The sequence below is a fragment of the Mytilus galloprovincialis genome, chromosome 6 (genome assembly GCF_965363235.1).
Source record: "Mytilus galloprovincialis chromosome 6, xbMytGall1.hap1.1, whole genome shotgun sequence".
Taxonomy (NCBI): Eukaryota; Metazoa; Mollusca; class Bivalvia; order Mytilida; family Mytilidae; genus Mytilus; species Mytilus galloprovincialis.
Genome location: NC_134843.1, coordinates 94267085 through 94411263, shown reverse-complemented (window position 1 = coordinate 94411263; position 144179 = coordinate 94267085). Strand labels below are relative to the sequence as shown.

The 144179-nt window shown below is 32.6% G+C and overlaps 4 protein-coding genes across 4 annotated transcripts; 2 read left to right on the top strand and 2 right to left on the bottom strand.

The window, feature by feature from the left end:
- Positions 1–30922: 30922 nt before the first annotated feature.
- On the top strand, positions 30923–100232 carry LOC143080769 (Fc receptor-like protein 5). The gene is made up of 12 exons (XM_076256792.1): positions 30923–31002; positions 64368–64437; positions 64622–64651; positions 72745–73305; positions 75201–75476; positions 75879–76175; positions 77688–77999; positions 79401–79703; positions 83220–83522; positions 83939–84220; positions 86055–86365; positions 100100–100232. The coding sequence occupies exons 2-11, from the start codon at positions 64380–64382 to the stop codon at positions 86261–86263; spliced, it is 2631 nt and encodes an 876-aa protein (XP_076112907.1). The 5' UTR covers positions 30923–31002; positions 64368–64379; the 3' UTR covers positions 86264–86365; positions 100100–100232.
- Positions 86216–109567, top strand: LOC143080771 (uncharacterized). The gene is made up of 6 exons (XM_076256794.1): positions 86216–86353; positions 86594–86620; positions 93939–93956; positions 100144–100245; positions 105604–105778; positions 107598–109567. The coding sequence occupies exons 1-6, from the start codon at positions 86281–86283 to the stop codon at positions 107638–107640; spliced, it is 438 nt and encodes a 145-aa protein (XP_076112909.1). The 5' UTR covers positions 86216–86280; the 3' UTR covers positions 107641–109567.
- An 800-nt stretch (positions 109568–110367) lies between these two features.
- Positions 110368–122329, bottom strand: LOC143080770 (solute carrier family 23 member 2-like). Its single transcript, XM_076256793.1, has 11 exons — positions 122040–122329; positions 120775–120932; positions 120239–120339; positions 118296–118381; positions 117453–117634; positions 116394–116514; positions 115787–115931; positions 114810–115063; positions 113987–114260; positions 113070–113165; positions 110368–110882 (listed from the first exon to the last, which is right to left on the bottom strand). Exons 1-11 carry the CDS (start codon positions 122259–122261, stop codon positions 110698–110700), a joined length of 1824 nt encoding a protein of 607 aa, XP_076112908.1. The 5' UTR covers positions 122262–122329; the 3' UTR covers positions 110368–110697.
- A 6155-nt stretch (positions 122330–128484) lies between these two features.
- Positions 128485–135619, bottom strand: LOC143078423 (GLIPR1-like protein 1). Its single transcript, XM_076253294.1, has 7 exons — positions 135491–135619; positions 133495–133624; positions 132532–132601; positions 132011–132047; positions 131133–131248; positions 129342–129496; positions 128485–128568 (listed from the first exon to the last, which is right to left on the bottom strand). Exons 1-6 carry the CDS (start codon positions 135500–135502, stop codon positions 129346–129348), a joined length of 516 nt encoding a protein of 171 aa, XP_076109409.1. The 5' UTR covers positions 135503–135619; the 3' UTR covers positions 128485–128568; positions 129342–129345.
- Positions 135620–144179: the final 8560 nt, after the last annotated feature.

The window sequence follows — 144179 nt, the reverse complement described above, 5'->3', positions numbered from 1 at the left end:
CTGCAAATTCGCAACTTCAAGGGCGAACATGTAAACAGGGCGAGTTGTCCCGATACCAAATTCACGCATGCGTACTTCAAATATCTACAGTAAAAACATCCGGTTACAAGTAAACAAATAACGTTCATGTAGATGAGATGAAATCTAATAATTTACATAAATAAAAGGGTACATATTTACGATAGTGATTGTTTTTCAATCCTAATTCAAAAATTAAATGATTCGGATTCTAAATCATGTGTAAAAATCGGTGTCAGGAATCAGAAGTTTTTATGAAATTGTAATACACAGAAACGAATGCGGCATACGGAGAATTCAATGATTTTAAAGTCGGCACCATTAGCCTTCAGAAGACTTGAAGTCTTCTTCCACCAAAAATAAACGGACATAAATTGTATTCCGAAAAATGAATTACCGGAAATCACTCTTCGACTATTTCAATCATTTATCTAACCAGTGGTCAGATACGAGCTCAATGTACAGAAAATTATACTCAGTTCATATTGATATTATTTTAGAATGTTTTTTCTTTATGTATTAGAGTTTGAATAAAAAAAAAAAGCATATTCACCTAGATAAAAGTGATATTCACCGCGCTGAAAGTATATATTTGACATTATAAACATTATTTTCTCTTGGAAAATGGAAAAAAATAACTGTCATCTTTTTCAGTCCATATGTTGTTTAATTGATGTTTGAAAACTGATATTCACCTCGGCTGTCGGCCTCAGCGAATATATGTATTTTTTTTATAAAAGTCAATAAAACTGCATGCATCATTTAAAGACAGTACTTGTATTAAATTGAAGTCACAATTACGTCTGCCTAAGCTTGCTTTTGATGTTATCGAATCATACCGTGGTGTTGGATGACAAAAGTATACGACCAGAATATTTACCTCTTTTCATATTGACGGATGTCAAATTTATAACTAATTATTTTGTTGGTTCCTTATCCGTCTGCAGGTTAAATGTTTGTGTTGTCAGAAACCATTAAAACATAGAAATATATATTTGATAAAGGTTTGTATAAATAATAAAATAAATAAGTCTGTCATATTTACTATACGAAATGCGAATAATAAAAAAAGAACTTGCACTTATCGGTACACAAACTAATTTTCAGTTGTCTAAATACATAATTTATAGTGATTATAGAACAGCGATATATCAATTAACTAACCGATTTCATATTGTTACTATATTGTAAATTGGCATTTTGTTAGTCATTGGGTTTATCCACTAAATTAAGCAAAAATTAACACCCCGCGAAAATAACCAAGAAAGTATCAAATTTGTACCTTGCAATGAGCTATATGATGGATGCAACAATAGAACACGAACTTCTAATCACTTCAGAAACCCGAGTCTTACTCGCTTTTGTGGTGCGAATCAAATTGCCCATTTATAACTTTTTAACAAAAAGTAAAATCACAAAAATACTGAACTCCGAGGAAAATTCAAAAAAGAAAGTCCCTAATCAAATGGCAAAATCAAAAGCTCAAATACACCAAACGATTGGATAACAACGGTCATATTCCTGAATGGTACAGGAATTTCTTATGTGAGACAGTCGCATCAAATTCCATTATATTTTGTGAACAAGTAAAAAGGACACATTTTAAAAATAGGGGTACATCAGTCAACATTGTGTTATAATCTTAATCCCTATAAATCCAAACAAATATGTAACAAAGCAGCACAAAATGGCATTTAGACAAAGCATCTTAACAAAAATTAAAGACAAGAATACACAAATTTACCATAGCACAATAACACAGCAACGGGATGTATAAGTACAGAGCCATGTTATATATGTATCAAAGAAACACAAAAAGGCATGTAAACAAAGCACATTACAAAAATAGAAATACGAGAATAAAAAATATTTAACGATATTACAAAAGTGGGATGCAGAAGTACAGAGCCACGTCATATGTATCAAAGAAACACAAAAAGGCATATAGTCAAAGCTCATTAGCATAAATGAAAGACAAGAATATGAGAATTGTAACAAGATTCCATGCGGACAATAGTTTATCTGATAGATATTTTTCCCTCCTGGGCATTGTGATGTCTGTCTGTATTTCGTATATATCCAATGTCTTTTAACACAACATGATTACGTCTAAATACACAAACACAACATCTACACGTTTATACGTCCATACTAATAAAATAACGACGTTGAATGTTTAAGCCGGCATCACGAAGAAAAAACGATGAATCAAATAATTAATATTTCACGGTTATCCTGATTAAATCTGGTACAAAACTACCTTGGAGCATGTAAATTTATTTAGGAAAGATGGATGTATTCCGGAATTCATTTCAGATAATGCAGTAGTACGCAAACTTAGACCAACTTTTAAATTCAGCATTCAATATGATTCCAACATGCTTAGTTGAGATTTCTTCTGAAATATCTACTCCTTAAAGTTTCGATGGCTGACTGATGGTAGCACATTTAAAAGAACAAAATTTCAGTATTTCGCTTTTTGCAGATGAGATTTGAAAGCCTCAATTTTCACTCTACGATTGGCAAATGCCTAGCAAAGTGTCGGTACCTTCTGAAGTTGTAGATATAAGGGCAATGTCGTCCGCCTGTATGGCACTACTTACTCGAAGATTAAATAACAGTACTTTCATAAGGAATGTCATCCCAATTTCTAGGTAGATTATCAATGAAAACTCTGTGGAAATTAATGTCTTCTGGTAGGCATGGCGTTCACACGACGACACAATTAATCAACTTTATATAAAACAAACATAGGAAAATGATGTTGATTAAAAATTATACCTCAAGGCCATATCATATGTCCAAGAATTAGCAAGGTCAGGGTCGACTGGTTCAAATAGAAATATTTCGAAAGCAGAGAAAAGTACCAATACTTAAAATCTGGGCTAAAAAAAGACAACAGTAGTATACCGCCGTTCGAAAGTCATAAATCGATTGAGAGAAAACAGATCCGGGTTACAAACTAAAACTTATGGAAACACATAACTTATAAGAAGAAACAACGTAACAACTAAGACGTAGGTGATTTGATTCAATCATGGACCTGCGATGCCTTAGGTATGTTCTAGTATAATGAAATATCACACCCATTTCAATTTATTGAAATAATGAATTCGTTAACTTTCAATTAATTAATGTTTTGTACACCATTGACAGATTGATCAAATTCACTTCATACAATTTTCGTCTTTAAAGAATTAATGTATTAATAACATAAGAGTTAGACTCAGTTTTCGATTTCGTATGAAAATCTAAGATAAAAAAAAGTCAAAATTGTGTGATTTTCGTGCATACACATATCGATTTATCTGCTTCTGGTTTGTACATCTAAAGTGGTGAAAGCTCAAAATGTATAACGTTGTGTCAGAGCATAGACAGTAGAGCTACACACAGCATAAATCGTCGGTCAACTTGGTTTGGTTGAGTTGCACCTGTACTATTATAAAGACTAGAACACACCCGCGAAATCGCGGGCATTCAGAGCGTAGTTTAAAGTATGTAAAGTGTTGTTGGAAGAATTTTGTAAAATACAGAAAGACTGGAGAATTTCAGCAAAAGTATCATAAGTCATAGGTTATTGGGGACAGGAAAATGTTTTTTTACCCTCCACCTTTATTTCCAAAGTTCTCAATTTTTTGTTTTCTATCAATTTCAATATGAACATACATTTAGTATGTTATGAACATTTATTTAAGTAAGGAGCCTGTAATTCAGTGGTTGTCGTTTGTTTATGTGTTACATATTTATTTTTCGTTCATTTTTTGTACATAAATAAGGCCGCTAGTTTTCTCGTTTGCATTGTTTTACATTGTCATTTCGGGCCTTTTGTAGCTGAGTATGCAGTATGGGCTTTGCTCTTTGTTGAAGGCCGTACGGTGACCTATAGTTGTTAATATCTGTGTCATTTTGGTCTCTTGTGGAGAGTTGTCTTAACATGGCAATCATACCACATTTTTTATGTAATCAATGAATTTTGTAAAAGATTTAATGACTGGAGAATTTCAGAAAAAGTATCAAAAGTTCACATGAATAATTTTAGCGCTTATCTGTATATTATGAACATTCATTACTATATAAATAAAGCGTATTTACTTTCAATTCTAAGTTTACTAATCGATCTATGGTGATCATTGATATAGTATACAGACCCTCTCTATTTAATAAACTCTGTGACCGCCGTGGATAGTAAACTTGAAAATGATAGCAGATAAAATTCTGAAAATACACTTTATTCGTAGTATATGTATGTTTAAAGTATACAGAAAAACGCAAACCGGAAGTCTAATCTGACTTAAAATTTCGTACAATGACGGGACAATATCCGGATGCCTTTTTTCTCGTTTTTCTCCTAAAATAACTCAATCTGAATAATCATATGAATGGATGACAAATGCGACTATGCACTGTACCTATAGGACACAGAGGCGTGTTGATTAATTTATTCTGGAAAGAAGAGAAGCGACACCAAAAATGAGGTCTTCTCGTTTAATAGTATAGATTGTAAAAATGAATGATAAATGGCAGGCTAAATCTCTTCAAATTTTTATCATAACGACAACCATGCATTTGTACAGAGCATTTACCAATGAAAACGAGTGTTGTGAGGGTTCAAGTACGCCCTATATTATATAACTTGACGTACCCAATTATATTGGACGTTTCCAACTAATCATACAAAATAAAACTGACGTCTTCTTGTAGTGCTGTACCAACACATATACGTGTCAAGACTCATATTTCGTTGTATTTCATATCTCATATTTAAACGGACTTGGCTGTTTTTAGTTTTCCAAATCCTGAATGGGTGCCATCTTAAAAAGAAATAGTACGACTTCATTACTAAAACAATATGGAGATGTGGTATGATTGCCATTGTGACAACTTCACTCCAGAGTCCTAGATTTAGTCGATTTAATTAACTTTATTTCACTTTTCTACCTTCAACAATGATCGAAAACCCATCCCATATCTAAATAATCACAGCAACATAAAGCACTAACTTAAAAAAGACAAGACATTGTTTTTACTGAAATCTAGTTCAAAGCGAATACCAACTTAAAGTTGTCAAAGGTATCAGGCTTATAATTTGATACGCCAGACGCGCATTTCGTCTACATAAGACTCATCAGTGACGCTCAGATCAAAATAGTTGATAAATGACCATTATTTTAAGACTAAATATCAATCAGTACACTTTCAACCGATTTAGTTAATAGACGTCATAAAAAGTCGGATAAAAGCATGGTATTCTGCTAAACAAATACTTAGAGCTTAATTTCTGCTGGAAGTAGGATCATACTAGTACGTTACTATTTATGTAAAGCAATACATACTAGTATACATATTTTTAAGGGGCCAGCTGAAGACCGCCTCCGGGTGCGGGAATTTCTCGCTACATTGAAGACCCATTGGTGGCCTTCGGCTGTTGTCTGATCTGTGGTTGGGTTGTAGTCACTTTGACACATTCCCTATTTCCTTTCTCAATTCTATATATGTTTAATATTTTGAACAAGTATGATAGCTTCATAAACTGTCTACATATTCCCATGATTGTGTTAGAACTCAAAATATTGAATCATGAAAAAACTTGTGAGATGCAGAAATTAAATATATTGTATTGCTTAACTGCAGTTGATTACCAACAATGACAATTTTAAATCTCCTTAATTTTCAAAACTTTCATTCGATGTTCAGATAAAGTTTCCTTTTTGCTGAAGTTAGCAATAGACTAACCTACATTAAATAAAGCGTTTATATTACCAAGTGTCTCCATCAGATTGAAAGGGGCATTCGAATATGAAATTAAGAAAATATCTAACGAAAAGAATAGCACTTATTCCTGCCGATTTGTTCTCTCTTTCGACAAATTAGCGAACACTTGTTTAGTTTAAGTCATACGTATGTTTTCATTATCATGATTATGCATTATGTTATATTTCATGTATACCTCTATATCTATAAAACTTATAACTCAGGAATATTTTGTAAACATTCATATGATTGGTGAATATCAAATGTGAAAAAAAGGTCCATCTAGCAGAAAAATACTGAAAATGAAAACTAAAATATATTCGATAACTTACTTCGGAAAATATCTCAATGATTTATTAACCTTTTCACTGCCAGAATTTTTCAAAAACCAAAAAGACGTTACGTCGATGACATTGCTAAATATTACTTCAACACAGACGTTTACCATTGAAACCCAATAAAACAGTCAACGTCAAGATTATCCAAATGCCCATTGTTTCATTTGTGTACATCTTGGTCGGCATGAAATGATATTAAAAATATGCAAATATTAAGTTAAATTAATAATTTACAATAGAATATTTTTAAACAGGGCAATATTTGAGGCATCCAAAAACTTTGAGTGATAAATACAATGTATGTTAACTTATACACTATCATAGTAATTTGTTGATGGTTTTTTTTCTCCTTTTTAAAATGTAAATGTGATCTGGTCAATTTTAATAATGCAAAGACAATGAGACTATAATGGTCAGATGATTAAATGACCGATAAGGCCTAATTAAAGTTCTCTGCAGTCTTCGTGCAAGGAAACACAGTCCTTATGGAGGCCTTTCTTGCAAAAATTGCATACTGTCCTGCTCCTCTTTCTACCACTGTGGCTGCGGTTGGAACACACGCAACAGTCCTTCTCTTTTCTGTCAGGCAATGTACTTACAGACCGTGCTCGCTTGTGTCGTCTCCGTCGTCGCGGCTGTTCACTTCGGATTCCGAATAAAGATTCAACAATCTCCTGGATGAATCGAAGTCTGGATTTTACTGGTGTGTCCGACGTGTTTTTTTTATACTATATATAGGCATTATGTACAATGCGGTGAAATAAATGTAGGACAACTTTCTTCCACGGTTTACGATTTTTTCGGTGTCCTCCGAACGCTTTCATTATGGCATCTGTTGTGTAAACTGCTCCCATATTTTTATTGTACCCGTTCACGATGCGTGGGCGACCAGAGGGAAGATGTTGAGCTGAAAATGCCGTACTTACCATTTGTACTGAGTTTTTGTCCATCCATATTTCTAAAAGCGGCCCACAACATTTTACCCTTTCTCATGTAAACAGGATTGTCAGGTGTCGGATTCGCGTTACGAATGGTGTTCGGCATAGGCCGATTCTTTCTAAGAGTTCCTGAAAAAAGAAAAAAAAATGTCGGATCGTTTCCCAATGTAGCCTATCCTATCTATTGACATATATATATATATATATATATATATATATATATATATATATATATATATATATACTATGTATAACTTTAAGAAATAATAGTAACACTACGTACATGTGCATATCTAAGGAGATATATTTACTGAAATGCAAGTATTATACTTTAAACGAACTGTTTATGTACACATTTGGTGTATTTTAAAATGCCAGCTTACCATTCCAGAGTGCACGAGTTCACATCAGGTTTATTTTACGGGGTCAGTATTTCTGTTTAAGTTTCAATGTGAAATTATTTTTTAACCATTATCTTGACTTTATGTTATTTTCTCTCATTTCTTTAATTGTATAGCGGTTCCATTTTTTTCTTGTTTATCTGACCTTTATTGTTTAATTTTGGGAAATTTTTATAACACTAAGACTGACTAAAAATGTCATTACCATGCACTGTTCGAAGTTGAAAATAGTGATAATAAAAATTGTGAAAAGTCAAAAACATCGGTACACCGATATAAGGTGAACATTCTACATTTAATTTGCTTTACTTTAAATAGCTACCTGTAATATTATGTAGTAGTTTGAATAAGTCGTGAAGCTAGGTTTTGTGAGCAAAAGAAGCTATCACAAAAAACATGGTAGCCTTTATTCAGAATATTGGACGCACTCATAAGGTTCATGACAACACAACATTTGTACCCTGCAACTGTCCTGCTGGTACTGGATCAAATTGTCGCCCTCGATCTGTACACAGACATTTGCAAAATTTAACCTGTCGCTGATTCACAACGGATCCAAAATTTAATTCCAAACTTTGCAGCCTTAGATGGGATATATACTGCCTCATTACATTATGACCTTTGGTTGCTATTAATGTTTCGTCCACACAAACCTCTTTTTTAGGAACGATGAAACGACAAAATTGTTTATTCATAAAGGATAACAGTGGTCTAAATCTTGAAGCAGGGTCATACGCTGGGTGCTATATATAAAAAATAAAATAAAAACATCTTGAGATGAAGTTACGCTGTAAAGCCCCACGGGAATGGATACCTTATATCCTTATCCGGGACTGAACTTTTGTTTTCAATTGCTTTAAGTTTCCCTTGTAACACTTTATATTTGGAAAGAAAAATTTTGATTTCGTACAAGACATTTAAGGAATCGACGAGGATAAATGGATTAAACAGAAACCTTTATTTTTAACACAAATTGAACGTTTATTTCTATAACCAGATGCTCCGTAGGGCGCAGCTTTATACGACCGCAGAGGTTGAACCCTGAACGGTAGGGGCAAGTATGGACACAATATTCAAGCTGGATTCAGCTCTAAATTTGGATTGTGATTAAATAGGTGACACAGCATAGGTTTCTGACACAAAATGAATGTGGTCTAATGAACTTAAAATATTTTTTTTTGCCTTTGAGCAATTCACTATGCTGTTGAATATTAATCCTCTCAAAAAAATGTTTGAAGAAACTTTCTTTTTATTGATGAAATCTGAAATGAGAAAAATTGATTTAAGTTGATACAACTACTATTCTGGACAAAGAAATATAACTCCAATTGAAAATTTCTTGCTATTGCACAATATTGTGCAATTAGATATTTGTTGCTATTGCGCAATACTGTGCTATTGAATATACTTGCTATTGTACAATACTGTGCAATTGAAGATTTCTTGCTATTGCGCAATACTGTGCAATTGAAAATTTCTTGCTATTGCTGAATACTGTGCAATTGAAAATTTCTTGCTATTGCACAATACTCAATATAATAATTTTGGATCTTGATTTGGACCAACTTGAAAACTGGGCCCATAATAAAAAATCTAAGTACATTTTTAGATTCAGCATATCAAAGAACTCCAAGAATTCATTTTTTTTTAAATCAAACTAAGTTTAATTTTGGACCCTTTGGACCTTAATGTAGACCAATTTGAAAACGAAACCAAAAATTAAGAATCTACATACACAGTTAGATTTGGCATATCAAAGAACCCCAATTATTCAATTTTTGATAAAATCAAACAAAGTTTAATTTTGGACCCTTTGGGCCCCTTATTCCTAAACTGTTGGGAACAAAACTCCCAAAATCAATCCCAACCTTCTTTTTATGTTCATAAACCTTGTGTTTAAATTTCATATATTTCTATTTACTTATACAAAAGTTATTGTGCGAAAACCAAGAATAATGCTTATTTGGGCCCTTTTTTGGCCCCTAATTCCTAAACTGTTGGAACCAAAACTCCTAAAATCAATCTCAACCTTCCTTTTGTAGTCATAAACCTTGTGTCAAAATTCCATAGTTTTCTATTGACTTAAACTAAAGTTATAGTGCGAAAACTAAGAAAATGCTTATTTGGACTCTTTTTGGCCCCTAATTCTTAAACTGTTAGGACCAAAACTTCCAAAATCAATCCCAACCTTCCTTTTATGGTCTTAAACCTTGTGTTTAAATTTCATAGATTTCTATTGACTTAAACTAAAGTTAGAGTGCGAAAACTAAAAGTATTCGGACGACGACGACGACGACGACGACGACGACGACGCAGACGACGACGGCGCAGACGACGACGCAGACGACGACGCCAACGTGATACCAATATACGACCAAAAAATTTTCAATTTTTGCGGTCGTATTAAAAAAGGTATGACAAAACTTAAAATTAGTCATCAAATAGAGAATGGAATTTGGGAATATGTCAAAGAGACAACAACCCAACCAAAGAGCAGAAAACAGCCTGATTGTTTAAGCACATCACCATGCGGTTTGGAATTTGCTCATTATTGAAGGCTGTACGATGATCTATAGTTGTATATTATTGTGTCATTTTGGTTTCATGTGGAGAGTTGTTTTATTTGAAATCCTATCATTTCTTCGTTTTAATGTTTAAGCATGGTTTACACAGTCTAATTCGTACCTGTCTCGGGACGTTTCTTGAATAGTCTGACACATATAAAAACTTTAGTATGTTCTGGAAACGATTTCTTGACATGACCTTCTTGAACCAATGAAATGCCTGACTTGATAAAGATGAATTCCAGTATTCTTCTATGGAAGACTTCCTAATCAAATCCATGTTAAACACTATAGCTAGGAAAGACTTCAGTTCATTTTCTGTAAGCGGTCTCAAACACTTCATTCTGGCATATCTTTTGGCGGTGGCTGCATCTTTCTTATGAAATTTCTTGTATAACTGTACAAAGGAATGACATATCTTAAGATTTGTATTTAGAGGACGTCCATTTGTTATTATGTTAAGACAGGAAGATTTTTATGCGGATATTTATTTTCATACGAATGCTAATACTTTGGTTGTTCATGCTGTCTTGGGCAAATATATTTATGTTCTTCTCTATATATAACCATGCAAGGATATTATATTTTTTTATAAATCCTCATGTCTCCCCTCAAGAAATTCAAACGTTTGTCCACTTTAAATGTTGGCCTTTTTCTCTCAAACTAATGTATATGTATGTAAAGAAAGGCATCGTGTAACGTGAACTTTTCTAATTTTTATCTTTCCTTATTATATCTCTTTACTTTGATACGTTTTATTTCGCTAACGAAATGAGTTTTATTAAATTGTTAAACAATAATTAATTAAGGTTAATTGGTTTGTTTATTGAATTTTTTCAATAATGGTACAAAAACATTGGAGACAATTTTTTTCCTATCAGTGCTTTTTCAAAATGATTTTACAATGTACCTGTTTGTTCTTCTGACGATTTCTTTTATCAGCTCTATCGAAAACAGCAAATAGAAATATTTAACTGGGTGTTGAATTTGCTGCCGGCATGTTTCGCGGCCCCGGATTCGCACGGAGTTCTGCTCCGGTTCTGGAGGAAAAGCTCGCATCCATGGATTGACGGAAACCATTGCGCTAAATTTTACAGCAATGACGTCACCGTTTTGTTAGAGAATTGTATATGACGTCACAAAAAAAGGAAGAATGTAGAGAAAAGAAAGAATATTGACAGAATATCAAATTAATGTTTTTATATCATTTACCCTAATCATCTGCCAAATCTGCCCATTGGCAATTAAAGAACACCTAAATCGGCCCAATCGGCCGGCTGGCAGTTACAGACAACGTCAATCGGCCCGATCGGCCCGATGGCTGTTAAAGGTAACGTCAATCGGCCCGATGGCAGTATAAGGGTTAAAGGATATTTTCGCTAATATAAACAAACACGTCTGTTCAGCCATATCTTTTAATAACAACTCAAAGAGCCCACGGCGACGTCACTGTAGTCGCCAACGTCGCCAATGGTAATGTACAAACTAAGGAACGTCTTCTTCATCATGTTCGTCTATGATTGGTTATTCGTACGCTTCCGTATCTTCTTCCGGACCTTGGCACTTGCCAATCGTCTAGATTGAGTACTTCTGTGTGTTGTGTTTAGAGAGGTTTTTATATCGTGTTCCTCTGATTTGTGCGAAACAAGAATGCTTAATATGTTGGTACATGTCAATGCGTGTTCGCTTTTGCCCCTTTTTGAACCGGAAAGTAAGAAACCTAACTTTGACTTTACGGCGGTTGGACCATTTCCTCTTACGACTTCATCCTCGACTAAGTCCCAGTAGTAGTCTGCTCCGATTAATAACGATATTTCAAAAGACTCTTCCTGTGTTACTGGATGTGCTTACTAAAGTCCCCGTAAATAATTCAGTCCTCTGTTAATGTGGCGAATTTTGTTCTGCAAAGGTACGGCAATCATTGGTACAATTAGAACGTGTATCGGTATTTTCTGTCCTGCGTCTGATTCTACGAACACTTGATTTATCTAAATGTCGTACGTTTTTGTTTCTATCTCCAAATGACGATAATTGTAGAATTTCAATTCCCTCTGTATGTAAATTAAGTTTTCTTGCTAAATCTTCGGTCACAAATGATCGCTGTGATCCCTCGTCAAAAGGTATATAGGTATCTATACATAAGTTGTCTGAACATATGGGTGCTACTGCAGTTTTTAAAAGAACATTTGTACGTACCTCGACTGACGATGAGTATAAAATTGAAGTGTCTTCTTCCTTCTGATTAGTGTCATTTACCAGATGTACAGATGTTTGATAAGCTTGTCCATTGTTACCATAAAAATTCATATGCTGTTGGCTGTAATTTGTATTTTGTACGCTTTGTCTACTCCTGTCATAATCATGGTTAATCTTGCTGTTAATTTGGTGTACAGTACACAGACTTGTGTGGTGTCTTTTGTTGCAATTTCGGCATAAGTGTTTTGACTTACATTCATTTATACGATGTGTCCCAAGACAGTTGAAACACAATTTCTCGCGTTTTACAATGTTCATGCGGGATTCTGGATCAGATATGTTCGCGCAATGCGCTGGTGCGTGTACATCGCGGCAGAATACACAAGGTTTAGTGTCTAAATTCTGGCGTGTATTTTTTGTATATCGAGCTTGATTTGGCGAGGTTTTGTTGATTTAGTTCCGGTAAAGAAAGATGATGTACTTGGTAAACTGTTAGAAGTTTCAGTGTCTTGTCTCGCATCAATTATGTTTATTTCATTGCAAATACTTTTCCGGAGGTCTCGTAATAACCAGTTTTCTGTTCCATGTTCACGGGCAAGGTTTTTTTTTAATTTCTCCCGGTAACTTGCTCAAAATGATTGGCACAAGTAATGTTCCATTAGAATCTTGTGATTGGCCTAAAGATTCTAGCCCTCTTACGTAAGTTTTCATTTGATCATAAAAGTGTCTCAAACTGACAAGATTGTTTCTTGGCGGTGTAATTTCTAATAAAGCTTGCATGTACGCTTATGTAATTTTGTGTGTTTGCCCGAATCTCTCCTTCAACAAAATAATGGCGTCTGCGTAGTTTGCATTTGTAAGCGCAAAACCTGCTATGGTGCGTAATGCTTCATTCTGTAATTGTGCTTTGAGGTAATTAAATTTCTGGACATCGGTCAATGAAGGGTTTAAATGTATAGCGCATTCATACGAATCCAAGAAAGTTTGCCACTCTAATATGTTCCCTGTGAATATCGGAAGTGTGAGTTTGGGTAAGTAATGATTCTGACTGCTTGCGGATGTATACGGATTTATATTAGTACTCACTGTGTTACTAGCTTGAGAGAACGGATTTTGGAACGGCTGCGTGCATGAATTTTCTGTGAGGTTTGCTGTGACGAACGGTTGATGTTTAACATTTAATATCTGCGATGAAGTTTCACTCTGACGTGTCTGTGATGTGGTATGAGAATCTTGAATAAAATTGTATGTGTCTTATTTTTGTTTCTAACGTAATACAATACTCATCTGAGTCTAGAATTTCACTTTCAATATCTTCTGCTTCCGCTAGGTTAGGTATCTGTTCGTTCAAGTTGTTCAATAACTTTTGCTTCTGGATAAGGTTGTCAAATGTTGCTGTTAATTCTTCTGGATCGAAATCTATATCATGCTTCGCTGCATCTATCTCTCGAATGAGTTTGGTAACAGCACTTCTGTTCCTGGATTGTATCGACTTGAGCTTCTTTCAATCCATTGGTCACGGTACCATAAATGTGGAGGTTAAAAGTATGATATTTTCGCTAATATAAACAAACACGTCTGTTCAGCCATAACTTTTAATAACAACTCAAAGAGCCCTCGGCGACGTCACTGTAGTCGCCAACGTCGCCAATGGTAATGTACAAACTAAGGAACGTCGTTATCCCGCGATAATCTTGACAGTTTCCAATCAGTACGAAAGTCAAGGGTTATTCTTTTAATTCCTTTATACACTTTATACACAACAATACACACATATCATCGGAGCTTTTTATCAAATACAAATAACATAAAAATACAAGCTTTTATTATAAGAATTTGAACAGTATATTTTAAACTGTATAGATACTGGTAATAAGGATTTTGCTGGTTTACATAACTTTGCTTTAGCGATCAAATTGCTTATTCCTTTCGTATATAAACTTGTCATGACTAATGCATGTTAGTGCATGTAGACATGAGACCTACAATCAGTTTGATTTAACGGCTTTATTGACAGTGAGTGTAACTTTACTATTTGTATCTACTATGTATATACAGATCTTTGCACTGCATTGTTTGGTTATTCTATTCTATTTTATAGTATGAGTTGCTGCTTCATTGTGAAGTGTGCAACTATTTCAGTCTCAAATACGTTCTATATATTTGCCTTAAGGTGATTGACGATGATATGTATGCATCTATATGATGATGGACTCATCGCTGGACAGTTATAATAATTTTTTTTTAAATTGACAATTTGTAGTGTAAAATTACATACATATCACCTCATTACAAGTCATTTACAATAATAATCAAAATTAGAAATGCATAGTTGCATTTGTTTTAAGTAAAACCATGCATAATATGTAAATATAAATCTTAAAACAGATTGGGATATATTCTCAGTTGCAACATCACCGCCTATTCCTTTCATAGATCACAAAATTATGGAAAATTTATCATGTAGGCTAAATATAAATGTTAACACATATTTTACAGCAGGTGTTTCCATAATACTCAGAACATGAGTTGAAAGTTTATAATTCGCTTTGATTACTTCATGAGCATTTCCAACAATCCAAATCATTTATGAGAAAATTGACTGACACCAGACGACAATTTACGTCACAAAGTCACGTGATGTGTTATATAGGTGTATATGATTGGCTGCCTCTTTACAATAATTTTCTTTAGCATTTTTTATGCTGGAAATCTAATTGCATGTATAGTTTGATTATTATCAGTTCATCATGAAATGGGTATTTCTCCTTGGATTGTGTATAACATTACTAGGATTTCATATCTGTGCAATAATTCTCATATCTAAAAAAGGACATCTATCAAAACATAGATTTTTTCTATTGTCCCTGATTCCTATCATTTCCGATAGCTTGTTGACAATTGAGTTTGCATGGTTTTTAATTGTAAGAACAACAGTTGATTTTTCTACTAATGGTAAATATCAATATCAGTGTCTAGTGTTACTCCATCTTGCACCTGCAATGATCCATTGTTCTCTGTTGATGACACTTTTCATGTGCCTTCAACGTTTAAATGCTACATTTAGAGCACCAACACGTATTTTAAAGATATTTACCAGTAACACAGCTGTAGGATTAGGACTGCTACTAATACACGTGTACGTTTTATGTCATTTTGTTTGGGAGTTGAAGAGAACGAAGACTAAAGGGGAACCGTATCCATGTGAACTTCAATACTACTCACAGCCTACATTTTCCATCTTTATGGAGGTTCCAAATCTTGTATTTGTCACATTGATTTGGAGTTGTTATGCGTTTGTTATTCTCATGATGTACAAGAGCCAGCGAAAAACAGATGGAATCGAAGGTCTGAGTGAATTTCAAATAAAGCAGAAGAGGAAAGCATCACTACGCATGCGTTATAACTTTATAACCCTAGGTTGCATCATTGTCGTTACAGCATGTTCAATGTTACCCAGAACTTTGTATGGCATGTACAGCTATATTAGTGAAACTCAAAATAGTGACGTCATCAAAACTACCAACGAGTTGCTTTTGCTGAATCCGTTGATCGATCCATTTGTTTATATTTTTCGTGGTAAAGAAATACACCAACGATTGATATGCAATTGTTTCAAATCGAACACGATAGCACCTTATTCTATAGCAGTGCAACCAAGAATTTCAGCTAGAATGCGAAATAATCAATAATAGTTTACAAAGGGTCGTCTCATAAAATTGTTTAACTGTACTAAATACATTATAGCTCATTACACTTTTGATTAATAGATCTGAAGAAAGTCTAACAAATTTGGTTAAATAAAACAAGAACGAAAATAAAATCATATATTTGAATGATGTTGCTGAATTGATATTATTTAAAGGTAGGTCAAATTTATTTCGGACATACTTACATTCTTATTTGATGCCCAAGATTTTTATTCTTAGCCTTTGTTGTAAATAGTTATTAAAAGTACCAGGATTATAACTTAATATGCCAGACGCGCGTTTCGTCTTCATAAGACAACGCATAAATAGGCATGCTGTTTACACATATTTAGAGATTGCTATATATAACATTATATATATTAATAATAAGGTTAAATTCTAACGATCATATTGCCTGATGATACTTTTTTGTCATTGCACAAGATAATTGCTTAATTGACTGTCCATGCCGTTAAACACTAAATCCCTGGGATGTGTTTCTATTGGTTTTAATATTATATGCTAATTTCTTTTATTGTTAATTGATTTCGTCTTTTAACTAGCTTTTAGTAACTGCGAGTACTCTCAAATCGTTCTTTCATGTTTATATGAATTGTTGATACAATGTGTAATATAGTTCTGTAATTTAGTTATTTCGTGCAGTATCTCGTAACAAAATTGATTAATGTAAATGACCTGTATAGGTTGTTTTTTTTATTATTTCAACGCCATTCTATCCCTGGCGAGAGTCGTCTTTTTGGTACTCTTCCTACACCTTTTTTAACAACGTGTTACGTCTATGTTACATAGGCACTCTTGTTTTAATATTGTTTTTATATAGTGCCATCGATCAAGCTTAATCAGAGTATATGTTTTTTAATTTACTTTGATCGAATTAAGCCTTTTAAATATAAATTGTATGGTGTATCTTTAAACTTGTAGTTAAGTTAGAATGAAGGTTGGTGCATGTAAAAACATGAAGACCCGCTTCATTCTATGCACCTGTACTAAGTCAAGAGACTCTTCCTCGGTGGTTGCCAGTTGTTGGTGTGGTTCATAGGTGTTTTTCGTTTCTCGATTGTATATAGATTAAACTGTTTGTTTACTCGTTTTAATTGTTTACACTAGTTATTTTCAAATTCTTTATAATTGCTTGTCAGTGTGAGCCAAGTCTATGTGTTGCAAGCCGTAAATCGATAATTGATATAATTGTTAGCTTTCATATATTTGTTACCTATATGGAAAGTTGTCTCAATAATAAACATTTTAAATGGTTCAATAAAGACTTTGTTTTATCAATTTTCGACCTTTAATATATACAATTAACTTAAGCTATAGCTTCGATTAAGTTCCCTATATATATTAGTTGGTTGACATCAAGAGACAATACTCAGCAGATTAAGAAAATTCGATATATTTATCTTATATTGTATATACTTTCATAAAAGCTTTACTGAACCGCAACTCTTGATAAGACGATTTCTTGCCGTCGATAGTTATGACTTTTACGATTAAATTGTAAAATAATTCTTAATTGATGAGATGAGAATGCTTTTGTTTTCACACATTAGGCATACTACTTCATTTTTGTCAAACCTGCGACATTTATGTAAAGACATACATGTAGTGATCCTGGATTCCCTAGTCGGTGTCAGCAGCATCAACATTTATGTTAAGTCAGTTATTTTCTTTACATCAATTGAGTTTTCAAATTGACAAAAACATGTTTCTGACCAAACAGCAGTATCTAGAGGGAAACTTTTAAAATTTGTTATTTCTTATTTTTCCGTATTTTACTGATATGTGAACGTTATTTTATTTTTATTTTATTTTTACAAATTATCGTTAAGACAAAGAAATATCATCTTAACAAAATGTTTTTTTTTATATTTTTCATGTCTGCATGTCACAGATAAATTTACGTCAAAATTACACTTTTAAACTGACAGTTGTAAACAAGGCAAGACACAGGGTTGCACGAAACCCTTACGATATTTTTAATTACTACTATGTTTTTTTCTGTCAAAATAAAGTATCGAGAATACACGAGATCTTTAGTTATACATGTATGAAATAACATTACATCTTGTTGTGTAAAAGAGGGGCGAAAGATACCAGAGGGACAGTCAAACTCATACATTGGAAACAAACTGACAACGCCATGGCTAAAAATGAAAAAGACAAACAAACAAATATTAGTACACATGACATATTATAGAAAACTTAAGACTAAGCAACACGAACACCATATAAAACTGGGGGTGATCTCAGGTGCTCCGGAAGGGTGAGCAGATCCTGCTCCACATGTGGTACCCGTCGTGTCGCTCATGTTATTAAAAACCCAGTAAATAGTCTAATTTGGTAGTCATATCAATAAAAAGGGAAGGGGATTGACGTAAGGAACATAACTTATAACATATGTGAAACGGTTATTATATTACAGTCAACCAACTCGTGATGGCGTCCGTAACATTAACGAAGGGATGATTTCAAAGTATTCACCATTTGGAACCCTTGGTTTAATAGCTTCCTTGTGAGCATCAACCCTCTATCAATGAAATCATGATAGGAAATACAAACACGAGAATATCGTTTCAATTGGGAGATAGATATAAACTCCGTATGCCGGCGCTGCTGGAATGTTGCTACTAAGAAATGGAAAATTCCCAATTTGGACGCTAAAATCATCTCTTTTGTCGTAAATAAATCAACGGTACCAATTTTGTTGCACCAGATGCGCATTTCGACAATATATGTCTCTTCAGTGATGCTCGTGGCCAAAATATTTGAAATCCAAAGCTTATATAAAAGATGAAGAGCTATAATCCAAAAGGTAAAAAAAGTATAGCCAAATTCGTGAAAGGAATCAGAGCTTTGCATGAGGGAGAAACATTCCTTAATTTATAATAATTTCTAATATTTTGTAACAGCAAATTTTAATAACACAAAAAATCCGTATTTTCATGCCAGTACCGAAGTACTGGCTACTGGGCTGGTGATACCCTCGGGGACTAATAGTCCACCAGCAGAGGCATCGACCCAGTGGTAGTAATTAAATCAACGGTACCAATTTTGTTGCACCAGATGCGCATTTCGACAATATATGTCTCTTCAGTGATGCTCGTGGCCAAAATATTTGAAATCCAAAGCTTATATAAAAGATAATTTTACGGACGCCATCACGAGTTGGTTGACTGTAATATAATAACCGTTTCACATATGTTATAAGTTATGTTCCTTACGTCAATCCCCTTCCCTTTTTATTGATATGACTACCAAATTAGACTATTTACTGGGTTTTTAATAACATGAGCGACACGACGGGTACCACATGTGGAGCAGGATCTGCTCACCCTTCCGGAGCACCTGAGATCACCCCCAGTTTTATATGGTGTTCGTGTTGCTTAGTCTTAAGTTTTCTATAATATGTCATGTGTACTAATATTTGTTTGTTTGTCTTTTTCATTTTTAGCCATGGCGTTGTCAGTTTGTTTCCAATGTATGAGTTTGACTGTCCCTCTGGTATCTTTCGCCCCTCTTTTACACAACAAGATGTAATGTTATTTCATACATGTATAACTAAAGATCTCGTGTATTCTCGATACTTTATTTTGACAGAAAAAAACATAGTAGTAATTAAAAATATCGTAAGGGTTTCGTGCAACCCTGTGTCTTGCCTTGTTTACAACTGTCAGTTTAAAAGTGTAATTTTGACGTAAATTTATCTGTGACATGCAGACATGAAAAATATAAAAAAAAACATTTTGTTAAGATGATATTTCTTTGTCTTAACGATAATTTGTAAAAATAAAATAAAAATAAAATAACGTTCACATATCAGTAAAATACGGAAAAATAAGAAATAACAAATTTTAAAAGTTTCCCTCTAGATACTGCTGTTTGGTCAGAAACATGTTTTTGTCAATTTGAAAACTCAATTGATGTAAAGTTTTGTTTTCAACCGACCCTCATTGTCAATTTCTAGATGTAAATCGAGATATGAGGCTTACTTAACTGTAACTATGGTATCTTTTATTTCTAGTTTGATGGGATAGATGCGTTCAACATAGTCACCAAATTTCAATTATTTAGTGAGAAAACATCATCTTTATATAGCGGAAAGTAAAGTTAAAGGATATTGCTAACTTCTTATCTTTCTTCCCACGAACACACATATCTAATATAATACGAATTCAGTGTAGCTGTAATAAAATGTGAACTAAATCACAATTAAATTGCGGATTTTAGCGTATAAACAAAGTCACAGCTAATTAACTGCAGTACAAATACATACTGTATCTGTTAATATTACTTAATTATACTTAAATGGTTCGACAAATTACCATGTGTTAAGTAATGTTATCTTTAAGGTTATTCACCAGTCGTATATGTGATGGTATATAGGATTCTTGAATCAATCAAAGTCTACAAAAAGGATATATCATATCATACCAAAAACGTAAGGGATCATACATAATTATACTTTGGATTGCTTGTTTGTGGAATTAGATTGCAAAGACAGGCTGCTTTTTATTAATTTGAATATTGTAAAATTATCCCCTCCTATTTATTCAGTTAGCTCGTGTTTGTTAACAATGAAATCGTAAATAATATTACTTCTAGTAAAAACTGGAAGACATGTTACAATTATAGCTGCTCCATGCTGCAGTTGAAGTTATTTGATAAAATAATGCACACCTATATTATCCCACGCTTTACAGGGTTATTACAATAATGGTCATACAAATCAAGTATAACGGTTTCTTAAGTTCTTCATACTTAATCTGTTTTTAAGTTTCTAAGAATATTCAAATATTTCGATACATTTATTATTATACCTTCCACATATATAGTCTGTGTTTGATTTGGCATCTTTAAAATGTGATGTCGTTTGTGTGGAACAAGTGAATTCCGGTGTGTATACCTTAGCCGTATTTGGCACAACTGTTTTGGAATTTTCGGTTCTTAATGCTCTTCAACTTTTTACTTGTTTGGCTTTTTAAGTTTTGATCTGAGCGTAACTGATGAGTCTTATGTAGACGGAACGCGCGTCTGGCGTATTACATTATAATCCTGGTACCTTTGATAACTATTTACACCACTGGGTCTATGCCACTGCTGGTGGACGTTTCGTCCCAAGGAGTATCACCAGCCCAGTAGTCAGCACTTCGGTGTTGACATGAATATCAATTATATGGTCATTTTTATTCCTTCCGTATATAAACTGGTCATGACTAGGTTAACAGTTAACAGTTCCAGTTAACAAAACATTGAATTTTTGGAAAAACTAAGGATTTTCTTATCCCAGGAGAAGATTACCTTAGCCGTATTTGGCACAACGTTTTGGAAGTTTTGGTCCTTAATGCTCTTCAACTTTTTACTTGTTTGGATTTTTCAGTTTTTATCTGAGCGTCACTGATGAGTCTTGTGTAGAGTAACAACAAATCGTTCTTTCATGTTGATATGACCTGTTTACACAATGTGTAATGCACCTCTGTAATTTATTTATTTCGTGCAGTATCTAGTAAGAAAATTATTTATGTAAATTACCTGTATAGCTGTTTCAACGCCATTACATTCCTGGGAAGAGTCGCATTTTTGGCACTCTTTCTACATCTTTTTTTATTACAACCTGTAACTTCTATTATTTTCTATCTCAGAAAATGCACATTATGCGACTTAAATGAAATTTGAAACGAATGTTTGTACATAATGTCAAGTAGAAATTTGCCAACATCCAACTTTTACAAATAAAAGAAATATTTTCAAAACTTCTTAATACACTTGCATTTTGGAAATCTGGTGAACACTAAAGAAGAAAATCGATATTTTTAAAACTGTTAATTTATCAAAATTGTTAATAATTGGTTGTGTGATCCGGGCTGATATCTCTCTCATATATGTTGAATTGTTACTAATATTGTGTTCTCTGTACAATTCCACTGTAAATGGTTTGTTGATAAATGAATATATATATAAGGTTTGGTTTTTGGAATGGTGCAGTAGATGAACTCATCATATATAAAGTTAAAAGGAGATTATTTTTAATATTGTATCCGATTACTCGTTTTTATGTTGTTGGTTGTTTTTCTTTGTTGTTTTTTTTTTTTGTTGTTGTTTTTTTCTGTTAGTTTTTTACCTATATGTTCAAATATATGCACCATTCAACCTGTAGTTTTGTAATATCTTTGATATAACGTGCGAAACTACAAAAAAGTACTGTTCAGTTTAAACATATTTTATTTACTGAAAAATGCAAAAAAAGATTAGAAGTCGAAATTTTAACGTTAACATTTTAATTAACAAATCTTGCCTATCAAAAGTTCAAATTTATAAAAATGATAAAAAAAAAATTACTTTGTCCCTAATTCGCTTCCCTCAACGATTAGACAAACAAATCATACTTAATAGGTATAAGAAGATGTGGTATGAGTGCAAATGAGACAACTCTCCAAATAACAATTTATAAAAGTAAACCATTATAGGTCAAGGTACGTTCATTTATTAATATGTTTGGAAGTTTAGTGTGACGTCCATTTTTATAGAACAAGTACATATTTTGTTCAGGAGGCAACCGATGCATGGCGCTTGGTGTGGGATTTTCTCGTTGTGTAGAAATCACATTGATGGACTTCGGCTATTTTCTGCTGTTTGGTCGGATTGTTGTCTCTTTAACACATTCCTCATATCCATAATGAATTTTAATATAAAATCTTCTATGTACAATTTGTAACAAAAATATTTACATAGCAGACATGCAAATAATACTAAACATTATATATCTGTAAATAGTTAATAACGTATCCCAAGAGGTTAATATATTCAAATTTAGTGGCGAGTTTATAAGATACACTTCATATTGTTTGACAATTTGTTTCTGACTGAAGAATAAATGGGACATCAAGAAGTAGGGATTTGACTCCACATGGCTATCACCACATCTGACAGATCTGAAATAATATTGACTTTGTAAAGATCGTAATAGAAAAAAAAGCTAACTATCTACATGTAAGAAGAATCAAAAGTATGTTGAGTTTTTTATCTCCAAATTCAAATATTAAGATACTTGAGCATTTGAATTTAAATTGATATGTTTTTAAATTCAATTCTAAATTGGCGTAAAGAGTCAATTCTGCGAATAATCATAATACGATTATTTTTTCTTTACGAATTTAACATTATTCCACCGTATTCAGAACAATAAAAATGTGATATTTCATGGAAGTTTTGGGAAACCAAGCAAATTCTAGTGGATGGCTCTGTAAAAATCTAAAATGTGATTAAATCAAATTTCTAAAAAAGTAAAATCACAAAAATACTGAACTTCACGGGAAATTCAATTGTAAAGTCCCTTATCAAATGACAAAACACATCAAGCGAATGTACAACAACTGTCATATGCCTGACTTGGTACAGGCATTTTCAACTGTAGAAAATGGTTGATTGAACCTGGTTTTATAGCGCTAAACATCTCACCTGTACAGTCTCATCAAATTCCGTTATATTTACAACGATGCTTGAACAAAACAGACATAATACATAAAATAGTCAAAATATGGATATAGCAGTCATCACTGTGTTACAATCTTAAAACAAACAATTTTACAAAAGAGCACAAAAACATCTATCAAATTAAAAACACGTTCATTGCTTCGCGTGTCTGACGTCAGAAAATTTAAAAGTCACATCAGAAGAAATTTTGTCGTTCAATGTTTATTCAAAACAATTTTATACATGGGTTAAAAAATCAAAAGTATGTTGGAATAAATTTCAGAGAAAGACCGAGATTCAAAATTGTCCAGAAGTTCTTTAACATTTTAAAGAATCCACAAATGGTTAATGCCATTACTCGATTAAAATTATTTTGTCGTTTGTCGTTAAAAAATTTTTTTTTTTTTTTTTTTTTTTTTTTTTTTTTTTTTTTTTTCAACCTCAAGGGTGACTGGGGTATAGAAATATGGTAACTCGGTCTTCTCCCGACCGGCAGTAAAACGCTTGCTGAAGTGGGGCGTCCGTTTGGCTGTGCGGGATGTATCAAGTTCGCAGTCACGTCCGCCAGAAGGGGACGTTAAATCCGATGCCTCGTGTAAAGAAAGTGCCACGCTCTTTGCACGTTAAGAACCCTTGCAACAACTCTTTGAGGGGTCCGTAGGTGGCCTGTTGCAAGGCAAAAATTTCTGTCCCTATCCAATATACCCTCATTTTCCAGTGGCAGTCCAAATTTCCCCGACCATCATCCTAGAGGGCCTCTATTACAACAACCTACCTATTGTATTTGTTGTGAACTTGTTCTCGTCCTGAATATGCATGAAATATTTGCCACTGGACGTTAAGCAACCAACAATCAATCAATCAATCTTTTTTTTTTCACTATCATAACATATGTGAAAAATTTCATTACATTTGGTTGGCACGCCGTCTGGATCCCTTAATAAACATTTCAAAGAATTTTTTTTTATCAATTTTCGACCTTTACTATTAACAATTAAGTTAAGTTATTGCGTCGATTAAGTATCCCTGTATATAAGTTATTTAACATCTAGGGAAAATATTCAGCAGATTTAGAGGTTAGATATATTTATCCTATATTGCATATAATTTCATTAAAGTTTCACTGAACCGTGAATTGATGCTGACCAATTTTGGTGGAATCACTCGTGATAATATGATTTTTTGGCCGTCGATAGTTATGTCTTAACTTTTTGAAGCTTACACGATTAAAATGTGAAAGAAGTCTTAATTGATGGGGTATTGATACTTTTGCTTTTCACACATTAGGCATACTACTTCATTTTTGGTCGAGCTTGTTTTTTGGGTTTTTTTTTTATTTTTTTATTCTGCATTTCACTGATAAATGGCCTATATTTTACGTCAACGTTACACTTTTAAAATGACAGTAGCAACCGCAGGCAAGACACGGGGTCTCGCGAGACCATTTTGTTATAATTACTACAGTGCGTTTTATTTTTGTCAAATCAAGTATCGAAAAAACAAGAAGTCTTTAACTATACATCTTGGTGTGTAATCAACTTGATCACCGGTTTATTATTGGTTGCGCTTTGTAAATACAGCTGTTTCTCCAACCACACCTCTTTTGGGGAGATATATAATATTCATAGATAATTAATTTTGTTTACGTACTGCTTCACAGATATGATCTCTATGTTTCATCACGTAGAGACATAACTTGGGAATGTTACCTGTAAATTTGCATATGCATATCAGTTAAATTGATATACAATGTATGTGGCGAACCATAAATCAGAATTTTAGTGTAATTTTAAACTCTAGAAGTTCGGGGCATATTAACGTTAAAACTATGCCACACATCCCTATATTTTGACCTTTGAAAAAATAGTAGTGCATATGAACTTTCCATTATAGGATGTATTTTTTTCCAACCTTCATAGTAAAAGCGGTATAGTTTCAGCCGTAAAAGGAGTTCCTATAGAAAATTGCATTGTAGATGTTTACAGAAATGCAACCTATATGATTGCGTTGTGAATAGGAACACACATATTTGATATAATACAAATGTAGTGTAACTGTAATAAATTTTAAACGATATCACAATTAAATGGCTGATTTAAGCGTATAAACGGAATCACAGCTAATTAACAGCAGTACATTTAAATACTGTATCTGCTAATAGCACATACTTATAATAAAAGAATTCGACAAATACCAATGTGTTAACTATAATTCTTTTAGGTTATTCAACAGTTGTATAGTTGATGATATACAGGACTCTTTGATCAATGAGAGTCTACAGAAAAGGGGTATATCATAGCATTCAAATAACGTCAGGGATCATAAACAATTGTATTTTGAAAGTCTGTAATCGTCATTGTCAAGAAATTTTTACATAATTGTGTCTGGGTAATGTCTATCTCTTCATCCCACACATATAACGAACATCTTATTCTTTCTGTTACAGATCATATTTCGTTCGAAACGTGGGTATATGATATAGTTACAGGGGAGATAATGACGCTGCTACCAATATATGTTATTTTTGCGACGTCAAACAGTGACACATAGAGGAAAGATACATTTTTCGACTGGTTTTTTTATGACTAAAACTGATTTAACTTGAAAACGAGTACATGGACCGCATTTTTAAAATTGGAATACGTATGAATATAATGTGTACCAATTTTAATGAAAAAGTCAACATTGAAATTGTTTCAAATTTTATAAATACACCGCAAACAATGACGTTTTTCCCTAAAATCCGGAAACTATAATAAAAATTAATTATTTCCACAGAATTGTTAATTGTATAATACATATTAATTGCATATTTATGTATAGGAAATATTCATTATGTTTCTACAATATTCCGTTAAAATAAAAAAAAAACGTTATGTGTCTATCCAAAGAATAGAAATGTAAAAAAAACACCTGAAAATTTGAGTAAATGTCTTAAATGTCGACCCCTTTTATATCTAAAGTAGCACATGAAGGTATATTTTGTATTACGTATTTTAATTGCTAGATGAAAAAAAGCTTGTTTGCAAATTTTGGTTAAAACAATCATCATGAGATCAAAACTGAATCGTATGCTCTAAACGCTCCATTAAAGTCCTGGTCACAACAACCTATGCAGCTCCACGACATGAAATTTTGTCAAATATCAGGTCATCTGTGATCGTCGTACGACAGTCACACAATATTTTAAGCATTTAGGCGCTGTTGTGTGTCGTGGGACGAACATTGGACACCTTTTTGGCTCTACGATTTTTTGTCATGTTACTGTTTTATGGCTGTCATGAGAGTGTCTCACCACGGTCGTGTGACTGTCGTGCGATACACACATTGTCGTACCAACATAAACCATTTCAATTAAATGCAATCGTACGACGGTCGTACTACGGTCGTAAGACAACTCAAGACTGTCGAAAGTCACTCGTGATACAGTCGCACGATTGTCTCACGAATACCAAATTTCGTACGATGATCCCACAACATTGATTGTCTGTCGTACGACAGTAGTGGTACGTTCGTCGTGCACCACATTTTCATTTTATTTAGAAGAATACAGTTCGGTGGGAATGAACGATTGGAACAAACAGTCTTCCGTTTAAAGAGGATGGTTATTCCAACAAAACGATTACGCTTAACCCTTATAAATAGGCGCCATTTCTGATTCCAACAAGAGCAATAAAAGGTCCTGTTAGCGTTGATTCGAGCCCGTGAACAGCATAGGAACCAGCGAAACGAGCGACGTTGGTGGTTTATGCCCTGGATCGAACGGCGCCTTATGTTTGATCAGCATATTACACTGATGAAAGAATTGGAGCAGGAATCTGTCGGTAATTTCGTTGGATGCATGCGGATAGAGCCTGGCATGTTTCAAGAATTTTTGCTGAGAATGGCCCCTCGCATCACTTACCCAAGAAACCGGGACTTTTTTATATATTAGTAGTTCAGATTCAAACACGCGAGTGAACCACGACTGCTGTGCGACAGTGGCACGACAGTGGCACGACAGTGGCATGACAGTGGCACAACAGTGTAACGACGGTGGCACGACAGTGACACGTCAAACACGACAGTAACAGGCACATCCCATGACATGAAAACATGAAGAAAGCCCGAAACAACTCACGATTGTTGTACAACTGTCGCACGACCGACTTGCAACAAACCCACGACAGTGCAATTACATTTTTTTCTGTCGTGTACCCATCGTGGAATCATCGTGGACATGTCGTAGCTGATGAGACCACTCGGAATATGTTTTTGATATTTTGCACGACAGTGCCATGAAAACTATTTTATAGATCTTCCACGACAAAAAAAAATTGTACGATCTGTTGTGACCGGGGCTTTACTGCCGATAAATCTTGTCTCAGTGATTTTTAAAAACAAAAAATATGCAACACATTTTCAACCGTGAAAGTTGATATAGATTAAAACAGATACATTTTGTATTTCATATTTTTTGATAGTTTTTCAGTGTATCGAAATAATCGAATATCATCCAATAAATTTCTTGTTTACACCCCCCCCCCCCCCCCCCGCCCGGCTTCCTCAATGGTCTGGTGAAGTTCGGGCCGTGGCTTTCAACAATAACAACTATGAAATAACTATAAACTATTTATACATTCAAATATCGAAGGTGGATAAATACAATAACTAATTGGCTATAGCAGTAGCATTTCGAATTGTTTCTCTGATTATCAAATGGTAAACCTCAACTTTCATATTATGCCAGGAAATTACACTTTGACTATTTCGTCAACAAATGGTCAATCATGTATTGATCCATTGGTCACAATTAAACTCAATGTACATGCAGAGAATTGTGACTTCGATTTTCTACAATTGCTGTCTTTTGATGAGGTACATGTAAATATCCGGGTGTTGGTTCTTTTTTAACTTTTCAACAAGAATGTGTCCACAGAACACGGATGCCCCACTCGCACTGAATTTGAATTGAAATTAGAAAGATCATATCAAATGGAATAAGTTTCAAATTGATTGGACTTCAACTTCATCAAATACTACCTTGACCAAAAACTTAAACCTAAAGCAGGACAGACGAACGAACGAACGAACGGACGACCGGATGGACGAACGAATGAACAGACGCACAGATCAGAAAACAGAATGCCCCTCTACTAGCATAAAAACTGATATTCACTGAGGCACAAAAGTGAATTAGCCACATATTTACCGATTATTTTTCTGGTTGTTTATCCGTCTGTAGGGTTTTTTTTTTTTTAAAGTATTGCCAGATAAAGGCTGTGTTATAGATCTGTAAAAATAAGAAATAAAAAAAACGACTATCTTATTCACTCTACAAAATGCAAATTACCAAACATTGCACTAATATCCACTAAATTAGGCGAAAATTAAGACTTCGCGAAAATAATTCGTAACGTATCAGTAAATTATCATCTTGCTTTAGGTATATGGTGCTAAAAAAAGAACAGGAACTCCGTGTCATTATAGTAACCCGAGACTCCCTCATTTTTTGATGGGGCTAATATAACCCACCCATTAGGAAGATTTTAACAAACACGTTTCTATCAAATACTGAAAATTGTGCTAGAGAAATGTCTGAAAATAGCAATTTCTTTAGATTTTTTTCAGCATTGCAAAGTCACGTACATAAATCCTTTATTCTTTTGTCTTCGTGATACGATGATAAATTTTGAAACTATTAACAATATGAGGTTGAAAGATCCATAAACACAATTGACATATAGTTTCGTCAAGTCTTGTCAGAAAGCTGCTAATGTGTGAAAGCATTGTTTGTCATTAAATTGCATGTCGTTAATCAAAAAAAGAGCTTTATTATACCCAAATGTAACCAACAACAAAAAAGCGAACGATACCAAAAGCACATTAACACTGAAAATAGACTGACATTTCATGGCAATAAATGAAGGAGACCATAAGACAAACAACAGAAATAGTAAACAAATAAAAAATAGAAAAAAGGCAACTCGATCCCAACCGAAAACTTGGCTTGATCGCAGGTGCTCCAGAAGGGTTAGCAGATCCCGATCCACATCATGCGCCCGTCGTGTGGTTTTAACAGCTCTGTTTCTACCAAAAAACATTTTGATGAGAATTACCTTTCTATTTGAACCCAAATGGTAACAGTGGGAAATATGCTCACTTTGTTACACCGGATGTTAAACCATTTCCCAAGCGAGCATACTTTTGACAATTTGGGATGTATCAATAAGCAGTCATAGTATGAGGTAGGCATTACCTGTGAATGGGGACGAAGTCTGTATGAATTATTTTTTTGTAACTTACTCATTGTTAAAAAAAGAAACGGAAATACCGTAACGTTTCCGATGTTGGTTCTGTTGTTATGGATTTTACTTGTGACGTTATTTAAGTTATGACGTCATGTTCAATATCAACAAAGAAACGCAAAGCATTAGGTAACGTCAATTGATATCAAAGACAAATAATTTTTAAAAATGAAATATTGGTATTGTGTTCCTTGAGTTCCTATATTTTACTAGACTCAAAGTATCACGACACCGAGACCGGAAGAGGAAAGTAGATTTCTGCGTCCTGCTCAAATGCGGGAATTAAAAAAGCGACAAAATAATTTGAACGTTTTTGAGTTCATTAGTACAATTAAATTTTCCGGATTTTTAAAAAAAAAAATATTGATTTTTCTACTGTAATAGGGGACCTCGTCCACATATAAGTTCAAAGTATGGACTTACAATTCGATACCTTCTGTATAAAGAGTGTCATGCTCTCTGAACTTTATGAACTCTTGAAATAACTCTTTGATTGATCTATCTGTAGCCTGTTGCACCGACTGTACTAATGTTTTTTTTTTAAATTTGTTTTCGTCCTAAATATGCGTAAAATATGACATAAATCAGCATACAATCAATAAATTTATCGATCAATTGGTCGGAGACCACAATTGTCGTCCCTTGATTTTCGTTGTTCACGAATATAGTCCCTAGTGTTGACAGTGGGTTACTTGCCATTAATTTGTATACCCCTTCCAAATTTATTTCTCCATGTTTAATGCCTCAAATTGCAAGTAGGGGGGTGAAATTACACTGTAAAAAAATTTGGTTCCAGAATTTTAAAGGAAAGTAGTTATTTGTTCCAGCTGAAAAAGGTTGAAATTAGCACTTCGGAAGCTGTCAAAAGATTTCAAGACGCCCTAAACATAAAATTGTCCATATTTTGAGTTAGAGCCGATGAAGTTTTCTATAATTTTGATATCATTTGTCCCAAAAGTAGTACAACACACTGTAAAAGTTTTTTTGAGAAAGCGCAGGTGGGATTTTTTTAATTTTCATTTATGTTCTAAAAGAAATGCACTACGAAATAATTGTGTTCTCGGACCAATTTGATACAAAATCCTTTGAATACATCATCGAGACACCGGGTTACCAAAATTCAAATTTCCATGTCAGAACATAAACGATCTATATAAGTGAAAGTACTGTCTAGATGTATGTACGAGATAACATATCACATGGCCTTGTCAAACTCTAAAAAAAAGATTATCATTTTCCAACGAACGATAAAGGTACACCTCCTTTGACTGTGTACTTCAATCTTCAGTTAATTGACAATCTACATCAATATTAACAGCTTAATAAAAGGTAAGTACTTTGGAAATGTTCATTAAATAAAATTTGTCGAAGACCTTGATAGACGCAGAATGCGCTCGTGAAATGCTTCTTAAAAATACAACAATACATGTAAGAAACAGAATATTGACTAATAATACATGTACCAAAACAAATATTCATGTGTAAGGCTTTGGCTTTTATCTATGTACACACGCTCCTTTCTTAACATTTTGCTACTTTGACAGTGTTTGCAGTGTACATTACATAATCATAATTTGATAGTATAAAACAGTAAGGTACAAGACTTATATATGGTAGCCGCATGTATGTAAATGGCATTTGTATTATATAAATATACATATTTAAAAGGCGTTTGCATTTTGTTAATTCACGGGACGGAAAGTGGTCTGATCATAATTTTTCAGTTGTGATGACTCGATTCTTTATATTTGTATTCGATTGCTTATTCCCTACTACGTGAATTGAACACCTGTAGTATACGAGATCTGTCTCTTAAATTATAAATTTTACTTTTAATTGCTAAATGGAATTAAGAGTTACAATTTACTAATCAACTGGGATTAAACTGTATCATTGTTCCTTGGGGTTCGTCTTGTTTATTCTTTAGTTTTCTATGTAGTTTTATGTGAACTATTGTTTGTCTGTTTGTTCTTTCCCTTTTTAGCCATGGCTTTGTCAGTTTATTGTCGATTGATGAGTTTGACTGTCCCTCTGGTATCTTTCGTCCCTCTTTTAATCTTTTACTTTTTCAGAATTATTTAACTTAGATTACTTTTTATCCTTGTTGAAATTGAAAAAGAATTTCCTAAGTTTTACTTTAAAAACACCTTTTAATTTATGAATCTATCCTTACTTTGTGAAATAGCCCTATATAAAGAACAAATTTGAAATAGACTATAAATTTTTTAACTTCGACTTTATCCAAATATTATATATCTACAACTTAGACCCTTTTGAAAAATTATAGTCTTACTATATAACTTGGATTCAGATTTATCCTTGTTTAAAATAGACTCCTTAATTTAAACTCAACTTGGATTAAAATTTATCCTGGTTGAATATGGTATTTACATTTTTTATATTGAAGCTTTCAACTTAGATTATAATTTATCTTGGTTGAATTGTACCCCTTAACTATTTTATTTCAACTTGGATTTATATTTATCCTTGTTGATATATATTTAATTTTAAATTATTACCTTTTCAACTTGGATTAGAATTTATCCTTGATGATACAGATTTGAACAATCTATATTATTACTTTTCAACTTGGATTAGAATTTATCCTTGTTGAATTTTAAATTAAAACCTTTTCAACTTGGATTAGAATTTATTCTTGTTGATATTTTTTAAACTCAATAATCATTGTATTTAAACTTGGATTAGAATTTATCCTTGTTGAATTTAAAATTACTTAAATATATACTGGAATTTTAAGTTATATTGACCAACTGTACTATCTATTTCTTTCAGCTTTCGTTGAAGTGTCTTTTTTTATGTTCATTGTTTTGCGTGTAACAAAATATCATAAAATATGGACAGAAACAATATGTGTACTTAACAATTGCGTGCCTAATAAAATATTCACGTAGATTCTTAAAATTTTCTTAGAAAAGAAAACTAAATTCGCTGCCATCAGTGTAAAGATTGTTGCCAATCTTTAATTTAAAAACAATATCTTTGGTTTCAAGATATTAAATAATAACTAAACAACTATTTAAAATATCAGAGATTATTATTATCAATAGTAGTAAATACAGGTAGATGAAATACAATATGTTGAAACGGTTGAATGTGATTTCGTGTATGTGTTATTACCTCTTGGAATCTTTCAAGATCGGTTCAAATTCGTTTCGTTATAGAAAAGTCCGGTCTTTATAGATCTTAGCACGCCTTATCCTTGCGTGAACGAATATAGGTCGTTGCCAGTCAAGGTTAAATGTGTTTATTAAAGTTATCGAGAATGTAAACATAGAATTATATTGAAGGAATGGACAATTTCATCCGACTTTACACCGAAGCAGAAATATACAGCAGGTAAAATGCAGTTAATAATGAAATGTTGTATTAATAGAAACTGAAAAAACAAATGCTGTTTTTCGAATGCCACATGTTGGCGAGATTTCATAACGGAAAATAGAAAACTGTCAATTTTGCCGGGAACAATATTATCGGCTAAACAAAACTATGAAAATATAATTAAACGTTCATAACAATCACGATTATGCATTATGTTATATTTCATGTATACCTCTATATATATATAACTTATAACTCATGAATATTTTGTAAACATTCATATGAATGTGGAAAAAGGTGCATATAGCAGAAAAATACTGAAAATGAAAACAAAATATTTTCGACAATTTACTTCAGAAATAATCTCAATGATTCATTAAAAGGCTTCTGCTAAAGTTTAATGAGAGTCTATTGAAGACCTTTCGTTAGTAAAATACGGTAAAATGAAGGGAAAATATGTATTTCAAAACATTTCACTTGACCATGTCGTTTCCGTTAAAAAAACTGTCAAAATTTAATAAAATTCCATGACAATTTAACCAATTATTTATAACTGAAAATTTTAACTTTAGACAGAATTTGAAAGTTGGCTGAATATAAACCTACAGCCAACTTTACTCTTTGAAGGTTTAGATAGATCGGACACTTCGGGTGTTTCATTAGATATAAGATTTTTTTCTGTAATTACTATTTGAAACAAAGATATGTGGTATGGTTTCCAATCATTACGACAGTCAAGGGTTATTCTTTCAATTTCTTTATACACTTTATACACAACAATACTTATAGAATAACTAATCGAAGAATTCAAATAGAGAAAAATATTCAACGAGTGACCGAACAACACATTAATTCATGAATGCGCGTAGCGCATGAGTTAATTATCAGTGTTGTTCGGTCACGAGTTGAATATTTTTCGATATTTGAATTCTTTATTAGTTATTCTTTTTATTATATTGGCAAATGGCTTTTTCAAAAAATTAATTTAGAAAATGTAAGGAACTATATTTTTTCCTTACGCATTCAAAATTTGTTTTGATCCGATGTCTTGACAACGCTTATTGTTGTATGACGTCAGAGAGTGACATAACCACGTTTATTTCACATGTGAAATTATCGGGTTTATTTAACTGGGAACTTAATATAAATCATTGCAATCAATGTAATAAACACATAACATCGGAGCTTTTTATCAAATAAAAATAACATAAAAATACAAGCTTTTATTTTAAGGGTTTGAACAGCATATATTAAACTGTATAGATAGTGGTAATAAGGATTTTGCTGGTTTACATAACTTTGCATTAGCGATCAAATTGCTTATTCCTTCCGTATATAAACTGGTCATGACTAATGCATGTCAGTGCATGTAGACATGAGACCTACAATCAGTTTGATTTAACGGCTTTATTAACAGTGAGTGTAACTTTACTATTTGTATCTACTATGTATATACAGATCTTTGCACTGCATTGTTTGGTTATTCTATTCTATTTTATAGTATGAGTTGCTGCTTCATTGTGAAGTGTGCAACTATTTCAGTCTCAATTACGTTCTATATATTTGCCTTAAGCTGATTGACGATGATATGTATGCATCTATATGATGATGGACTCATCGCTGGACAGTTATAATATTTTTTATAAATTGACAATTTGTGGTGTAATAATACATACATATCACCTCATTTATAAGTCATTTACAATAATAATCAAAATTAGATATGTTATTTGCATTTGTTTTAAGTAAAACCATGCATAATATGTAAATATGTATAAATCATTTAAACAGACTGGGATATATTCTCAGTTGCAACATCACCGCCTATTCCTTTCATAGATCATGTGGCAAATGTAATATGTAGGCTAAATATAAATGTTAATATATAGTTTACAGCAGGTGTTTCAATAATACTTAGAACATGTGTTGAAAGTTTATAATTTGCTTCGATTACTTTATGAGCATTTCCAACAATCCCAATCATTATTGAGAAAATTAACTGACACCAGACGACAATTAACGTCACAAAGTCACTTGGTGTATTATATAGGTGGATATGATTAGTTGCCCCCTTTACTATAATTTTCTTTAGCATTTTTTATGCTGGAAACCTAATTGCATGTATAGTTTGATTATTATCAGTTGATCATGAAATGGGTATTTCTCCTTGGATTGTGTATAACATTAATAGGATTTCATATCTGTGCAATAATTCAGTTATCTAAAAAAGGACAGCTATCAAAAAATAGATTTTTTCTATTGTCCATGATTCTTATCATTTCCGATAGCTTGTTGACAATTGAGTTTGCATGGTTTTTAATTGTAAGGTTAACAGTTGATTTTTCTACTAATGGTTCATATCAATATCAGTGTCTAGTGGTGATCCATCTTGCACCTGCAATGATCCATTGTTCTCTGTTGATGACACTTTTCCTGTGCCTTCAACGTTTAAATGCTACATTTAGAGCACCAATACGTATTTTAAAGATGTTTACCAGTAACATAGCCGTAGGATTAGGACTGCTACTAATACACGTGTACGTTTTATGTCATTTTGTTTGGGAGTTGAAGAGAACGAAGACTAAAGGGGAACCGTATCCATGTGAACTTCAATACTACTCGCAGCCTACATTTGCCATCTTTATGGAGGTTCCAAATCTTGTATTTGTCACATTGATTTGGAGTTGTTATGCGTTTGTTATTCTCAGAATGTACAAGAGCCAGCGAAAAACAGATGGAATTGAAGGTCTGAGTGAATTTCAAATAAAGCAGAAGAGGAAAGCAACACTACGCATGCGTTCTAACTGTATAACCCTAGGTTGCATCATTGTCGTAACAGCATGTTCAATGTTACCAAGAACTCTGAATATAATTTACAGCTATATTAGTGAAACTGAAAATAGTGACGTCATTAAAACGACCAATGAGTTGTTATTGCTGAATCCGTTGGTCGATCCGTTTGTTTATATTTTTCGTTTTAAAAAAATACATCCGCGATTGATATGCAATTGCTTTAAATCTAACACGATAGCACCTTACTCTATAGAAGTGCAACCAAGAATTACGGATGGAATGAGAAATGATTAATATTAGTTCACATAGGGTCGTCTCTAAGAATGTTTAACTGTACTAAATACATTGAACCTCATTACACTTTTGATTAGTATATCTAAATAATTTAATTTTGGATGTAACGTGTCTGCTGATGGGCTCAAAGTGTTTTGTTTATCATCTTATAGACATAATTCTGTCATCTGACCGTGACGTAATCTACGTTTTTCATGATTAACTTAGGTTTCAAATGGAATTTAGAATTAAATTATAAGAAATGACTGTAATATTTTTTCTGTCTATTCAAAATAACATAAAAAAATGTGCTTCAAACGTATACGGGTTATTCATTGTGCACCACATTGTTGGTGTTATTTCTTCATAGACAGAACAAATATTACAGTCATTCCTTAAAAAAAGTCTAACAAATTTGGTTAAATAAAACAAGAACGAACATAAAATCTTAATGTGAATGATGTTGCTGAATCGATATTATTTAAAGGTAGGTCAAATTTGTTTCGGAAGTACATTCATTCTTATTTGAGGCTACATAGTTTTATTCTTAATCTTTGTTGTTAAACGTATAAATATGCACACCTTTTACACGTATTACGAGATTGCTTTATCTATATATAACATAATACATAATATTAATTATAAGGTTAAATTTTAACGATCACATTGCCTGTTGATCCTGCTTTTGGCATGGCACACGATCATGTCTTATTTGGTTGTCAATGGCGTCAAACACTAAATCTCTGTGATTTGATTTAATTGATTGTTATCTCAGAGGCTTCATTTAGAATTGTTTATGATTTTTGGCTTTTCACTAGCTTGAAGTAACTGCGAGTAACAATAAATCGTTCTTTCATGTTGGTATGACCTGTTTACACAATGTGTAATTCACCTCTGTAATTTATTTATTTCTTGCAGTATCATGTATCTCGTAAGAAAATAATTTATGTAAATTACCTGTTTACATGGTTTTATTCAACACCATTATATTCCTGTGAGATGTCGCCTTTTTGGCACTCTTTATACATCTTTTTTTATTACAACTTGTAACGTCCATTATTAAACAAGAAAAATTGCAAAATAATCCAAAGTAAAAGGAGAAAATGCACATTATGCGACGCAAATGAAGTTAAAACATAACGTCAAGCAGGAAATTTGCCAAAACGAAATTTTATTCATTGAATAAATTATAAAACTTTTGAATAAACATGCAATTTGGAGATCCGATGACCTCTAGAGAAGAAAATCGATAATTTTGAATTGTACCTTTATCAAAATTGTTATTAATTGGTTTTGTGATCCGGGCTGACATCTCTCTCATATATGTTGAATTGTTATTAATATTGTGTTCTCTGTACAACGCCTATGTAAATGGTTTGTTGAGAAATGAATATATATAAGGTTTGGTTTTTGGAATGGTGCAGTAGATGAACTCATCATATATAAAACTAAAAGGAGATTATTTTTAATAGTGTATCCGGTTACTGGTTTTTATGTTGTTTGTTGTTTTTGTTGTTGTTTTTTTGTTGTTGTTTTTGTTGTTTTTTCTGTTTGATTTTTACCTATATGTTCAAATATATGCACCATTCAACCTGTTGTTTTGTAATATCTTTGATATAACGTGCGAAATTACAAATAAAAAATACTGTTCAGTTTAAACATATTTTATTAACTAAAAAATGCAAAAAAAGATTAGAAGTCGAAGTTTTAACGTTAACATTTTAATTGACAAATCTCGCCTATCAAAAGTTCAAATTTATCAAAATGATAAAAAAAATAATACTTCGTCTCTATTACGCTTCCCTCAACGATTAGACAAACAAATCATACTTAATAGGTATAAGAAGATGTGGTATGAGTGCAAATGAGACAGCTCTCAATCCAAATAACTATTCATAAAAGTAAACCATTATAGGTCAAGGTACGTTCATTTATTAATATGTTTGGAAATTTAGTGTGACGTCCATTTTCATAGCACTAGTACATATTTTGTTCAGGGGGCAACCGATGCTTGGCGCTTGGTGTGGGATTTTCTCGCTATGTAGGAATCCCATTGATGGACTATTTTCTGCTGTTTGGTCGGGTTGTTGTTTCTTTTTAAAAAACACATTCCCCATTTCCATAATGAATTTTAATATAAAATCTTCTATGTACAATTTGTAACATTTTTACATAGCAGACAAGCAAATCATACTAAACATTATATATCTATACAAATTATTTCATATTCGTCAATAGGTAATAACGTATCACAAGAGGTAAATATATTCAAATTTGGTGGCGAGTTTATAAGATACAAGTTCCTAGTATTTGACAATTGGTTTCTGACTGAAGAATAAATGGGACATCAAAAAGTAGTGATTTGACTCTACATGGCTATCACCACATCTGACAGATCTGAAATAATATTGACTTTATAAAGATCTTAATAGAAAATAAAAACTAGCTATCTACATGTAAGAAGAATCAAAAGTATGTTGAGTTTTTTTATCTCCAATTTCAAAATATAAAATTCTAAATTGGCGTAAAGAGTCAATGCTGCGAATAATCATAATACGATTACTTTTTCTTTACGAATTTAACATTATCATTTCTACCATATTCAGAACAACAAAAATGTGATATTTCATGGACGTTTTTGGAAACCAAGCAAATTCTAGTGGATGGCTCTGTAAACATCTGAATGTGAAAAGTAGAATCACAAAAATACTGAACTTCGAAGGAAACTCAATTGTAAAGTCCCTAATCAAATGACAAAACACATCAAACGAATGTACAACAACTGTCATATTCCTGTCTTGGAACAGACACTTTCAACTGTAGAAAATGGTGGATTGAAACTGGTTTCATAGCGCTAAACATCTCACCTGTACGACAGTCGTCTCATCGAATTCCGTAATATTTATAACGATGCTTGAACAAAACAGACAATAAATAAAATAGTCAAAATATGGGTACAGCAGTCATCACTGTGCTACAATCTTAAAACAAACAATTTTATTAAGGGCACAAATACATCTATCAAATTAAAAACACGGTCTTGCTTCGCGTGTCTGACGTCAGAAAATTTAAAAGTCACATCAGAAGAAATTTTGTCGTTCAATGTTTATTCGAAACAATTTTATAATTTCACATGGGTTAAAAAATCAAAAATATGTAAGAATGAATTTCAGAAAAAGATCGAGATTTAAAATTGTCCAGAAGTTCTTTAAAATTTTAAAGAATTCACAAATAGTAAATGCTTTTACTGGATTAAAATAATTTTGTCGTTTGTCGTTAGAATTTTTTATTTTTTTTTTCACTATCAATTCATATGTGAAAAATTTCATTACATTTGGTTGGCACGCCGTCTGGATCCCTTAATAAACATTTCAAAGATTTTTTTTTATCAATTTTCGACCTTTACTATTCACAATTAAGTTAGTTATTGCGTCGACTAAGTATCCCTATTCATAGATAATTAATTTTGTTTACGTACTGCTTCCCAGATATGATCTCTATGTTTCATCACGTAGAGACATAACTTGGGAATGTTACCTGTAAAGCATATGCATATCAGTTAAATTGATATCTGTGGCGAACAATAAGTCAATGAAGGGGTAGTACAGAATTTTAGTGTAATTTTAAACTCTAGAAGTTCGGGGCATATTAACGTTAAAACTATGCCATACATCCCTATATTTTGACCTTGAAAAAAAAAGTAGTCCATATGAACTTTCCATTGTAGGATGTATTTTTTTTCAAAACTTCATAGTAAGAGTGGTACAGATTCAGCCGTAAAAGGAGTTCCTATAGAAAATTGCATTGCAGATGTTTACAGAAATGCAACCTATATGATTGCGTTGTGAATAGGAACACACATATTTGATATAATACGGATATAATGTAACTTTAATAAATTTTAAACGACATCACAATTAAATGGCTGATTTACGCGTATATATAAACGGAATCACAGCTAATTAACAACAGTACATTTAAATACTGTATCTGCTAATAGCACATACTTATAATAAAAAGATTCGACACATACCCATGTGTTAACTATAATTCTTTTAGGTTATTCAACAGTTATATAGTTGATGATATACAGGACTCTTTGATCAATGAGAGTCTACAGAAAAGTGGTATATCATTGCATTCAAATAACGTCAGGGATCATAAACAATTGTACTTTGAAAGTCTGTAATCGTCATTGTCAAGAAATTTGGTTTTTTTTCTATATATCTAAATCTTCACATAATTGTGTCAGGGCAATGTCTATCTCTTCATCCCAAACATATAACGAACATCTTATTCTTTCTGTTACAGATCATATGGCATATGATACAGTTACAGGGGAGATAATGACGTTACTACCACTATATGTTATTTTTGCGACGTCAAACAGTGACATATAGAGGAAAGATACATTTTTCGACTGGATTTTGTATGACTTAAACTGATTTAACTTAAAAACGAGTACATGGACCGCATTTTTTAAATTGGCATAAGTATGAATATAATTTGTACCAATTTTAATGAAAAGGTCAACATTGAAACTGTTTCAAATATCATAAATACGCCGCGAACAATTACGTTGTTCCTTAAAATCCGGAAACCATTTTAAAAATTAATTATTTCCACAGAATTGTTAATTGTATAAGACATATTAATTGCATATTTATGTATAGAAAATTTTCAAAATGTTTCTACAATATTCCGTTTGTGTTTATCAGTTAAAATTTAAAAAAAAAACGTTATGTGTCTATCCAAAGGATAGATATGTAAAAATAAACACCTGAAAATTTAAGTAAATGACTAAAATGTCGACCCTTTTTATATCTTAAAGTAGCACATGAAGGTATATTTTTTATTACATATTTTAATTGCTTAGGTGAAAAATAGCTTGTTTGCACATTTTGGTTTAAAAAAAATCATCATGAGATCGAAACTGTATCGTATGCCCTTAACGCAGCCCTGGTCACAACAAACCAACCTATGCGGCTCTACGACATGAAAAATTGTCAAATCGCGGGTCATCTGTGATCGTCGTACGACAGTCACACAATATTTTAAGCATTGTGGCGCTGTTGTGTGTCGTGGGACGAACATTAGACATGCACCTTTTTTTGTGGTTTTACTGTTTTAGGGCTGTCGTGAGAGTGTCTCACCACGGTCGTGTGACAGTCGTGCGATACACACATTGTCGTGGGTACCAACATAAACCATTTCAATAAAAAACAAAATCGTTCGACGGTCGAACGACGGTCGTAAGACAATCTCACGACTGTCGCAAGTCACTCGTGATACAGTCGCACGATTGTCTCACGAATACCAAATTTCGTACGATGCTCGCACAACATTGATTGTCTGTCGTACGACAGTGGTACGTTCGTCGTGCACCACATTTTCATTTTATTTAGAAGAATACAGTTCGGCGGGAATGAACGATTGGAACAAACAGTCTGCCGTTTAAAGAGGATGGTTATTCCATCAAAACGATTACGATTGGCCCTGCTAAATAGGCGCAATGTCGGATTCCAACAAGGGCAATACATTGTCCTGTTAGTGTTGATTCGAGCCCGTGAACAGCATAGGAACCAGCGAAATGAACGACGTTGGTGGTTTAGGCCATGGATCGAACGGCGTCTGATGTTTGGTCAGCATGTTACACTAATAAAAGAGTGGGAGCAGGGATCTGTCGCTAATTTCGTTGGTACATGCGGATAGAGCCTGGCATCACTTACCCAAGAAACCGGGCCTTTTTTTATATATTAGTAGTTCGGATTCAAACACGAGAGTCACCCACGACTGTTGTGCGACAGTTGTACGACAGTGGCACGACAGTGACCATCAAACACGAAAGTAACACGCACATCCCATGACATGAAAACCTGAAAAAAGCCGGAAACAACTCACAATTGTTGTACAACTGTCGCACGACCGACTTGTGACAAACCCACGACAGTGCAATTACATTTTTTTCTGTCGTGAACCCATCGTGGAATCATCGTTTACATGTCGGAGCTGATTTGACCACTGGAAATATTGTTTTGACATTTTGAACGACAGTGCCATGAAAACTATTTTATAGATCTTCCACGACAAAAAAAAATCGTACGATATGTTGTGACCGGGGCTTTACTGCCGATGAATCTTGTCTCAGTGATTTTTAAAATCAAAAAATATGCAACATATTTACAACCGTGAAAGTTGCTATAAATTAAAACAGATACATTTTGTATTTCATATTTTTGATAGTTTTTCAGTGTATCGAAACAATCGAATATCATCCAATATATTCTAAGTTTCAAGTTGATTGGACTTCAACGTCATCAAAAACTACCTTGACCAAAACCTTTAACCTGAAGCAGGACAAACGAACGAACGAACAAACGAACGGACGACCGGATGGATGAACGAATGAACGGACGCACAGACCAGAAAACATAATGCCCCTCTACTAGCATAAAAACTGATATTCACTGAGACACAAAAGGGAATAAGTCAAATATTTTTTAAATGTATTGCCAGATAAAGTCTGTGTTATAGATCTGTAAAAATAAAAAATCAAATAAATACGTCTGTCTTATTCACTCTACAAAATGCAAATTACCAAAAAATGCACTAATATCCCCTAAATCAGGCGAAAATAAAGACCTCGCGAAAATAATTCGTAACGTATCAGTTAATTATCATCTTGCTATAGGTATATGGTGCTACAAAAGAACAGGAACTCCGTGCCATTATAGAAACCCGAGACTCCCTCATTTTTTTATGGGTCTAATATAACCCATCCATTAGGAAGATTTTAGCAAACACGCTTTTATCAAATACTGAAAATTCTGCTAGAGAAATGTCTGAAAATAGCAATTTCTTTAGATTTTTTTTCAGCATTGCAAAGTCACATACATAAATCCTTTATTCTTTTGACTTCATGCTACGATGATAAATTTTGAAACTATTAACAATATGAGGTTCAATGATCCATAAACAAAATTGACATATAGTTTCGTCAAATCTTGTCAGACAGCTAAAAAGCGAACGATACCAAATGCACATTAACACTGAAAATATACTGACATTTCATGGCAATGAATGAAGGAGACCATAAGACAAACAACAGAAATAGTATACAAATGAAAAATAAAAAGGCAATTCGTTCCCCACCGAAAACATGGCTTGATCGCGTGTTCTCCAGAAGGGTTAGCTGATCCCGATCCACATCATGCGCCCGTCGTGTAGTTTTTAACAGCTATGATTCTACCAAAAAACATTTTGATGAGAATTACCTTTCTTTTTGAACCCAAATGGTAACTGTGGGAAATATGCTCACTTTGTTACACTCGATGTTAAACCATTTCCCAAGTGTAGCGTACTTTTGACAATTTTGGATGTATAAATAATCAGTAATAATATGAGGCAGGCATTACCTGTGAATGCATGGGGACGAAGTCTGTATGAATTATTTTGTTTTGTAACTTACTCATTGTTAAAAAAAAGAAACGGAAATACCGTAAAAGAGGGACGAAAGATACCAAAGGGACAGTCAAACTCAGAAATCTAAAATAAACTGACAACGCCATCGCTAAAAATTAAAAAGATAAACAGACAAACAATAGTACACATGACACAACATAGAAAACTAAAGAAATAACAACACGAACCCCACCAAAAACTAGGGGTGATCTCAGGTGCTCCGGAAAGGTAAGCAGATCCTGCTCCACATGTGAAACCCGTCGTGTTGCTTTTGTGATAACAAATCCGGTAAATAGTCTAATTCAGTAGGTCATATTCATGAAAGGGAAGGGGATTGTAGTTACGACGTAAGGAACATATCCGATATCATTTGTGAAACGTTTCCGATTTTGGTTCTGTTGTTAAGGATTTTACTTGTGATGTTATTTAAGTTATGACGTCATGTTCATTGTAAACAAAGAAACGCAATGCATCAGGTAACGTCAATTCATATCAAAGACAAAGAATTATTAAAAATGAAATATTGGTAGTCTATTCCTTGAGTTCCTATATTTTACTAGACTACTCAAAGTCTCAAGACAACGAGAACAGAAGAAGGAAGTAGATTTCTGCGTTCTGCGCTAATGCGGGAATAAAAAAAGCACAAAAAAAAAATTTGAACGATTTTGAGTTCATTATATATAATTAGTACAATGTAAAATTTTCCGATTTTTTTTTTTTTAATTTATGAATTTTTCTACTGTAATAGGGGACTTCGTCTCCATATAGGTTCAGAGTATGGAATTACAATTCGATACTTTCTGTTTAAAGAGTGTCATGCTCTCTGAACTTTATGAACTCTTGAAATAACTCTTTGATCGATCTATCCGTAGCCTGTTGCACCGACTGTACTAATGTGTTTTTTTTTTATTTGTTTTCGTCCTAAATATGCGTAAAATAGGACATAAATTAGCATACAATCAATAAATTTATAGATCAATTTGATACAAAATCCTTTGAATACATCACCGAGACACCGGGGTACCAAAATTCAAATGTCCATGTCAGAACATAAACGATCTATATAAGTGGAAGTACTGTCTAGATGTATGTACGAGATAACATATCATATGGCCTTGTCAAACTCTAAAAAAAAGATTATAATTTTCGAACGAACGATAAAGGTACACGTCCTTTGACTGTGTACTTCAATCTTCAGTTAATTGACAATCTACATCAATATTAACAGCTTCATAAAAGGTAAGTACTTTGGAAATGTTCATTAAATAAAATTTGGCGAAGACCTTGATAGACGCAGAATGCGCTCGTGAAATGCTTATTCAAAATACAACAATACATGTAAGAAACAGAATATTGACAAATAATACATGTACCAAAACAAATGTTTATTTGTAAGGCTTTGGCTTTCATCTCAGTATACACGCTAATTTCTTAACATTTTGCTACTTTGAATGTGTTTGCAGTTTACATTACCTAATCATTATTTAATAGTATATAACAGTAAGGTACAAGACTTATATATGGTAGTCGCATGTATATAAATGGCATTTGTATTATATAAATATAAATATTTAAAAGGCGTTTGCATATTTTTAATTCACGGGACGGAATGTGGTCTAATCATAACTTTTCAGTTGTGATGACTTGATTCTTTATATTTGTATTCGATTGCTGTATGTATTGCTAAATCATGGTTGCTTTTGCTAATGTAGATCTAAACGGTGTTTAAATTGCAGGATTTGCACCAAAACATTGTTTAACGCATTGGTCGTTTTCCTAAAAGACGAATCTTCTTAAAGTTTCATATGAATCTGCTAAAAAAAGGATTAAACGATAATAGTGTTAACAATAACCTCATCCCTTTTGTTTGTAAGGTGACCAAGTACTTATCAATTTAATGTGTGTTAACTTCGTTCAAAAATATCTTTCGTCAAGTGTACAAAACAAAACTAGTAGATTAAAGACTTGGCATACCTTTTTACATTATTCATTATGTTTATAACGATTACTTATATTTGACAAATCAAACCGGTATATCTGTTCGTAGTATTTTATTCAATTTCAAATCAAGTTTATTCATATTATATAGAAATCATATAAAGATGCGCTATTGTAAAAGGAGTCATATTTTCTTTTAACTTCTGGAGACAGAAACAAATATTTCCGATTTGACCGTGTTCTTATACATACACGTATTTTAAATATCACGCGACAAGATATGTTATCAAAGTAGATCATTATTTTCTATTTCAGTTCTTGGAAATTGTGCAATTCAAATTTTAATAAGTATTCTTATTACATTGACCTAGATCGATAAATATAAATAATATTGAAGGAAGTTAGGGGTCATTTTGGATGAATTTAAAGATGGGGAGTGTTTTACAAATGTCTTTGCATCATATATACATGCATTCAACTGTAACATCTGTTTAATTGGTTTTACAAAGTTCATAAAAGACGCATAAGGTGTGTGAAAAATTACTTACTTAAAATAGATGTATGTGCGTATATCATGTAGACGAAGAATCGGAATTCTGCGGAAAAAAGGAGTTTTCCTCTTTCTTTCGATATTATAAATATTTAACTACATAGAATCGTATTATTAAAGAAATAACATATTCAATTAAAAACCAATTGTTCAGAGAACAATTGAAGGTCTTTCCACCAATTAATATCTATTTTGATATTGAAATATAAAAAAAAATCTGTCTAAAATGATGGGCGTCAAGTTGGTTACCTATTCCCTATTCCCTATTCGTTACCTATTCCCTATTCCCTATTCGTTGCCTATTCGTTACCTATTCCCTATTCCCTATTCGTTACCTATTCGTTACCTATTCCCTATTCCCTATTCGTTACCTATTCGTTACCTATTCCCTATTCCCTATTCGTTGCCTATTCGTTACCTATTCCCTATTCCCTATTCGTTACCTATTCCCTATTCCCTATTCGTTACCTATTCGTTACTTATTTGATTTTTAATATCCTTCCCCCTTTTTAATTATGGCATGGAATAATTTAATATGGCTGCCGTTACCATGGAAACGGCACAATTGTGAAAAAAATGAGCTTTTGGTTTTTGGTGAACTGTTTGGATATGCTTCAACTCAGAATCATCATATTTTAAAACAATGTAGGTGCCCACTATATACAGGTGTTGGATGATTTTGGCGATCATTGGAACTACTATGTTGCCATGGAAACTACACCAAAATTTTCAAAATTCTCAAAATGCTCAAAACTTCATGAAACTTCACAGTAATGATGAGCAACATTGGAGTTGGAATTTCCAAAATAGGTCTTGTTACCATGGAAACAATGCAAAAAGGTCAAAAATTTCAAAAATAAGAATTTTCCGCAAACTGGATGAAACTTTACAGGAATGGTAACTGGCATAGGCAGAGTTGGATTTTGAAGTTAGAATTTTCAAAATGGCCGCCGTAACCATGGAAACAGCAAAAATATCAAAAATTCAAAATGTTCAAACTTAATGAAACTTTGCAAAAATGTTACTAGACATCTGTAGATGCTCTCTTTGACTTTGGAATTGTCAAAATGGCTGTCGCTCACCTGGTAATAGGGGGAAGGGGTGCCTTCCGTTATTGCTAGCAATTACAAATCTAGTTGTTAATAGTCTTACATATGGTAATAGTTCTGAATTGGTTGAGGTAAAATGATCTTTTTATGACCTATTTATATGTGTTTGTGCTCAACCGATCCTTTTACTTCATGTTCGATACGCATTTGTTCCTTACTTGTTTTTTATACGTTCTACCTTTTAACTGCTTTATGTCCGTATGTTTGAAGATGGATCTTGGTTCGACGGGATGAAATCACCGTGTTAGCGCTTGCGTAAAAACGAAGATGTGGTATGATTACCAATGAGACAACACTCCACATTAGACCAAAATGACACAGAAATTATCAACTATAGTTCACTGTACGGCCTTCAACAATGAGCATAGCCCAAACCGTGTAGTCACCTATAAAAGGCCCAGACATGACAACCTCATACAATTCAAACAACAAAACTGACGGCCGTATTTCATATACAAGAAAATAAACGGAAATATGTAACACAAAAACAAACGATAACTACTTAATTTCAGGCTCTTGTCTAGGGACAGGCACATACTTACATAATGTGGTAGAGTTAAACATGTAAGCAGGGTGTACATCGTTTCGGAGCATGCTATTACCTTGTTTAATTCGTTCCATCACTCGCTTATAATTCGCTTATAATACGTGTATCTTACGTTGCACCTTTTAAAACATGATTTTCAATTGTTTTGTTGTCTCTGGTGGAAGATTTGGGCTCTTAGAGGTGATATAACTCTATAAGTGCATTTGTATCCGTTCCAGCGGTCGGATAATACCCTGTTAAATATTCGTTACTAATTCGCTTTTAAAAAGTTTGTTGTACGTTGCACCTTTTAGAAAAGGATTTCCAATTGTGTTCATATCTCTGGTGGTAATAATGTGTTCTTATAGATGAAATACCCCTATAAGCGCATATGTACTCGTTCCAGCGATCGGTTAATACCCTGTTACCTATTCGTTACCTATTCGTTACCTATTCACTTATAGTACGTTTGTTGTACGTTGCACCTATAAGAAAAGGATTTTCAATTAAATTCATATCTCTGATGGTAACAATGTGTTTTTAGAGATGAAATGACCCCATTAGAGCGCATGTACCCGTTCCAGCGCTCGGTAAATAACCTGTTACCTATTCGTTACTTATTCGCTTTTAATGCGCGGGGTATACGGTGCACCTTAAAATAAATCGTTTTTTAATTGTGTTCAGGTCTCTGGTGGTAAGAATGTGTTCTTAGAGATGAAATTAACCTATTTGCGCGCATGTACCCGTTCCAGCGCTCGGTTAATACCCTGTTACCTATTCGTTACCTATTCGTTACCTATTCGCTTATAATACATTTTTTTATACGTTTCACCTGTTAGAAAAGGATTTTCAATTATGTCCATGTCTCAGGTGGTAACAATGTGTTCTTAGAGATGAAATGACCCCATTAGAGCGCATGTACCCGTTCCAGCGCTCGGTAAATAACCTGTTACCTATTCGTTACCTATTCGCTTTTAATGCGCGGGGTATACGCTGCACCTTGAAATAAATCGTGTTTTAATTGTGTTCATGTCTGGTGGTAACAATGTGTTCTTAGAGATGAAATGATCCCATTAGAGCGCATGTACCCGTTCCAGCGCTCGGTAAATAACCTGTTACCTATTCGTTACTTATTCGCTTTTAATGCGCGGGGTATACTGTGCACCTTGAAATAAATCGTTTTTTAATTGTGTTCAGGTCTCTGGTGGTAAGAATGTGTTCTTAGAGATGAAATAACCCTATTAGCGCGCATGTACCCGTTCCAGCGCTCGGTTAATACCCTGTTACCTATTCGTTACCTATTCGCTTATAATACATTTTTTTATACGTTGCACCTGTTAGAAAAGGATTTTCAATTATGTCCAGGTCTCAGACGGTAACAATGTGTTCTTAGAGATGAAATGACCCCATTAGAGCGCATGTACCCGTTCCAGCGCTCGGTAAATAACCTGTTACCTATTCGTTACCTATTCGTTACCTATTCGCTTATAATACATTTTTTTATACGTTTCACCTGTTAGAAAAGGATTTTCAATTATGTCCATGTCTCAGGTGGTAACAATGTGTTCTTAGAGATGAAATTACCCTATTAGCGCGCATGTACCCGTTCCAGCGCTCGGTTAATACCCTGTTACCTATTCGTTACCTATTCGTTACCTATTCGCTTATAATACATTTTTTTTATACGTTTCCCCTGTTAGAAAAGGATTTTGAATTATGTCCAGGTCTCAGACGGTAACAATGTGTTCTTAGAGATGAAATGACCCCATTAGAGCGCATGTACCCGTTCCTGCGCTCGGTAAAAAACCGGTTACCTATTCGTTACCTATTCGCTTTTAATGCGCGGGGTATACGCTGCAACTTGAAATAAATCCTGTTTTAATTGTGTTCATGTCTGGTGGTAACAATGTGTTCTTAGAGATGAAATGACCCCATTAGAGCGCATGTACCCGTTCCAGCGCTCGGTAAATAACCTGTTACCTATTCGTTACCTATTCGCTTTTAATGCGCGGGGTATACGGTGCACCTTGAAATAAATCGTTTTTTAATTGTGTTCAGGTCTCTGGTGGTAAAAATGTGTTCTTAGAGATGAAATGACCCCATTAGAGCGCATGTACCCGTTCCAGCGCTCGGTAAATAACCTGTTACCTATTCGTTACCTATTCGCTTTTAATGAGCGGGGTATACGGTGCACCTTGAAATAAATCGTGTTTTAATTGTGTTCAGGTCTCTGGTGGTAAGAATGTGTTCTTAGAGATTAAATGATCCTATTAGCGCGCATGTACCCGTTCCAGCGCTCAGTTAATACCCTGTTACCCATTCGTTACCTATTCGTTACCTATTCGCTTTTAATGCGCGGGGTATACGCTGCAACTTGAAATAAATCGTGTTTTAATTGTGTTCATGTCTCAGGTGGTAACAATGTGTTCTTAGAGATGAAATTACCCTATTAGCGCTCATGTACCCGTTCCACCAGAGACATGAACACAATTCAAAACGATTTATTTCAAGATGCAACGTATACCTCGTGCATTCAGGAGCAAATAAGGAACGAATAAGAAGCAGGGTATTAACTGAGCGCTGGAACGAGTACATATGCGCTAATAGGGGTATTTCATCTAAAAGAACACATTATTACCACCAGAGATATGAACTGAATTAAAAATCCTTTTCTAAAAGATGCAACGTACAACAAACGTAATATAAGTGAATAAGTAACGAATAGGTAACAGGGTATTTATCGAGCGCTGGAACGGGTACATGCACGCTAATAGGGTCATTTCATCTCTAAAAACACATTGTTACCATCAGAGATATGAATTTAATTGAAAATCCTTTTCTTATAGGTGCAACGTACAACAAACGTACTATAAGTGAATAGGTAACGAATAGGTAACGAATAGGTAACAGGGTATTAACCGATCGCTGGAACGAGTACATATGCGCTTATAGGGGTATTTCATCTATAAGAACACATTATTACCACCAGAGATATGAACACAATTGGAAATCCTTTTCTAAAAGGTGCAACGTACAACAAACTTTTTAAAAGCGAATTAGTAACGAATATTTAACAGGGTATTATCCGACCGCTGGAACGGATACAAATGCACTTATAGAGTTATATCACCTCTAAGAGTCCAAATCTTCCACCAGAGACAACAAAACAATTGAAAATCATGTTTTAAAAGGTGCAACGTAAGATACACGTATTATAAGCGAATTATAAGCGAGTGATGGAACGAACTAAACAAGGTAATAGCATGCTCCGAAACGATGTACACCCTGCTTACATGTTTAACTCTACCACATTATGTAAGTATGTGCCTGTCCCTAGACAAGAGCCTGAAATTAAGTAGTTATCGTTTGTTTTTGTGTTACATATTTCCGTTTATTTTTTTGTATATGAAATACGGCCGTCAGTTTTGTTGTTTGAATTGTATGAGGTTGTCATGTCTGGGCCTTTTATAGGTGACTACACGGTTTGGGCTATGCTCATTGTTGAAGGCCGTACAGTGAACTATAGTTGATAATTTCTGTGTCATTTTGGTCTAATGTGGAGTGTTGTCTCATTGGTAATCATACCACATCTTCGTTTTTACGCAAGCGCTAACACGGTGATTTCATCCCGTCGAACCAAGATCCATCTTCAAACATACGGACATAAAGCAGTTAAAAGGTAGAACGTATAAAAAACAAGTAAGGAACAAATGCGTATCGAACATGAAGTAAAAGGATCGGTTGAGCACAAACACATATAAATAGGTCATAAAAAGATCATTTTACCTCAACCAATTCAGAACTATTACCATATGTAAGACTATTAACAACTAGATTTGTAATTGCTAGCAATAACGGAAGGCACCCCTTCCCCCTATTACCAGGTGAGCGACAGCCATTTTGACAATTCCAAAGTCAAAGAGAGCATCTACAGATGTCTAGTAACATTTTTGCAAAGTTTCATTAAGTTTGAACATTTTGAATTTTTGATATTTTTGCTGTTTCCATGGTTACGGCGGCCATTTTGAAAATTCTAACTTCAAAATCCAACTCTGCCTATGCCAGTTACCATTCCTGTAAAGTTTCATCCAGTTTGCGGAAAATTCTTATTTTTGAAATTTTTGACCTTTTTGCATTGTTTCCATGGTAACAAGACCTATTTTGGAAATTCCAACTCCAATGTTGCTCATCATTACTGTGAAGTTTCATGAAGTTTTGAGCATTTTGAGAATTTTGAAAATTTTGGTGTAGTTTCCATGGCAACATAGTAGTTCCAATGATCGCCAAAATCATCCAACACCTGTATATAGTGGGCACCTACATTGTTTTAAAATATGATGATTCTGAGTTGAAGCATATCCAAACAGTTCACCAAAAACCAAAAGCTCATTTTTTTCACAATTGTGCCGTTTCCATGGTAACGGCAGCCATATTAAACTATTCCATGCCATAATTAAAAAGGGGGAAGGATATTAAAAATCAAATAAGTAACGAATAGGTAACGAATAGGGAATAGGGAATAGGTAACGAATAGGCAACGAATAGGGAATAGGGAATAGGTAACGAATAGGTAACGAATAGGGAATAGGGAATAGGTAACGAATAGGTAACGAATAGGGAATAGGGAATAGGTAACGAATAGGCAACGAATAGGGAATAGGGAATAGGTAACGAATAGGGAATAGGGAATAGGTAACCAACTTGACGCCCATTCTAAAATGTCAGTTCATATGGCTTTATGATGTATAGATATGAATTTAAAGCAAAGGTCAAAATCTAGAACGTCAAATTAACCTATGACCTTGACCTCAATTTCAAGGTCACAAACTGAGGATTTCAAATCAAAAGACCCTAGTTGACTCTCTAATATGTATGGTTAATAAGTTATATCACTTTAAACATAATTTAAGATATGATAGGGGCTAAAACTCCCATTCATAGTTTACGCACCCTTTCAACTAAAATTATTTAGTTACCACATGTCGCAACTAACAATTTATACAAAATAATTTGTCGATATCTTATAAGGTTGATGAAAATGAGTGAAAATAAGACAAATTTAAATCAAAAGATCCTAGGTCTCTATCACTTATGGTGTTCCAGTTTAAAATACATTTCAAAATTTCAAATACAAAAAGGGAAATAACTCTCATATGGAGCGTTCATATTGGACAAATCATGCGAAGGATATAACGAGCAATTTTATAAAATAAATTTGTCGTAATCTTTTACGGTTGCGAAGGAGTTGTGGACACAAGGAAAACAGTGTTTGGGGAGATAACTCCTACAAAGAAAAGTATTCGGTTACGCAGGGTAAATTCCAAAAGCGCATAAACTGTTCGATATCATATACCAAATATCTAAGCGACATATTGCGAAACAAATGTTTATCGCAAGAACAAAATTTGGCGGAAGAAAAAAAAATAATCAGAAGAAAAACAATAGGTCTTTCCACAGAAAAGTGGAAAGACCTTATTATATTGACAACGAATTATTATTCCTGTGCATATAATCAGTATTAGTGGTAATCATCATTTATCTTATTTCAGTTCTTAGAAACGTGTCATTCAAAGTTCAACAGTTATAATAATTGACGTATATCTGGATAGATTAATGAAAATATACAAAGATATATATAAATGAGAGGCCATCTTGGAACAATTCAGGTTTTTCACATCATATAAGCTGTACCTTCTTTTGTAATTTATATACTACCCTCGTCTGTTTTATTCCCTCATTTATCTAAGAATTGAAATTGCCTTAATTAAACATACAGTTCTTACAGTTATTTATATCATTATCTGTATTTAGTGTAAATTTACTCATCATAGATACCAGGATTGAATATTTTATTTGCGTCTCACGCGCGTATCGTCTACAAAAGACATCAGTGACTCACGAATAATTTTTGTTTTAAACAATGCCACAAAAGGTTCGAAGTTGAAGACATTGGTGACCAATCATTCCATAAATGTTTACCAAATACAGCTACGGTAATATATTCCTGAGATACAACAGCTTTGGTATTTCGATAAGTTTTGAAAACAGTTCATTTTATTTACGACTATATCAATGATAATCAATACCAACACAGACGTTTCATATAGATACGCTTTCTAGTGTTGTTTTTATTTTATTGTTTTAATGTAATTGGACTTATTATTTTATCAAAGTAAATAATTCGTTTACATAGTTCAGTTCTCGGAAATTACGCAATATCAATGTAACAGTTTTATTTAATGACTTATAAATAGATTGATATATATAAAGATAAAGAAATACGGGTCATTTTGAATAAAATGAACGTTGATGATTGATTTTTGATATTTTTAAGTATTACCACTTAAGTATATAATTTCGCTTTGTTAAATTGATAAAAATTATCAGTTCTCTAACATGTATTTAAAACAACAAATGATCTGAATTATCTATCTAAAGGAAGCTAAACGTTGAACCATCTTATTGGTATATTTGTATTTGAGGACCTAGAGGCAAACATTATGCATTACTACATATAGCTAGTATGTATTGTTTAAATAGAATTACGACGGATATGTTCACAACAATAGGTAAATGTTCTATCTTTAACAATAAGCAAAACCCATACCGCAAACCAAGATAGAAAGGGTCCCAACATTTCAAAAAATCATGTAAAACCGTTCAAACGAGAAAACAAAAGCCTTATTTATGTACACTAAAATTTAGTATTATAGACAGCAATAAACGGAAGTCAGAAAACGACAGGCTCTTGTTTTGAGATTGCATTTACAGACTGACGGGTTCAAAAGAACATTTCTAGATATAAAATAACTATAAAAATAAGTTGAAAAGGTCAAAACATTTCAAATAGATTCAAAGCATAAACATGCAAAACACATGTAACGTACAGGTTAAAGAATACTATAGATTCAAGGTTTGCTGTATTGGCCTCGAAAACACGTAGGGTCGAGAATCAATACAGCTGACCGAGAATCTATACCAGTGGCAATACAGAAACAGCCAGTTGATAACAATTTTATTTAATAATCCAACTTTGTCAATACAGATTCGTTCTGACTGCTGTATTACATACATCAAATGTGAATATAGGGCCAATATTTCCAATACCGACTGGCAATGAAACCTGAATTACATGCACAATATATGTTTACATGTAGTTCAGGATTCATTGCCAGTGCGTATTGGAATTATTGAACCGGGCCGAAAAACATTATAGATGACTTGATTGATATGACCAGGGCGACGTCACCAGTATGACACATGTCGTTTGTGTAGTACTAGGGCTGTTTCAATCGTACTTTTTAATAATCGGAGTTATTAGAAGCAATTTCAACACATAAAATGTTTAAAAGAATCATGTATCTTAGAAAAAACTTATCTAACATCACATGGATTAAGTGTATAGACGGCATTAACAATAGGCGAAAAGATGCCACATTGTGCATTGCCAAGATAAAGGTACCGACAGATTGCTAGTCCGTACTCTTGTATGCTCATGTGTATAACAATAATGCATAATTTAGTTCTAATTTATAGATTAACAATCATTATTCATGGACAAAAGACAAAATCGGGGTAACAAACTAAAACCGAGGGAAACGCATTAAATATAAGAGGAGAACGACGACATAACACTAAAATGTAACACACATAGACAAAATCCCACGAGAATAACAAATATAACATATATATATAACATCAAAACCAAATACATGAATTAGGGATAGACAAGTACCGTGACACGTCTTATCGCAATGTGAATTTACACTAAAAAATAAGAGAAAACAAACGACACAACGTTATAAAGTAATACACACAGAAACTAACTATAATATATCAATGGCCATATTCCTGACTTGGTACAGGGCATTTTTAAAGGAAAAAATGGTGGGTTGAACCTGGTTTTGTGGCATGCCAAACCTCGTACTTTTATGGCCAAGTGAAATATAACATCAAAATGACAACACAGGACTACAATATAAATAAATTGGAGAACACAATTGACAAAGAATCACACGAACAACAGCCAACAAAAGGCAACAAGTTCAAAATTTTAATACGCCAGAAGTGTATTTTGTCCACACAAGACCTACGTGTGACGCCCAGATACAAAAGTTTGAAAGCCGAAACGAGTACAAAGTTGAACAGCATCGAGGACCAAAAGATCAAAAAGGTTGTGCCAAAAACGGCAAGGGTTTTCTGTTAGTTACCAGAAAATCCCTATAATTTAGAATAATTTATACTTTTGAAAACTGTAAATTTGTAAAACCTGTAGACTAATTACATTTATAAAAAAGTTTAATCGGGTTTTACCCAAGTGTATGTTCTTTGTAAAGTGCATCACCTTTGAAAAAGAGATGTGTCATCCCGATTACAAAAAACAATTATATGGGGTCGAAGTCCCCTATTACAGTAGAAAATTCAATAAAAAAAAAAAAAAAATCGGGAAAATTTCCCGAATTTTTCATTGTACTAATGAACTCAAAATCGTTCAATTTTTTTTTTTGTCGTGTTTTTTAATTTCCGGATCTGCGCAGAACACATAACTCTACTTCCTTCTTTCGGTCTTGTTGTCGTGAGACTTTGATTAGTCTAGTAAAATATAGGAACTCAAGGAACACAATACCAATATTTCATTTTTAATCATTCTTTGTCTTTGGTATGAATAAACGTTACGAAACGTTACGGTATTTCCGTATCTTTTTTTTTAACAAATATTTAAAATACAAAAAAAATGATTTAAACAAACTTAGTTCCCATTCACAGGTAATGCCTGCCTCATATTAGTTAAACTTCAAAATAAAATTGATATGTTTATGGCAGATTTAAGTATAGAGGTCTTAAAAATTTCTGATAAAGAAATCCTTGACTTAATCATTTATCCGTAATACAGAGATAATGTTCACTGAAATAAAAAAAAAAAAAAAACAATGATACAATCACGGGCTTACTGAAAGAGTATGAATATATAAACATCATAAGACAACGCTAAATATTGCACTGTGGTATACAGCTGATTCCAAAACGGTGATTTTTAATTCTAGATATATCTTGCTTTATTGACCTTCCGGTTCTAAAAGATGGTATTAGCTTTAATTTTTCATCTCATAGAGACACAACAGAAACAATTTACTAGTATGGAAATTGTTGGATAGCGGCTATTTGAATTAGAAAGACTCAAAGTAAAGGGAATGGTTCTAGTAGTACATAATTTTGGAATACGTTTAAGCTCTAAAAATCTCAAAGTATATTAATGTTAAAAATACGCTTCACAACCCTATGTTTTGACCTTAGTAAACATTATAGTGGGAGATATTATGGACATATTTCTGCAAATCGTGATACAAGCATGAAATTTGGTATAAAGGACGACTAAATGATACTAAAAAAAAATCCGCTGCTGGCCAAAAAAAAAATCATTTTTTCAAGATGGCCACCACTCATTTTGACAATGGCGTCATTACAAATTGACAATACTGCGTTTATCCTTTAAAAGGTGTGTTATACCTAAAATCCGATGTTAGTTTTGATAAAAAGTAGATAACAGATCCTAAATGTCGACTGCACAATACATAAATGAAACAAAAGGTGACTTCCGGTTTTAAAATGCCGGCAAAAAAGTCAAAAATGACAATTTTTATACTTTCAAGCAACATCACAAGGGATGTTACTGATTGCTTTCAGTTTTCTTTCATAGTTTGGTTAAAAAACATTGTGGGTATCTAAAAATTATCAAACTGACAGTTGCATGTACACAAACCCGTACAAGGAAGGCCAGACCGGTAGCATTTACAATTACCAACACAGCTGGGTTTCTTGCATCCGCATTTCACAAGTTCATGACACGGCGATGCAACTGCAGGTAACGAAGTCCATTTCTGTTTCCAATTTTCGATGTCATTTTCTTTCGTTCAACCCCAGTGTTCAGGACTTGGTACCTGTTGAATGCATACGTCCGTTTGGGCCCAAACATGTCCGCCTTGGAATGCTGCTCTTTTTGTGTGTTCCAAAAGAGCACCTCTGGTAGGCGGAATAGCATCATAAGGCCGCTGCTTCCTCGCAAATAATTCAAACCGCGCCTCGTTCACTGCAAATGTTGCTGTTGATCTGTCATACATAATGCAAACAAATGCTTCTATGAGGTCGATGTCTGTGTCTTCAATAGAGTTTGGTCTTATACTCAAGCGGGCGAAAACGTCTGTTACATCCGGAAATACTTCCCATGTCTGCCAAGCTGATTTCTTCCCTTTCCCACGAAATGCGGACACAGTGTCACACCCACTGAATGCATGGAAGAAAGGAAGAGCAGCTACGCGAGGACCTAACGAATTCGATAATTCATGCACTGGAAGCCATCGGAAGTCTTTACTTCTTCCAAAACCAATCCACAATTTTTCCACACCTAATCTTTCAAATGCCGCAACTCCTAACACTACTACATCCGTGTCAGTACTACTTATTATCACTTTTTTACAACCATTTGCAGCAGCATGCTTAACATTGACAAACAGTCGTGTATCGGCTTCTTCGTGGTTACAAGGAGATAGCTGGGAGATATCCGTATTACTATTACAAAGAACATTTTCACCTTGCATCACATAAACAATTTTTCTATCAGTCTCTAAACGAGCGATTCTGTCGGCCAGAAACTGGAACTATTCAGTTTTGTTGTCATCCTCACGGAGAAAACTACTGCAAATCCTTGGCGTTCTACCTGAACCAACATCTTTCCGTCTTGCACCAGCACCTCGCTTTCTTCTCGTTCCAGCCTTCAAACTATTCTTTAAGTAAACGTCAAATACAATGTCTAATCTTGAATAATCATCTGTGCAAGATTTTATGTAAGGCAGTATGACATCATTTGCATAGTCATCAAATGTTTCTACCCCACGTGGTGGTCTGGAATTAACCATTGCTGCCCCATCAACAATGAATGCGTCAGAGTGTGGATCAGTTGATGGCAAATCGCAGAAGGATTCAAGTATGTCCATTAGCTGCAATGTATTTCCACTGTTGAAAGTGCCATCCTGAGACAAAGACGGTGGAGCAGTTTGGTTTTCATGACTAAAGAAATCTTTTAAGTCACACTGTCTACTTTGACACGAAATGAAAAGTCTAGAAAAGAGATCACAATCACTTTTAAGGTTCTTAAGCTTTGTTTTTGATGAAGACGTTTCCGGTTTCGTTTTACGGCTGAATAACGGGAAATTGTTCTTTTTTTATCGGGTCATAAAAAGCAGATTCTCCTTTGTTTTGCATTTTTTGTAATAGATCTTCGTATTGTTTCGATCCAATATCTTCGAGTCTACAATTTCCTTAGAGTCAATTTTGTACAAATCTGATGACTCCTCTAGAAAAGGATTTCATCAGTCATCACTTTAGAAAGCCGTTGAACTCTTTCGAAGAAATCCCTTTAGTGATGTTGGAATGCTTGATTGACTATCTTCGGCAGAAAATGAACCAGGAAATTTTGTTTTATGTTCCTTAATTTGTGCCCTAATAATTTCTGCAGTTTTTCCAATATGTATGGTGTCGTCGTAATTACATGCTAATGCTATTGCTGGACCGACATCTTTTTTAAAAACCAATAACACCTCCCTACCTTTCGTATATGCTTGAAGATCTGGTATCTTTGCAAGAAGCATTTCTTTCAGTCGTGTCCTGTGTATTGGAATTGTACCCTCACTTAATTGCTGAACCCTTTTTTCATACATATTTGAAAGGTCTGCGAGTCTAAATACATTGGCCCCATCACTATTTCTTTGAGTTTCAAATACGTAATTAACCAATTCAGCCAAGGCAACATCTCCTGCTTCTTTTTCCGCATCGGTATCAATCTGTGCCTGTTCTGCTGTCCTTTTCTTCATGGCTCTTTCTTTATTATATAGAGCTACAAGACAGGCGGGGTGGTATTTCAAGTTTTGGGCTATGACATCCCCAGTACTTAGTTTGGCCAATAACTGTTTGTCTTGGAGAGTTTCAGCACAACTTTTCAATCTATCATTCAGCTTCATTGTCATTGTTTCCCTGAGTGAGGAAGGCGGAGCCTCTTTGTCACACAAAAAAACATTTAACAATATCTTGTTTTAATTTTGTATCTGAATGATCAATTGATCGAATGAACTTAGGAGAACAACAAGGTTCACTTTTGATTGATTGTGTCGACTCGTATCGTTGTTCGACACGTTTCAATTTGGTGTTGTTAAATTTGATTCGACAACTTGGATGGTATTTTGCCTCATTTGTTGTTAAAGTGCTTTCAATACTAGAACCGTTGTTAAACCTTCTAACGTCTAGTGGTAAGGTAAGCTATTCATTTCGTGAAACTTAGGAATGTTGATAGCCAACATTTTATACCCATCGGCAGTTAACTTTAATGTTTAAACTGTGTCTTCTTGACATAAACAACACTTTGTCCAGTCAGTATCCCAACTGTCTGTTGAGACTGATGACAGACGAATTCTTTTCGCCATAATGATTGTGAAAATAAAACCAAATCAAATATTTACTCTTATAGCATTAATGATATCAACAATAATTGCAATACAGTTATAAAAAACCTTTTCTAAATTTCACGCAAATTATAACAGGTCGAGGGATTTATCCGACTACATCGACGCACAAAACTGAATTCACAGGTAATTTTTAATAATTTTCAAGAAAAAGAATAAAGTTCAAGATTAGGTTCGTAATAATGATATTCGATGCATTTAATAACAATTTAAGTTACAATACTATAATAATAGAATAGAAAATAAAATAGTTACAACTACAAACGATAAAACAGTTAACAATATTCGATCAATATAACAAATGAAACATTGAAACCAAATTCATGAATGTGGGATAACTAAATACCGTGACACGTCTTATAGCAATGCAATTTTATACTCAGCAAAAACAGTCACAATAGGGAATAAGTGAGATCTGACGACGTAATTGTAAATAACAATCATTATTATATGTGGCAAAAATATCATTAGTTAGTATAGACAAATACATAAACGAAATGGTAAATGTTTTTGAATTTTGTAACTTTTTTTTTAGCATGCGCAAACCCCAAACAAGTCAAATATTCATTTATATAATATATCTCTCATGTAAGAAAGGAACCCACCTAACCTCATATGTTTTTTACCAAAAGAATGACAAAGAAAAACAGTTTTCCAGAAAAATAGGTCTTTTCGAACTTTGAAACTACAGCCATTTTGAAAAGGCCGTGGCCATCTTGAAAAAAATGATTTTTTTTTTTTGGCCAGCAGCGGATTTTTTTTTAGTATCATATAGTCGTCCTTTATACCAAATTTCATGCTTGTATCATCATTTGCACAATTCCCTCGATTTTGCTTGCTAATATCTTCTACTATTAGTGGTGCTTATGAACTATTAATTCCAGGCTATCATTTTGTTTACGAAACGTCTTAGTTATAGTGGAACAGTTTTGTTTGAAAAGTGAATCCCATTCTGAACTTGCATTGTCAATATTTTTACAAAAGTGCAACCTACAGACACAACACTATCAACAAAGTAATTTAACAATATTTGATGAAAAATACTGTCTTTAGTACTGACTTGTTGTGTAGAAAATTCAAATACCTAGAAATAAGTGTTGGCCATAGGTGTATAACTTGCGAAAATTTTAAATGAAACTCTCTGTGACGAGCAACATTTTCAACAGCAGAAAACGCAGGAGCGAAAAGGCTACGTCTGTTGCCTATGTAGATAGATACACTGAACTCCATTTTAATAATTTACTACACATATCACATTAAAACGATTTGTATAATAATAAGAAAGAAAGAGAATAAATGCATTCATACTTTATATATCAAAATAAGAATAGTTCTTATTTGAAGTATATTTAAAAATTAAATGAAATCGCTGACATTATCGATGTCAGGTTTAGTGACCCATATAGACATATCTACAATTAAGCGTTGCTTCAGGCCGAAATCGATGAAAGTACAAATACTTATACAAACATTGAATATCCGGTAGAACCAAAGCAAACCTAAGTATATATCGAAAATCGGACAAAGAATTAATGCACTGTAAGCGGGATATAAATATATATTCATTAATGTAAGATGAATTCCAAGTAGAAAATGTCGTATTTTATGAAAATGAAGACGCACTGGTTACTGGCCTTGTGTTATCCTTGGAATCTAGTAGTTCACCAGCAGATGTTTTGACAAATAGGTAGTCCAAATGTAATATCACTTATCTAACTATGTTTACTGTTTCAAATATGCTGTCAACTGTGTATATCTCTACAAAGATTACTAATAACAAAATAATTTAAAAAAAACTTCTACATTAAACAGAACCTGAAGAGCAGATATAAAAAACAAAAGGATTGTGCAATAGAAAAATGCTACGTGTTCTAAAACAAATAATAGTTATGTTATAGATAATGCATATTTTAAGGTTTTTCTTGTCGTAGAACACCTCGAGGTGTGTTCTACGACAAGAAAAACCTTAAAATATGCATTATCTGACTTATATACCGTCAAAAAATATTAATTTTATAAAGATTTGTAAAATTTAGTATCCTATTTTACCGACAACACTTAAGTGGGATATTCCTTTCTAATGCGTCCAGGTTTTTATACGCCCTGCGGCTCATTTTAGAATGTGAATTAAAACTCACTAAATAATTTAGATATAAACCTTTTAAAAATTGTAATCCTTACACAGTAAAAATATTACTGTAACTGCAGGAAGTAGAACATAAATGTATTGTTACCATCCGATAATGGTGTATGACAAATACAAGACACATTGTAAGTAATTTATTGTACCACTAAGCTTAGGGAAAAGGGGGAGGGGTATGTGTTTTTATATTTGTTATGTTATTTCTTTCGCGGAAAAGTGGTTATGTTTTTTAACAATTTTACTTGAATCGAATGAAAAATTCAGAAAGATTGTCTTTTGAATAGCAATACATTTTAATAAAAGATAATCAGGATGTTATTTTATACCCTCCGCACCCGACCCTTTCATGAGTTACGTTAATGTTGTTCAATAGAATATAAGATTATCTTATTAGTTGATCATTTGATAGGGAAAAAGGTATACATAAATTTTAAAAAGTTAAAAACTGACACGAAGACGAATATAAATACATGTAGGTCACAGTATGATTTCCTATTCAGTGTGTATCGTTCTGAACATGCATGAACTATTTGCCACTGGACGTTAAGCAAGCAACTAAAAATCAATCAACCTATTCAGTTTTACTCAATAAAATTTCAAAATCTTACACACGAATATGTTAAATCTGGATTTATTTTATGAAAGTCTACATTAGAATTCATCTGACATATATGATAATGTTTCTTTATTGTAGCGATAAATTAACAAAATTTCACGTACTTCACGTTATTTGTTTCTAAAATTAAAATGCGGAACTACAATGACGGTTTCTTTTACACCTATCATCGATTGAATTTTAAAAAATAAATTTCCAAATCGGCAACAAAAAACTATTAGACGAGTAAAGTTTTGAAGTATATCATAGATTGCATGTTTATTAAGGAAAATAATGACTTCACACATTATTTTGTCCCTTGGAGCATATATCATTAAACATGGTATCGTCCTGGTTGATTCTGAAAAAGAAAGACCTGTCGTTCTGAAAGAAAATAACTCCATATAGGTATATAATGTAAATTTAGCACTTTCTGCGATGATTTTACTATTGCAAAATCTTCAACGAGATAGGTGTCGTGAAAACATTAATTATTTGAATAACATTACATGAATACAGCATTTTCTAAAATTGAAATAATATAATTCGCATTGTGTCGATTGTTTATCAATCGAAGTAATAAATGCACGCAATAATTTATGCATTTACAGTGCCGTTCTTGTTGTCTATCCCCTACAGTCGTCGAGAAACTGTTCAGGCAATTCAAACATTTGGAAAGATAATAGGTTCAACACTATTTACCAATATAAACCCTTCACACAATACTATATTTGTTTGCCTTTCTTTATAAAATGAAAATCACGTAATAAACATTGTTGATATAAGCAGCAACAGAAACCTATCTATGATCATGCATATATGATTGACTTTGTATTTGTTTTTGCTTTTGAAGTTTTTTATCTGAGCGTCACTGGTGGGTCTTGTTTGGACGAGGCACTCGTCTGGTCTGGCGTGTTAGGTTATAAACATATTACCTTTTAATGGCTATTATTTATGTGTTTCTCTGTCCTGTATGTTCTCCCATTTATTTATATTGTAGTCCTGTCATGTAGTGTTTTTATTTTAATGTTATATTTATTATTGTCATAAAAGCGAGAGGTGTAGCTAGCCACAAAACCAGGTTCAACCCATTATTTTGTTTCTATAAATGTCCTGTACTAAGTCAGAAAAATGGCCATTGTTGTATTTTATTTGGTTCCTGTGTGTGTTGCATTTTAGTGTTTCTGTTGTGCCGTTGGTCTCCTCTAATATGTGTTGTGTTTATGTTGTGTCGTTGGTCTCCTCTGATATTTGTTGTGTTTCCCTCAGTTTTAGTTTGTAACCCGGATTTAGTTTTTTTTGTTCTGGATCTATTTATGCCTTTCGAACAGCAGTATAATACTTTTGCCTTAATTTATTTAAATGTCCAAATTGGGATAATAAATAAGAATATATATGATACAAAGGGAAAACGATGTCATACTCTACTATTATAACAAATATTTGTTTTTCCAGAAAAAAAGCACCATGGACAAGAAGATGCATGTGTCAACCAGAAAGCTATCACTTGTGATGTCGGCTTTTGGTAACTTAGTTTTAATTATGTTATAATTAACTATATTTTTTTATTTTTTTTACCATTACTTAGTATTCAGGTACAATTAATTGGGAATTTGTTTTTGTCAATGAGAGAAAACCTATTTAAATAGCAAATATTATGGATGATGCACTGTTTATTTTTGACTATCACGAATGATCTTATGCTTCAGTGTTTGTCGTGGTGAAAGTATCAGGACAGAGTGAGTCTTTTCATTTTACAACACGCCTTATGCACGTTTTAATCCTTAAAAAAATGTTACCACATGCAAATATAAAGATACAAATAATAAAGCCTATATTTATGTTTTTGGAAAACCAATTTTGAGGTAAGGTACAACTTAGTTTTTGTTTATTTTTTATATAAATTTTGTAAATACTATGTGAAATACTAATTAACAACATTTAGGTTCATTTCTATGCATCATGCGTGCATATGAATTTCATTTGATTTAATGCAAACATGGGAATTATTTCTTTTATAAAGTTTAAAGATAAAGAGGAACAACCCTTTCTATGTCTATACAAGCTGAATATAGGTATACATAAGTATAGGTATATATAATTATCTATAATTTCTCAAATCAATTTCTGTTGATCTTTATTAGATAGTTGTTTAATTGGCAATTATTCTTTCTATTTCTATATATAACAAACAATAACGTTTTATTGGTGTGTAAATCTTTAACAAATTAAAGTGGATTACTCAAAATTTGTCTTCTTTGTGAGTGTTTGTATGCAACCCTAGTATATTTTTTATTCTTAAAAATTGTTTAGTTAAGATCATCTGCTTTAATTTATAGATCACAGTAAAACTAGATGATATCATACAGTTTAGAACCGAACCAACAGCGATATACATGATGAAAACAGACTGCTTCTACACAAACATCACATGTACAATTTAACTTTTCACCTAACAAATATAAGACTTCCACATGTATAATTTTTAAATGGATTTTCAAGATCGAGTGTTTTAAATTAATCAAACGGTTTGTAATGTGTTATTTTCGAAAGGTGTAGTTTGTGATTAAATACGCATAACGAAGTCTGTAACTAGTATTTTCTCATCTGAATACACGTTTTGAAAAAAAAAGTTCCTTTTATAACTCTCATGTATATTACGCGTACGTATACTTAAAAGATATGCTCAACACAAATGTAGAAGTTATATGCACAACTTCCGTTCAAAAAGTATGAAAATTGTTCAAACTTCAAGTCAGCTTGGTTGTACAGTGGAGATCAGTTCTAACCTCTCATAAATTCTGTCAGAATCTGTCAGGAGAACTGTTCTAGAACAGTATGTAGAACTGTCAGCCTGACACCTTTTAGTCAGTTCTAGGTTAGAACTGTTCTAGCTAGAACTGATCCTGACAGTTCTACCCTAGACAGTTTTAAACAGTTCTAGCTAGAACTGAACAAATCTTTGGTCAGTTCTACTTCTACAACAGTTCTACGGTTAGAATTGATTTCAAATTCTACGGCTAGAATTGATTTATAAATTCTTCGGCCAGAATTAATTTATAAATTCTACGGCTCAAATTGATTTATAAATTCTACGGCTAGAATTGATTTATAAGTTTTCAGAAATATTTGTCTTAATATAAAGGTTTCGGCAAAATAGCGATTAATATTATATAGAGTTTTGCTATTTTTTCGGTTTTATTTCAGACTTATAATCGGCAAGAGAACATGTTTAACCCCGCCATATTCTGCATTTATGTGCCTGTTCCAAGTCAGGAGCCCGAAATTCAGTGATTTTCTTTTGTTGATGTGTTACATAAAATATTTGTTTTTCTTTCATTTTTTGTACATAAATTAGGCCGTTAATTAGTATTATGGGGGGAGGGGGGTATTATTTGAATTGTTTTACATTTGTTATTCTGGGAGTCAAGACGGCTCGTTATCACATTAACAAAATTATCTGACCTCATAAACCAAATGTAATATCTGTTTACGAGTAGTTTTCATACCTCGGACGGACCTGTTTAACAAAAATCTTTTGACCACATCAATCTAAACTGACATTATTTGCTCTTTCTTTCTGCAAATCTATATAGCTGCACACGGTACTTCAGTTTTAATTTTAGGTCTAGAGGGACTGTACTATACAAGTTACAGCAATATTGGAAAACAATTTTGTTCGCATCAATTTATAGTGCCAGCATGCAGGGGCAGATCCAGCCATTTTCAAAAAGGGGGGGAGGTTCCAACTATATGTTCCCATTAAAATGCATTGATCGTCAAAAAAAGGGGGTTCCAACTCCTGAACCACACCCCCCCCCCCCCCCCTTGATCTGCCAATGAGCATGTCCTCTTTTTCTCTTTTTATTCAAAATATTTAATCATACTTCAGACTGAGTCGTATTATAAAATCTTTTGACCGCATCAACCAAAACTTACCATATTTGCTTTTTTTTAATGTAAATCTAAATAGCTGCACAGTAATTCAGTTATAATTTTAGGTCAAGAGGACTGTAGTATATAAATAACTACAATATTAGAAATCAATGACCACACTTTTGTTTCTCGCATCAATTGAGAGTGCCAGTATTTCCTATTTTTATTCAAAATATCGCATCAGAAACAAATATCAGTAGTTTTCATACCTCAGACTGACAGTAACGTCAGTAACATGTAATCATGTAACAGAATTATTTGTCTGCATCAATCAAAACTGACCATATTTTACAACATCAACCAAAACTGACCATATTTGACCGCATCCACCAAAACTGACCATATTTGACCACATCAACCAAAATTGACCATATTTGCTCTTTTTTATGTAACTCTTATAGTCGCATAGTAAATCTGTAATATTTTTTATGTAAGGATGGATTGTAAAATCATGAAAATACAAATGATAGAAATATTGGAACACAATGCTACCTAATTTCATTTGCATCAATTTAGAATGCCAGCATGTCCTCTTTTTATTCAAAATATTGCATCATAAACAAATATCAGTAGTTTTTATACCTCAGACTGACTGGTATAACAAAATAATTTGTCCGCATCAACCAAAACTGACCATATTTGCACTTTATTATGTACATGATGTCAATCTTAATAGCCGCAAAGTAAATCATCTATATTTTTATATCAGGATGGATTGTATAATATAAATGAAAGCAACATTGGAAAATAAAATTATGCTCTCATCAGTTTATAGTGCCAGCATGTCCTCTTTTTCATCAAAATTTTGAATCGTAAACTAATTTCAGTAGTTTTGATATCTCAGACTGACTCGTGAATATAACAAAATAATTTGTCCGCATCAACCAAAACTGACCATATTTGACAGCATCAACCAAAACTGACCATTTGTGACAGCATCAACCAAAACTGACCATAATTACACTTTGTTATGTAAATCTTTTAAATATATATATAGCCGCATACTAAATCACTTTTAGTAATACATATTACGATGGATGGTATAATTCAAATGAAAGCAATATCAATGAATATTGGAACACATTGGCTACAAGAAAAATTCCACATCAATTTAGAATATCAGCAAGTAATTCAAGTCCATTTTATTCAAAATATTGAATTGTAAACAAATTTCAGTGGTTTCGATATATCAGACTAAATGAGAGTTGTTTTAACAAAATTATTTGACCGCATCAACCAAAACTGAACTTATTTACACTTTATGATGTAAATATACATGTATATGGCCTCATTGTAAACATGGTAAACCAATATTATTTCTATGTGAGGACAGATCGTATGATAAAAATGACACCAACTTTGAAACACAATACACCTTATCGCTAATCCTGGCTGACACGGCCTCTTGAACTTTTGAAGCATACAACAATGACTTTCCATTGTGGCGTTAGATATTTTGTTTTATGACGTCACAATTTTACGGGAACCTGTGTGATATCCAGTAATGGCAGACCAATAGCGACAATGTGTATTTATACCATATCTAAGAATTTAGCGCGCCGTTATTTCCTCTCTGTATCCATAATATAATGAATCGTCATTAAACATGCTATGAAGTGACTTTTTAACATGTTTAAGTCAGTAGTTTGTGATGGTTTTTTTTTAAACAAAACTATTTAATGGCATCATCCAACACTCACATGACTGATTCATATACTTTATTTTAAAAATAAAATAAAAAGTACATGTATGGGAAGTTCTCTTCCTGTTAATATAATTTGAAGAAGGCAAAGAAAAATGCATGATTTTGTTTGTAGCCGAACGTCCAGGGGCAAATGTTTCATTCATGTTCAGATCCAGTATATTTTTCTGCGTTGCAGACTCCCAGATATCATTTATAATTGTTATGGATAAGTCTGGCTAAATTGACGAGATGGTGCAAATATATATAGTTTTTTTACGTTGTACAACACTTTTTTCATTAATATCCCATAATTCATCCACTGTACAATTTTCGTTTGAACATTTGTCAAAACAGAGTCTTAAATGAATGTAAATCCAAGTCAAACAAGGTAAATTACGATTAAAATTCCATGAATTAAATGCAAAGTTTTATTTAGGAAGAGACTGTTAAAAACGGGGAACGAAGAAACGTGTAAACAATGATGTTTCCGATCATGCAATCTTATAAAAATATTTCTCCGATGAGTTGGATAACCTTCTATTCACTTCGATATTTGTACATGTAACGTAATAAAAGTCGTTTGAACAGTAAAAATATAGAAAATCTGCTATTAAATATATAGCAAAGTAATATTGGAAGTGATTTATTTCTTCTAGATTCTAAAGTGCCCTTACTGCAGTGACGTCATTTAGAACTGTTCTACAGTTCTGACTGATTTAGTCAGTTCTGCTGACAGTTCTACGGTAAGAAGTGATTTGGACAGTTTTACCCTAGAACTGATCCTGACAGTTCTACCTAGAACTGATTTAGTCAGTTCTACCTAGAACTGATTTTGACAGTTCTACTCAGAACAGTTCTAGGGTAGAACTGTTCTGGGTAGAACTGTTCTAGGACAGGTTAGAACAGTTTTATGACAGAATATTCTGACAGTTCTAATGAGAGGTTAGAAGTGATCTCCACTGTATGTCTGCGATACATTTTACACAGTTTGGTCTATTTGATTCCAATCCTTATCACATTAACTTCTAATATCTTTTTGCGTTACAATATATCGGAACAATTACTAAATATGAAACAAGTTGGAGGTTTAACTAGCTATAAAACAATTAGGGGCGTCGACAAGGGAATGGTCATCTGATAGGCATGATCATGAATCACACACAATGTTAATGTCTGCTAATCTGTTATCTTACTCCATTAGTTTTAAAAATAAAATTACCGTATCAGGATCTCGGAGAATATAAATTAAGAACTTGTACTTATAAATGATTTTAAAATTTAAATGTTCTCATCTAAACGAATTTCATCGTAAATTGGTTACTTGTGGGTTGTCGGTTTCTATGTACGTATGTTTTTGCCTCTTAGACATGATCGCCTGAATTCTATGAACATCTCTACAATTCCCATTGGGCAGTTGGAATGACAAACTGGCTTCTCCGCAGATGCGCTTGATGCTGTTTTGGGTCATTTTACGTCAAAACATGTTCATAGTACAGATACGCACAATAACGTGTTGGTCCTTATGTTTACATAAACATGTACCAGTACTATATAGGATTAAACACATTTTTTCTAGAGGTTATTGATGTGCAAACCGAGGCGATTAACCTATTGTTTACTTGGTTAATTTAAAAAAAAATAATTAACATTTTTTGTTTCATGGCTTCTATATTTCCCATGAAAAGCAAATTGACATGTCGTAGTTAAGGAATAAGCCGCCATCTTGACTTTCTAAAAACCCACAAATGTACAATAAGTGCGACAGAATCTAAAATGAAATAGCACCTACCTCAAAAACTTCATTGTAATAAATATTATCCGAATTTGAAGCGTACAAGTAATGAAATAATCTTTCCCTTGACATTTTCATTTTTATTACGTCATGTTTTGCCAAGACGTAAATTCGCTATTAATTCATAAAATTTCGCGGAAATTATTTAAAATCTAATTTTATACATTTTCGAAGCGTTAATGCATTTTTTTTATATTAGAATAGAAACAACTGTTATGTGCTCGTTTTTTAATCAAAGTTTGCTTAGAATCCCGGTATTCCTGCATGCATGTTTATCGAGCATGAATATATCATAATGAAGGTTACGAAAGTAGTTTCGGAAAAATGGTTAATAGAAGTTTAAACCTAGAGAAAAATTGTAATTGACCAACCCAATTCATAGATATGCAAATAATATAAGAATTTTTCATATATTACTTTTAAAAATCTTATATAATAAGATAGACTTGATACTATATCTGCCTTTGAATTTTTACTAGATAACATTTTTAATCGCTTCAGAGATTCCGTATATCGTAAGGTTATCGGAATTCCAATGGGGACGAACTGTGAACCACTTATTGCAGACCTGTTTTTGTATTGCTATGAGTAACAATTTATGACAAAAATCAGCAAAGACCCATCGAAACAACATCTGATACACAACTTTAACAGACTTATTAAGAAGGGATACAGTTGCGATACTGTTGTCAGGTCATTAAAGATGACATATGTTGGCGTTAATATTGATTCACTTATAGGGTCTTTGCATCGGAACTAAACACATTTATTTAAAAACCAGTTGTTTGCATGACACGGGTTATCTTCTTTCCATATATGTTAAGATGGTATGATACTAAACCCCTAACGGGAAGGATTGTGCCTGATATCCATATGATAAAGACATAGTCTTTCAATCAGTTTAATTGAAGTCTGGAGCTGGCATGTCAGTTAACTGCTAATAGTCTACTGTTATTTATGTATTATCGTCATTTTGTTTATTTTCTTTGGTTACATCTTTTGACATCAGACTCGGACTTCTTTTGAACTGAATTTTAATGTGCGTATTGTTATGCATTTACTTTTCTACATTGGCTAGACGTATAGGGGGGCTGAGATCTCATAAACATGTTTAACCCTGCCGCAATTTTGCGCCTGTTCCAAGTAGCGTCTGGCCTTTGTTAGTCTTGTATTATTTTTTATTTCAGTTTCTTTATACAATTTGGAGTTTAGTATGGCGTTCATTATCACTGTACTAGTATATATATTTGTTTAGGGGCCAGCAGAAGGACGGCTCCGGGTGCGGGAGTTTCTTGCTACATTGAAGACCTGTTGGTGACCTTCTGCTGTTTTCTGTTCCATGCATAGTCGGGTTGTTGTCTCGTTGACTCATTCCCCATTTCCATTCTCAATTCTATTGGGGTATTACAAGCAGTAAACTTATTTTTACCTTAATCTTTTAATAGTGTAAGAAAAATCAATACCATTATGAAATATAACGTGTATAAATCACTCAAGATATATCGTGCTGGTAGTAAAAACAGTCTAGTATTTAATATTACGATACATAGAGGTTCACTCGGTCTACCTCTTAAGTGTTTTATAAGCAGCGGACTATTTTAATAACTGTATCTGTTTTTGCCTGATTTATTTTGTGTGTACTTAAATTTGAATACTTTACGCTATAAAGTAAAAGTAGTATTTCATTAGTTCAAGCTTTGGTAAATACGTGGCTCTTGAGTGTACATGTAGATGTTTTGTGGACAATCAGGTTACACTCCAAATATACCGAAACTGATAAACTCTGTGTGCAAGTTTTTCACAAGCAGCTTCACTTTAAATTTAAGCAAGTAGGATTATCATGGAAAAGGTTGCCTCGAGTGCATCTTATCTTAAATGTTTCGTATCATCAAATACAACTGGCCTCTTGTACATTTAATGGTAACATTTTGGGGGAAAAACATCACACATGCTACACTATTTAAATTTAGGGCTTTCTGCATAATACCTGCCATGCTATTTTTATGATTGAATCACAGCACATTTATCACTTTATCTTAATCGACAACCCTGTATAATAGATACATTTAAGGCTGATATGTTTATACAAAATTCAGTTATGAGGAGAAGGGAAAGTGGATTTGATATCGGAAAATTTAAGTGCTTCTAAACATTTTGAATAACATATTTTTACGTTCGATTAAACATGTTGTATTTACAAATAAATCATGTTTCCTGTCAGAGTCAATTTGATCGGTATTTGAACTTCAATGCATAATTTCATCTCTCGTCTACCCCTCTGATGACAATGACATTAAGTCAGAAAACTTTATTTTGGTAAATTTCAAAATTAAATATCAACATTACTCATCATAAGTTATTGATCCTTTTTATCTGTATATATATAATTAGTATAAACGTAGCAATAATTTCGTTTTAAGATTGTCAGGAAAAGGTGGATATTGTGTTCCTCCTGGATTCATCGGGATCAGTTGGAGAAGACAATTTTAATAAGATGAAGCAGTTTCTTGTGAGATCGATCTCTGGTTTTACTATAGGGCCACATTCAACACAAATTGGTCTTGTTACGTTTTCACCAGAAACAACACAATTCAAACTAAATACATTTACTAGTTCTACCGCAGTTCAGAATGGAATAAAAAATACTCCTTACGACAACGGTGGGACTGACACACACCAGGCATTGCGTTACGTTGGAAGTAATAGTTTCAGTACATCAGCCGGAGACAGAGTTAATTCTCCGGACCTATTAGTCGTGATAACTGATGGACAATCAAGTGACTCTTTACAAACAAAAAAAGAAGCTGACAATTTAAAACAACGAGGTATAATTATCATGGCAATAGGAATAGGCAGTGGTGTTAAGATGACTGAGCTACTTAATATAGCATCAAATTCGTCGCTTGTGATTGAGGTCAACAATTTCAATGCTTTGTCGTCTACATTAGCCAATAAAATTCATGCAATGTATTGCCAAGCTGGTAAGTTATATAACTTATAAATAATATAGTAATAAAAAGACGTTGAAATATATATTTTCTTCTCCGTGAAAAGATCTTTAAGATTTGGTCTGATTATTTGATCCTTCAACTATGCCATGAAAAGATTTGATTTGATAAAAACTAATATTTTATTCTACATCTCCAAGTTTTTCCTCCACATGTTGTGATTTTGCAAAGGTTTTTGAATAGTTTTTGCGTTTCATAATCACACCTTATTTGTTCATAATCATTTCCCCAAGATATATCTGTTCCTTGTGTTCTTACAAATTTCATTTAAAGACATAATTAAGATTAAGCTAGCATTCTGGATACAATTGTCTTTAGACGATGTTATTGAAACTTTATGTCTTGGAAATTTTTGTAGAAAAAAATAAAAAATATTTAAGGAGATTATTGTAATTTAGGTGAAAGTTTTTATCCTAGAACAACTGCCGTAAGATTTGCGATAAACTGTATTTCCTATTTCTTTTTCCTATACTGTTTTCAAATGATATGACTTGTTTGATTTATTTAATGACCGATGTCAAACACATATATTCTCGTTTCATCACACAAAACACACATCTTTTTCCGATATGTCGCAGTTTGAAGTCACGAAAGTTTTCAACGTCATAACTTCCCCTACAACTGTATCCTGTGCCGTTAGATTAAAAATAAACTTGTTGCTCCTTTGTTGTCCGAATTGGCCATAAAAATCTATGTTTACAGAATGAGTTATTTCTTCTTTATATTTCAATCAGTTCGTGTATTTCTGTGTAAGATTTATATACCACTTGAGGTTTCTTTTTTTAATTTTAAAATAATAAAAGAAATTTTGTCTAGTGTGTTACTGCTATTTAGATTAAAAAATGAGACCTGATATATATCAAATGATGTCCAATAAACCACTTTCGAGTGTGTGCTTCACCGGAAAAAAAATATGCGCACCTTTATGACGTCATTTACCAGTTCGAGGGGATCACCTGTATCCCTGCACTATTAACTTTCATCAAGCATCTTAGTGATCGTCATTGTGCAGAATAAACCAGAGACAATTTTTGTTCCGTAGGTATCTAATCATAAGTATTCCTTTATGATAGCAGTGCTGAATATCAATGATAAGAATTTAATTTGCCGAATAATTCCTGCATAAAGCATTATCATTCTTTTTCTACCTATTGCTAAACAAAGGAACGAAAGTGACGACGCTCCTAATCGCAAGAATGCTGTACACTAAAACAAAAGTTTTTGACGGATTTGCAACGAAGTCGAGAGTTATCTATTCAGTTTTTCAACATATTATTCCTTTGGTCAACACTCTCATTGTGTTCAATAAAAAGTTCTGAATTTGCTAATCGGGAATTTAGTTTGTTGCGCAAACCAGACATCATTAGTTCAGATGTCTAACTTAAGAAAGTTTAAATCCTTTTGTATGATTCTGAGTGTAATAAAAATTATAACAAAAAAGATAAATTAAGTTGAAAGTTGTAAGTGTTTTGTATATTGATATAGAATCACAGATTTGCGTTGCCATAGACGACATAGCTTTACATTTGAAAGTCATCAATGACCTTCACGATAGCCAGTGGAAATGGCCTAATGTCGTCTGCTCATGCTGGATAAGTCAATCAAAAAGTTCGTTTCATTTTTTTGTATCACATTCCGTACAATGTAAAACGAGAAATATATTATTCGTGCAAGAAATTTATAAACCACAGGGAAACACTAGTTCTATCATTTTTTGGAATACTTTCACAATAACATTACTCTTTTACAATTCGTGATTGATGATTAAGAACATAATTCTATTATGCTATTCTGAAACTAGCACATTTTCGAAAGTCAAAACTTTATTTCTAAGGTTCACGTATGCAAACGTCAATTTCTTTTTGCAGGTGAAATTACAACTTCTACAACTACGGCAACGACCACGACCACAACAATCCCACCAACTACAACTCCTTCAACCACGATTCCACCAACTACAACTCCTTCAACTACAATTCCAACAACTACAATTCCAACAACTACAATTCCAACAACTACAACTCCTCTAACAACTTTCACTTCACCATCATCAACAACTTCACCTAGCCAAACAACTTCTACAACTCCTTCAACTTCGACGAAACATGTTTCAACGACATCATTTACTACAGCTAACCTCCAAGGTAAATTGAAGTTTTATTTCTGTACAATATATTCTTCATTCTCTTAGGTCTCACATTAAAACTAATTTGCTGATTTTACTATTCATGCTGCTGTCAAATGTTTTACTTTGTTGCTGTTGTTTTCCTTTCTGATTGTAATTGAAAATTAAATGCGTTTATGCAATGTCAAAACTATATTATTACTTTTCTTCATCAATATGCAAACACATATTATCATATTTTTTTTCACGTTGCGCCCTTTCTATTTAAAAATTAAATTTTGCATTTTATTGTATTGTTTTCATGTGTTTGTTTGTAAACAAAGTGTAATCGCTTTTTTACATTGTTTTTTTTTTCCTGTGCTAAATTCCCATAATTTCAAAATCTTTATAAGGTCTTATTTAGAATATATCCTTATTGTAGATCTACCTAAGGTCAATATCCCGTTTCAAAAACATACAACTAGCTATGGACAGGCAATTACAATAGTATGCAAGGTGGTATCGCCTAGATATCCCATTCTAGAAGTATTTTGGGAAGAATTTGATAACGGAATAACAACAAGAATTGATGATAAAACTTCGGGCATAGAAGGTGTTACTATACCAAATCCATCGTTGACAATTAAAAAGCCCATGGTCAACAGCACTTACACATGTAAAGCAAGAAATGCAATGGGAAATGGCAGCAGTGCAGAATTTCATCTGATTGTAAAGGGAGGTAATTTCAAATTAATTCTGATTTAACTTCTACAAAAGTTATTGTGTTATGTTGTATTTTACATGGTCCAGAAAAATTTAATTTACTACGAAGTACTTACATTGATATTAGAAAGTAGGATAGCATGATTTGTATAATCTTTCAATAAACTAGCAATAGGAATTAGCACTTCCTGCGATTGTTATTGAATTTTGGGTTTTTGAACTAAGTTGGAGTTTTTTTTTCATTTTCATTTTCATTTTGAATTTAGTTTTTGTTTTGTGACACTTTCGTGTATAGTATTTATTGTTTTGCATTCCGGCTTCTCTGTTCAATACAACGGAAGGGATTGTGTTTGATATTCATACGAAGAAGAAATAATATTTCAATCAGTTTAATAGATGTCAGGAGCTGACATGTCAGGAACTGCTAGTAGTCCTTTGTTAAGTTATGTATCATTGTCGTTTAGTTTAGTTTCTTTTGTTATCTATTCTGATATCGGATTCGGGATTCGTTTTAACTGAGATTTATTGTGCGCATTGCTGTTAATTTTTTTTTCTACATTGGCTTGATGTATATGGGGATTAAGATCTCAAAAAAAATTTTTTTACCCCGCCGCAATTTTTTGCGCCAGTCAGGATCCTCTAGACTTTGTTAGTCTTGTATGATATTTTATTTTAATTTCTTATATATATTTCGGAGTGGAGTATGTCGTTTATTAACACTGAACTAGTATATATTTTTGTTTAAGGGCCAGCTGAGGACCACCTCAGGATGCGGGATTTCCTGCTGACCCATTGGTGGCGTTGGGCTGTTTTCTGCTCTTTGGTCGGGTTGTTGTCTCTTTGACACATTCCCCATTTCCATTCTCAATTTTAATTATTTTTCTAACTTTTTTTTTGGCTATTTTGATGAATTGTACATTATCACATTGGTTTTGGTTCTGCTATGCTCAGTATTGTGCATGATGTGTTTATTTTCTTTTACTAACAAGCTAATTATTTATTTCAAATTATAGTTAAATGTGGTATTTGTACGTTTTGTTTATTCTTTTAAAACTAATACCGCCCAACATGTCAATTCAACGGATCGTTTCTATATTATGTAATGCAGATTTTTTTAACTTACATTTGTATGATTTTATAACAGTAATCGGTTTCAAGGTAGCAGTAAACGTAATGCCAGTTGACGAGAAACAAAGAAGATCATGAGTAACAAGGAAACACAAAAAATCAATCAACATATAAAAAATTACGCTGAGACACGTACCCATCAAAACAAGATGTTTTTGCATTAGTGTTAAGCTCTGACAATATAAATCGAATGGAAATTATGATAGAATATCGGGCAAATCGTAAGACATCTGAGACATTGAAAAATCAAAATAAACTGTAGGACGTCCATTGTGTTCATATCAGTTTTGTAAAGTATGAATGATATTAGTGAAAGTAGAGAAATTTTGAACAAAAATTGTGTGACAGGTGAATTCATTTATTTATTTCTTCATAACTTTCTCATTTGTTTAACAAACAGGTCTTCCTACCGTTACAGTTCAAATCCCAAGAAATTCAACTATAATTTATGGCAGTCCCGTCGTTCTTAACTGTACAGTGTATTCCTCTTTAAAAATAACAGCAATATATTGGAAAGCGTTTTATGATTATGATAGGGAAAATGCGAAAATTATACATGAAGGAGAATTTAACACAGCTGGAATAACGAAAGCTAATCCTTCGTTAACACTTACGTCTCCAAAGTTTCATGACACTGGAGAATATCTTTGTTACGCTAGAAACGAAGCTGGACAAACTCTCAGCCGTAGAATACCGATAAAAGTCGATGGTGGTAAGTTCATTTATTTTATTATTTTAAAAGATAAATCTTTAGTCTAACATTTAATTCGACAAACCTTAACCTCTGTAAAAATATTTTAGAGTCCCGGATGTAGGAACAGCTTACACAATAAACATTTGGCACTTCTTGACGTATACAATACAGGACCCCTGTTATATTTTCACCACCAGACTTATATGTTTGTTGCATAACAGCTCTACAAAATAAGCAGCTTATATGGTGTTCCATTCCTGTCATAAAAAGCAGTCCGTTCACCAAAATATGATGATATATCACTGATGTACACATTCCCGTTTTGCCGTCATGAAAATACTAGGGATTACATGTTAGGTTTCTATTGTTAATATATAAATTTATAGGTCGGTATTTTTTATTTATCATATCTCTGTCAGTTAAAAAGACTTCAACTTTTGTTTGATATTCAGGTGTTCTTCATTGAGTACTGCAAACGCAATTTCATTTAAATGTATAGGCATGTGAAGTTTCGAGTAACAGTTTCCAGACATGCAATAAATACAAAGAGTTATGAATTGATATTTATTTACTGTCATTATGTATTATGTAAGCGTACAAAAGTTTTAAAATATTTGATTTGAAAGTTCACCGCCGGAACAGGACTTATTATCTCAAACTGGTCATGAGTTGTTCAATAGTCTAGATCAACAAGTCGCGATTTTTTTAATTAAACACATAGAGAATGTTTACCAAAAAAGAAGAATGCTTAACAATTCATGAGAATTTGATACCGCTAGATAGAAAATCTGGGGATTTTTTTATTTAAACAATAACAATAAACTACCCATAGGCTCGTTTATTATGATGTGGAAATTGAGGAATCCTAGTTTATATCAAAAATTAAAATCACAAAAAAACTGAACTCTGAAGAAAATTTAAAACGGAAAGTCCCTGATCAAATGGCAAAATCAAAAGCTCAAACACATCAGACGAATAGAATGGACAACAACTGTCATGGTAGAGGCATGTATTTTTATGTAGCTAGTGGATTGAACCTCGTTTTATAGATAGCTTAACCTCTCTTTTATATAACAGTCGCATCAAGTTCCATAATATTCACAACGATGCGTGAACAAAACAAACAGACACAATAGTTAAATATGCCCAAAATAGGAGTACAGCAGTCAACATTGTGTTATAATCTTAACCACTAAACATCAAACACACATGTTATCAAAAGATATCAAATTCTCATCCGTCCTGAAACCTATGTATTTAGAATATATCAAATAACGAAGAAAGGAAAAGTTATTTCTTTTAACTTCTTATGTTATTGTTCAATCTTTTCCTTAAAGTTTTTGATCATATTCGATTCAGTTATAATGTGATGCAATTGTATCTATACTGTTTAATAATCGAATAAATCTCTCTTGAAAGGTATCCCTGAAGTTCACATTGGCTCAACTCGTTACACTGCTAAATATGGTCACAAAGTAACTTTGAATTGTACAGTCGTCAAAGCAACTCCACCTCATTTTGAGGTTTACTGGATACTAGAAACATATAAAGGCAAAACCATTATCAGACAAGGAGAGTTTGGAACTAGTGGTAGTACTATCAACAATCCTTCATTAACAATAAATAGTACAACAACCACTGATCCAGGAAAGTATACTTGTGTCGCTGTCAATGCGGTAGGAAATGGATCAAGCCAAGTTACAGTTTTGCAGGTTACAGGAGGTAACGTGAAACTTAACACTGCAAATAACATATAATAACTCTGTAAATGATCTTTTCCTCATTATTTATACGTTATACGGTTTGTATAGAGAACTACATATTTTAAAACGCTTTTATCAAAATTATTTGTTATATACGTCAAGGTTCGTTCTTTTACGAGTAGAGTTGTTTTATTATCCCTTTTGATTTACAATTTTGTTTTGTATCTTATTAATATTTAAAATATTCTTTAAGTATGAGTAGACTTAACATCTCAAACTGTGTTTTCAGACAATACGCATGAAGTATAGTCTTACAGTATTAAGATAATAATGGCTAATTAAGTATAAATCATCCACCGATTCGATGAACGAATGAATGATAAAATTGAAGATAGACTTGGGAAGTGTCAAAGGGACAACAACTCGACCATATAACAGACAACAGCAGAAGGTCACCAATATGTCTTCAATGCAGCGACAAAATCCCGAACCCGGAGGCGTCCTTCAGGTGGCCCCTTAACAAATATATATACTAGTTCAGTGATAATGGACGTCATACTAAACTCCAAATTATACACAAAAATACAGCGGGGTTAAACATGCTTTTTGAGATATCAACCCTCCCCCGGCCGGCCCTATACCTCTAGCCAATGTAGAAAAGTAAACGCATAACAATACGCACAGTAAAACATGTCAACATAACTATTGGTCATGTCAATTGGTCGATCAGTAGATTTCTGTGAACTCGCTTTCAGAAAAGAACATTTTCACTTGCATCTCTCTCATCTGCTGGTACAATGCTGAAGAAATATATTTGATCTTGATATTATTCCGTAACTAACAAATGACCAGCTACCACAGTTTTGTACTGAAGTGCACAAACATAAAAAGCCCGAATATATAGTTGCAATTATATTTAGATCCGTTCTATGATCAATATTGAAGTCATCAAAATTTATCATTAAAATAAATTATTGATATAGACCGCTGCCTAATAATAACAATAATGCACGTTTTATTCTAAAAATATATTTTATCATCAAAGCTTTGGTAATTATATAAACATATTATAAAATTGAGAATGGAAATGGGGAATGTGTCAAAGAGACAACAACCCGACCAAATAAAAAACAACAGCAGAGGGTCACCAACAGGTCTGCAATGTAGCGAGAAATTCCCGCACCCGGAGGCGTCCTTCAGCTGGCCCCTAAACAAATATATACTAGTCCAGTGATAATGAACGCCATACTAATTTCCAAATTGTACACAAGAAACTAAAATTAAAATAATACAAGACTAACAAAGGCCAGAGGCTCCTGACTTGGGACAGGCGCAACAATGCGGCGGGGTTAAACATGTTTGTGAGATCTCAACCCTCCCCCTATACCTCTAACCAATGTAGTAAAGTAAACGCATAACAATACGCACATTAAAATTCAGTTCAAGAGAAATTCGAGTCTGATGTCAGAAGATGTAACCAAAGAAAATAAACAAAATGACAATAATACATAAATAACAACAGACTACTAGCAGTTAACTGACATGCCAGCTCCAGACTTCAATTAAACTGACTGAAAGATTATGATTTCATCATATGAACATCAGGCACAATCCTTCCCGTTAGGGGTTTAGTATCATACCATCATAACATATATGAGAAGAACATAACCCGTGTCATGCAAACAACTGTTTTTAGAATAAATGTGTTATAATATATATATTATATTTATACCATATGCATCAGTCGTAGAATGTGATTAGTATGCCAGTCTGTTATTTGTTCTTATCTCAGGAAAAAAATCTTAGCTGTGTTAGGAATAACTTTTTGGAACTTTCGGTCCTCAATGCTCCTTAACTTTGTACTTGTTTTAGTTTTCGAACTTTTTAGGTCACCTGACCCGAATGGCCAAGTGAGCTATTCTCATCACTTTGCGTCCGTCGTCCGTCGTCGTCGTCGTTGTCGTCCGTCGTTACAAAAATCTTCTCCTCTGAAATTGCTACGCCAAATTAAACCAAACTTAGCCACAATCATCATTGAGGTATCTAGTTTACAAAATGTGTAACGTGACCCGTCCAAGCAACCAAAATGGCCGCCATGGCTAAAAATAGGTCATAGGGGTAAAATGTAGATTTTGGCTTATAACTCTGAAACCAGACCATTTAGAGCAAATCTGACGTTGGGTAAAATTGTTTATCAGGTAAAGATCTATCTGCCATGAAATTTTCAGACGAATAGGACAACCGGTTGTTGGGTTGCTGCCTCTGAATTGGCAATTTTAAGGAAATTATACCGATTTTTTTTGCTATTATCTTGAATATTATTATAGATAGAGATACACTGTAAACATCAATAATGTTCAGCAAAGTAAGATCTACAAATAAGTTAATATGACTAAAATGATCAGTTGATCCCTTAAGAAGTTATTGCCCTTTATAGTCATTTTTACCAATTTTTCGTAATTTTTTCTAATCTTTTACAAAAATCTTCTCCTCTTTAACTACTGATCTAAATTTAACCATACTTGGCTATAATTATCATTGAGGTATCTAGATTCAAAAATGTGTGCGGTGATCCCGCCAACCAACCAAAATGGCCGCCATGACTAAAAATAGAACATAGGGGTAAAATGTAGATTTTGGCTTATAACTCTGAAACCAAAACATTTAGAGCAATTCTGCCCTGAAATTTTCAGATGAATCCGACAACTGGTTGTTGGGTTGTTGCCCCTGAATTTGAAATTTTTAAGGAAAGTTTGCTGTTATTATCTTAGATATTATTATAGATAGAGATAAACTGTAAACAGCAATAATGTTCAGCAAAATAAGATCCACAAACAAGTCAACATGACCAAAAAGGTTCGATGATCCCTTAAGGAGTTATTGCCCTTTATAGTAAATTTTTTGATAGTTTTGTAAATTTTGTAAATTTTTGTAAATTTTAACAAAATGTTTTCCTCTGTAACTATTGGGCCAAGTTAATTATAAATTGAGATAGTTGTAAGATGCAAGAATGTTCAGTAAAGTAAGATCTACAAACACATCACCATCACCAAAACACAATTTTGTCATGAATCCATCTGTGTCTTTTGTTTAATATGCACATAGACCAAGGTGAGCGACACAGGCTTTTAATAGCCTCTAGTTTTATCTGAGCGTCACTGGTTAGTCTTGTGTGGTCGAAATGCGCGTCTGGCGTATTAAATCCTATATGGTCTCTCATTTATTTGTATTGTAGTCCTGTCATGTAATGTTGTCTTTTTAATGTTATAAAATGTTATTTTAACGAAATCAGGTTCAACCCATCAATTTTTCTTAAAATGTCCTGTACCAAGTCTAGGAAATGGCAAAAGTGGCAATAAGTATCTTATAGTTCGGTTAATACATGTTAATGTTGTGTTCCTGTTGTTTAGTAGTTCTCCTCTTCTAGTTGATGTGTTTCACTCAGTTTTAGTTTGTAACTCGGATTTGTTTTTTTTAATCGATTTATGATTTTCGAACAGCAGTATACTACTGTTGCCTTTATTTATGATTCTAGGTGTTCCTCATGTCACTGTCAATTCCACAAATTACATATCTATTTTCGGAAATCCAGTAACACTTAATTGTTCTGTACAGTCAGATCCACCTCATACTAATGTGTATTGGAAGCATTCAATTGATGGAAAAAATACATCAAACCTTAACCAAAAAGCTACCGGAACAGAAGGCATTACGCTACAAAATCCTTCCCTGACTATTGGAAAAACCAACTTCGCTCATTCCGGCTACTACACCTGTTTTGCTTCAAATGAGATAGGTGAAGGAATAAGCGAATCTATATATTTGAACGTGACAGGAGGTAAGTATGTGAAATTAATATAAAGGATGTACAGAATAGGGGATAATAGACAAAATGTGCAGAAGGAAGGGCAAACAAAAATATAGAGAAAAATAGGCCAAAAAAATAAAGAATAGAAGAAGCAATCAGCTTTAAGTATTAATAAATAATTCTTTGCATTTTAGTATGCATATATAGATATATGTTGCTCAACTTGCACTAAATATTTACAGATAATCTTTGAAAAGCGTTCCAGATAAAGGTTAACCAGGAAACCGCTTTTGACGCATGCAATGTATAACTTGTTGTTTTCATATTTTTCTCTGTCGGCTTATTATGTTTAAAATGATCAAATTTGCAAAACATAAAAAGATTTAATCTCATATTCAGTGTACAATGTACATATTTTTTAATAGTTGTTTTTTGTACTATTGCAGATTATCCTAACGTAATCACTCCTACGCTTAAATATACTGTGGACTATTCAAACGACGTAACATTTTATTGTAAAATTAATGCAACCCCACAGCATTATGAAGTTTATTGGCTCCAACACATCCATAGCAATTTTACTAGGAAAATATCTTCGAAAACATGGACATCGTCTGGTTCGACGCTCAAAATAAAGGAGATTAGATCATCAGCTAATTATAGCTGTGTTGCAGTAAATGCTGTTGGACAAGGACAAAGTAGCATTATAACTCTTACAGTATTGGGAGGTAACTCATGTATGATACACCTTTTATACAAATATTTACTAAGCAAAAATATATTAGGGACAAAACCAACCATACCCCAGTACTTTAATTTCTGTATGAAAATCGTCGAGATCAGCAATCAACTTCAGAATGAAACTGAAAAACGTTTGTGTTTTTTTTTTAAATTGATAACTTATATTTATTCAATTAAATATTCTGAAGTTAGTGTTCAAAGTGATATAATAATACAGCTTTCATTTTTAAATCCAAAAACACGACGATGTCCACTACCTGGGCACATGTGGAAGCAATGTTCATTGCTGCGCCAGTAATTCACGATTTCTTTCATCACGTTTCTGAAATATAGATTTGGACTGATCACTGCTCCGGATTGTGTGCAAGTTGCGGGATGTCTTACCCTTTATCTAGCAACATCGGTCATTTTTTCGTTTGTGTAACAGCCTCAAGAAACAATATATAGTAAGGAAAATAATGTTGCCTCATAATTTTACCACCCCCTCTTCCGTGCTTTCTTAAAAATTAAGCATTTTTTTACCTATTGTGTCTGTTTGTTTTGTTCAGACATCGAGGTCAGTATTATGGAATTGGATGCGACATACAAGTGAGCGGTTTAGCTAGCTTTAAAACCATAGAGCAGACAACAGCCGAAGTCCACCAATGGGTCTTCAGTATTACGAGAAACTCCCTCACTCGGAGGCGTCCTTCGGCTGGCTCCTTAAAAAATATGTATACTAGTTCAGTGATAATGGACGTCATACTAAACTCCAAATTATTCACAAGAAACTAAAATTAAAATCATACAAGACTAACAAAGGCCAGAGGCTCCTGACTTGAGATAATCGCAAAATTGCGGCGAGTTTTAACATGTTTATGAGATCTTAAGTCCCCTATACCTCTAGCTACTGTAGAAAAGTAAACCCAGAACAATACGCACATTAAAATTCAGTTCAAGAGAAGTCCGAGTCCGATGTCAGAAGATGTAGCAAAAGAAATTAAACAAAATGACAATAACACATATAACAGACTACTAGCAGTTAACTGACATGCCAGCTCCAGACCTCAATTAAACTGATTGAGAGATTACGTCTTCATCATATGAATATCAGTCACAATCCCTCCCGTTAGGGGTTTAGTATCGCACTATCATAAAATATATAAGAATAACAAACCCGTGTCATGCCATGTGCATATGTATGAAATCAGTATTTTCAAACGATTTGATATCCAAGAGTTCACATTGAAAAAAATATATAAAAAAGAAGATGTTGTATGATTGCCAATGAGACAACTCTCCACAAAACACAAACATGACACAAAAATTACAACTATAGGTCACAGTACGGCCTTCAACAACTCTCTGGTTATTTGACATTGTGACACCCTGGCCTTTAGACGACTGATGACGATATTTCGAACTAGCAGGGTCCAACCTAATCATGGCAGCGTTTTAACGATAAATCAGATTTGCAAGTGTGGACCTTATTTGCGCAAAGGGGAAACAGTTCAGTTAACAACACAATTCTCTTGTCGCGGCGAACAAGGTCATATGCACTTTTATCGAGTGGCAAATTTTTTCAAAGTATGTTTTTTCATGAGTAATGTTGTCTTAAGAATTGTATAAATAATAACAATATATGATCAGTGATTGTGATATATATATGCACATGTACTAGTTTCTGCAATTTGAACATCGGGAAACTACTGTTGCCCTAGTCTATAAGTTGCTTGAAGCTGTGTTAGAAGAACAATCTATTTCAGACAACAGAAACTTGAGAAAACAGTATTTTAATACATGGAATATTAATTTGACACTGTTTTCTTTTCTTATATAAAGGAGTTCCGAAAGTCAAACGACAAAAGTTAAAGTACAAAACTGGTAAAGGATACTCTGTAACAATCAACTGTATAGTTAAGAGTGAGCATCTTAAAATCCTGGATGTTTCCTGGTTAGTGTATAACCCTCGTACGAAAAAGACAAACGAGATACACAATGGTGAAGTCGGAATTGACGGAGTAAGTCCAGAAAATCCTTCACATTTATAGATGAGGTCAGTGTATCCATGGAGGGTGAATACACATGTTGTGCAATAAATAAAGCAGGCGACGCATGTGGTTTACCGTCGGATTTAATAGGTTAGTTTTCAAGTATTTTTTTACCATTCATTGTTTAACTAACTGTTTGAAATACAACACTTAATAATACCACAAACGTAATATTCATCTATGTATAATAATAAAAAAGAAAAAAGAAATTTATTTGACATATTGAGATAATAAAGGAGAAATATAATGCCGAAAACAAATTTTATAAGTTAATTTTATGCGTCTTTAATTTAAAGTTCAGTGTTTTTCGAAATTTTGTTTTTTTTTCAGTTGAAACAAATTATAAACAAACACAAGGTAGGTGGTTTATTTTTTTTTTTTTTTGTTGTACTTTTTAAGTACTTAACCTCGACTTCTCACTAATTTTCACAAAAACTGCACATAAATGATCAATTGGAATCAACATTATAAACGTTTATGGTCTACATTTGTTTTATTGCAATTAGTATCTTTTTCAGAAAATGATCATTACCGTTCTAACATTATATAGTTGAACTAGGAGAAGTGATTAAAACATTATTGGAACATAATTGAAACATAAGTGTTCCATGGAAATCGATGACAGACTCGGATATTGAGTGAATTGTGTAGATTAGAAAAGTCCACGAGTACTAGAATACTGCGTATCGCTCGGTATAATACAAACTAATACTAGGTTATTCCGTTTATTGTCAGGATACTCTTATAAAGTTTATTTCCTCAGACAAAAAAAAACTGTGGTTGGTCGCATCTGTTAGTTCTAAATATACATCCACACTTTTGTAGTTAAGTATTGATTAGAATACAATTTATTAATTACTAGCTTTCAAGAGGCTGTCCATGTAAATATCAGGCAAATCCTATGATATGGGTGGCACAACATAATTTTTTCCCACTGAGTTTTTGGTTCCAATGCAAAATATATCATACAAAGGATATATATGTCAAAGATATTTTTGAAACAACAGTGGATGGCTCAATAAATGGTTTTAAAGTTCACTAGCAACGCAACAAACCTTTTTACAAAATGAAGAGCTATCTCCCCTTTTCAATGAATTTTCAGTGCTTTTTATGTATTTTTTTTCTCTTTATTTGTTGCAGTTAATAAAAAAAAACCTTGAGAAAGAATGAATTTGTGCTATGTAATAGATGAAAAAATTTTGAAAACAAAACATACCATGTGCCATCCACTGTCTGGTTTTTCCATGGACACCCTCTTAATTACGTTATATGATTACTGCAGCTAAATGTAATGGAGTGGTTTAAAGTACAATATAAATGACCAATAAATAGAGCATTAAATTTGTAAAACTGTCTTCCATTGTTAAAATATTATTCGATGTGAGTATCACGTCCCTAATGAAGGTAGAAGCTGAAAAATATCTTCAGAAATTTGTAGTTATACATCGAATTTACAATTGTAACTTGTTATACTTCCTCCGTATGCATAACATAATAGCAAACTGAAAGCACGATGCATTACTTCATGCATAATTTACAGTGCGTATTTTGAAATCACAAAAATTGGTATTATCGGTAAACTTGTTAGAAATGTGATTTATCAATATTTGTTTTCATAAATCAGTAAGGCAAGCTTCCACAGATCTTACTATATTCGGAAAGGCAAGCTATTTGTACGGATCGCCGTAGCTGCCTTATGATACTAAATTCTTTATCAAGATGAGCTTTTTCTTTATGATGATGAGTATTTTCTTTATTATGATGAGCTTTTTCTCTATTATGATGAACTTTTTCTTTATTATGATGAGCTTTTTCTCTATTATTATGAGCTTTTTTTATAATGATGAACTTTTTCTCTATTATGATGAGCTTTTTCTTTATTATGATTAGCTTTTCCTTTATTATGATGAGATTTTCTTTATTATGATGAGATTTTTCTCAATTATGATTAGGTTTTTCTCTATTATGATGAGCAGTTAGAAGGGAATCATGGGAAATTAAGAGAATTTAAAAGATCAAACAAAAGCAAAAATGGCAGAATCAAAAATGTTGAAAGTTCTTCGGAATGTTAGCTTGCTCCATGTCAGGGGAAATGTTTTATAAAGAAAATATAACACTAAATACTGTCAGCATATAACATGAACTGGAATGTCTAGGAGTTACTATTCCAGCGCATATGATGACACCGATTCTCACTTTTGCCACCAACTATGCTCCTCACGACTATGCATAAATTAGGGATTTCGTTACCACAAATACTTAAAACCTTTACTTAATTCTTTCATATATAGATATAAAGATTATGTTTTGAAGTTCAGTTGTACCTTAAAACTTATTTCAAACAGGATACATGTAGAACATCCTCATTTTTACAGCGATGTTGTTTATCGTGCCTGGAAATTTTGAAACGATCCTGGTAAACTTACTAAGCATTTAAATAAACTCATTCTAAAAGGTTACCAATTCAGCACTGTAATTAGATCATTGAATAGTGTTTTATTGGTATTGATATTGATTTTTTTATCAGTAAAATTTAAAGCAAACTAAACATTATTTTTAAATACATATACACGTTCATGGATCTGCAATATGTCGACTCCTGTATCTTAACATAGCACAAGGTCAGGTTTTTCTCCGACTTTGTATTGACGTAGTTGCACTTAATCCATTGGATGTATGATGTGTACTAATTGACAATTTAGTCTTAGATGCATGATTTTATTTATTATGTTTTTGTCGTTTTGTTGTTAGGATGTACAAGTATATGGCCATGTCCGCGTGTATTTGAAGTATTTGTATGTTTGTCCATCTGATGAGTTAATTTAAAAAAGAAGCCTATTCAACTGATTTGTATAGATCGTTCTTATGTTGTACCACTGTCCCAAATTAGGGGAAGGTTGGAATCCCGCTAACATGTTTAACAGCGCCACATTATGTATGTATGTGCTTATCCCAAATCAGGAGCCAGTAATTCAGTTGTTGTCGTTTGTTTATGTGTTACATATTTTTTTTTCTTTCATTTTTTTGTACGTAAATTAGACAATGATCATTCATAACATTGTTATTGTTCGCAAAAAATACTGAAAGTTCAATCAGGCTTGAGCAGAAAGGATTTCGACAAAGTTGAAAAAGTCATCAATGCCAAAGTTGATACCTGTCCTATTGAAATCTGCTCTTATTATTCGTTGGTCATTTATAAAATTGTAATGTTCATTGGCTCAAAAATTGGCCTTCCATCGTCCATAAGGTTAGCCGCATCAATGTTTTATTCTAATCCATAATAAACCAAATCTCGTTCACTGAGTTGTGTACCAACTGGATTCTATATTTTACCGGCGATCCAAATATTGATTTTGTTGTTCTCATTGTATGGCTTGCCCAGGCATGAGGCCAAATATCAAGTCTTCTGTTAATTTCACCCATTTAAATATAGTGCAGGGCTATTAGATGCAGTTCATTTAGTGGATCGGAAATTCCCTGTTCTTCCAAAAGACAGAATAAGTTGTAGAAATAGCATAAAACACCCTCGTTACTTAGTTTAGTTTAAACATATTTTATTTGCTGAATTAAAGCAAAATGGATTAGACACAAGTAAATCATACTTATGAAGTCTTCTCCATAATACAATATAAAGTTACAATAATAGTATATTAATATAATGGACATGCATATAAAACAAACAATTTATGCAATATAATACTAGCTTTGATAGTTGAACAAAGAGGATAGAAAGTAAAAAGAGAAAAAGAAAGTCCTTAAGCCGTATAAATAAAACGTTTCAATTTTACATAATAGACTATCGTTTTTTAATTCTTTCTTAGAAATAGAGTCGACACTGCGGATTTTTGGATCAAGTTTATTCCATTCACGTATAGTAGAGGGAATAAACGATTCAGTAGTAAGGGATAGTCTACAAAATGGAACAATAATATCATGACCATTTCGCAACAGGTAGTTGGTTGTACTTTGTACACAAGGAGGTACAAGATTACATAAATATTCTGGTGCATGCTTTTGGTTCATGTTATAAAACATCTGTAATTTTCTTCTCCTTCTTCTTTCAAAAAGAGATTCCCAGCCAACCTCAGAATATAAAGTTTCAGTTTTTGTAAATATTGGTAGACCTGTTACTATTCTTGCGGTCTCTGATTGCAAATTTTCTAATTTATGTGAGTAGCCTATTCGTTACTGTTCCTCCACAATCTCTCTATTCTCTGATTGTGCGTGCCTGGGCCTGTAATCCTAATGCCGTCACCATGCTTTGTTAACATGAAATCCGCCACAAATACATTTTCTAGTCGCTTATCTGACCAGAGCCAGATTTAGAGAGGGGTCCTTTTCTGGGAAAAAAAATGGTTGATTATATAGGGGATCACTGAAGCATGACCGGAGCGGGCCCCCTCTTAGGCAATCAGTGGGACCCACTTATGAAAATTTCTGGATCCGCCACTGCTGGCAGAACCTATACAAAATAATAATCTACTCCAGAGAGGAAGCTACTCAATACGGTGCGGAAGTGTTGTTGTCACGACAGTATACAAACTTAATAAGCCTACTAAACCCATCAACTCGAGCTCCAACCAGTATAATGACTCCATCTTATTTATTTATGGTAGGTGTCTATGTGCCATTAGTGATTCGGTGCCGTAACGTTGTATACACGTCCGTGCAGTCGACGAGTCCTTCTCTCTTGCGTACCAGCGAAGTATATTTTAAGAATGACATCTCTTAACCTCAATCTTTATACTTTAGTTCCTTTTCCTTTCAGTATTTCACGCAACATGCGTTTGCAACAACGAGGAAAGTCCACGACAATGCCGGAAAGTATACTGTCAAAATTGTCATCTTCAACGTCAGAAAAATTTCTTTTCTGTAGTCCAAAATGAGCAATCCATCAATATATTGTTCTCAATAAGAGTTGTAAGAACTTCCCAATGTCCGATATCTTGAAGTCACAATCCAAAAACGATTTTAGTATATTTTTAAGGTACAACTAAACTTCAAATCATAATCTTTATTCTATATATGAAAGAATTAAGTAAAGGTTTTAAGTATTTGTGTTAACGAAATCTCTAACTTATGCATAGTCGTGAGGAGCATAGTTGGTGGCAAAGTGAGAAGCAATGTCATCATATGCGCTGAAATAGTAACTCCTAGACATTCCAGTTGCATGCTGACAATATTTAGTGTTGATTTTTCTTTATAAAACATTTCCTGCACATGGATCAAGCCAACTTTCCAAAGAACCTTCAACATTTCTGATTCCGCCATTTTTCTTTTTGTTTGATCTTAATTCTCTTAATTTCCCATGATTCCCTTCTAACAGCTCATCATAATAGAGAAAACCCTCATCATAAAGTAAAACCTCATCATAATAGAGAAAAGGCTCATTATAATAGAGAAAAAGCTCATAATAATAGAGAAAAAGCTCATCCTAATAAGGGACCGTTCAATATTTATCAGATGGATGGGCCGGTGCAAAATGGGGCGGGGCAAGCACTTTTTTTGTGGAAATATTTGGATGGGGAAGAACTTTTTTAAAAATATTTAGTGGATGGGCCAAAACATATTTTATAGGAAAAATTTTGCTATCAATTTTATTGGTTTGTAGGATATTTCTTTTGCGGGCACTCAAAACATGTCTCAACAAACTGGTAGCTTGGCTCATTTTTGTCAATTTTAAGGATTTAATTAAGGAATAAAAAGCTAGAATTTTCTGTTCAGACTATCTTTGAAATTATTTTGACCTTATAAAATACCAAATTGTTTAATAGTTTGGTGTATTGCGGTAAAATTTATGGATTTAAGTAATAGGTAAGAAAAAAAAGCTCAAATTTTAAGATAAGGCTAAATTCAGATAGTGAACTTTAAATTTTTTTCTAACTTTTTCAAATCTACTTGGATTTTCCTAAAACTCTACAGTTATTTCATTTATATATTGATCTTATAGAAAGCCAGGTTGCTTGGTAGTTAGGTGTATTGCTGTTAAATTTATAGATTAAATTAATAGGTAAGAAAAAAAAAGCTCAAATTTTAAGTTATATTTTTATAACTTTTTTAAATCAACATGGACTTTTATAAAACTCTACAGCTATTTCATTTATATATTGATCTTACAGAATGCCAGGTTGATTGGTAGTTTGGTGTATTGCTGTCATTCTTATGGATTTAATAAAAAGGTTAAAAAAAAAGCTCAAATTTTCAGTTTAGGCTAAATCCAGATAGTCATCTTTAAATTGTTTTATAACTTTTTCAAATCAACATGGATTTTCATAAAACTTTACAGCTATTTCATTTATATATTGATCTTATAGAATGCCTAAATGTTTGGTAGTTTGGTGTGTTGCTGTCATTCTTATGGATTTAATAAAAAGGTTTAAGAAAAAGCTTAAATTTTCAGTTTTTGGTTATTTCAAGATAGTCATCTTTAATTTTTTTCATAACTTTTTCAAATCAACTTGCATTTTAATAAACCTCTACTGCTATTTCATTTTTATATTGATCTTACTGAATGCCAGGCTGTTTAGTACTTTGGTTTGTTTGCTGTCATTTTACGGATCTAGTTAAATGGTTGAAAAAAAGCTACAATTTTAAGTTTAGACTAAGTTCAGATGGTCACTTTTAATTTTTTTTATAACTTTTTCAAATCAACTTAGATTTTCATATAACTGTACAGCTATCTCATTTATATATTGATCTTAAAGAATGCCAGGTTGTTTTATAGTTTTGTGTTAAGCTGTCCAATTTAGGGAATTAATTAATAGGCGAAAAAGGCTGCATCATTAAAGTCAAAAACATGTCTGCCTATATTTGCTAAAAAAGACCATATTAAATTTCTTTTTTTGAAAAGTAGAATAAATAAAGGGACATTGATATTTGAACTATAAACATGTTCTGTAATTATTATAATAAGTAATTCAGTATATGATAATATGTTTACTAGTCCAAGAGTGATTGTCCCTTAATTTAAATTATTTCCTTTATTTTAAATCAATATCTTATTTGAGGCTGTACATATAAAATCAAATCTGTACATGTATATTCATACTGGTTTTGAAAATCAATAAAATGTATGGTTCTGATACACACATAGATATATACATATAGAATTAACTAGCACATTTTAAATTTTGTATAAAGTCTATTCTTTGATTTCAAGACATAAAAATTTAAAAACTTAAAGATAGAAAAAGAACCTAAATCATTTTTGATTGTCTTTATAGAGTTTAAGGGGCAAGGACTTTTTTATAGATTTTTTTAGATGGGCAAGGACTTTTTTTCAGAATTTAAAAGGATGGGCAATAACTTTTTTAATGAAACAATATTAAGAATGCACCGTCCCATCCATCTGATAAATATTGAACGGTCCCTAAAGAAAAAGCTCATCATAATAGAGAAAAAGCTCATCATAATAAAGAAAAAGCTCATCATAATAGAAAAAAAGCTCATCATAATAGAGAAAAAATCTCATCATAATAAAGAAACAACATCATCGTGATTAAGAATGAAGTACCATAAGGCAGTTACGGCGTTCCATATATTTGATACAAATAAATGGCTGTTTGCTTTATCAAAGTTATCAACTTCCACTTTCTTCCATTTAACCTTACAAGTATTTCACTTATAGTCAATGTAAGCGGTAATTGTTTAATATCCACTCCATTATGTGTTTCAGACAAAGATGACAGTTCAGGTAAGTTATGCTTCAACATCTGAAATTGAATTTTTAATGAATACAGACTAATAATAAGTAGTCAAATTTGAATAACTAATCTAACTTCTACACTACAATTTACGAAAAAGAGGACAATTTGTCGTACTTATTATTAATTTCATTTTTTGGACGACCATGTTTCTTTGGCACCATCTTACGGTATTCAGCTTGATCATTAAGTTTGCTATACCCGTGTCGAATTAGAATTTTTGATATCAATGTGCGAAATCCATGTATTACTGGGAAATTATTTAATCAGGGATTTCACAAATTACATGAAACCTTTATTAAATTATATGGTGTGCCTAGTGTAGTATTATTTCTCTGTTTGTCTTTTCTTAATTTTTAGTCATGGCGTTGTTAGTTTACTTTCTAGATCTATGAATTTCAATTCTGGTATCTTTTGCCCCTCTTTTATAGGTATAAAAATTTTGCTCTGAAGTTAAGTTGTACCTGCAAAAAAACTTATTTTAAATAGAATAACCATAAGCTTTTTTTCAAAGTTGAAGTGCTATAAATAAGAAAAGTACAAAAAGAATAGCGAAAAAAGTTTTCTCATTTGAAATGTTTTATATTGTCATTTTAGGGCCTTTTATGATGTCAGTCATTTCAAAATAAAGTACAAATTCGGAATCTGAACTTTTCCAAAAAAAAAAGTTTAAATAAATGCAATTTAATTTAAAAAACCAATAGCATATTGATTTGTTAATATTTTTTTAAAATATGCAATCTTACCAACACCTGAGAAAATTTTATTTTAAAATTGTGTGCCAGCTTGTGTCAGATTTTGTCCATCCTGTTACTTTTTTTAACTGATAGTAAAAGTGATAATAGAAAAGAAAATACCCAATGAAAAGTGTGGCTTACATTTGCATAGCAGTGTTCATTTGAAATCACATTTACATTTATCATTTATGTAGATTACCCAAAAAAAATCTGCAGATAGTCGGTACAATCAGGAAAATCATCACATTTCTTTTTTTTCAAACACTCTTAAAAAAATATTGTGGAGACAGTGGCATTGAAAATTTACTATTATGTCCCTTTTCATTTATACTAACTGGAAACTTAGTCAATAGATCAGTTATGTTGATTGTAAAAATTATTTTACACATTTTTGGGGGTAACAGGAACGAACAAAAGCAGTAACAGGGAGGACAAAGTGGTAACAGTAGAGACAAAACATAATTTGGGTCACGAAAATCAATAACACAAAACTGGATTTTGAATTTCATAAGGATACAAACGGGAGATATAAGTATCTAAACATTATACACGAACCATTTATACGTATATCAACCCTGTCCTGGTCAAACAAACAAAACAAAACAAAAACAAAAGAAAAATTGGTATTGGTGTTTTTTGTTTTTTTCGCTAAGTATGAAGTAAGATTTGGTTGCCGCAAGTCGTAAAAATCAGTACATAAGATGACATGCCTTTCTGTGAACTACCGCTTTTAAGACCAAGTTCAGCATGTTGGTTCTTATTTATTTATTATATTCTCTTCCTGAATATGCCTTTAAGTGTCCACTGGATTCTAACCAATCACCAGAACAACCACCTATCGAACCGTCTTAGAGAAGGTTGAAGATATAGGCGTAAAAAGCAAAACTAATTTCATATGTTTAAAAACATGAGCACAACTTAAAGAACACAACAATACAACTGAACGAAAGTTCAAATTATTTTTTCTTATTGTCAATGATTCTGCTATACATGTATCTAGTTTCTGACACATTTTAACACTGAAGGCTTGTCATTCTTGGATTTTTGGATCATCTCCATAAGTTCACGAAGAGGTTCTGATTTTATTTGGATTCGGAATGATAGCCAATATTCTGGAAGTTGTAGCAGCGTCTCTCAATGATTTTGGCAAAGAAAAGCACGGAGGCGTCAAAAAAAAAGGGGGGGGTATGTCATTATAAAAATTATAAAAATGAATAATACACACAGATTTGCCGCTGGTGTGCGTATTTATATTTGGAATGGCAAATATATCAATGACTTGCAACTTTAAGAAGGCAATAAATCAATTGGTAGAAATTCTTATATCAATTAATGGGTCGACCCATACGTACATGATGTGCACCTACTGGAGACTAAAATTGGTGTTCTAATATTTGTATCTCTTATATCATCTCATTTAAGTATGATAGTGGTAGCTGTGAAATATCATATGTGACGGAGAAGGGATTTTCTCATTGACTTTGTTATTTTATGAATAGGACAGGGGGAGTTCAAACCACAACCGGAGGTTTAATATACCCACATTTATATGTTGTGCACCACCCCTTTTTTTGAAATAAAAGAAATTCTTTTGTGTCATGAGTGTTGCTGTCGTCTCTCAAGGTTTATATCTCTATTTGCCTGTAACGAGAAAGTATCATGTTTCTAAGAAACCAGTACAAAAGTTGGCAAAATATGATAATGATAGTTTTATAACCCAAGCAGAACAATATAACATATCAAGGAACAAAATGAACCAAATTAGGTTCAGGTACTAAAGAAAACACTGAAGTACAAATCGCAAAGGGTAAAGCATTCAAAGAGTTTTGATAAGAAACAATGCGTAATCTATATGACACGCTTGAATAATAGCTGTACAGTAATATCGGCAACTGAATTCTAAATAATAGTTGCACAATTAATATTTTTGTCCATCCTGTTACCAGTCAAAGTAGCACTTGACTTGTTCTAGAAATACCTCAATACAAATGTACATTTTATGAATTAATATACCGTACGGTAATAAATATGTATAACAGTTTATTTGCGATAATGTAAGAGGCATTTTGAGTTTTCTTACAAAGTATGTCTATCCTGTTACCATTTTTGTCCCTCCTGTTACCACTGTCTTTGTAACAGGAAGGACAGTAACAGGATGGGAAAATTAGTACATAACTTAAATTGGTTTTAAAATAGTCGCTCCCTAATAATTGATGTAGTGTTTTTATACTTCCGGCCCATGCCTAAGTTACGGTAAAAAGCGTTTCATTAGTCTTATGCAATTAAAAATTATCTATCAACTAGTAACATTAAAGACATTATAAAAAGGTACGCATACATCAATACCTACCGATCTTTTGATTCTGATGACCAAAATCTTTCCACATAAAAAATTTCACCATGTCGTTACGTCCTGTATCCACGCCTACGACGTCAACATAAAAAACCGCCGTTATTTGAGGGAGAATCTAATTTTATTCCGTAAACAAATAAATAGTAACAGGAAGGACAAATATTGATGAACAGACATTCCAGTGACTGTGGAATAAAAGTTGTCATGATTTGAAACATGGAAAGTTAATTATTTTTAAATATGATGTTACTAAATGAAGAAAAATCATTCTGTTTACCTTTAAATGCAGTTTTATGTACAGATAATTTGAATGCAAATGTTATTTATCAAAAATGAACGCATGGAAATTGGCGAATTTTCATACTTCAACGAATATAAAAAAAATATGAAACTTTTTGCACACTAATATTTGCATGTACTATCTTGCACAATATGTAAACTCTTGTGTTAAATTGAAAAAATATGTCAAACTTACAAATGAAACAGACAATAGACAATAACCGAAAAATGTACATTTTTTTTAAATGACTTGGTATACACTCTGCTCAATTGTACGGTGACCTATATTTACAGATAGACGAAATATACAAGAGGGACATTTTGTCTCGTGTGGACAGGTGTCTCGGTGAATTCCGTACCACATCTTCTTATCTTTATGTTCTCGTTTGAATTAAACATTTGTCATTTCGGGGCCCTTTACAGCTGACCATGCAAAATGGTTTTGGTCATTATTGAATACTAAACTGTGACCTATAGTAGTAACATTATAACTATTTGATAGAGAGATCTGTCATTGGAAATCATACTCATCTTAGTATTTTCATAAAACTGTCGTAAATGTAGATAATTTTATAGATATCCATGTATGTAACAAAATATATATAAACACAATGCACGGTGCGAAATGTTTACAGATATTTGAACTTTTGATGCAATATTTCGGAGTCAGTAATTTCAATTCACAACTATGTTTGAAAATATAATGCATTCAAATTGTGCCCTTTTGGATAAAATATTAAAATTATGAAATATTTTACCTTAACCTTTCAGTAAATATACGAAATACTTTAGCAATCTTAAAAACTGACCTTTGTACATACTTATCAGTTATCTTTAAAGAGAAAATAATCACTTTTGCCCCTGAAATATTTCGATTGAATAGGCAAAATTGGGCCCTTATCGAAGTTATGTTGTGTTACCTTGAAACTAACGGATTAAAATCTGTGCAGCGATTCGAGATTAATAAAATAAAAAATGCATGGAAGTAACAAGGCAATGCTTACATACATAAATAAGGCCGTTAGTTTTCTCCTTTGAATACACATAATCGCTATTTATTCCATTCCGGATAAGTTCTAAATTACACAACTTTTTCATCCAGTTGAAGCTATCTGGGACCCTGTTTAAACAATTCACCATGCATGATACTTTTTAATGAAACCTGTTTAAACTACCGTAAATACCTAAACAAAATATGTTTGTACTTTAATTTTAATTTCGAAAAAAGTGGATCATACTATATCAAAGTTTCTTGATGATCACTTTCTAACGTTTTTCTCCCTCAGCTCACTATTGATGACGTCCATTTTTCGGCCGGTGATCCAAACAGGAAGTTGTTTAAATGACTGTTTTTCCCGGAATGGACTAAATAGCGATAAGGTGTATTGTTTTACATCGTCATTTCGGGCCCTTTTACAGCTGACTATGCAGTATAGGCTTTGGTCATTGTTGAAAGCCGTATGGTGACCTATAGTTGTTAATATGTGTGTCATTTTGGTATCTTGTGGAGAGTTGTTTCATTAACAAAGTCAATCATAACACATCTTCTTTTTTATATCAACAAATTAATACGTGCATGTTTCGGTAAGTTAGCTACCAAAGACGAAAAACTGTTTTGTTTTAAACTCCAGTTAAAAGAAACTCTTGAATAATAAGTATGGGAGATTTAATGCCTTTTTTTACTACCGGAAAAAGTATTTAAAAAGTTCTTTCGAATTACATCAGCATTTTTGTCGCATCTGAACAAACTTTGATGGAAAGAATAACACTCACAGGTATGAAAATTGGTTCAATATTGTATTAAAAATACCGGTTTTTTTCTGCACGAGATGTGCATTTTGACAATGGCTATTCAGTGAAGCGTGAGGTCAAACAAGTCTAAAACCAAACACATAATAGTTTTGTTCTATAGCTAAAGAAGTGAAAAAGTAATTTAAGTATAGTTAAATCCGAATAAGGAATCAGTATTTTTTTGTTGCGAGACTTACTTATGTAGTTAAAACACGCGTCTGTAATTATTATTTGTCAGTTTGATTAACATTGCATATTTTTACACATGTATCAAATGCACAAGTTTTGCTCGTTTTGTCTCCGATAAGATCTACCAATCAAGCGTCCTTGCAGATATGAAAAATTATTTATGCATAACTTTTCTGTTTATATCTAAATTGATTAAATATTGTAATCATAACAAACACTTGCATTTGTCTAAACCAGACTCAAGACGATTGTAAACATACGTATTAATTGTTTATGTTTATTTTTCCGTGCACTTTATCTTTCTCAGGGGGTGATGATAACATTTGTTTTGATTTGAGTTTTTATGAGTAGTTATAAAATGTTGATTTCGCCATCACAAACTCTCTTAGTTAAATTATATTTGAAGCAGACTTTTAATGTTTTTGAATAATGGCCTATAAGTAGGCTGTTTGCCTAGATGACAATTATTAATAGTGATTTAGATTATACGACAATCTCTGATGGTCCTCTTTTTTTGATATTTTAACCTTTTATCTCTGTTTGGAATTTTTAACAAATTGTTGCCAATATAATGGAATTTTATGCGACTGTCAAACAAGTGAGCGGTTTAGCTAGCTTTAAAACCAGGTGAAACCCTCCATTTTCGACATAACAAAATCCCTGTCCAGACTATGTATTCAATGTGTTTGAGTTTGTTTGGTTTTTTTTGTTGTTGTTTGATTTGGGGACTTTCCGTTCAGAATTATATTCGGAGTTCAGTATTTTTTTATTTTACTTTTTGCAGAAATACAGCATGCCAGTAAGTAACTGATTCATTTTCTTTTGTAGTCAACAAAACTGGAGCGATTGTTGGAATAATTAGTGGTATTCTAAGCAGTATTGGAGTTTTAGTAGGAGCTGTTTATAAAAGAGAAAAATTAAAAGAATGCTGTAAGTAAAGATTTAACACTAAACAATATAGCAGCAGATAGCTCCTAGTAGAAGCTTATGGGTATGACAGATCATTGCTGCATACAAATGTTCTCCATGACAGTGAATTTCAAATTTTAAACTTTAAGGATGTACACCTCTTCGTTAATATAAGAAAGTTTTGTCGCATTTTGATGCTTTTTTGTGTCAAATTTACCATGCTGTCAATTTTATAAAAAAAAATATTTTTCTCTGTATTACGAATAAAATGCATATTATTTCAACTTCTTTGTTTATACATGATTGAAAAAGTACATATCTAAGTTACCTGAAAAGAAAAAAGTGACATTGGATTTAGATTCTGGCAAAATCATTTATTGTGCCCCTCAACCATTTTCTTAAACTTTTGCATAAAAAAAAGACTAACTTGATTGGTAGTAACATTCGAAAAATTTATATCTAAAAATCTACTCATTGTTAGTACACATTGTTTTACACAGAGTTAAGTTTCATTTTTTTTTTTTATATTTATTGATATTCTCCACTTGTATCACATGTTTGGGAAATTATTCCAGAACGAGATTTCAACGAGACTGAAACGTCCGAAGAATACATCCTTAAAATTCGAACGCCGAAAAGTTCAGCAAATTAATTGAAACATAACTCAAATTCCTAGTATCTGATTTTCATCTACAGTATATAAACGTTTTAAAAAGTCTTTAATGCCAAAAAAATCCAGTGTCAAACTTTGGGAATCAAAATAACTATAATGGCTTGCATTGTATCACTTATCTCATACGAAAAATTAATTACAAATTTGTTTTGTGTTTCTTTTTTGTGTTTTGTTCATTTTTTACTGTCATTTATTATTCGACTAACAAATCTCATGTTATGCCTTTTACATCATTGTCCCAGATAAGGGAAAGAGTTGAGCGCTCACAAAAATGTTTAACCCCACCACAAACGTGTACCAGATTTGCTCAAATAAATTTTATTTTTCATTTTCTAACATTTGCGGAAATAAATATTAATGATATGTTATTCAAGCTTAACATATCTGCTCTCCGTACATTACTTATAAACAACCATGTATCAAAATCAAATTTCCTGATATTAGTTATATTCTAAAAATATGTAGACATTTAACTAAAAGATGTTAAGATATCACGTCATTCGCAATTCTCGCAGAAAAATATTTTCTCTCCGAGAGTATATTTAGCATTTTCTTCCTGACAACATGTTTATCCTTTCCCTTTATACCAATCAAACCAAAATGTCCTCAAAATTTGTATATTTATTTTTTGCTTCTATGACGTCAAAGTAAAATGAGTTAACCAATTTTTGGGAAATGTCTATATTCAGCCAGTTCATTGGTAACCAATGATAGTTTTATTTTAACGATTTTATTTTATTTTTACTTGTCAGTTTTATATACCAAATGAAAATTGAAAGTCATAAACCGATGACAAACTTGACAAAATCATGTTTCCGATGACAGATCCATATAAAACAGATAGATTTATCTTCCAAGTTAATGTCTTATCATATATTAACAACTCAGCATATATCGCTAACACGATTTGAATACTATATAGATATCGCATTAAAATTATGCCAGCTGCCAGACCATTTATATTTGTGTAATGCTGTTAATGAATATGGTATCAACTTTCGTGACCTCAGACTGTATCATGTTTATATTGTAATCGCATTCCAATGACGTATTGTTCCGTTTGTGAATTTTCCGGTCGCTGATCTGCAACCCACTGACTGCTTATAGACAAGCATAACAGTAGTATTATCTTTATATTCTACGGCACCGATTTCAAACACACAAAATTACCCCTGCAATAATGTCAATAAACAATGAATATGTGGATAGTTCGTAATTCTGAAGCGTAGGACAAATCAAAAAAATTGTCAATCGGACACTTTTGGTTATTTGTTTAATTTTTTTATTGTTGAAATTGTAATAAACAATTCTTAACTTTGACATGTTTGAGCAAAGTATTTTTGTTGACCATGCGATATTCTTTTCGGCGTACCGGTCATCAGCTGATTGTGTAACTTTTATTAATATTACTTCTATGCGGATTTCAAAAAATCTAAACAAAATATATAGTTTTCACCAGGGTTTCCCCTGAGTCAATAATTCATAGTATCTGATTTTCTCAAACCGATGACAAACTTGACAAAATCACCACCTCTTTCGCCAAAACAATATATTTTTCGCAACTTGATTATTTATACCCCCGCTTTAAAAAAGGGGGGGTATACTGTTTTACCTCTGTCTGTCCGTCCATCAGTCCGTCAGTCCGTCCGTCAGTCCGTCCGTCAGTCCGTCCGTCAGTCCGTCCGTCAGTCCGTCCGTCAGTCAGTCCGTCCCATGAAACTTTCGTCACATTTTTCTCAGGAACTACACATCCACCCTTTCTGTAATTTGGTATCAACATTTATATATGTTAGCCATACCGTGTGATGCGTTTTCAGATTCATCACTTGACAACTTCCTGTTTACCGAACACTTGTATGATTTTACACATGATAGCCAAGTTGAAAATTTTCGTCACATTTTTCTCAGCAACTACAATACAATGATTTCTGAAATTTGGTTTCAGGATTTATATAAGTCAGCTATACCGTGTGATGCGTTTTCAGATTCATCACTCGACAACTTCCTGTTTACCGAACACTTGTATGATTTTACACATGATAGCCAAGTTGAAAATTTTCGTCACATTTTTCTCAGGAACTACAATACTAGGATTTCTGAAATTTGGTTTCAGGATTTATATAAGTCAGCTATACCGTGTGATGCGTTTTCAGATTCATCACTCGACAACTTCCTGTTTACCGAACACTTGTATGATTTTACACATGATCTCAGCAACTACAATACAATGATTTCTGAAATTTGGTTTCAGGATTTATATAAGTCAGCTATACCGTGTGATGCGTTTTCAGATTCATCACTCGACAACTTCCTGTTTACCGAACACTTGTATGATTTTACACATGATAGCCAAGTTGAAAATTTTCGTCACATTTTTCTCAGGAACTACAATACTAGGATTTCTGAAATTTGGTTTCAGGATTTATATAAGTCAGCTATACCGTGTGATGCGTTTTCAGATTCATCACTCGACAACTTCCTGTTTACCGAACACTTGTATGATTTTACACATGATAGCCAAGTTGAAAATTTTCGTCACATTTTTCTCAGCAACTACAATACAAGGATTTCTGAAATTTGGTTTCAGGATTTATATAAGTCAGCTATACCGTGTGATGCGTTTTCAGATTCATCACTTGACAACTTCCTGTTTACCGAACACTTGCATATTTTTACACTATTAATATTATCCACTTGCGGCGGGGGTATCATCAGTGAGCAGTAGCTCGCAGTTTCACTTGTTTTTTCTCCAAATAACATAAATATATTTTTCGTTTAAAATTTACTCTTTTTTTCTACCCCCCCCCCTCCCCCCCTCCCCCTTTCCCTCTAAATAAGATGAGATTGCCCAATTTTTGTCTATGAATATTCTTTCATACTTATTTTAGAGTCTTCATTGTAATGATTAAACACTAAACATTAACTTTTAAAAAGACGAACTTTGTTTTTGAGTTAAAAGTGGGAAAATTCAATATATTTTTAACAACTTTTCTAAAAAAGGGGGCTACTCATTAATGCAGAAAATACGAGTCATGGAATATTACAAAATTCTTTGACATGTTTTGACCATATAATACCAGAAAGATATACTGTTCTTTGGAAAAGTTTCTTCAAAAGAAAATTGCTCTTTTTTTACAATTTCAAATGTGACATCACTTTTTGCGTTGAGGCCTTGACTACATCGGATGCGTCTATTTATGTGTTGGTTAATGTAATGTATCCGGTTTTTTTTCTTTTTTTTCCTGTAGTTATTTAATATTTCATTTTATCATGTATATCTTTTATATAGTCATTTTATAAAATTTACTGTTTGCAAATGTATACATTATTCTAAATAATAAGGATGTTCGTATCCCAAGCAGAAAACCCTGGCCGTATTTTGATCAGCTTTTTGAACTTTTGTTGTTCAACTTTGTACTTGGTTTGGCTTTCCAACTTTTGTATCTGGGCGTCACTAATATCTTGTATGAACGCAACGCACTCCTGGCGTATTTAATCTTAAATCTGGTGCCTTTTGGTAGCTATTATTCGATTGTTTCTTTGTCCAATATGATCTCCTATTTATTTGTAATGTAGTCCTGTTATGTTGTGCTGTCATTTTAATGTTATATTTAACATTGCCATTAAAGCGGGAGGTTTGGCATGCCCCAAAACCAGGTAAAACCCGCCATTTTTGTCAGGAATATGGCCATTGTTATATTATAGTTCGTTTCTGTGTGTGTTACATTTTAACGTTGTGTTTCTGTTGTGTCGTTTGTTTCCTCTTATATTTGAGTGTGAATTCACATTACTACAAGACGTGGGACGGTACTTTTCTATCCCAAATTCATGTATTTAGTTTTGATGTTATATTTGTTATTCTCATCGGGTTTTGTCTAATGCTTAGTTCTTTCCTGTGTGTGTTACATTTTAATGTGGTGTCGATGTTCTCCTCTTATATTTAATGCGTTTCCCTCAGTTTTAGTTTGTAGCCCGGATTTTGTTTTCTATCGATTTATGAGTTTCGAACAGCGGTATACTACTCTTGCTTTTATTTTTGTACTAAAAAAGTGGTTTTAACAACAAAATAAAAGCTTTTATCACTAGAAATTGATCTCTTGTTTAAGGTGTAGTCATGTCATTGAAGGGTTACTCTCATTCGAGGGGTTGTTCTCAACCTTTTGCATAGATTTCTTCATAACGACAGTTTTCTTAACTTGACCATGAAAAGTGGAGACGAAAAGCTATGCACGTCATGTCAATTAAAAAAACGACTTTGAAGTTTTCTCTCAAAATAATTATCTATATCAAAGTCATAGAATAAAATTTTAAATTGGAGATTTTTCTGGCTTTTGAAATGTTTTCGTCATTACAAGTTTTCTTTTCTGGACTAGAGGAGTGGAGAAGTCAAAGGTTTGCTTCGAACACGTGCGTCGCAAAGTGGTTAATAAATCCTTTATGTGACATGTGACGGACGCCATGTAACCATATTATTTTGACTAATAATACAATCAACACCTTTATTAATTAGTCCTTTGTTGTCGTTAGCTATAAAATGCAATCAACTTTTCACAATAAAAAAACATAAAAATACCTTAAAACTATCTAACACAGGTCATACATTTTGTATTCTATTTACGTTGGTTTAAAAAACAAGTCTTCAACTAATTAACATTAAAAAGCAAGTTATGCATATCAAAAAAAACACTAGTTTTTCTATTTTCAAGTACGAGGAAAGAAGACTTCAAAAACTGATGAACAGAATTCAAAAGATCAAACGGATGACGGGGTTGTAAAGGGTAATGCTCATTCACAAATTACCACAAAGGAACTTCCTAATACAAATGAGAGGGAAGGTGAAAAGACAAGTCAGACCTTAATTGAAGAAGTTTATTCGATAAAGTAAGTCAATCAAAGTGTGAATGTATGCCTTGAATCAAAATAAGTAGAGCAAAATTAAACCACTGAATACAAAACTAGAGGCTGCAAGGAGCCTGTGTTGCTCACATGAAATTTTTATTTACAATTGATGTATGAAATAATGCAAGCGTTATACTTTTGCTCTAGTTTCAGAGATACAAGTCAAAAACTGCATTTTCCCCTATGATCTATTTTTAGCCATGTCTGCCATGTTGGCTGACAGACAGGGTCATCGGACACGTTTTTAAAAACTAATACCCTAATGCTATTTTGTGGCTAATTTTGGTTAAATGTGTCTCAATTGTTTCAAGAGAAGACATTTGTAAGAGATAAAAAAACATCGTCTGAAAATTTCAGAATAATCTCAACCTGATGAACATTTTTTTCTATGTAGAATTTGCTCTAAATGCTTAAGTGTCAGAGATATACTATAGCTAGTCAGCCAAAACTGCATTTTATCCCTATGCTCTAATTTTAGCTATGTGACCAAATTTACAATAAAATTTACTATAAAGGACAACAACTCTTTAAGGGGTCAGTTGACCATTTTACTCATATTCACTCATTTGTAGAACTTACTTTGCTGAACTTTATTGCTGTTTAAAGTTTATCTCTATCTATGTTCAAGAAAATAACCAATAACCTTAGAATTACAAATGCAGTGGCAGGAACCCAACAACGGGTTGTTTGATTCGTCTGACAATTTCAGAACAGAAAGATGTTGACCTGATAAACAATTTTATCCCAGGTCAGATTTGCTCTAAATGCTTTGGTTTCAGAGATATTAGCCAAAATCTATATTTTACCCCCTATGTTCTATTTTTAGCCATGGCGGCCATATTGGTGTGTTGGCCGAGTTATCGGACACATTTTTTAAACTATATACCCTAATGATGCAGAGAACAAGAAGTCAAACAACAGTATACAAAATAAACTTTAAAAAAAAACTGAGTACTAGTAGCACAAAACCTAGAAATAAAGCTGGGATGATAAGCACATGTGTCACTAGTCGCGTCTTTCAGACGTCCCATAAGATGTAATTGAATTGCTTTGGAATAAATGAACAATATACCTCAAACATTTGTAACGTTGCTTTCATTTGTACTGTTGTATATTTAAGGCGCAGATGTGGTCTCAAGCAAAGGGTCAAATTTTTATATGAACTTAATATTAGACCTTGACCTTGACCCCAATTTCCAAATAATTGTCGAACTATCTCAAAAGATCTCTAATCAAATAACCATATTTCTCAACACATTTTCGTTCATAGGTATAACAACATACCCAGAACATGAATTATGAAGGTTAAATGATTCCTTTAAGAAATTAAGATATCGCCTGATTAACTCTGTCAAAACCAAAGAGCGTTTTTCTGTGGAAAAATTGAAAAAAAGAAAACGAACTTTTGCGATCCTTTTAGATTGTTACGGAAGTTATGCCCTCACAAAAAAAAACAATTTAAGGGGTAACTGTTGAGTGGACAATTATGCGGTTAAGAAGTGTCAGATTATCGATATAATAAAAAACAAAATAATCTGGAAAGACAGGAAAGAGACGGATGTAGAATTAATTATGATAATCAGAACAAAATTTAAGGGTCTTTCCACTGAAAGATGGAAATACTTATAATTAAAATAAAGACAAGAATAACATCTAAAAGTCTTACCATTGAAAGAAAAATAATAAAACAGAAAAAGATGACAGATAAGGAGAAGGATGGTAAATTTATAAAATATGATATAATTAGTTAAACTTTCTTATATGTGAATATTTCTATCAATTGTTTGTTTTATACTTGTAGGGTACAAGAAAATACAGGAGATACTAATAAAACAACTACATAGGAGACAGTATTTGTTAAAACCGTTTTTAATAATTTAAAACAAACTGTGTTCGAAAGCAATGAATTAATAAATTATCATTAAAATCATCAAAACAATTGACATGATGTTAATAATTTAGAATTTATTTCATACAAAAGTCTTAACTGTACACCTACATGATAATTTAAAGACTAAATGAGGTGACAAGATATAAACAGAATATACGGATTCTTTGTCATTTAAATCACGTTGAATCATACTTTTTTTAAATTGCGTGTTGGAAGCAGTATTTCTGATTATTTTACTTGTGAGTTTATGTATTATACTCAAGGAAATCAAACCATGGCTAAGTTTAAAATATTCAAATAATGATGTCGTTAATATCATTTGTTCCATGAAAAAAGGCATACATCGAAGTAAAGCCTATGTTTAAACATGACATATAAAGATTCCTTCATAAACTGGTCATTTGAAAATATGAAAATAATGATTCGACATTAAGTGATGAACTTTCAGTTAAACGAATAAAACTGAACCAATGAACAAAATTTAACGAACTGTTCCAGATATTTTTTATTTTCGGTCATTACCTTAATTTGAACTCGTTCAAATATATTGATGTCAAAATCATTTCTGAAATGAAATTTGTAATCTTTACGAAACTAAACCTATGTACAATTACCACTCTTTTTTAAATAATTAAAATGATAAATAATTTTTATTATGTCCAAAACATGGCTCCATTTACTTCATATAGAGCTATCAATGTTTTTAGTGGAGGACCTTAAAATAATCTGATCCAGTAATCAGAACTCATTTATCAATAAAATTTATTTTGCTTGAATTGCATTTACATGTCTTTGTTTATTATTTGTATTTTCCTTTAAGAAATCAGTAATGTCAAAGACTTTACTATAAAAACGTATAGTTAAGTGAAATTATATTTTTAATATCGATTGTTGCTTAACTGGTTTATTTGGTTTGAAACTAATTTATTTTTGTTTTACTGTTTTGATGTATTAGACTCTTTTATAACGTTTCTTTGTTTTTGTACTGTTTTTGCTGTGTTTCGTTTAATATGGCTGTTGATACAATACAATACATACTATGTATTCATGTAAAGTAATTGGTCCGTTTAATTACTTTTTTTATAAGGGATACTAATTCTAAATTGCAATTGAAAATTAGAGTAATGTCTGGTTCATTACATATCTTAATTCCCACTTAATAGACAACTGTATCCATTTTTTACAACAATGGTCTTACATCCTGTCGATACTAATAGCTAGCTTCACACTGTACAGTTTCATTGTTAGTATGCTTAACACCCATCTGCAAATGTTATCAAATGCCACAAATTTTACACAAATTTATTCATGCACTGATCAAAGTTAATAATGTTTTCTTTAAAATAATAATCGATAATACTCAAATGTACAAAGTAGAAACACAATCATAGTACATGTAAAATTAGAATCGAATAAAAATGTATGTTTGCATATATATAGGCCTAACTATTTGAAAATAAATGTTCCTACTGGATGGAAATAGTATCAAACAGTACATAGCAGTGTTTACATATGTATTATGACCAGTTTGAGTATTATTTATAGGATGGTGATAACACCTTTGAATTTGCATATCATTCTTGCATGAACATACAGTTTATCAAATATCATGTATATAGTGGATTATTTGCGTAGTTTATCTTTCCCATTTTATCTGACTTTTTTATCGTCCACTTTGCACTATATAGCATCCCTCTCTTTTCGCTTGTGCTTTTGAAAACCGAAAATTTGTTTGTTTATTCATACTAGTAATACTGTATTTTAAAGTATACTTCACCTTCATACTAAAATATTTGATGATGTACACATTTGGAATTTGGCATGAAAATAATTTTATTGTTTTGTTTCTGATCTATATATTAATAAATGTAGAAGATAAATATTTTCTCAGTGCTTATTATGTTCCATAAGAATTTATAAGGATTAATCAAAACAGTTAGTAAAAAAACACTGACAACACGAAATCAATAAAAGACGGACAGGAAACCATATTCCACAAAACTACACAAATATTTCGACAAGTCGTTTCACAGGGGCGGATATAGCAATTTATAAAAGTGGGCTACTAACTAAGGATAAAGGGGGATCCAACTATAATTTGATTTGATTTTTGGTGTTTTAACGCGACTTTTAAGCACCGCATTTCGGCTATTCAGTTCTTATTGGTGGAAGAAGCCGGAGACGGGACTGCCCACAGAAAACCACCGACCTTCGATAGGAAGGATCCAACTGTATATCTCCATTCAAATGCATTGATCGTCAAAATGAAAGGAGGTTCCAAAACCCGGACACCCCTGTATCAACCACTTTGCAGATGAACTATTTCATACTAACGCGCATTGATAACCGTATCTTTCTAAACCACGTGCTCGTTCATTAACCATCAGTCTATGTTCGTTCTCTTAACACAATACGCGACTTAATAATTCCCAGAAATATAGGTTATATGAAACCTCAAACCTAATACAGACATTGGAGATCTAATATAAATGAAAATATTCACATGTATATAGCCCCAACCTGGAGAATGAGTTAAACCTAGCTATAGTATGCTTTGGGTATATTTCTTAATTTCGAATTGGTTTCCGCAGTTTTGTCAGACAAATGTCAATAAAAACATATCAAAGTACTTTTCTTATTGGATGATTAAAGCAGTACAACAAATAAAACTAAAAGCATAGAAATTTCACTTCTGTTTATCAATCTTGAATACATACAAAAACAAGTTTATTTACACTGGTGTAAAAATATAGCTGCCGAAGGACACTCGTTCAAAATTTAAAAAAAAATATGGAGAGCTGGCAGTAAAACCAAACACAGGAAACCGTTTAATACATACATATTAATCGATCAGAGAAACAATTCTCAGCATAAAAACTGACAAAGTTTCATTAACATGAAAAGTTACTCCGGGGAAGATACTGTATTTCATAAGCGTTTCTCAGTATACTGTCAAGAATAAAGAATACCCTAGGGTGACTTCTATCATCTTTTGAAATCGGCAAAAATGTCATCTTTTATATGATGGAAAAAACGGTAAAATTTGAACAAGCTTAGATTGTTTCCAATTTTCTGGAATATAAATATCGTAGAAACTAGCATCACAATCGTACTCTTCATTCACGTCTGCTTTGTCGTCTGCTTTGTCGTCTACCATTTTTTGCCAAGCAGCTATACCTCTCTCCTCTAGTGTTCCTACATACAGTTAATAAATTAATCTAACAACTCAAATACCATTGAGATAACATGTCGATTAGAATTTCTTGTGTTGCATCTTTAAAAGTTAACTTATGTCAATACACTGTACAAACGTAAAGGGTTTTTTCGCCGAATAAACGATTTATATATCTTTTGTATTCAATTATTATTTTTGGATAGGTGCAAAGAAATATATAGGGAAAACAAATACTATATGGGTGCATACCTGATTTTTATTTTTGAAACCGGAGACTTAACGCTAAAATCCATCATTGTTTGTAAAGACATCGTTGTCTCTTTTCATTGTTTATGTACGGACTAATGGGATGATAAAGATCTAGTCTTGAATGTTTACAAGATACTAATTTTGTTCGCTTTAAAGATTCTGATTATCGTCAAGTTATCGAAATTCTAATGGGGACTTACTGTGAACCACTTATTGCGGACCTGTTTCTGTATTGTTATGAGTTATGATTAATGACTAAAATTAGCAAAAACCCATCAGAACAACATCTTATAAACAAATATAATAATACTTTCAGATATTTGGATGTTGTATTGGCTCTCAATAATAACGACTACAGTAAGCACTTAAGAGATTTATCCTGTTGAACTAACTTTAATTAAAGATAATACTAACAATGAACCTGGATCTTGATATCTATATCAGAAATGTGAAGCTTAATACCAAAATTGATGATAAAAGAGATGATCTGTCATTTCCTACTGTTAATTATACATTTTTTATAGTGGCGTTCCCTTGTCGAACACAAAATTGAATTTTTAGGGGGGAAAATATGTATTACAGAAAAGTTATATCACCAGGGTTTTCAATATCACAAACAAGTCCAAAAATTTACTAAATTTTACCATCAATCCTAACGGGAGGGATTGTGCTTGATATTCATATGATGAAGACAAATCTTTCAATCAGTTATCGAGGTCTGGAGCTGGCATGACAGTAACTGCTACTAGTCATTTGTTAATCTATGTATCATTGTCATTTTGTTAAGTTTCCTTTGTTACCTATTCTGAAATTGGACTCTGACTTCTTTTAAACAGAGTTTTACTTTGCGTATGTTTTGCTGCGTGTTTGTTTTTTCCTACATTTGCTAGAGATATAGGAGAGGGACGAAATCTCAAAATAACATGTTTAACCCCACCGCATGTTTGCGCCTGTCACAAGTCAGAAGCCTCTGGCCTTGTTTGGTCTTGTCATAATTCTAATTCTAGTTTCATTTATATATTTCGTCGCTTAGTATGACATCCATTTCACATGAGGGGTCAGCTGAAGCACGCCTCTTGGTGCGGGATTTTCTCGCTGTATTTGTAGACCCATTGGTGGCCTTTGTCTGTTTTTTGTTGTTCGATCGGGTTGATGTCTTTTTGACAAATCCCCCATTTCCATTACAATTTTATTTAGACTGCGCATACATATGACGAAATATTGTTTGGTTGGGTTTTTTTTCTGAACGAAATTGACAAATGATCTTTTTCCTGCTTCCTTCATAGCATTGGTATATGAAATAATCTCTTATTTACAGCTGTCAACTGAGGTTTTTTCCCATTTTTCCTATTTATTATACTTCCTGAATATACATGTTAATTTAAAACTATAATTGTATGCCAATAGACCTTAGGTAATTATCAACAATCAATATGTGCTTGTTTTGTATCCTTTTTATTCTTTTTGGTATTTGGTTCGATGTAAAATGTGTTGGTCTGATTCAATCTCGTTCTCGAGATATATACCTAATAAAAGAGGGACGAAAGATACCAGAGAGACTGTCAAACTCACAAATCAAAATAAACTGACAACGCCATTGCTAAAACTTAAAAAGACAAACAGACAAACAATAGTACACATTACACAACATATAAAACTAAAGAATTAGCAACACGAACCTCACCAAAACATAGAGGTGATCTCAGGTACTCCGGAAGGGTAAGCAGATCCTGCTTCACATGTGACACGTGTTGCTCATATTATTACAAATCTGGTAAATAGTCTAATTCGGTAGGTCACATTATAATAAGTTTATCGTAAATGATTGACAGTTGGAAGTCTTTTATTTATTTAGTTGTAGATTGTCTTTAAAATGTTACATATAGATACGTGGCCTAACCACCTATCTAGTTTAAGCAAAACCTTGTTAATTTCATTCAGTAATTACATTGTCTTACCTCTCACTGTGTTGTCTAAAAGACAAGCCACAACACCTCCACAAAGATTTGGATTGACTAATAACATCTTTATTACACCATCTCTTGATGCAGATCCTTTAAATAATCAGCATATGTATCATAGTATTGCATGACAATATTCATATTTCATAATATTGCAAAGCAATGCAATCTCAACACATATGCATTAAAAGATAGGCCACTAATCAACGGAATTTCTTTAATTTTAGTCTTAAAGCATGAGAGAAGCAGAAGATACAAAACTCAAATTCAAAAGTTGAAAACATACTTAAAACACCATAGCAATAAACGAAAAACGAAAAACAAAAACACACAATAGTCTCAAAACACAACATAGAAAACTAAAAATTTAGCAACACGAACCCCTCAATAAACAGCGGTGAACTGCTGGAAATGTAGGCAGATCCGCCTCCACATGTAACACTCGTCGTATTTACTCCTATAAGTTGATGGTGCTAGTTTAGGACTTTGTGATAGGGATCACACAATAGAGCATTGTTCATTGACAGTTGTTTAACCTTATATTTTAAGACATACAAATTTAGTAAACCATCGGTCATACAATTACCTAAAACATTGAAACCTGAACGATTGTGAAATTAGGAAATTTAATCACGTAAAGGTTACACAACAAAATTACTAGCAAGAACAACCAAGACATACAGAAATCAAAAAGCATAATTAAAGAACAATATTCAAAATTAAAGCAGGCGCAACAAGAGCCCATTTTAAAATAAACTGTGTGGTTTCGTGTGTTCCGGGAGGATAATCAATTTCCATTCCACATTTGGCATGCTTTGTGTTGCTGATGTTAGTACAAACTGGCCGGAGATAAGTCTTAATCGGTAGACCACTTTAATTCGAGGTTAAGTTTTTTGTAGACATATATGGTTTACCTGTTTGTATTCCATCAGGATTTGTCTCCAACCAATACGGTATCATCAATCCAAAGAGAATAGCTGTCCCTATGATAGCGAGGTTTCTGGTAGAACTTAGTGATACCACCTGTAGATTTGACAGTACAACACCGTTAAACATACCATACATTACAATAAGGGCACCTCCCAGTACGGGATACGGAATTATTAAGAAAACAGCTGATATCTTCCCGATCAGTCCAAAAATAAAAGAAATAATCCCAGTGGCAATGAAGACATCTCGACTGGCAACCTAGATGAACAATGTAAGAAGTGTATAATTAATACATTGTCATTGACATCTTAATGGCGAAGAGCAAAAAGTTTATTCTTCCTTTTTATATTTTCTTAGTGTAATATTCATAAGCATTTTTAGTGTATTTTTTTCATTGTTTGTTATTCTTTTTTCTTCCATCAAAATACTTATGCATAAGTTATACTCATATTTACACAAAAATGTCCTTTTATTTTATGTATATTTAGTTTTCAAATATACTTGATCATTTTGTACAATACACTTTTTAATTTTTTTACTAAAATTCCTGATTATCTTACATTTTCGCGAATGTATCGGCGTTTGTGATACCTAAACTCTAAGCTTTGAATATTTTAAGTACCGGTACACTTATAACAGCAATATAAATCTAAAATACATTTTAATGTGGCAACTTTGTGTCTCCTTTAAATTATGATAATCTACTCGTAATCAGATACACTGACGACCAAGCAGATATCCAAATAATGTTTAAATGAATAAAACGTTAAAGGCGATAGAAAATTGTCAATGTAAAATAATTCTTACTCTTGTGACTCCAATCGCGCCAATATTTCCACCATAGGTCGTTGTTGCATGCCCACAACCCAGAAACCCTGCTATCAAACTACAAAATCCCTCTATTGCTATCCCTCTGTTGACAGTATGTGCAGGTGGAGGCGGGAGGTTACACATCTTGGCGCATGCATAATAGTCACCAATGGAATCAAGTATCGAAGTGATTGTTCCGATCATAAAACCGGCAAATACACTAGTGCTGAATGAAATCCTTCCAAACTGCCCTACATTAATAGATAAAAATACACCAATTGTTCTGTGTTAAAATGATTATTTCTGTGACAAGAATTTCATTAATTTTAAATCGAAAACAAATTCAAAATACATATTCTTCAAAATGTGAGTAGTGAAAATTTACAAAGAATGGCATAGCTGGTAGGGGGGATATTTGTCCTTACAATATGTTTCTTACGTATCCCTAAAATTGTCATTGAAAGAGTTTGTGTATGTGACGAGAACATAACACTTTTCCCAAAAAGAGCATTTGCGTTCCTTTCTTAACAAAAATGGTTGCGTATTCATAGATTCCACACAGCAGAACTTACGCTTTATTTACAGGGTTTTTTACAGTCTTATGGGAGAAGTCGAGGCGATCATATTTCTACAGCCAAATCAACCCAAGGATATATTTCTTTTCATAATGAAAAAAATTATAGATTTATTTATTTTATTTGCTTGAAATTTATCACGAGGACTAAATTCAAGAAATATATTGCGGGGTACTATTTGTAATTCAGCAGACTGATAGGATATGTTTATTACTGAGAGTATATATTAACGAATGTTACTTAAATAAGACTGTGTTTCAAAATTTACATAAGGACCTCTAAACAATACAATATGGTATAATGGTCAGCTAAAAATGTAATTATGTTATGCACTATTAGAGTGAGACATGATTACTATAAAGTATTGATAGGAACTTTGTTCAATAAAGCCATGTTTACCTGGATATGGAAATTTAAACCATGCTGCGTCTCTTATGACATCTAATCGGGAATCTGTTCTTGCATAAATATCATCTGGTTCAAACGCATCCACTGCAGTCATGATACCACAAACCAACCATCCAACTAATATGGCTATCAAAATCTGTAAGCAACAAACATGACATCTATATATTATATAAATCACATACGATGCTTTAATTCCAACAATACGTATAGGTAAACAATAAAATGTCGAAGAACATAACAACAGATATAAATGTTTATCCCATAAGAATACTGACAAATCTTCACTTGTCTACGTTTTAGAAAGGGTATGTAAAATCGTCACCGCACTTAAAGAAAAACAGCAGAATACTTTTACACTGGTTTGAGGTTAAACTTTACAAATTAAAAAAAATAACCTTTAAGAGCAAAACGTGGTTAAAGGTAAAAGGTGGCGTTAAAACTGAATAGTCGAAACAACTCAGAATTGAGCCTTTATAAAAGTTAACGCTAAATAAAGTGCCAAGTATAATAGCAAACAAATATTACAAACTTGACAACAAACGTAATGAAATAGAGCAAAACTATAAACATATAATTTATCTATAAGTATCAAACTTACTGAATACACTTGATGCAAAGGAAACCATAGAATATGAAAACCTTTTTTCTTCGTCCATAATGGTATTGGTGTCTTACGGTGACTAAGGTATAACGATAAAACTAGAGCAATTACAACTACCCTGTAAATACATATAAATTATAAGACAATAGTGCTTTTGAAATGCGTCGTTGTTTTATTTATACAATTTCACAACATAAAATTGAGAATGGAAATGGGGAATGTGCCAAAGAGACAACAACCCGACCATAGAAAAAAACAACAGCAGAAGGTCATCAACAGGTCTTCAATGTAGCGAGAAATTCCCGCACCCGGAGGCGTCCTTCAGCTGGCCCCTAAACAAATATATACTAGTTCAGTGATAATGAACGCCATACTAATTTCCAAATTGAACACAAGAAACTAAAATTAAAATAATACAAGACTAACAAAGGCCAGAGGCTCCTAACTTGGGACAGGCGCAAAAATGCGGCGGGGTTAAACATGTTTGTGAGATCTCAACCCTCCCCCTATACCTCTAGCCAATGTAGAAAAGTAAACGCATAACAATACGCACATTAAAATTCAGTTCAAGAGAAGTCCGAGTTTGATGTCAGAAGATGTAACCAAAGAAAATAAATGTTTTGTCTTCAAGTTAGTAATTTAATATTAGTCTGCAATGGTGCAAGATTTATTTAATAACTTAATAACATATCTGAAATATAATAAAAAATCCCTTCAACCTGCATGGTCGGCACAAAATGCAGATCTATGCTGTAATTTTGTCTTGAGCGTTAAATTATTGTATTAAATAAGCATGAAATACTTGCCGCTGCGTATTCAACAAATTTTAGTCGATCAATCTTTTTCTAAATTCAAAAACTTCAACAGATACGCAAATGTGGTAAATCAAATTTATATCTTAAACTTTGTATGGATTTTTCGTTAGATTTATTTTATTAAATTATTTCCATCTATTACTATACATCCCCCACACAATTGGATATATTGAAAAAAGGAAAATCATGATTTATAAGGCAAATTCTTCAAACAATTTCAAATAAATAGAAATTAACTCACAGCATTGCAACTCCCCAGTTAACTTTTGCAAACTTAACACATGCGCGAACTAAAAACACACAACTAAGAAACAATGTAGGAACAATGGTAATTGGTCCGATGAATTTCAACAGTAAGCTGACTATACCAGTTGCTCCAATAAAAAACTGGCAAGTGCCTGCAGCTATCAAACTCCCCTGTAACTATAATGAGAGTCCATTTATATGTGTTACTGAAAAATGACTTAAAGTAGAAACTAAGAGTAAGGGAAAAACTATCAATAAATTTCGGGAAGTAATTAGAGTCAAGTATGTATATTCCAATCATTCGAATAAAAGACGTGCATTCTCAATTATAAAATTGAGAATGGAAATAGGGAATATGTCAAAGAGACAACAACTCGACCAAAGAGCAGACAACAGACGAAAAATACTACTTAAAGTCTCTGAATTACATGTAGGTATTATTCAAATGTTATTGTGAAACAAATCTTAGCTTCTGTGTTTGTCTGATGAATGAAAAAGTCAATATTTGTTATATTTACAGTATACATAATCCATGTCCTTGAATTAATAAAGAAATGACGCAGTAAATCTATAGATACACTACTTTATACGGGTAGGTATGTTTATGCATACTAATGTTCCCGTCAATATAATCATTATGATTACATAATACTTTTTTAACCGACCAGAGTTATTGACAAGTCCATTGAATAGGATCCAATGCATGATTGGCTAATAGTCTGAATTTGGGTGCCTGGTAAACGATTTTACACCCTGGTCATATAAAAAAAGAAGCATTACATTCTAACATTGGTTTCCATTCTATCATTATTGATATTGTGTAAATTATCATACATACGTCTCGAATATTATTCACAATAAATTCATACTGATTCACACCGTCGTCTAAACTAATGTTTGGTGCGGTAGTAGAACTGTTGAAATCTTAAAAGGAAAGAAAATCAGTTTTAAAGCAAAAGATTGCTCATTTGTAAATTATCTACTAGAACACACACGCGAAATCGCGGGCATTCAGAGCGAAGTTTAAAGTATGTAAAGTATTGTTGGAAGAATTTTGTAACATATTGAATGACTGGAGAATTTCAGCAAAAGTATCATAAGTCATAGGTTATTGGGGACAGGAAAATGTGTTTTTTTTTATCCCTCCTCCTTTATTTCAAAAATTCCCAATTTTTGGTTTTCTGTCAACTTCAATTTGAACATACATTTAGTATGTTATGAACATTTAAGTAAGGAGCCTGTAATTCAGTGGTTGTCGTTTGTTTATGTGTTACATACTTGTTTTTCGTTTATTTTTTAACATAAATAAGGCCGCTTGTTTTCTCATTTGAATTGTTTTACATTGTTATTTCGGGGCCTTTTAAAGCTGAGTATGCGGTGTGGGCTTTGTTCGTTGTTGAAGGCCGTACGGTGACCTATAGTTGTTAATTTCTTAATTTCTGTGTCATTTTGGTCTCTTGTGAAGAGTTGTCAACATAACAATCATACCACATTTTCTTTTTTTTTTGTAATCAATAAATTTTGTAAAAGATTTAATGACTGGAGAATTTCAGAAAAGGTATGAAAAGTTCACATGAATAATTTTAGCGCTTATCTGTATATTATGAACATTCCGGCATTACCGAGTTCATTACTATATAAATAAAGTGTATTTACTTTCAATTCTAAGTTTTCTAAACGAACCATGGTGGTCATAGATATAGTATACAGACCCTCAGTAAACTCTGTGACCGCCGTGGATAGTAAACTTGAAAATGATAGCAGATATAATTCTGAATATACACTTTATTCGTTCAAAGTATATAGAAAAACGCAAACTGGAAGTCTAATCTGACTTAAAATTTTATCCAATGAAGGGACAATATCCGGATGCCTTTTTTTCTCGTTTTTCTCCCAAAATAACTCTATCTGAATAATCATAAGAATGAATGACAAATGCGACTAAGCACTTAACCTATAGGACACAGAGGCGTGTTGATTAATTTATTGTGGAAAGAAGAGAAGCGACACACAAAATAAGGTCTTCTCGTTTAATAGTATAGATAGAATAAAATATGTATTGTTTTTCAATAGTAAATATTGTAAACAAAAGTTTGTGTAGACAACTCGTAATTCGGAAAAACAACTCTCAAACAATCAAATATAATTTTCTCGATTTGTATTGGTCTACTGATTTTACACTTTGTATAATTGAAATCCCCGTGTATTCAAATCCATTTTCAGGTTCATCTGACGAAAGATTTTGACCACTTTTTAAACACTTAAGTGTCTATTTTATTTGAATTAATTAGTTTATGTGAAAGATTTTAACAGATTTATTCATTAAAAACGATCCGATGCAAGCTCAAATATGAAAAATCTACCTAATATGCCGAAAAATGTCACTTTTCAGATGGTTTTTGGTAAAAATGAAAGTGGCCGCATCCGTGTTCATCCTCAACCTTTATATATGTTATGTATTATCATAAAATACAACTTACATTTCAATATTAAGGATGAACACGAATGCGGCACTTTCGTTTTACATGAAAACCGTATAAAATTTAACTAAAATGCTAGAATTATGAGGATTTCAGTAATTTAGCATGACTTAATGGTGCTAGTACCGGATATATGTGCATTGTATTGTCAAAAACAGCCCATATTTATGTAGCAGAAGCATTCTACTGTCCAATAAATAACTAAAGGTTTACATTTTAACAATTTTGTAAAACTGCTATATTTTGGGGCCAAAAAGGGGTCTTACTGAACCTACTCCTTTACAAATAAAATATAAAATACCATTTAATACGCTACGAACATCACATTTAGTTGGATCTAGAACTTGCATAGCTAGAAGTGGGATCAGGAAATCCCCAGCAGCGCCTTGTAGTAATGGTAATCTAAATATAGAAATATGTAATACTATTACATAGGCACAGTTTAACAAGTAAAATATGAATGTTACTAGAATAAAGCTATAATTATTAAAGAGTATATCGGGAAAAAGATGTGTTTTTGTTATGAAACTGAGCATTTAACAATGATTATTAGACCTAACGGTACTGTGTATTTATACATCCGCTAACTATAGCCAGACAAATCATAAGATCTGCATAATCATATTAAAAATAATCCACTGATCCATTAAACTTTTTAAGGGGACAAACAAATCATCAAACAAACACGCTCACATACACAAAACTACAACATATATGGTAAAGAATTTTGATTCAAGTTTTCCTAGTTTGTAGATCCAACTTCAAACAAAATAATTAATTTTTGATAGCAAATCAAATCTAGAGTTACTTTTTTAACAATTGTAAAAATATCAGTACCTTGATCCGACAAGTGACATTAAAATTGTGCAGATGCCACACATAAACATTGTGGAGCTGAGTAAAGTTGTTTTGATATTCTCGTCTAATGTTGCGCAAGTCACATCAACAACCAGCAGAGAAACAGCTATAACTCCAGACAGTGAAACAAGTGTGTGCTTAAACATAGACATAAAATATATCAGTATCCATGTAAAATACTAAATTTGCGTTTGATAATGCTCCAAATAAAATCAGTTGCATGTGCATACAGCAATGAATATTCGACTATCATGACAGAAATCCTCAGGTTCAAGTGCATGTTAACACATTATTTATGAATTCTTTTTTCAAGTAACATTTTGTAATTAAATAGAATAGCATACAGGGATAAGAGTTTTACCAATTTTCAGCTTAATACAAATGAAATTACTTAGTGTATTGTTTATTCGTCAATGTACACGAATCCAAACAACAGTTAAAAATAAAAATACCTACTAGAAAAAAAGAAGAAATATTTCAGACGACAAAAGCGCTCGAAAAAATACTATGAACTTGACTATGTTGACCTGAAAAAAACATATGAAATGAGGACAATGTCGAAGATCGATATATATATACATCTTCATGTCAATATATCCTCCTTTAGTTCTTATTCAAAGCTACATTTGTGATACTATTATTATCCATACACTTGGAAAATATCAAATAATCCAGTGGTTTTAAGGGGATAACACACGATAAAATAATAAAGGAACTTGAAAAACAAATAAAATTGGAGAGTGTTAAATCCATCCAATTGACCGAAAAAAAGCTGTGTTGTAACTTTAAGTGACATAGACGCCAAAGAAAGGTTAGTACAGTACTGTGATCTAACAATTAAAAACAGAAACGTCAAATTTATTGAGGTAGACAACACAATAACAAACATAACAATCACAGAACTTCCTCGTGAACTAAATGACTGCTATCTAGCTACACAAATGCTTCATTATGGCAACGTCGTCCCGGGTTCAGTAAAGCGGGGATATATTGAGGAAAAATACAAATTTTGCTTTACTGATTGCGGCACACATAATTGAGGTTTTAGATATCTTCTTTTAGATAACTAAAATATATATTGCAATATCACACTTTTATATCTGCTGTTTTGCCGGTCTATCGTTGGAAATACAGTTGAGCATACGACTCTATTTATAAAATTAGTAAATTAGTTAGTAGAATACATGAAATAATAATATAAGGTAATATTGAACAAAGTAATATTTTTACTTGTTTAACGTTACCTGAATACCGCAAAATATAGTCAAATATATAGGAGGATGGTCCGAAGCTTTATACAGCATGCTATGATCCCTCTCGTCTATAACCATGACATCAGTGTCGTTCTCTTTACTACTTAATTGCCCTTTCTCAATGTCTTTGGTGTCTTCACACAGTAGTTTACCATATTCTTCATTCTTATTGTCATTATTACTGTAACTCATCTTTTCTGTGGAATCATCCATTTGTTGTTTGAAGCAATCTTATTCAAACTAATAGGACTTTTTTTATATGCTTTATAATATTATATCATTTCGATTTCACTGATGAATGTAAATGCTGCAATCAAATAAGTTCATTGGATAAATATACAAAATTATACTGAAACTATCCGTGGTGTTCCCTCAATATAGTAACATAGCTATATTTTGTGCATTGTCAATTTCATCTTGAAACACTTTTCCCACAATCAGGGGTTCATTCAAGGATAAAAATAAATTTGAAATTTGTGTTTCAATTTAGATAGTTATCAATGTGTTAATTTAAGTTGCAGTATAAAAACAATTTTAGGTCAATGTATTACTCATTTTTTTTGGTATTCGGCACAAAACTGAGGAACGGCTCTGTAAAACCTTCCCAATTCCCATTTTCTCAGCCTTATACAAAAAAAAATTACATTTTTCTGACATTGACTTAATATTGTAAATTGAAATTTAATGGTTTATTTATCATGTTTATTGTGCCGTAAAAAACAATCATCTGAATTTTCTATCAAAATTAGATTTTGTTATTTATTTTTACCTTCTTATTTATATTCACAATGAACGTTTCCTTTCTATTGGTGTGTCAATCATATATATCAGTGACGCTCGTATGAAAAACGTAAAAAAGACAAAAAAGTACATATTAATGAGTTTAGGTAATTTATTCCCCAGTTAAACAAATCCTCGTTCTAAATTTTGTAACCAGGTAAATAAATGTATTCATTTTACTGCAACTTAATTTAATACACTGATAGCTATCTAAATTGAAATACAAATTTCAAACTTATATTCATTCTTTAATGAAAACTTGATTGTGGGAAAAGTATTCCAAAATGAAAATGATAATTCATGTCAACACGGAAGTGCTGAATACTAGGCCGGTTATACCCTCGGGGAGAAAAGATAGATTATCAGCGGATTTGCACTTAAATTAGCAACATGATAAATGCTTTCCCATTTCAGAGCACCTCAGGTGTTTTGTTGCGGTTCGTGTTGCTCAATCGTGACCCAGTCTTTAGTTTTCTATTTTCCACTTGTTTTGTATGCTGTTGTTCGTTGTTTGGTCGACAAAACAAAGAGATACTGTTATGTTGTCATTTTACTGTTATGTTGTCATAAATACGAATCCATGTTATAATTTGAACTTGACAGCGGTCATTTCACAAGAAATGATCGCAATATATATGTCTTCTCTATATCATTAATTAGCTGGTAAACCATTCCCAACATATTGCTTTGTACAGAACAACTACAGATCTCCAACTCTAAACTGGTAAAATTCCTAAACAACACCAAGGAACAGCAAAAAAAGAAAAGAAATATACGCCTGAGTGGCGCTAAAATAGTGGACAAACTTAAATTGCTACAATCAACCCTAATTAACTAAAGAGATTAGGAGCTATATGGATATATGTCTGGGTAGGCACTTGCGACCTTACATCCTATAACAAGAAATATATGTCAATCAACACCTTCACTGATGAAACTATAAATCATTTGATAGAATACTATAAAATATTAAATTAGTCCAACGATGCGATAACTGCAAAATAACAATTCTTGAAACATCAGTATACTCAATCTACCACTGGAACTGCCATCGTAAACACAAAACGCGTGAGGTATTTAAACAACAGGAAAATATATTTGGGGACAAAGTCATCAGACCAAACTTCAAAATCAAAGAACTAAACACCAGCATAAAAAGCCACTCTCCAAAATGTTCAAACGATTTACAGACAAAATCTTTTTTTTTAAAAAGGAGACCACAGAATAGCAACAACCAGGACACAATATAACTACAACCTAAACGCTGACGGAATCCACCTAGACAACTTATTGGCGAAGACCTGGCTAAAGACGATCACTGAGCAAGCACAACTAAACTGTTGGTAATTGCTGTTGTTGCGTTTCAGTCAGCACGGGCTCTTCTAAGCTAAACCAAGGACTTCAACAGTCACATAACATTTAATAAGCTTGAAACTAACGAAAAAGACTACAAGATGAAAATATTTATTTCAAATCATAGCAGTGACCCTGATATATAATTTTGGAAAATCTATCTTCAATGAAATATAATATGACCATCGTCACTTTTCAACAAACCTTCTAATCAGCAAACGGTTCTCAACAGGCCGTAAACCAATGTCATTACCTGTGAAACCAAATAAAAATCATGCAATGGGTATATTAATCCTACTCATTGTAGGGGACATAGAACAAAACTCTGGACCAAGAACAAAACAACAAAGTATCTACACATATGGACTTTGTGAACATCCAGTCACATGGAACTGCAAAGGAGTATTCTGTGATGACTGTAATAAATGGCATCACAGAATTTGTATAGAATTATGTTTGTCAGATTAAGACCTACTGCATCTATTCTAATGCAACAATGTAACATCGTTTGAAACGATCGTTTTGATTGGATTACGTTACTAATTTTCATGGCATGAATTCACAATTGATGCTATGAACATATACGTGCTAGCGCAAACGACGTATGCCAGATCATAAATGTATGTTTAACGTTGTTTTCTATCAGTTTAATTAGAATGGAGATAACGATGTTGCATTTTTAGCTCCGACTGCATCAATTGGTGATTTGATCGTCGCAAATATCCGTTTACTGGATCCGCTAACGCGTCGCCATTAAACTAAATATGCGGCCATCAAATCACCAATTGATGCTGTCGGAGCTTAAAATACAACACAGTTATCTCCTAAAATTACAATGGCTATATAGTAATGTGAAAGCATCACCGTTTCAACCTTCACTCTTCAAAGATGCGAAGTGAACAAACTATTATGATCCTAAACCAACAGCAGCACATTTGAATCAATCAAGTCAAATGCATTCAGTTCACTATTCAAAAGCCAGTAATCATAAAGGATATAACTCAATGAATAATAATACACTAAAAAGTAACAAAAGCAAGACCAGAAGTAACAGCAGCAATCTATTCAACATACCAAAGGAACAAAACTTAAGGAACATTTCAGTAAACTGTAGAAGCATCAAGAATAAGACCTCTTAACTTCGAGCTGCAGTAAATTACGTCAAGCTAGACATCATCTGTGGCACAGAAATTGGCTAAAAGAAAAAAGAACTGGAAAAAAAATCCCAATAAAGATTCAATCAAATCTAGTGAAGTTTACCCAGAAAACTACACAGCCTACAGAAATGATCGAGGTACACTGAGCAGCGGTGTTTTTATTCTAGTACAAATGGATATCATCGCAATTGAAAAACCAGAGTTTGTAACAAAATGTAAGATCGACTGGGTAAAGTTACAACTTAAAGACAAAAAAGATCTCACAATAGATTTATTCTTAATGCCACACCGGAACATAGAAGACATCAAAGAATGAGACAAATCATTAGACATGATTTGAACCAAATATTAAACCATCATATTAACTGGAGATTTTAACTGCCCAGACATAAACTGGAATACCATGTCCGTACACTAAAATGTGCAAGACAAGGACATTCAAAGAGCTTAAATGGAAGTGATCATATAACGCTCAATAAAACAGATAATGAGACACCAATAAGAGGCAACAACATAGTGCTGACAACAAACCAATCACTTTTCAAAACATTTAGGAACGATCCAGGATAACTGAACACGATCTCAGTGTAACAGTTTGTGACACAAAACAACATTACCAGAGTAAGAAGACACGCAAATGCTATATATACTCCAAAGCAAAATGACAAGATCTACCTACATAAAGACCTGACTACACTTCAAACAAACATTACTGACCTGTATCATACTATTATAAAATGTGAAAAAGAGATCAGAAAACAGACGAACGGATAGATAGTTAATAACTTATCAGTAAATAAACCGACTTAAAAATTCATGAATTCTTGAAACAAAAAGTGTAACATTTCTTCATATCTAATTTAATAGAATAGCAGTTACTGGTTATCAACCAGAATGTCTATGTCATACAAATTCATAGTTGTGTTTTGCAAAGTTAAATCAAATAATTTAAAATATCCCATATTCATTTTTATAGAAACTTTGAACAAAGCATGATCATAAAAAATAAATTATTACCAAAACATTCCATTTTATAATAATGCCATACCAAGTGGAAGAATATAAATTTTGTTCAAGAAAATGAACAATCAAAATGGTATTGCGAGAACATTTTGTTTAAATTGTTTAAATTTCTTTTCCTTCCTTTTTCAATTAAAAATTTGGAAATGAAAATTCTGACCTTACCTTAAATTGATGTTCTAATTATTATAAACATATTAATGGAGTAAACTATCACGTTGTATCCCGAATGATATGCCTTTGCATGCTAAGTCTACCTACGTTACATGTCGGGAAATAAATTATTATATTATTCAGTCACCTTCATTTGTGTACCTCATCTTTCTGTTTCCACAATCTTTACTACAATTTAATAAATAAAGCTTGCCCGGCCCTTATAGATACAATCATTTTGAATGACAAAGACATATCATTGATACATGGAGGCTATATAGTCAACTTGTCATGGCTGCCTAAAACAAATATTAGTCTGAGCGACTATTTTTTTAGAGGTATTTTTTTGGAGTGGGGTCTCGATGCTATACTACTAAGTTTTTTCTGTCCCGTGTATTTTGTGAAGCGTTGTTTTGTTTGTTCTCATCTTTCTAATTATCATGCTTTAGTTAATAATTCGTCGAATTTGTTTTTTATAATTATCGGCGTCTTTCTAATGACCATGCTTATGTATCATTCGTCAAATCATTTATATGTCTATCGACGTCTTTCTTACAGCCATGGTTCTGTATACTAGTATTTCGTTTAATAATTGTTTTGTCTGTCCACATCTATTTTTAACGACCATGGTCTTTTATATCATAGGTCGAATTATTTACATATCTATCGGCGTCTTTCTAATGGCCATGCATTTTTTTAATCATTCCTCGAATTATTGTTCTGTCTATCGGCAGCTATCTACCACCAATTAATTTGTTTATTATTGTCGAATTATTGTTCTGTCCATTATTATCTTCCTAACGGCCACGGTTTTGTTTATAATGTATCAAATTATTGTTCTGTCTGTTGGTATATTTTTCCTACGATCAGGCTTTTGTCTATCACTCGTCGTGTTTTTGTTTTGTCTGTCGTTATCTTTTTTCCAGCCATGGTTTTGTCAATCATCCGTCGTATTATTTTTTTGTCTGTTGTTATCTTTTTACCGGCTATGGTTTTGTCAGTCATCCGTTGAATTATATTTTTGTATGTCGGCATCTTTCCTTGTGTTCATGATTTTGTCTATCATCCGCAGAATTGTTATTTTGTCTGTGGCCATCTTCGTAGTGGACATGGTTTTGTTTTGTTTATCAGGTGTCCAATTATTGTTTTGCCTTTCATAATCTTCCTTAGGCCATGGTTTTGTCTATCATACGTCAAATCATTTTTCTGTCTATCGGCATATATTTCTTAAGGCTATGGTTTTGTATATTATCCGTCGAATTATTGTTTTTTCTAACGATTTCTTTGTAACGTAATATGTATGTGGTTTTGTCTCTAACTCGTTGTATTATTATTTTGATTTGCCCTTTTCGGTATCGACTAGTTTTGTTCAAATGATTTTATTTATGATTACCGGGAAATATCATGTTTAAAATGCATCGGTCAATACATTTATCTTCCAAATAGGGCACGACATTGTTATATTTCTCTTATATTTGATGCGGTTCCCAGAGTTTTAATTTGTAACCCGTATTTTATTTTTACTCAATCGATTTATGAATTTCGAACAGCGGTATACTACTGTTACCTTTATTTATATTGTCAGCAATTAAAACATAAGTATAAGATTATATTTCTTTAAGTATAGAAGGTACACATCTTATTCCGATATGAACTAGAACAGTAAGTAAACTACTGTGACATATACATACTATCACACCAGAGTACAAGTTAGGGAAAAAGAATTTACGACATGTGATAAAGGTACACAAAACATAGATTTGTGCTGACATAAATACGGATATAGTACCCCTCTCCTAACCCTCCATCTAATGTACCTTTAAAGAGTCATGGTCGATGCTTTGTTTGCCTAATTTGTACGAGTAGTAAGTGTGGTCTAATGCACTGTCAATTTTGTTTGTCATTTTAGTTCTCTTTTTATTTATAATCATATGTTCATAATTATTAAGAACACGAGCCAATGCATGAATTTTTTTTATTTATAAGGTTGTAGAGGATATATCATAGATGCGAACTGCCGGGTTTCAACATTTCTGTACGGACACTTCTTGCTCATTCTACAATATAAAAGATGCGTTATTACATTCTGATCTATACGTATAGGTGTAACTAAAATAGGGACGAAAGATACCAGAGTAAAAAGTTTGCGGGCAATTGCATGAAACTATAAACATTTGATTTTGATTTCATTGAATTAACAGCAAAGCAAAAATTGTTTCAAGTACATTTTGTAAAATCTTCTAGAAATCAAAATACTTTATAATATATGAAATCTACCTATACTAGTTCTTATAATGGATTATGTCATAACAGAATTATAGTAAATGACACACATACTACATCTCCTTGTATCTATTGTTAGTGCTTTTTTAGACATGAAATTAATCATGGCTATTGGTCGTTTTTCATAACTTGTTTTATGCGCTAACGTTTTTTTTGCATGGTTTGTGAAAATAAACTGTATACTAGGTATATATTTGATACGAACTTCTGCCAGTAGTGTAATATCTTACATTTTTGTATTTCGTGTCGTATTTTGTTTTCGATAGATAACGAATGATTCCGATTTATCTTGAATATTTTCAAAAATAATAATATTCAGGTTAAATTATCCCAGTCAGTGTAAAATCACTGTATTTAAACATTTTGTCATGAGAATAGAACACAATTGCATTGAATTACATGTGAAATGGTAATTACATTTCGGAATTTTTCATTTTGGTTCTATGGTTAATATAAAAACAAAATATTCAGGTGAGAACAAGCTGCCAGCTTGTACGATTTAAACGTTTAAATTGTATCTAACCAGGACACGAAATTCTCAATTTACCTTTCTATTTGCAGCCGCTGGCTGTTCCTTCTGATCCATTATCATTGCTGGCTGTTCCTTCTGATCCATTGTCGTTGCTGGCTGTTCCTTCTGATCCATTATCATTGCTGGCTGCTGTGCCTTCTTCGTACGGTTTCCTCCCATTGAAATTACCACTGCAAAATTAACGACAGAAGAAGATATTAAATTAAAAATGGATATTCAAGACCAAATCAACCATAAGTTACCATACCTCGAAACACTTCATACCTTCAAGAAGTTTAAACTTGTGCATCGTTGTAAATATAACGGAATTTGATGCGACTGTCATATAAGTGAGAGGTTTTTCGCTATAAAACCAGGTTCAATCTATTATTTTCTACATTTGAAAATGCCTGTACCAAGTAAGGAATATGGCATTTGTTGTCATTTCGTTTGATGTGGTTTGCCATTTGATTTTGCCATTCGATTAGGGGCTTTACGATTGCATTTAACTCGGAGTTCAGTATTTTTGTGATTTTACTATTTATTATATAAGGTAGCACTCCACAGTTAGAAAATAAAATTAAAAATGAGCAACAAAATGTTTTATCATCTCCTATTCCTGGATTTCTAATCCATTAACCTAACTGTTTGTGTTGTACATGTGCATATGTATGTAATCAGTATATTCCATAGATTTGATTTTCAAAAGTTAAAAAAGTGAAAATTAATTCCTTTTATGTGTATTCATGGCAACATTCTGCATTTATTTACCATAAAATATTGCAAAAAGGGGGGTGGACATGTCACATATCCCCCCAAAATTTTGATCAAACTAGAATTTCAATGCCTTTGAGTGATACCTTTTTAGAAACTGTATTCATAAATCTTCCTAATGATCAAATAAAAAATGGGTGTCTTTCGTCTCATTTTTTCGTAAAATCCAATCACAAAGTTCGTGCGATAAAAAGTTGGAAAAAAACATTGCGATAATTGCCGGACCAATGTAAGGTAGGGACATGCAAATACGGACTGTCATACAGAAAACAGCCTATATTACATACATTACATAATCTTGATGTTCATATAAACCCAATACAAAGGCTATTTTAATACTCAGCTATCCAAAAATGAATTTTATTGCACACTAGCTCTCATATTTGAAAAATCCACAGGGGCCAAAATGCGAAACTACACACCTAACTGTGGAGTGCTACTTAAGTTACAAACTTGCTGCATTAAGAATCGTTTTCCATACCAGTTCCAATATGAAACAGTATCAGCCAGAACATTGTCAGAGAGTAAGGATACAATGAATCAGGACTTATATAAATAATGGATAATGCATAATTTGTTTCATTTAATTTCTATTTCCAAAAATTACATTGAAAGCAATCAACTTGAAAGTAAAAAAAGAGAGTTTTATGAAGGTATGTTGCAAAGAAATATGGTATGTCTTTGTGACTAAAGACATTTTAACATGTTTCAAGAACTTATATCAAATTCCGTATCATGTCGAACTAACTTTTGACGTTTGACATGTACACATTCTTATTCAGCGCTAATGAATGTCAATACTAAGTAACGTTTATTGCTATATTGTTACTTCAAAAACAGGCCTTGCAACGGATATCAATTTATGCCTTTCCGGTCAGAGGTTTGATATTAGTTAGATAAGTACTTTTTTTAGAGCTTGTTGATATTGTTGTTTTATGCATATACACTTTCAGCTATTTTACACGTGAAAATAGCATTCTAGCACTTTGTTATGTAAAAGGTCCTAATTATCGATCTATGGATATTGTTTTATAAAAAGAATGTTAAACTCACCCTGGTCCATAGTTGCATACTACAAATTTGACATTCCTGAAGTAAGAGGGTAAATTAGTCATAGAAGTACAACTTCCTACGGCACACCCCAGTTTGGTACTGTCAGCCCAGACAACCTGTTGACGAAATATTAAAAAAAAGTTGATAGATTCAATCTGTAAAACATTGTTGCAAGAAATAAAAGATACACGACGCGAAACATATAGCTTAAACCTAAATACATGTATTTTGAAGTTAAGAACATACTTAATATATTTGTTATGCATTCCGTGACAAATAGATGTATCTGATCATTTGAGACGAGACGAAATAGATAACCTATTGGTAAACGGTGCCTGAAAAAAACATCAATGGCCGATTGGACCACTTTTTAAAAGCTTTTCTAGAAATAAACACCATAGTTATAATTAACGAAACGTCTTACAGGACCAAAAAAGCTGTACACAGAAGCAAGTAGAAGTGAAAAAAAAATGCCGTAATCGCAGATGTGGGACGTACAATGTGATAGAAGTAGGCCAAGACAAAATTCTTTACTCAAGCACAGTCATCAAATAGAATTTAAGAATGAACTGCAAATTAGAAAAAAATGTTTTATGTGGTTCATGTCCTACTTTAATTGCAAATTTCAAAAGTCTAACCAATAGACAATAGACAAATTGATCGAGTCAGAGTCCACAAACTACAAATATCGGTACCGTCAATTTAGATTTAGCCATATTCTGAAATGGAGCAGCAAATCGTGAGGTTCCCGTAACAGGTAATATATATCAGCAAACTTAATGAAAACATTTTTGTGGTTGTCACATTGTCTTTATTAAAATTCCAACCTTTTAGTACAATAGTAAAACTCAGTTGATGTTTAAGTACTGGATTCTCACCTGCGTATAGTGTCCACAAACACCACTGCATGAATTACACAGGCAAAATTAGCTCACATGAATTTCACATCAATCTAACGTGAAATTCACATGAAAAAATTCACGTGAGATTCACCTCAATCGAGCTTATACATGAAACTCACGTGAAAATTTTCATGTGAATTTCACGTGAATTGAAATTCACATGATTCTGATGTGAAATTTTTCACATGAATTTCACGTGAAATTTACAACCAAAAAATTTGATATTTTTCATGATTTTAATTAAATTTGAAAATTAATATGTTATTTGAATTACTCTATTTTAAAAATTCATGTGAATTTCACATGAAAAATTTTACGTGATTTTAATGTGAAATTCACATGAGTTTCACATGAGAATCACGTGAAACTCACAAAAATTGTTTTCACGTAAGTTTCACGTATAAGCTCGTTTGAGGTGAAATTGATGTGAATTTCAGGTGAGTTTCACATGAATTTAAATTCACGTGAAATTGATGTGAGTGAAATTTGCCTGTGTAGATGCATAATCATAGACTTTCTTTTCATTCACCCATGATGCAACACTCTTGTCCAAATATCCAGTAGAACCTATCAACAAATTTATTTATGTATTAAACTGTAGATCTTTTTTATCTAGCACGGCACGGGTTTCTCTAATACTCTTTTAATAGTTCACGTTCGGGTACATTTATCGAATCAGACATATTTTGAGTTGTTTGCAGAAATATTTAGCGCATAGCATGTGTTGCAATCAAATTATATTTCGTGTGTTAACAAAAGTTCAATTTCATTAATGTTTTTGAATTTCGGATAGATATCAAATTATAAATAAAAGCATTGTTTATAATATGACAGATAAGCCACATACCTGTATAGTAGTGTGGTCAATCAAGGAGAATGGATCATGATAAGGTGATTTTTCCTATTGAAAAAAAAAGTAAAATCACACAAATACTGAACTTAGAGGAAAATCAATTCGGAAAGTCCATAATCACATGGCAAAATCAAATAACAAAACGCATCAAAAACGAATGGACAAGAACTGACATATTCCTGACTTGGTACAGGCAGTTTCAAAACGTGATATAAATCTATCGAATAACACCTTGCATTGGTTTACATATCGGAATTTGCACCATTTCTACATTTGAAAATACCTGTACCAAGTCAGGAATATGACAGTTGTTGTCCATTCGTTTTTGATGCATTTTGCCATGTGATTTATAGGGACTTTCCGATTGAAGTTCAGTATTTTTGTGATTTTACTTTTTTTTACACGATATATATATGTCCAATATATATTTTTATATTTTATAATTGTTTGTTGCATATATTTTTATAGGATTAAAAGAGACCTCACATTTCGAAATCTTGTTATTAATGCTTTTCTGTTGCGGATTCAGGCAGTTCAATAATGCTTTTTAACCTCCTGTAAAATATTTGAATAAGAACCGTAATGTAATTTAAATAAAATGACTTACTTGTTGTAACGTAAAGATTTTCACCAACGTAGCTGAAACTATTAGCCTGTGATGACCTTGCACTGTTGTGATCCCAGATACATTCATCAGCGTAAGCCTGGGCTACAGAAGCCAGTTGCTTGCTCCATGTCTACAGAGAAAAGAGAAAATGATCATGGTAAAACAGCCGATTTTAATATAAGTTAAACATGTATTGGAAAAATAATATTTGAATCAAGTTATCAATATAAACATACCTGTATTTGGCTTGTTTGTATATATAATTTAATATGCACCTATAACTAAAATAAGATGTAGTAATATATTATAAAGCGAGGTCATTTTTGTTTCGATCATTTCGGATTTAAAACTTTCAGTGTTAAGTTCTTCTGAATACTACTAATTGTGTTCGATTAATCTTAAAGTTCAGTTTGTATGCAAGATTTTAATGTACATTTTTGTTTAGGACTGTTCAAATATACATTAAAAAAACGTTATTTATATCGTCGTAACGAAATGGGAACATTTGGATAGATCCGATATCGATACATAAAGGCAATAGTAGTATACTGCTGTTCAAAAATCGTAAATATATGGACAAAAAACAAAATCGGGGAAACAAACTGAGGGAAACGCTTTAAATATAAGAGGAGAACAACGACACAACATTCAACTGTAACACACATAGCAACGGACTAAGACAAAGTCCGATGAGAATAACCAATATAACATCAAAACCAAATACATGAATTTGGGATAGAAAAGTACCGTGACACGTCTTATAGTAATGTGAATTCACACTTAAACATAGGAGAAAACATCGATACCATTTTCTCTGCACACGACATAGCTTGTGGGATATTGTTATATCAGGTATTATACCCGATCCCAATTTTGAAAAAGAGAAAAGACTTTTCATATCAAACTAAAAAAAAATACTTGCAACTGAAAATATGAAACCTTTGTTCAGTTGATTTATATGATAATTAAGGGGGCTCGCGGGTCTAAATCATTTTTTAAATTTAATATAGGATTCCGTTATATTTTTCTATAAATGAACTTTATCTTATACTTAATAAAAAAAATGAAATAAAAAATGGGGTCACCGTTCATTTAAGCTCATAATCTTCCTTCGAAAGAAGCACACGTGTTTGTTAATGTCCATTTTTTCTGTTTAACTATAATAGAAGAGATAGCGGTAATATCGAGAGAAAAAAAGAAGTAAATTAGAGAAATCGCTTAAATTTTACAATTATTTAGTTTATGTACAGCTGATTCGAAACCAACAATAAAAAATATAGGTCACAGATGAGTTAAAAAAGATATTTCATGGCACCAAAAGGTGATAATTTGGAGCTTTTTCATTGATATCTACATTTTAAAAGTCACCTGGAGCCAACACGAATTGATTTTTTGGAATGATAAAGTAACAACTACTAAAGGTAATAAATAAAATTTATCAGGAAAAATAAATGTTTAATTTTTTTCTGAAAATTTTATACCTGCGAGCCTCCTTTAATGAAATTTTGCAGTCAAGGTACATGAATACTGATGCTGTGACTGTTTTTAAATAAAGGCAACTATATCGTGGGGACTGCTAGTTAACTAGCAGTGGTAATAATCATATTGTAGTAATGAAAATGTACAATTTTGTTTAAGTAATTAATGGTTTGCTTAACTTTCAAATTGAAGAAATGTCCAAAGTACTTATATGTTAAGTTTGTGAGTCAACGATCCAGTGCACACATTAATAATCACTAGAAAAAACGTATCTTTGCCATATAAATCTCAACCCAGACATACGTTTTTTTGGTGTTTTTTTATTTCAACTTTTCTGGACCTCCAGGATTCCATTTATACTTAAAGGTCACACTATATCAAAGTGAATTGGTATTGCGGTCTGCTATGACGAACAATTTTAAGACAATCCGATTTATACTCGAAATTTGTTTTTCTTTTACAGAAAACTATTGTAAGAGAAGCAAAATGACAAATGCAAAACAATGTTCATATTTACCATTTTCTGCATGTTAGACGCTGCTGGTTGAACATCGTTACGAGCCTGTCTGTGAAGCTTTAGAATTGTGCTCTTCTCTGTTTTAGTCAATAAACTTCCAGTCCCTGTTCCTCGTGTTGATACTCCCAACCCTTTTTATTAATTCTTTCTCATCAGCAAACAGTTTGCGTAGTTTCTCCTCAAGTTCTATTGGTGAACTGAAAGCAACAGCCACACAAGTGGTCAGAAGAATCACTTGGAGATTCATTTTCATTTGGTGTAAGAATAAATTCCAAAATTATGATAAATACTAATGACTGTGGATTTTATATAAAATTTGTGGGTCAGTTGTGACGCATGTTTGGTCATTATGGTACCAAATCGTACTAATTCTATTTGTTTCTGTTGAAAGTTAAGTATGCATTCAAAATTTTAATGACACTTTTCGATTTGCATACTTTTTTATTTATCTAATTTTGTATTCTGTTAATCTGCGTGTTCAGAGGAATATTTGATTAAATTAAAATCAACTTGGAATATATCAATTCAATTCACCTTCTATTTTTAAATTATTTAAGATCAAAAGATTGAGATAAAGAAATGGTCCAAAGGACAATAACATATCTAAATCTTCCTCGTTTGCTATCGTAACTTGTAACAGTTGCTAAACGACAGGAATTACATCACATTAATCACAATTAAAGAAATAAACATCAATCACATTCACTTTAAATGAATTTTGATGAATAATTGTCTTATTTGCATTCAAACTACATCTCCTTATTTTGATAATTTCTAATTTTACACATGGTGATCTATATCTAAAAACAATCGAAAAAAACATTGTTCTGCAAATCGGGACAAATACCAATTAGTTGATAACATCATAGTTATACCGAATGTGATTCAATATCGTTTTGCAGTCCAAAATATGAGTCTACGCGTACCATAAAAGCATTTTGTCACTACAGATTGTTTCTCCGTATTGACAAACCTAAAGACCATAAAAGGCATCATGTAAAAATTAGATGCATTAACATCTAGATATTGATTGTATTGATTAGTCAAGTATTATAAATGACTCTACCATTTAAAAACGTTATATCCCCATATCTTCAGATCTTGATAACATATGTATACCTATAGTTTCTTATATGTTTGAAAAAAAAAGAAGTAGAAGGTTTTTTTTTTATTATACGTCAGTTACATCATACGTCAGTACACAAAAAAAATGTTCTTTCAACATGGGACTTTGAAACACTGGTGTCTCTATTTGGTCCCTAAACCTAAATCGCGCTTACAACTTCATTTTTCGTCCAATTAAACTGGTTTTACGATAAATATGAAAACATTGTAACATGATAATTACTAATATATGTATAGGTGAATAAATGTTTAATAAAAACACAAACAGATATATACATAATTAACAAAATAAATATCGAGCTAAGATTATCTGCTAAATTAAATCTCCACTTATAGTTGAAAACATTTTTATACTTTATATAAATGTATTACATTCTAGCATTATGTTTAATCTGTTATATAAATATTTGGAAACATTAAGATAAATAACTAAAAATCAAATATGCACAGGTCTCATTAATGACAAACATTCGTTGACATGACATGCTGATTTTGAAAGTTGTAAACAGGTAAAAGGAAACGAAGATTTGAAAGTGGGATTTGGCATCCGATTGGTGCATATTTTTGATAAAACAAAAACTATTCGTAGGACTATAAAAAGACATTTATATTTTAAAAGAAAATATCATAGAAAACAATAGTTATTTTAAATCATCTGTTAACGACATTCATAATCCTAAATGGAATCAAATGTTTCAGCATACAAAAAAAGTGGCTTTCCACACAATGACAATTGTCATATTATTATTTACAGCGAGGAATAAGATAACATTTTCAACTTTATATTTTGAATTTAAAATAAAAAAAAGAATCTCACTATGGTCTTTTGACACAAAAACACCAATTACAATTGTAAAGTTTATATAAATCTTTGTCATTTTGGTCTCTTGTGGACAGTTTTCTCATTGGCAATCATACAACAGCTTCCTTTTTATATTCAATATAGATAGGACATATTAGACATACATTGTCTTTAAACGACCAATTCAAGAACATCTATATTGCTTCCACAGTCCTTTAAAATTTAAGTTAAGTTGGCCTCATATCTTGAATTACATCTAGAAATTGACAATGAGGGTCGGTTGAAAACAAAACTTTACGACAGAAGAGATGTTTCAGCTTTCCAATTGTGAACTTTCCATTTCTAAGTTGCAACATTACAGCAGCACCTGCATACGGGGTATATATCTCCCAATTGATACGATATTCCCGTGCTTGTATTTCCTATCATGATTTTCTTGATAAAGGGTTGCTGCTTACTAGGAAGCAATTCAACCATGAGTTCCAAATGGTAAAAATTGAAATCATCCCTTCGTAAATTTTACGGACGCCATCACGAGTTGGTTGACCGTTATGGAATAACCGTTTCCCAGATGATATCGGATATATTCCTTACGTCGTAACTACAATCCCTTTCCCTTTCATGAATGTGACCTACCAAATTAGACTATTTACCGGATTTGTTATAACATGAGCAACACGATGGGTCCCACATGTGGAGCAGGATCTGCTTACCCTTCCGGAGCACCTGAGATCACCCCAAGTTTTTGGTAGGGTTCGGATTGATTATTCTTTAGTTTTCTATGTTGTTTCATGTGTACTATTGTTTGTCTGTTTGTCTTTTTTATTTTAGCCATGGCATTGTCAGTTTATTTTTGATTTATGAGTCTGGTATCTTTCGCCCCTCTTTTAATGTAGTTAGAAATTTAGGAAAGCATAAACACAAATCTAAATCTATGAAATTATAACCACTTCTATCAGTTCAGAATCACCTGGACGACAAGCACCTTAACAATTGAAACTATTCCCGTACAATTTGCGAACTGTCTTGAATTAAACGACTACAGATAGTGTATCCCGTAAGTCTAAATGAAAAAAAAAAGGCAACATATCTAAGACTTCCACTATTGATATCATCTTTTGTTGATAAAAGACAATGTATATAATTATACCTCTCATAAACAAAAACACAAAAATATGGTCAACCATCGAAAATAAATTGGAAAGAGTGTTGTCAGGCCATATTTTTGCTCTTTCGCCCTGTTGCGAACATTAGTACGGTAAACAAAATTATACCCATTTCAATGACTATTATGTAAATACCTATATCGCAAGTTCCTACAGTAATAAATATATACATCTATACTATTAAACGAGAAGACCTCATTTTGTGTGTCGCTTCTCTTTCTTCCCTTATAAATTAATCACCATAACTCTGTGTCATATAGGTACCATGCATAGTCGCATTTGTCATCCATTCTTATGGCTATTCAGTTTGGGTTATTTTGGGAGAAAAACGAAAATAAAGGCGTCCGGATATTGATTCCATATTCAAACCGACTTTTAAGTCAGATGTGACTTTCGGTTTTAACATTGAGATCCAATCATATGCTAGAATATAAAAATGAAAAATAAATAACCCAATCAGGGCGTTGTTCATATCGTGGTTTTTAGATCGTAAGAACCACTACTATTATACCTCGGTTTAAACTTGCTCATAATGTTCATTAGTACTCGGACGGGGACAGTGCAATTATTCTAGCGTTTATCTGCATGTATACTATGATTAATATATGTGCATGTATACTATGATTAATATACTACTATAATATATAGAGACTGTCTATATAATATACCGCAGTGATCGCCTTGGAGAAGAAACTTAGAATTAATAGGTAATAGAAAATTAAATAAACTTTAATATCTAATATATAGATACGAATGTTCATAGTATAAAGAAACGCGAAAATAATGGAATATAACAGAAAACCAAACAAGAACGGACTTTGAAAAAAAGAGAGAGGGCTTAAACATATTGCCCTGTCCTCGTGTACATATATGACTTTTGATATCATTTTTTAACTTCTCGAGACATAAAATCTTTTACAAAAAATCATCCTAAAATAGTTAACATACTTTCCACCAAGCTTAAAATGCCCACGATTTCGCTTTTTAGTCAAAAAGGACTCCCGGATTTAAACTTTCACATGAATTTCATAACAGTACTCGGGGACAGGACAATAGTTATCAGCAGTTGCTTTGATATAGACTCTCTATATAAGGGACGACATCAAAAGATCAATGTAGGATTAAAAAAAATCAAATAGTTTGAGGGTGGGGATGGGGTGGGGTTAAACTGCTGCAAGTTTTGTTTGTCTGACATTGATGTTTATATATATCCATATTAGTCAATCAATTTTTCCCAAATTAAGTTAAGAGGGGTGGGGGTAGTAAAAAAAACTATGTGAATGAAGATTTTTATCCTTCATTGCACTTTTGTTGTCGTCCCTAATAAAGCAGTGATCGCCTAGGAGAAGAAACTTGAATTAAATAGTTAATAGCAAATACACTTTAATCATAGTATATGTATGTTCATAGTATACAGAAACGCGAAAATTATGGAATTTTACAGAAAAAAATAACAACGCACTTTGGAAGCAAGGGAGAGGACTTAAACTGTTTCCAAATACCTATGAATTTTGATGCCTTTTTTAAAATTTTCCAAACATGTAAACAATTTTGACAAATATCTTTGACAAAAAAATCTTCCCACAATAGTTTACATTCTTTCAACCAAGCTTTAAATGCCCGCGATTTCGCGGGTGTGTTCTAATATTTATTAAGAAACCACCCCTTAACAACCAGGGCAATTGCAGGCAGGGTACCTACAATGCGTCTAAGCATATACTATGAAGTCAGCTTTCATGTAAGACATAATAGCATTATATTCTCATATAAAATCTAAACATTTAGAGATCACATTAATTAAATTGCAAACACAAATCACAGTTAACTTAATTTTCTAAACTCCAATATCTGTAAGTGTAAATTTCACTCAACATCATTTTACTAAAAGTGTCAACATGTTTACAAAAATTTGGATTAACCTTTTAAAATAATTCACCTATCATTATGTTTATTTTTTCGTAGGACGGTAACTCTGTGAAGCAAAAGTCGGGTACACATTGATATTGGCAAAATACTTATTTTGTATAGGAGAATATTCAGAACATTCGAGGACGAAGTGTTCCACGGACTCCTCACATTTGTATGAACAAATTTGACAATGGGGAGTCTCGCACATATTATAAAAGAGGGACAGGAAAACTCATAAATCGCAAATAAATTGACAACGCCATGGCTAAAAATGAAAAGGACAAACAGACAAACAATAGTACACATGACACAACATAGAAAACTAAAGAATAAACAACACGAACCCCACCAAAAACTAGGGGAGATCTCAGGTGATCCGAGAGGGTAAGCAGATCCTGCTCCACATGTGGCACCTTTTCGTGTTGCTTATAACTGATTCTATGATAATCCACGGATTCCTCAGATTTGCATGAACACATTTGGCAAATGGGAGTCTCGCACATATTAGTTCTATACAAAACTTGATTCATGGGTAAACAATTTGTTCGTGCTAACAATTTTAACCTTATAGACATAAAATCGAACAAGATTGACAAATAAGACTGTCTACCAAGCGCAAGTTTAATTTGGAGAAAACATTTAGACTGCTTTTATTTCTTATAACCTGAAATTCTCTTTCACAAACAAACATGGCAAAAAACTGTTTGAAAAAATTCAGGTTAAACAACTTTCCTGTATATCAGAGTGAACATGTACTTCTATAGTACTCTACAAGTACTCTACAATTAGGTTGCCCCTTTCAACTGACCCGAATTACCTAACATTTTCTCTGCCCAAATCGCAATAATAACATGAATTTTTTGTCCAATTAAACTGATTCTACGATAAATATGAAAACATTGAAACATGATAATTACTAATATATGTATAGGTGAATAAATATTTAATAAATATACAACAGATAGATGTGCTATATAAATATATTGTATATTCATGTATATTATGGAGAAGACGGAACTAAGTTTAAAAACTTGTGTCTAATCCATTTGTTTTTGAACAATAAAATATGTTTAAACTTACAGATAAAGACACCATTAACAAAATATATATCGAGCTGAGGTTAATTACTAATTTAAATCTCGACTTATAGTTTAAACATTTTACACTTTATTTAAAAGTATTACATACTAGCATTATATCTAATTTGTTATATAAATATTTGGAAACATTACGATAATTATCTAGAAATCAAACATTCAAATATTCACAGCTCCAATTTATAACAAACATGCTGATTCAATGTTAAAGGTTGTATACAGGTATAACCCTAAATATGATCAAATATTTCAGCATACAAAAAGGTCGCTTTACACAAAGAGATATTTTCATTATTTTTTTTCAGAAAGGGATAAGATAACAATCTTAAAATTAATTTTCTAAATTTAAAAACAATCTAAAAAAACAAAAGGATACTATCTATATTATGGTATTTTCAATCAAAGAATTAATTGTGTATTTCTTTTTTTAGAAATATACATATGAATATATATACGCAGAGCTTTCAGCAGTAGTTCTTGAAGAAATGCATGATATTACACTTTAGTTGTAATATAATTGCAATGAGGGTAAATTTACAGTAACTGTAAAATACCGGTAACACCAATTATAACTCTAAGTTTATATATATCGTTCAGCTATCATCTGGTTTATGTTTGGTCATCTAAAAAGTAATGATAAAGCGAATGACTTGGATTGCTTAAAATACGTATGGGTTGAAATAAACTAATTATAACTTTTTTCATTTAAACATACATGTATTTTAATTGCTATTGCTTGTAATAAAAAAGACAAGAAACAAGGTCAGTCCTCACCGAAAATAAAATAAATTCTAATCATACTAAACGCTACTTTAACTACGAAAAAACAGTAACTGTTCTACAATAATCATCAAAGGTACCAGGCTTATAATTAAGTACGCCAGACGCGCGTTTCGTCTAAATAAGACTTATCAGTGAAGCTCAGTGACGCTCAGATAAAAGAAAATGGTATAAAGCCAAACAAGTACAAGTTTCGTCTAAATAAGACTTATCAGTGAAGCTCGGTGACGCTCAGATAAAAGAAAATGGTATAAAGCCAAACAAGTACAAAGATGCAGAGCATTGGGGATCAAAAATTTCAAAAGGTTGTACCAAATACTGCTAAGGTAATCTATGGTTGGGATAAGAAAATCCTTTGTATTTCGACAAATTTAAGATTTACATTAAAAAGTAAATTAACAAATATACCTTAAATTTGTAAGGGTTCCGCGGAACCTAGTGTCTCGCCTACTTTTGCTGTCAATCGCAGACTCAAAATGAGGGAAAAATTAATAATAATATTCCTCTTGGTACTATCTTTTGAATGAAATAAGATTCTGTCTAAGTTTGGTAAAAATCCAGTATAGTTTATGAATCTTATGTTTTTAAAACGTTAACTGCAGACTGTATTCTATGTTCACTGGAAGAAAAACTAAGTCCATTTATAAGTTAAATACGGGAAAAATGTAATTTCTTTTTACCAAATTTATTTCTGGATACTATCTATTGATCATAAACAAGCTTCTTTGCAAGTTTGGTAGAAATTCAGGATAGTTTAAGAAAATTATTTAGATTTTGATAACTTTAACCACAGAGTAAATGTTATGCTATCTGTCAAAAAAACTAATTCCATTTATAAGTAAAATACGGAAAAAGCGGATTTTTTTACAAATATACTTCTGGATACTATCTTTTGATTATAAACAAGCTTCTGTCCAATTTTGGTAGAAATTCAGGATACTTTAAGAAAGTTATTAAAAGTTCAAAAACTTTAACCACAGAGTGAATATTTGTGGACGACGACGCCGACGGAATGTAGGATCGCTATGTCTCGCTTTTTCGACAAAAGTCGATGGCTCGACAAAAATCTCAAATTAAAATCTGTAGGCAAATGTCTAAACAAACGCTAAAACACATCTAATGAATGGATAACAACTGTCATTTTCCTGACTTGGTACAGGCATTTTTCGTATGTACAAAATGGTGAATTTAACCTGGTTTTACCGATGTGTTAAAAAATATATATATTTTAAAAAAAGAAGAAGATTTGGTCACACATCGTTGTCAATATATGCAAGTTTATGCGATTCTCATGCAAGTGAGAGGTTTGGCCAGGTATAAAACCAGGTTTAATCCACCATTTGCCGTAAAGAAAATGTATGTACCAAGTCAGCAAGACTGGCTCAAAATTATTCTTATGGGATTGTTGATATATTTACGTGAATTTATATTTGCTTATTTACAAAGTGCCTTAAAATATTTTTAATGTTAATGGAATTGCTACAAACTTATTGTCTTAGTATACATGACAATACGATAAGAGTTAAAATATACCAGGGAATAACAGAAACACTAAACTGCAACAAAAACAAACGCCATCATACATAGCAACCAACTATTTGATAACAACTGCCATATTCCTGATTTGTTACATGGCATTTTAAAAATAAAATGGTTTGTTGAACCTTGTTGTATGTCTATACAAAGCTCACGTTTATATGGCAATGTCAGAATAACACCATGCTTCGTATGTGATCATAAAAGTTACAAAATGAATGCTGAATGAATTTCACCCGATTACGAATGAACACACATTGGTTAACATTATACGA

Bases quoted from the DNA above. Each gene is read 5' to 3' on its own strand.
- LOC143080770 (XM_076256793.1), bottom strand. From the start codon at position 122,261: ATGGATGATTCCACAGAAAAGATGAGTTACAGTAATAATGACAATAAG. The intron at 115,932-116,393 runs GTAAGTTTGATA...TGTTGCTTACAG, and splicing joins CTTTGCATCAAGTGTATTCA to ATTTTGATAGCCATATTAGT. The intron at 110,883-113,069 runs GTAAGACAATGT...AACTGTATGTAG, and splicing joins TTTAGACAACACAGTGAGAG to GAACACTAGAGGAGAGAGGT.
- LOC143080771 (XM_076256794.1), top strand. From the start codon at position 86,281: ATGGAGGGTGAATACACATGTTGTGCAATAAATAAAGCAGGCGACGCA. The intron at 100,246-105,603 runs GTAAGTAAAGAT...TCTATTTTCAAG, and splicing joins AGAAAAATTAAAAGAATGCT to TACGAGGAAAGAAGACTTCA. The intron at 105,779-107,597 runs GTAAGTCAATCA...TTATACTTGTAG, and splicing joins GAAGAAGTTTATTCGATAAA to GGTACAAGAAAATACAGGAG.
- LOC143078423 (XM_076253294.1), bottom strand. The intron at 132,602-133,494 runs GTAAGTCATTTT...ATTTGTTGATAG, and splicing joins AAATCTTTACGTTACAACAA to GTTCTACTGGATATTTGGAC. The intron at 129,497-131,132 runs GTGAGTTTAACA...TTAATTTTGCAG, and splicing joins GTATGCAACTATGGACCAGG to TGGTAATTTCAATGGGAGGA.
- LOC143080769 (XM_076256792.1), top strand. From the start codon at position 64,380: ATGGACAAGAAGATGCATGTGTCAACCAGAAAGCTATCACTTGTGATG. The intron at 78,000-79,400 runs GTAAGTTCATTT...CTCTCTTGAAAG, and splicing joins ACCGATAAAAGTCGATGGTG to GTATCCCTGAAGTTCACATT. The intron at 79,704-83,219 runs GTAACGTGAAAC...TTATGATTCTAG, and splicing joins AGTTTTGCAGGTTACAGGAG to GTGTTCCTCATGTCACTGTC.